General features: G+C 45.1%; 3 protein-coding genes across 13 annotated transcripts; all 3 read left to right on the top strand.

Moving 5' to 3' along the window:
* The first annotated feature begins 9,209 nt into the window (after window positions 1-9,209).
* Window positions 9,210-19,363, top strand: PVALB (parvalbumin). Of its 2 annotated transcripts, XM_030478549.1 has the most exons (5): window positions 9,210-9,464; window positions 9,771-9,838; window positions 11,813-11,945; window positions 12,365-12,474; window positions 17,821-19,363. In XM_030478549.1, exons 2-5 carry the CDS (start codon window positions 9,778-9,780, stop codon window positions 17,847-17,849), a joined length of 333 nt encoding a protein of 110 aa, XP_030334409.1. In that variant the 5' UTR covers window positions 9,210-9,464; window positions 9,771-9,777; the 3' UTR covers window positions 17,850-19,363. The 2 variants fall into 2 exon arrangements, with proteins under 2 accessions (XP_030334409.1, XP_030334410.1); XM_030478550.1 differs by lacking the exon at window positions 9,210-9,464 and having other exon boundaries at window positions 9,629-9,838.
* A 9,427-nt stretch (window positions 19,364-28,790) lies between these two features.
* Window positions 28,791-50,319, top strand: IFT27 (intraflagellar transport 27). Of its 9 annotated transcripts, XM_030478544.1 has the most exons (10): window positions 28,819-28,931; window positions 32,248-32,327; window positions 33,397-33,456; window positions 34,133-34,192; window positions 35,165-35,282; window positions 35,566-35,675; window positions 35,881-36,100; window positions 36,304-36,509; window positions 36,616-36,816; window positions 42,233-42,457. In XM_030478544.1, exons 1-7 carry the CDS (start codon window positions 28,898-28,900, stop codon window positions 35,977-35,979), a joined length of 561 nt encoding a protein of 186 aa, XP_030334404.1. In that variant the 5' UTR covers window positions 28,819-28,897; the 3' UTR covers window positions 35,980-36,100; window positions 36,304-36,509; window positions 36,616-36,816; window positions 42,233-42,457. The 9 variants fall into 9 exon arrangements, with proteins under 9 accessions (XP_030334400.1, XP_030334401.1, XP_030334399.1 ...); XM_030478540.1 differs by lacking the exon at window positions 42,233-42,457 and adding exons at window positions 45,186-48,305; window positions 49,410-50,319 and having other exon boundaries at window positions 28,791-28,931; window positions 35,881-36,816; XM_030478541.1 differs by having other exon boundaries at window positions 28,791-28,931; window positions 35,881-36,509.
* Window positions 50,320-52,654: 2,335 nt separating this feature from the next.
* On the top strand, window positions 52,655-106,655 carry CACNG2 (calcium voltage-gated channel auxiliary subunit gamma 2). 2 transcript variants are annotated; one of them, XM_030478537.1, is made up of 5 exons: window positions 52,961-53,597; window positions 54,142-54,287; window positions 99,512-99,595; window positions 102,888-103,028; window positions 103,504-106,655. In XM_030478537.1, the coding sequence occupies exons 2-5, from the start codon at window positions 54,146-54,148 to the stop codon at window positions 104,037-104,039; spliced, it is 903 nt and encodes a 300-aa protein (XP_030334397.1). In that variant the 5' UTR covers window positions 52,961-53,597; window positions 54,142-54,145; the 3' UTR covers window positions 104,040-106,655. The 2 variants fall into 2 exon arrangements, with proteins under 2 accessions (XP_030334396.1, XP_030334397.1); XM_030478536.1 differs by having other exon boundaries at window positions 52,655-54,287.
* Window positions 106,656-113,647: the final 6,992 nt, after the last annotated feature.

Genomic DNA, 113,647 nt, shown 5'->3' with positions numbered 1-113,647 from the left:
CCAATCAGCATATCACTTGTATCTTGCGAGTCTCTGCTTCATCCATTAGCAAGATATTAATGAACAATTTACTGAAATATCTCATTCTATTTCAAGACAGCAGCATCTGTGTCTCGCTGAGCTAAAAACTCAAAGGGCCTGGGAGCTACTACCTTCTGCAAATAACTGTCAGGATATGATAGCATGAACTAAAAGTGCTGTTGCATATCATTCAGGTCTGTACCACAAGCTACATTGATACTGCAGTTCTAGATTACAACCACTTCTAAATTACATTTCTTTTACCTACACAGGGCATATTCATGAAGTTTTGAAAGGAGGAGTGCAAAAAGGCCCTGCAATAAGGCAATAACATGATTTATGTATGAGATCGTCACTGTGAACTTTTTTAGGAAGGAGAAATTCAGATGTACAGAATATAAAAAAAGTAATATAAATTTCTATAAATTGGTTTAGTCTAATAAAACTATTTTTTTTTAATAATGTTTTAGATCATAGGAATAAAGTTTTTCACATTGCCTAGGAAAAGAAAACCCCATACATAACATTATGAACAAGGCGATAAGAAAATTATCAGAAGGAATATTTAAAAGGGATTGTAAGATGAAGTTGTGGTACACTGGTAATGGCAAGAAAAATACATTTCTATTAGGAATATACCAGTGAGTCTTTCTTTCATAAAATTCTTTCCAGAAGATACAGGATAAGCATGTTACAAAAGATAAACTCAAAATTTCAATTTGACATTTACCTGAGGGAATCCCAGATGCAGCAGAAGTGAATGCTGCTGGACAAGTTAACACTTTAACATCTGTCCATTCTCTTAAGCAGTTTAGCACAGGTAGCAAGAGTAGAAATTTCCTTCCTGCAGTCCTCCCTTTACGCAACCTAAAGAGATAAAGAAGCAAAAGTAGAGGGGAAAATTCAGTGTTTGGGTCTGATTTGGGCTGTGAATTACATAGAGATATTCTTTTAGTGTCAGTAAGTTTGTTTTGTGCTTATCTGTTTATTAAAAACTGGTGTTGTTCAACTCATTTATTTCATCAGTGTAACTGAAGTAGTGCTACAGAGTAATGACTTCTATTTACTGATATTCTCCTTGCCTGGATTCAAATCATGACCTAAACCTGAGAAAATATCTCATTTACTAATTGTGTAAATGGAAGAATTGTTTTCTAATGAAATATTGACAATACATAAACAGCTGACACAACCTACTCCTTTTCTGCTGCTAGTTACAGACTTTCTTAGCCAGCAATTTCCACTTGGGAGGCTGGCAGGAAAAGCCCCATCTTGCCATTTGAGCATCACTGCTATGAAATTCTTCCCACTCTCTGTTTACCTAGAAAGATATGACTCCTTTACAAACCTCTGACTTTTAAAGCCATCTCACTGTACACGAACAGCTCTGAAATGAATTATAACAGCATAAGGAAAAAACAGACAGATTAATTAAAGAATAACTATCAGAATTTCATTTACCACAGGATTCCAACTGCTAAAACCGAGCCAGATTTCCCTGAAATCTGTTTACCCTGATCTAAATGCTTTGACTGCTCTTCTACTAGCAGCCTAGTATAAAAGGGAATAAGTAATGAAGCCATGTCTCTGCTGTGCTAGATTTTTCTGGAATATAACCCCTGTGGTAATAATTACATGGGCTTATCCCACACATCCCAGTGTGAACAACAGCAGAGTGACAATTATGACAAATGTCTGATACCAACAAGTGTCTGCTGTAAAGAAAACCAACTGTTTCTATCATCTTAATCTTGGGGTCAGGGCTTCCCACTGGGACTAACAGCTTTTTTTCCTGCTGTAAGTATCCATTTGAGAGTTGCTAGGAGGTGTTATGATACACAGACCTACTCTTTCAGCACTAGGTGTTTTTTTTCTCGTTTGGTAATCTGAGCCTAATTCTCACCAGGGGTTTACACAGGAACACCTAGTGCTGTTTTTCATTTGTATTATCTTCTTTGGGTGATGCTGTTCAAGACATTTAACTTTCTTTTCCACACCATTTGCAATACAAGCTGCAAAGTCCCCAAAGCCCACTGGTAGCGTGGACTATTAGTGACATACTTCTAGCCTCTGGGGTATCTCTTTTAGCCATTTGCTATTTCCAGCTTTTGAGCCAAGCATCAGAGGAGTCATATGTAAAAATGAAACCACTAAGCTTTGACCCTACGAATACAGACTTCTGTCACACAAACCAAATAGTCTATTGCATGGGCTATGAAGAAGTAATGGAACCTAAAAGGCCTGAATCAGTCTGATATACTCCATCTGGCAGAAGGAAATGATAATTAGTACATACAAAACAACAGACATTTTCAGTCACATAGTAGAGGGTACAATATATACATATACCTGAACAAATATGCTCATACGCAGCTTAAAGAGGGCATATATGAACTCAAGAGCAGCATATAAGCAAAGAGTCACAGTAAACATGGACTAGTTTATATTAGCAAAAGAGAATATGTTTTTCCAATGGGTACTGTGAGTCATTCTTCAAACTGACCTATTTTTCACATACAGTCTGTCCACCTGATCCTTCTACTTTTCACATGTGTGTGGTATTATAAACTACACTGAGGAAAATAAGCTAAAAACCACTATACCAGATCAAAATAAGTTTTCTTCTGGATACCTCTAACCTAGTATCCTGTCCCCAACAGTGGACATAGTCAAAAGCCTTTGGAGGAATGTAAGCACAAGGCAATCACATTAAGACACGTTCCCCTAATCCTATCCCAAACACCAACCATTTTAGCTCAGGAGCTTCACAAGCTGGGTATCACCTGCATGAGTTTGGTAACCTTCAGTGGATCAATCTTCCATGAATTTGCCCATTCTCCTCTCCAACACATAAAAGCTCTAAACATCACAACATCCTTGGCAGGCTAAATTTAATAGGTGCCGCATTCCTTACTAAGTAAATGTGTCATTTGGAAAAGCTACAAGTTGTACTCACCAACATTAAAAGTTTAGTGGTACTTTTGCCAGGAGAGGTTTGTCCTGAAATTCTGGACAACTTCTAATGTGGGTATCGACATTTCATCTTCCTAACAATTCCCAATTGTGTTATATTAATCAGAATCCTGAATCACAGTATTGTATGGTTTATGGTTATACTGAGCACCTATGGAATCTCATTTCAGCTAAGAAGGATAGCAATATGGTATTTCTTCCTTTCTTTAGAAGTAAGATGAAAGAGGACAATATACTAGGACCCTGTGAGAAGCAGCAAGGTTGATAGCAGGAGCAGGAGGAAGAAACATACTTTCATGTCATAACTTACAAAGAAAATACTGCCATTGTAGGGATTCCTATCCTGCCTTTAAACATAGGTGAGACCTGCACTGATTTTTGCCTTAGAGGAAAATGAAGGAGTTCCTATATAATGAGTGTTGGTTATAAAATGCTTCAAAATGTTTTTAACCAAAATATGCTGCAGAAATACAATTTTTTTTTTTTTCCCTAAAGATTTTGTCACATGAATTCTTCCCAAATCTGAATGCAATGTATATGGGTACTAGATTCTATATATGCCTTGGACTGCAGCAAATTCAACCTGATTTATTATTCTTGTCTTATATCACAGGTTGGAGACTGTAACAGGTCCTGTAGAATTCTCTGCAGGCTCAGACAGTAAAGTAACTGCATATTATGCTGGGCACCTCAATACCAAGAAGATGCCAACAAAAATGGAGAAATGCAAAAAACAAGCAAGAAAAAAATTACTGCAGGTCTAGAGAAGCCAATTCGTGAGAAAAGATGTAAAATAAATAATTCTGTATAGCTTGGCTAACCCAAGGACCAAAGGATATTATAACTGTAAAATCAAATGAAAGGCCGAAGCCCCAAAAAGGCAATGAAAAAGAAGGCCGATCCAGAAACTTGTAGGAGATATTGATGAGATAAAAATACAGAAGAGAAATTTTAACTGGCAACCAGGAAACTTTTCTTACCAATGAAACTTCTAAATTTTAGATCTTAAAATCTAAATAAAGGATGTCATATGGCTTCTTTCATAAATAAGTAAGAAAAGAATTGCAGGGTGAGTGAAAGATGGCTGACTCCTATCCCTGAAGACTGAAGTTGCTTGTCACAACACATGTACTAGGCATGGGAGACAGCAGCAGGACAAGCTTCCTTTTTAAAGTGCTGTGCTAGCACTATGATGATAACATCAAAAATTTCTGGTGCATTGGTTGATATGGAGCTGGAGCATCTCATTATTCAGATTACAGTTATTTATGTGTGGTGGGAAAAAGAAAAAAGAAATTATAGTGGATAAGTATCCCAATTAACATTGCAGTGTATATGTATCCTAAAGGGGAAGACCAGTCCTAATCTTTTCCTGAATTATCCTGATTGAGCTGATAGCACATAACCACATGACTGAAACTGATGAGTGCAGTAACACAAACTTCCTCCCTAAATTACATCATTTCACATAGGTGAACTCTCAGTGATCCTATTGTCTCAACACTCCATGTCTTTCACTGTCAGGCAGATTTGGATAAAGAACTGAGAAGTGTCAGATTTGATTGTTATTCTTCTTACCACCAAAAAGAAAAAAAAAAATCACAAACAAGACCCCTTTTAATTAATTAAATACTTGACATGTAACAAAGACCTCGCTATATGCTCAATGAGGTAATAAATCTGCTTCTCTCTGTAAATAAGCATTAGTAGGAACTAGCTAAAAGGATAAGAAAGGATTTCCACTAATCAGGATTGCTTTCACATGGCTGAATTACACAGAGGAATCACAATGACTAGCCCAACACTTGCTCTTCTTTCACCAGTGGATAAATTCACTCATTCCAATGGAGCAGACAGAAATGGAAGTCACATTCCAGTAGCCAAAAACACAGTCCTACAGCCTTTAACCTCTCTCAGCTGCAAAAAGAAGGTAAAAGAGAAAAGTTGTTCTGCCAGCTACCAAATGGAAATAGAGCATCCAGTTAACAACCACAAGATAATGGTATCTCTAAACCAGAACCTAATCTTGGTACTACATCAGAGGTACATACTGTGTGAAAGGTTAACACAAACCCCACATCACTGAATTTAGCAAACAGTGTACTGCAAATCATACTGTTCCAAAGGCAACACACCAGTTGGTTGAAACATTTGGACCCACAAGAGTCAGCTGTCTCACATGGAAATTAAATACAAAGTCTCACCTGGTCTGAGCTAGCACACAGACACAGTGTGTGTGAGAAATAAAGGAAGCTACCTGAAAAGTGATATTACTTCCCCTACTACTGTAGCACACTGAAAATTCAAAAACCACTACAGGAAGCATAATAAAAATAAATAAGAGAGAGAATGCTAAACTGATTGAATTAACCTTTGTCATGTTTGATGCGATAAAGCTTCCTCTTTAGAAATTATCTAAAGCTGCTGGAGAACTTCCAATTTATCATAGAACTCAGCTTCAAAATGATACTGGCAGTAGAGAAATATTTTAAAATATTCTTATCCCATACACACTGCAATTATCTTTCATCCCCTTTAGGATCGATTAATCAAGATAGAAAAATCAAATGTCACTTTTGCAGCACCTGCCTTTCCCGAAAGATAGTTTCAGTTGTATCACAATAGCCTTGGTTGCTTTCTAACCTTAAAACTGTTCAGTTTGAGTCCTGAAACAGAAAATACTTTTTTACTCACAAATATACTCCAGATAAATGTGATTCATAGTCCTTTATAAAATGTTTCCCCTTGCCAGAAAAAAAAAACCAAAACGCATAAAGTAACAGGGAAAGTGTCCCCAGATGGACTACAGAATAACAAATAGGCCTCAATAGCATTTTTATTGTTGTTATTATTGCTTGGCAGAGTGAAAATAGAGGTGTGTTCAAAGGTGTCTTTCCCTGGAATAAGCAACCCAGCATAAAGAGAATTTATATGCTGAAAAGGTTACAGTCAATGTATTACAACTGTATATATAGTATCTCTTCATTTACAATGCTCTGCCTTTCCTAAGAAAGCTCAGGTTGTAAATTTTTTAGACTTCTACAGCACCTTGCCCAATGGGGCCTAGAATGGAGATTTTGGATGCCCCTTTAAGGATGAGCAACCAGAATTACACAACTGGGTTGGGACAGACACATTTTCCCTGGGCAACCTGTGCCAGTTCCTCACCACTCTCACAGGGAAGAATTTTTTCCTAATATCTAATCTAAATCTACCTTCTTTCAGTTTAGGGAGACTTGTCTTCCTGTTCCCCTCCTTCTAAGCAGGGTCCCATCTCTCAAACTGAGCATCCCAATTATGATCTCCCCGATACCACTTTTATCTGATGGAAGATGGAGCACCTATTTGCCTCCCATTAGCTCGTCCATACCACCTGCCTCTCCTCCTGACAATAAGGTTTTGAATGGAGCACCAGTTTGCCGAGGTGATGGGTTTTCACAGCCAGAGGAAGGTGAGCGCCAAGGATTATTAATAGTGTTCCTCGATCAGTTAAGGAAAGATAAATGTCACACTGGCAATCAAAATCCCTGAATATCTGATATCAGTGAGGAGTGGGTATCACCTGCCAAAAATAGAAAGAGGGAGAGAGATTATATAAGAGGGGTTCCTACTCCGAGTTCCATCTCTTTTTGACCACCTCCCTATCTAACACCCTTTCCAAGAGTGCTTAGGAGAGACTCAAGAAGTAAGTACCAAGAAAATGTTCCAACTTCCACAGCACAGGTGGCTTCATCTGCTCCTGGCAGGAACCGAGGACCGTCTCCCGAAGGAAAGCAGACAAGGATACCTCCCTCCATGTCCCTATCCTCCTTCCCACAAACAAAAGCCCGGAGACAAAGAGGTGAAAGTCTCCCAAACATAGAGGAATGGCTTCCCGCAGAGAAGACTCCAAACGAGAAGAAAGGGCCATTAAGAGGAGGAAATAGCGAACACGTGGAGGGAGGCTGAGGAGAAAAGGAGGGGAGGAAGTGAGAAAATGGAAATAACAAAAGAGGGGAGGGGAGAAGGTGAACGTGAGCGAGGACTCGGGGAACAGAATTTACTGAAGTGCTCAGTCGTGAACCAAAGGCAAAAATCCCTCCTAAACATGTCGCAGAAAGGGCATCTCTGTTTATGCACAGACAACGGGATGAAGTTTCCTTCTCTGGTGCGGTCACTAGGGATATAAATGTGCCACCCTTTTGTAAAGGACCCCCAGCTTTCTGCTTCAGCTTTTGGCGTGGAGGCTTCTTGCTGCTCATGAAATTCTCCTTGAATTGCTTGCTTGTGGCAAGGACGGGTTGGTGTCTACTTAAAGTACTTGATCGTTTACTTAGTAAGAATATAATCGTTCTGGCGCTAGTGGAAGGGGGAGCTGATCTATACAAAAGCTTCTGTGCAGACAATTTGGATTTTGCAAGTAGTTCGGCCAGGAAAATTGGCAAAATCTCAGAAAGAAAGAAAAACGTGTAATTCATCTCGCAGGGATGATAAGAAAAGGGTGAAGGGCCGGGTATGAGACTGCCAGTTCGTGAAACGCGTTTTATATTAGAATAACAGTTTTGAGTAAAGCTTGGTGGGTAAAAGCTTCTAAAAGTTTGCTAGCTGTCCTTAAAACGGATGTACTGCTGAGGTTAGAGACGGGCCTCAGCCACTCCTCCGAGTTAGAGGCTTCGTAACCGGAGCGGGGCCGGCACCGGGATGCGGCTCACCGGCGGAGGGGTGGGGAAAGGCGGAAGGGTTCCCCTTTGTGGCTCCGTGGCTCCAGGAGCGAGGATAGCTCAGCAACGGGTTTGGGAAAGGCTCGTCAGAACGAAAAGAAGCTGCGGGGAGTGAGGCCCAGCTCTGCGGCAGGCTGCACCGGTGTGGACTCGGCAAGTCGGGCGGCGGTGTCCTAACAGGCCGAAGGAGGAATCCCTCCTCTCCCTCCCTCCAGCTAAGGAAAAGTAAAGGGATAAAGGGACGCCAATTGCATAAGATCAGACACATCGATTTATCTTGTAAATAGCTGTGTATTGATGGGCCTACATTTAACCTAAGCGTAAAACAGACTAACGATTGGGTTTTAACCTGTGCTACACGAGGGTTTTTCAACTCCCTCCTCCGAGTCGAACTCCGTTGAAGCAAGAGATCAGAGTAACCTGGGTACCGCCTTCACTGCACCTCCCACCTCCAGGACACCGGGGGGAGCACGGAGCCCTGCTGCCTGTGCCCAGCCAGCATCCTGCTGTGTGTCCCCGCTGCGGTGGTCAGCATCCCAGCCACAGCTCCCCTTCCCCGCAGAGCAGGGAAAAAGGTGTTTTCAACCCAGGGAGAGGGACTCGGCTCTCCCATCCGTCTCCTTATTTGTCCTTGGAGAAAGCTAAACCTCTCTTGTATCTCGGGAAATACATAGAAACGGGGGGGAGTTCCATCTAGAGAAAAAAGACGGTCCCTCCCACAGCGAAGAGTCGCTGCTTAAAAAAGAAAATGAAGGAAAAAACCAGGGGACCCCAATGTCACCTCCTCCTCCGTCCTTCTGCGCTTAGTGGCGTGCTAATGACTCACCCGTTATAGCTGAACTTGGGCCGCGGAGGGAAGGATGGGGGCTCGCGCTTCTGGAATGACTGACAGAGCGACCCCAGTGTCGCAGCCGCCGCCTCCCTTCCAAGGCCGCTCCCCGGCGGCCCCGCTCTGGGCCGGGGTGCAGCAGCCCCCGGGGGATCGGGCTGTGCCCGCCGGTCCCAGCGCGGGGGGATTACTTCCCCCCCATACCCCGTCTTTCCTGAAGCGGAGATACCAACACTCCCGCGGAGATCTGCCCTGCTCCAGGACCCCAACCTTGGCTATCTCAGCCTAATGGCTCCTGCCCAAACTCTTGAGGATAAGTTGGACTACTGGCCATATTTCTTGTGAAAAATGGGCACAGTTGCTTGGAGAGAAAACAACCCTAGAAAACACATTACAATCCCGAAATCTTCCTCGACGATGTCGGGAAGAGCCCAGTCCCGCCTAAGGAGCCCACTGCTGCTCGGGAGCTCCCCACCAGTGCGTTTGTCACCTCGCGTCTCGTTCCACCGTATCCCATTGCTGAGGCTTCTGCAGCATATTGTGCATTACAAACAGGATCTGTAGGATTCGTAGGGATGTGATAATTAATTCAGCGAGGATGATGCTTAATATGGACTGGCCCAAAAGAAACGAGGTCTAACAGGAACGTGTGTGTGAAGGGGAGGGGGAAGGCAGGAGGGGGAGATGTTTAAAGTGTTTGAACGGTAAGGCGAATGTTCAAAAGCTACGTTACATTTGCTTCCCGACCTCAAGAGCAGCTTGAAGCTTGGCAGATGCTGCAGTTCCTTGCTCATCACCGACTATAACCGGGAAAGCTCGCCCTGCCTTACTAAAGAAAAAGGCTCTGCTCTGCACCAGCACTCTTCCACCGCACCCGAGGACTTGACCTTGGCACAACTCTTTCTCCAGTCGCTATCACGACAGACTCTGGCGCTGCTCTAGTAAGGCTTAGGCTCCAACCTCGCAGGGAGCGACACCCCCTACCCTCCTCCGGTCCCCGCACAGGCGCCCATCCCCGTGCCCTCTCTTGAGCCGAACCCCCGCGTCCGCGGACGACGTGGGGCTCTGCGAATGGGAGAGCGGCAGCCCACGTTTGGGCGCTCAGCCACGCAGGGGTACGGAGCTGGCGCGGGTCCAGCCCTTCCCGGTGTGCCATCCCCGCGCGGCACTGCAGCTTGGTCATATGAGCAGAAATGATGAGAAAAGCACTTTTTAATCTTTTCGCACTTGCCTCCCTGTTCAAACAGTTGCAGGATGGCTATGACTGACGTGCTCAACGCTGAGGATATCAAGAAGGCTGTGGGAGCCTTTTCAGGTGAGTACCCCTTTTTCTTTCATTTTTCTTGTTTCCTCTTTTCTCCTCTTTCCTCCCTTCAGCTTCGGATAGCAGTGCATTTATTTAAGCTCGGGGAATACTAGAGGATATTGCTAAATAAAATACCAATCGAGGATGGTTTTCAGAAGTGCAGTGAAAGCCTGTCAGGCTTATCAAGTCCAGGGCTGCATCCTCAGCAAAGTTGCCCTGCACGTTACAGAGGTGAAATACCTATTTCAAAGGAAGGTGAGCAGCAACTGCGGACAGGCTCCCACCGAGGGGATACTTTGAAAAGAAAAAAACCCTCGGCGAACCAGGCTGGATTATATCCTGTTGTGGGATAGGGAAGTCAGCCATGGATGCAAGCAGCTTCCCACTCATCCCTGAAATTCAGTTTCAGGTATCACAGAACTGCTGCTTCTTATTCCAAGGAGCCAAGAACGCGCTCTTTTCTTACGTCCCATGTGGGATCCCTGGGTGGGCTTTGCTTTTGGGGATGGAGCAGAAGGCAACCGTAGAGCACTCACTGCTCGATTGCAGAAGCTTTCTGCAGGACGAATGGCTGCAGCGGTCGGTACTTCCCTCTCAGACTCCTCCGGGTTCCGATATTCCTTACACCTCTAATTCAGCCCTGAGCCGACAGCAACCCCTCAGAGATTCAGCAGTCAAGGTTGCTCTCAAAGCAATGCCAGAAATCGTGCTCCGGGATGCACGTTCTCTCTCCCTTTCCCTCCAAACTACCTGGCCGACCGCAGCACCGGGAGAGCCACCTCCCTCCGCCCTGCCCTGTGCAGTGACCTTCCCGGGCGGACGGAGGCGCAAACCCTGCCAAGCCTGGCTGAGCTCGGCAGCCCGGGAGCCGAAGGGACCGACAAATCGCTTTGCTCCACCCGGCAGCTGGTTTTCTCATTAGCTCCCATTGTTCTAGGGCCAGCTCCAAGTCCCGGAGCAGATGCAGTTAGCAGCAACTGATGACAGGTCTCAGTCAAGCAGATCCCGAGGGACTGAGCCTACTTCATTTTACGTAAGAGGAAAAGCTGCGGGCGGAATAAGGATGCAGGGGGAAGAAGGAGGAAAAAAACCCCAAACAACCCTCCACAGCACGTTTTAGAGATCACTGTATTAGGTTTCTAATCCACACCTTCCCAATCCCCAGCACAGTCGTTAGGATACCCGGGTGGGACAAAAGCGGGTGCGGTTAAAGGAAGGGAGAGGTGGAGCAGGTAAACTCGTTTATCTCGGCTCCGATTTCAAGGGGTCTGTTTGTTTGTTTTGATTCTTTTTTTTTCTCTTCCTCCCCGGAGATCGTTTCTGACACGGTCTCGCAGGCAGGATAGCGCACAGCACTCCCTTGCAATGCCTGAGCTTACAAACCACCATTGCACACACCTTTAGCGGTCGAAATGCAACACTGATTTCTGATAAGTCTTCGGGAAAAACGAAACAGCACTGAAATAGCCATGTGCTCTGAAACACTTCTCGTCAATGCTTTATGGTTGAGCAAGAGCGGGTTTTTTTTTTTTTTTTTCCAAGGGTGGAAACGTCAAAAAGTGTCAGCCATCTAATAGCCAGAGTCCGCCCTCAGATGACTCTTTTCGCATAAAACTTCGCAAAAAAAAAAAAGGGGGGGGGGGGGGGTTAAGGCACTGAAATGAGACCAAGCAGGTAGACTTCAGCTCCCAACTCTACCACAGACTTCCTGTGTGACCTTGGGCAAAGTCTCCATCCCTCTGTAGCTCAGGTCTTCATCTGCAAAGAGGAGACACTGTCCCTCTCCCCGTCTGTTTATTACAATTACAGTCTGTGAAGCATGGAGAATTGATTACAGGGTGTACATGGAGCTCCTACACAGCCGGGCTCCACTGTGCCTCCCAGGATAGGACACACAGCAGCGTGGAAGGAAACCATAGGTACGTACTGGTGTATGTCTCAATGGTTTTTCTAAGCAGCCCTCTGGCTTTTCATCTCCTATAGCTGCAGAATCGTTTAACTACAAGAAGTTCTTCGAGATGGTAGGATTGAAAAAGAAGAGCCCAGAAGATGTGAAGAAGGTTTTCCATATTCTTGATAAAGATCGAAGTGGCTTCATTGAAGAGGACGAATTAAAGTAAGTCAAGATACGTCCTTTCTCAAATAGCCTCACCTTAAGAGTCTAATTTCCTGGGGGTTTTTTTTTGGGTTTTTTTTTTTTTGTTTGTTTTTCAAGACTCTAGATAATAGCATACAGTTCAATCTTCTGACTGGTATTTGTGTGCAATAATCAGTTGTTTGCTGACTATATGGTCTAAAGTGTGTTGGAGATAGATAGCTAGTTGTAACTTTTATGAATGATCAATACCTTACTGATAGTTCTTCAGTCAAATGCAGTTTCAGAGCAAAGCGCTTCTCCTGAATGTTAGAGAAGGTCAACACTGGATTCCAACTCACATGTGAAACCAGTGGTACAAATAAATATGAAATAAAACTGTTCTGGGGGAAAAAAAAAGCCAAACCACAAATTTTCTTTTTTCCATGCCCCCTCTTTAGGTTTGTACTGAAGGGCTTTACCCCAGAGGGAAGAGACCTATCAGACAAAGAAACGAAGGCTCTTCTGGCTGCTGGAGATAAGGACGGTGACGGTAAAATTGGCGCTGATGGTATGTGATTAGAGGAGTAAACTTTGACAGTAACAATGCAATATTTCTCTTACATACAAGAGCTGAGGAAATCTGGGAATCACTGGGGGCTGTGACCTTCTGAAGGGCACAAATTGGATTTAATGAAATACCAAGTCCTGCTACATTTGCCATTCTTTGCTTTAGGGAAAACAGGAGCTGAGTTCTGACACTAGAGGGGGCAACAGTTCATAGAAACTGAGATATAGTTAAGGCGCACCAGAGCACCGGGCTACGGACTGATCCAACTACAGAGAGTTTAATTTTTCTGTAGATTTCAAGTGGAGTGAGGATCAGGACACTGAGTGTTCAAAGACCCAGGCTCGACTATAAAACTTAGAAAGAAAAAGAGCTGAGTACCAGCATTTCTGCTTGATAATTAGTAAATAGGAAAGTAATGCACAACTTCACAAAGCAATGCTTTTAAAATTCAAAGTGCAGTCAGTCTGCTACGGAATTTCCATCCAGCTTTTGCTAGTGTTTAGGTGGGTCTTCACAGCTAAGAAAGCTTGTCACTCCGTTTTACTAAATATGAGAAGTATAAGAAAAAAAATAACTTTTCCTTTTATAGCATTGCTTAAAAATCAGTTTTCTATTCCCCCTTGGGATGAATCAAATTAGCCCACATACAAAATTTCTCCTTTTTTCTCTTTCTGTATCCCTGAGACACACTGGAAGAGACATGAAGAGATGAGTTTCTGAATTAAATCTTTCCTCATTGCAAGGACATAGTAGCAGAAGTCTGTGGCCAGGGTACTAAATCACCTAGACAGCAGGCAGTTGCTAAGTTTTCACAATATTGATAAGCCACATACTAGGTTGAAATCTAAAAAACATCTAAAACACTCCTATCTCTCTCTGTTACCCAGTCTCTGAGATTTGTAAAAAAATGTTGTCTCCAAAAAGAGAAGCAATTAAAAAAGGAATAAAAAGCAAAACATGATTAATTAACATAGTCTCCTTATTCAGAAGCTGAAAAAATGACACACAAAATCAGCCACTGACATATTAGTCATACATATCTGCCTGTTTGTAGCACCCTGCCATACCAGTGACTATGGCCCTTTTTCTAGACAAAAGCCTCTTTAATTTCTCAGATCATGATTATATTATGGTTGCAGAGGAGCAATTGTGAAGCATCTAGGTGAAGTTCCTGCTAAACTTCAGCAGCACTGCTGAACTCAATGAGTGTGTCACCATTTGAAATTTCATATGCTTTAATTATATGGGTCCTCCTCATTCCCATTAAAATTAGTGGCAGTGGTACTAAAATCAGTGGGCAAGATTTTCAGAAGAAAACTTGGCTTAGGTAAGTAAGCTCAGAGCTGATCCACCAACCTCACATCACGTACATTTTCAGTTATTCCCGGAAGGCTGCAAAACAAAAGCAGTATTGATTGGAATACAAGAACTATATTGCAGAATGATTTTGGCTTATACAAGAGAATACAGCATTAACTTTTTTATTTAAGATTGACCATAACTTTTTAAAGTTGAAGCAATGCCTGAAAGCCAGTACGTTGTAATAAAGCAATATGAAATACCTCTTCTCTTTATCTCTTTCTTCTGCAAGTTTTACCCTTCCGTAACTTTGAACTGGAATTACTTTGAATTTATAATCGATAATGAGAAGAGAATGAAAGGCTTCTTTAATTTGCTTCTTCTGTCCTGGTACATAGCCCTACTGTACAACATTACTGGTTTCTTCTCCATTTCTTAAATTTGACTCCAACAGCAAATTGTGACACTGGAAAGGCTTGAAATACATGCAAAATTCACAGCTAGGACTGTGACCAAAGGATGAGGATGACACATTTTCCAGCTTTTCCTTTGGTTTGGAAATCCAGTTCCAGATTGTAACTGCCTATGTAAATAAAACGTAAAGTCACAAATGTACGTCACATATTCAGTATTGCAATGCTGTATTTCTGTTGCAAACCATTTGTTTACCTGTAACTGAATTGTCAGGCATCACTTTACCCCTTGTTTCAAACATCTGCTTAATACATAACTAAATTATTACAAACATGCAGCCTTTCACATGGGTTAACGTTAATTCACTAGATGGCCCTTGAACACCCATATGGAGTATCCCTCAGGAGCCCATAGCAGTTGTAAGACCTGATCTTCCTGGATTTTTAACACCCTAGAGCCATCTTTCTCAGAATTTCCTTCACCAATGTTAATCCCACCCTAATCAGCCTTCTTCCAGTTAGGGTTACATGTTACAAATTGTCTCTCAGGTCTCCTGCTTTAAACCTTTTATCCTTCCTGCAAGACCGTTCAGCTCAGAAATAGTTTCTCTGGGTTACCTCCTGTCCAGTCAAGATTTGTAATTTGTGGCTGATCTGCCAGTTTCAAACAGTTGAAAACTTGCAGCCTGTTCATGCAAGACATGATCATCTTCTGTCTAATGTTAAGCCCCCTCCATCTTTCACTGATGTGAAGAGATGATGAATGTGAAAAAAAACCATGCAGGCCAAGGCCAAGTTACCTAAGAAAATTACAAACATTAGCTTCCAGATTGGTTTGGGAAGTGATGCTGAAGCAGTGTTCTCAGCTTCAGGAAAATATTTGTAACAAAGAAGAGAAAATGATCACACTGGGTTTTTTAATCTATTTTGTGTGCTAGCACTGGACATGCACATCATGCCTTTCTTTTTCTTGATACTAATAGACTTGAGAAAGTACATAAAGAAATTTCAAAGTTCATGCACTGTAGACAGAACAAATCCAAATTTTTATCCTAGTAAATCAAAATATTTTCCTTCATACAGCTCAACTTCTGCAAGTATTTCAAAATATTTCAATTATTTTCTTTAAACATTATAAAAATGAGACATCAAGCATTCAGAATTACAGCTGGTAAGTCATGACCTTACACAGGTAAAAGTCATAACAAAGAAGAAAAAGCTTTTGAAAGCCCTTTTGTTATCCCTCTTTGTGCTTTTCTATCTTCTAAAATAAATTAGTGTAAGTCATCACTTATGAAGTTTGCTAAACAGATTTGCTATTGTACAGATAATGTAAAAAACATAATCTGATGAAAGAAATCATTAGCCTACAACATGTACTCTGTAATTATAGCTGTCATTTCAGTAAAATACTACAGGGTATGCATCAGGCTGGTATATGCTACTGAATTATATTGAACACAGCAAAAGAATCCTCTCATTTTATGTCAGAGCTTTGACACAAACAGCTAGTAAATTATTTTACATGACAAAATAGTCTAAATACTTGCAATTTAAAACTATTAATTGTGCAAAGAAAGATAGAACTTAGTTTTGTTTGGAAGGAGAATTACAACTGGAAAGGAGGATGCAGTCAATCACAAGGATTGTTAGAGGCAGTAAACATTTACAAGAACAACCAATAGGCAGGGGCTAACATACAGTGCCTTATCTCAGAATATGTATTTTCCATATATGAGTACACTTTGTAACAATGCCTCTACAAGCCATCTGTGGTTGGGCTAACCTTCATATGAAAACCAATAGTGAATTAGTTTACAAGATTATTCAACTGGAACATCTTTGAAGTATTTCAAGTATATTGAAAACCCTGGGAAAACTATAAAGCAGTTATTCATGAAGGAGTATTTTATGTTTTGCTGGCTATCAGAAAGTACCCATGAAATATATTGCCATTAAGTGACAATATCACTATCATAATGTATTACAGAAAATATTTGGCTGCAAGTTTGAATAAACTTTTCCAAATATATTCCATAGATGCAAATTATTATAAAAAGGATTTAACTCAGCTGTAGCAAGTATGATAGCTTGTTCTAATAGAATATGTGTAGTTAGTTTTCCCTTTTGGAAAGGCTTCATCCATTGCAGTTCATGTTTCTCTCTGCAGGATTTATTCACACAGTGATTTAATAATCACAGCCTGTTTCCTTTTCTGCCCAGAACAGTCTGGGTTTCTATCACAAGCACTTTATGTTATCTCTTAAATTCAGTTTGCAACATTTTCGATCTCTGTACCCACCATGTACAGGATTTAGACACGTTTTGTGTTAAGTAATCTGTATCACTAATCCTAACTTGGATTTACATCTTTCATAATGATGGATAAATTTGGATTTAATTTAAACCCACTGACATTTTTATGTCTTACTCTGGTTTGTCAGCATTTGGCAACATGTTTTTTGGACACATCATCATCAAAAGTGCTATCAGTTTGCACACACCGGTCAGTGAAGATCTCACTTGTTTAGAATTTAGTATTTTTCAACTGAACATTAGAATGTTCTTCAAAATGCCTGGTTTTCATTTTCTATCTTTTTTAGTTGCAAGACATTACTCTTCATTGTGTCAAACTTCAATAATCTTCTTTTGAGCCTTTACAGATGACTGCCTCCCCTATCTGTCATGTTCCTCTCAACTGATTATGTTAAACTCATAAACCACTCTCTCCGTATACCCTCTAATCCCTTTATCATCTTTGTTGCCCTTCTTGGGATTCCCTCCAGTCTGTCATTTTTAAAGCTCTGAGGCACAGAAAACTGTGCAAGGTATTCTCATGTGTAACTGTTCCAAGGTTAGATGGAGTTAGGAATTATAACCTCCTTGAGTAACGCAGTATTCAGAGTGCAGTATGCCAGGCAGCTATTCACCAGGATACAAACGTGCCTTTTCGATGCTTTATCACTCTGATGAAAAGCATTATACATACACCAAAGCATAAAATAACCTCAAACTGCAGATAGATATATTTATGTAAATATTATTGATGTAACACTAATAAAAGCCACAGAGTAAAATCCTGGCCCTCTGAGATCACAAGAATTTTTCTCATTATCACCAGTGGGGTCGAGATTGCTACATGGATTGGTGTAAGCCTTTTGTGTTTGTAATCTGTCATTTCCAGCCAATCTGCCGGTACAAAATTGAGTTTAAATGTAATATATTTATAATATAAGGACACAAATACTCTGAAAGACTCATTAATGAGTCTCTTTGCCAAACACTGATATAAAGGAAATTTATCTCACTGTGAAATTAAATTTCTAGCTCTTGCCTTCATCCCATTGAGATTTACAAAGGAATAACAGGGAACTAATCAAGTTCATCAGATGATAGCAGTGGACAGTCTTGACAGTCTGGCATGTATAGCATTTGTCTCTTACCCTCAAAAAGTCCTTTCATTTCACTGTAAGATTTCCCAAGTCATATTTTCCCTTTAACTAACCAGGATTTCTTTGTTCTTCTGTTATTGTGATGTTTCTGCTACACCACTGACTCTGTAATCATTGTAATATGCTTCCTCCTTTACATTTTCTTTTTTTAATTTTTTTTTTTTAATGTTTCCCTTCTCCAGAATTTGCAACTATGGTGGCTGAATCATAAAGGCTTTGACCAATGCAAACCCTTCACCCATTCTTCACTGCCCAATTCCAACCACCTCCTGCTGGCTGCTTTGGCTCCTGTTCTATTTATTTATGTTATTTTATACTCCAGCTCCGTTCTCTGCAATCCTGCAACTCTGTAATTGTGCTGAAAGACACTGTTAAAATAATAAAGGTCACATCAATCTGGGCTTTATTCTCTCTCACTATAACTTGTTTCTTATTTCATGTAGGCTTGGCACACGCTGAGAGAAAATTTTACTGCTTTTTGCTGACAACTCTGCAGCTTTATCCCTTGCTAGGGTAAAGTAGGAAGGACTGAAAAACAATTTTTGGGATAAAACATGCATATAATGAGTCATTCAGTCCAAATTCTGAACTGTGGCAAAACTGACTGCATTATTTTTAAGCCATCCCTGCTAAATGGATGCATACTCATAGCCTGGAAAATCTCTAGTGATGGAAAATCTCTAGTGATGGCAATTACCCAACTTCATTTGGCAGTTTGTTCTTTTGACTTAATCAGTGTTATAGCTAAAAAGTATGTCCTAATATTTAACCTACATCTCCTCTGCTGCATTTTGGTGACCAGTAAATTGATCCTTGTCTGTATAATTTGTTAAATTTGCCTGGTGCAGGGGGATTTTTGGATAAAAGATTTGACAGGAATATCAGTTGGTGCCAATCATGCATGGGGATAACTTTGTAAACTATTAAAAAGCGGTCACTTCTGAAACACAGGATATGCTTACTATCAATGTTACACAATTATTTAGGACAGGAAGAACAGAATACTCAAAAGAACAACAGTATGACTATCAGGAAGTGGGACACCAAGATTCAGGTATGATACTGCTGTTGACACTCCCGCTGTTAAAATAGTATATAAAAATCAAAAAACATTTCTTCCAGAACTTTACCAGAGAAATGAATACATTTTTATTTGAGTTACATACAGAAAATTGAGACTCAAGCTAAGGAAATGACTAGCCAACAGTAAGCCTATGATGGAGCCAAGAGCAAGATACTTGTATCCCAAATCCTGTTTAGTAACTTTGGCACCAAGCTCATGTTTTTTATCTTTCTTTCTTTTTTTAACATCTTCCCCACATCTTCACAGAACATTGATTACTACTGCAAGAAAAAGGAAGGGTATTTGCCATTTCTGGATTCCAAACTATTCCCTGCAGCAATAATACCTTATTCCATTCAGATTTATTATCACTAATTTAGCATTTAAAAGAAAAATAAAAAAATAAGGCTGAAACCCTGTCACCATCACATTGTACAGAATACTATTCTCTGCCACAGCGACTACCCAACACTACTTGGGAAGCCAATAAACACTCCCTAAAGCTGATCTAGATTTTCACTCTGTAGTAACTTACAAGGAAGACTTTTTTGGCTAAAGCTGCTGTGCTTTCAAAAGAAATCCTTTGGTTTTGCACAATGTATATACGGATCTGAAGAATGTATTGATTTCTAAGTATTCTAAATAAAGCAAATGAAAACGGACTGCAATGAAGCGATTTCTTTTTTTTTTTTTTTTTTTTCTCTCAGCAGCTGCTGACCTCACGTGGCAATAAAGCGTAATTACAAGAGTAGACAGGGCTACAGAAAAAACATTAGGAACCCACCTACTGACATATCACGAATCATAGAATCATAGAATAGTTTGGGTTGGAAAGGACCTTAAGATCATCTAGTTCCAACTCCCCTGTCATGGGCAGGGACACCTCCCACTAGATCAGCGATGGAGCATTTACCACTTCTATGGGCAGCCTGTTCCAGTGCCTCACCACCCTCACAGTAAAGAATTTCTTCCTTAGGTCTAACCTGAACTTCCTCTGTTTAAGTTTGAACCCATCACCCCTTGTTCTATCACTACAGTCCCTGATGAAGAGTCCCTCCCCAGCATCCTTGTAGGCCCCCTTCAGATACTGGAAGGCTGCTCTGAGGTCTCCACGCATCTTGTCTTCTCCAGGCTGAACAGCCCCAACTTTCTCAGCCTGTCTTCATATGGGAAGTGCTCCAGCCCATGGAATCGACCTAAAAAACACTATATAAAGAAAGGCCTTTATAGTCTCTTTCTAGGCTTTGAATCTGCAAGGATTTATACTTTAATTCTTCACTAGGTAGAATGAAAGCTGAAATTTTATAACTTTAACAAAAAAAACCCAAACAAACCAACCCCACTGCCAATAATGAGTCTAAGAAATTTTTATAGTACATTAGATGAAATCAATACGTTACAGTAACATTAATGGGGATACTTTACTGGCATAAAATTCCAAAGACTCCAACAATTCCCATTATCAGTCTTCCTTCACGTTATTCCCTCAGTCATTCCTGAACAAGCAACACTGAGTGCCTAATTTGGCCTGAAATTTTTCAGCTCTATAGATAGACAAGATGAAAAGAAATAACCTTTAATTTCAAACTGAAAAAGTTACAATGGGTAGAAAGACCTTCAAAATACCATTGTTACTTTTTCTGGTAACAGTACCTGATATTCTAAAGCATTTGGTCACTTTATTCAAATATGCAACCAGTATACATTTTAATTTTCTCATGCATAAGCGAGGGTGCAAAAAGCTTCTTCAAGAAACATTAACTTTAAATTTCTTAACTGGCATCTTTCTTACATCTTCTTTTTTTTCCTGAACAGTGAGTGTTCCATATTTTTTTCCCTTGTTATAATAGAAGTTAAGAAAAAAACCCAACTCCAGCCATCATATTGATGACAAAATTTTAAACAATCGGTACACATCCTTTCTTTAGATTCATTGACAATGGTTTGTAACAAGACAGAACTAGATGATTTAAGATACGTGAATTATGTTTACTCATACGAAAAAAGACACTACTTGTTCACATTGGTATTACATATTGCTAGGAAAGAAACACAGCTTGCTCTTAGCTACAACTCAAAAGGAAGAAGAGCCAAATCCTCATGTCACAGGCAAACCATCATTTCCTGACAAATGACATTAGCATTTGAAAAAAGGGTTTGTACCAACAGACCATCACCAACTCTTAAAATTTCTCCAATCACCATTTACTCTCACCAAACAACCAAAATAATTGTAATTGTTTATGCTTTAAGGGTCCTGCCAAGCTTTTAATGGAGTTTCATGGATCAGCAGTTTTCCACATGTCTTATTTTGGGAATCAATGGACTGGAGGCCGTAACACCTGTTCACTTTGCAGAAGCTGAGCTACGATTTATATTTACAGTCTACCCACTGGCCCTGAGCTTAGTACTGCCCAATGTTCTATGATTGCTCCCAATTTTGTTCACTTTGTCAAAGCAAAGCTTGCTTGTTTACTTCTTTTGCCTTTTTTGATTTTGCATCTTTGGGCGGGGGGGAAGTAAAGACACTTCTCCCTCATTTCTAAATACTTCTGAAGACTGGAAATGCAGTTCATGTGCTCCTTTCCAACAATGCACACATAGTTTATCATCAAAGCCTCTGTGCTTTGATATCTAAATATTAACAATAGTCTGTCCAAAACAGAGTTAATATTGTTCTGGAATTAAAAACTGCAGCATCGCACAATATTTGCAACAAGTTCTGCCTCACCAAAATAACATCCAAGCTTATGAATTTATACAAGGTTCACTGAAGACACAAATTTGCCCAGAAAATTTTTGTTAATGAGCATAAAGCACAAAAGAACTTAATTTGACTCTATAATCCCAGATTGACATTTAAAGTGGTCAATTTCTCTTTCATTTGCCATTCTTTTATTTATAAATGAATGGCAAATGAAAGAGAAATTTATATCATTCATATAAATGAATTTGCAAATGAAAGAGAAATTTATTTATATAGAAATTTATACGGCATGTGTTAACACACCAAAATTCAGCTGTGGTTAAAGCATACGCTGGTATTCTTGTTCTAACACCACCCAGGAGGCATGGGCAACCCAGGTACCAGAGCATAGGCTTTAGGAAATGCCAGTGATTAAAATACTTCCCTCAGGTCCTGGACTCTCTCCTTGCTAACATGTGCTTGAACTTGAGCTGCTGCACCTCCATTCTGAGACAGTATTTTAGCAGATTCTCTTTTCTAGGGAGACACACCTTTTACAAATCCCAACACTCTCTACAGCTCCAACATTTAAAACAACCTTTCTCCTAAGCATGAGACAGTGAAGCCAAATGTGTCTAAAGGGGGTTAGCTGTGTGCATGAAAGATCAATTGTGAAAACTTTCCCAGACTATAGGATCTCCTAATGTGGGAGAATTCACAAAGAGGAAGTGCATTTCTGGTCAGTGCTCTTCTGGTCAAAGAAGTAACAAAGTTTAATAAAGATTGATACACTTTTAAAGACAGAAGTTAATATAAACACAAATACTAGAGTCCCTTCTGGAGAGGGACTCTTCATCAAGGACTGTAGCAATAGGACAAGGGGTGATGGGTTTAAACTTAAACAGGGGAAGTTCAGGTTAAATATGAAGAAGAAGTTGTTTACTGTGAGGGTGCTGAGGCACTGGAACAGGCTGCTGAAGGAAGTGGTAAATGCTCCATCCCTGGCAGTGTTCAAGGCCAGGTTGGACAGAGCTTGGGTGACATGGTCTAGTGTGAAGTGTCCCTGCCCACGGCAGGCGGTTGGAACTAGATGATCTTTAAGGTCCTTTCCAACCCAAACCATTCTATGATTCTACAATTCTATGATTCTCTAGCTACCAGAAAAAACAGAAGGGACAGCAAGAGCTACAACAATAAATGGATTAGAAGATCCAGATAAAAATACTAGAAGGCAGTTACTAAGCCCATGAAACACGCATACAGAAATGATGTTTTCTTTATAAACTCATTTGGCCTTCCACCTAGGAAAATCCCAATGCAAGGATCTTGTCACGTGTCTGAATCAGAATGTCCAGCTCTTATTGCAACAACAGTTTTTAATTCTAGGAGATGCTCATCTAAGCAAGTAATGGTTTATGTACAAAAATACAGACAGTTTCCCTGGTGTTACAGTGGCACCACACTGGCATTACAAATGGGCGCTTGGGCCTTCAAGTGGTAAGAACACGGTAACTCTCTATTAATTCCAACTTTGCCCCTAGAGCTTCTTGACAGGTCATTAAGAGGCACAGGACCAGAGGACAAATGCTTAACCATTGATTACTGGAGGGAATGTCCACAGGTTGCTGAAAATCCAAATGCTTCAGAGACATTTTCAGGTTTTGGAAATGTTGCCTGGAAGGATTTTTGAAATTCTATCATTTTAATAATAAAAAAAACTCTACTTGCTTTATTTTCAGAATGCAGTGCAGTTTAAAAAATATGTCATTAAAAAGATATGAAAATATATAGGTAATAGCAAATTATCAAGCACTTATTACTGCTTTAATATAAAGAGGCATAAGAATTACATGGCTCTGCTAATTTTATGCTTCCTTCTGCAGATGAATAAAGATTTTCTGTCTTAAAACATTTGCATTTTCTTCCCCCCCCCCCCAGTAATTTTCACTTTTGCTGGATGCAGCACAATTGCATCGACTCTTTCAGCTGCAATGGGTTGTTGAAATTGAGCTATTGCCCAGCACCTGCTCTTAGTCAGACAGCTGAAATCAGAGGTTAGGGGAAAAAATAAAGATTTTATGTCATTGTAATGCAAGTCTCCTTTTAGCTTTGCTGCAGTCAGTGTTCAATTACATTCTGTAACAATCTCCATTACCAGAGCCAGTGTTTTTCTGTTCCCCTCTGCATGTATTAACTTTCTTGTTCACACGTGATAGCCTTCTCAGCAAAGCAAAGGAGCCTTAAGAGGCATTTGCCCATAGATTTAATGAGCCTACATCTTTTTTGGCCTGTTGAGGATCCTACTGTTCAAAAGTATCTTCATTTTGAATGTTCTTAAGGAAGATAACTGATATGATAGAAATTAAATTATTTCTCACTGAAAGCCTGACAGGTCAAAATTAACCTGAAATTTCATCTAGTCTCTTGAATACAAAACACAGAACACGTAACAGTGAAAGGCTCCACCTAATTTTTTTTTCCTGGCTGCACCTTTCTTGTTCATAATTTTTTTAAATTCACTGTGTAGCCCAGATGACTATTAATTATATTATAAATCATTATAATAAATTGACTTTGAAGAGAAAGGACATGGATAAGGTAAAAAGTTTGTGCCTAAAAATTAACCTATTACAAAAGTGGAGATGATAGAAAACAGAGTGTTGTAAACTCTTGAAAAATTAATTAGGAGTCAAATATTTCTCTTCTCCTGCCTCCATTAAACCTCCAGGTCCTGGAGTCACATGGCTGACTCTCAGTTTTCAGCAAGGGGAAAAAAAATTCTAGCTATCATTCCTGCAGATAAAAACCTTGAACATTCAATCCCAAAAAGCATAAACAGAATATAAACCAAAACACAACCTTTTATTTTGTTAATAAATCTCATCACTTGGATGTAGTCTGTCTTCTAGTTTTTAACATAAGATATAGCATTAGTGTAAACCTAGCAGCTGCTTTCTCAGCAGACAGCAGCTAGAGATCCAAAAAAAGATTCCCAGCTGCTATCATAGCCATCATCACCACATAATGACTGGCATGCTGGAATTATGGGTAGCTCATTTAAAGATGTCATGTATTCATATATTCTGTATTTGACAGATTAACCCCTTCCCCGTGATGCAGAAGCATACTTAACGCTCACTTACCAGCATCCAATCACCCTATGCACGACTGTGCAAAAGAGCATGACAATGATTGCTCCAGTAATAGCTGAGAAAGGTTCAGGCCACACACAAGGCCACAGCAAGTCCTCAGTCTGTCACAGATACTCCCCCACAGAGAGATCTATTCAACAGTAAGACCTGCTGTACGGAGTTCCAGATCCCTGACCAACTGCCCACATCTAATGCTTTAGCATATATTGCTAAAAACTAAATAAATTTTTAGGTTTTGTCCACAGAGCTTTTCCTTGTGCAAGAACAAAGATTCAAGCTGGAATTTTCCCAGACATATGCAGAATAATTATTCCCCCAAAATTCTCCTTATCTTTACCCTTGTGGATTTGAATGTATCCTTGAGAAATCCATCCCTCATTCCATATTCATCAGAAGAGAGGACATAACAGTTACAATTAGCATACTCAAACCAAGTTTACAGCCTTGTAGAGGTACCTACCCAACATCTAATGATTTACCACTTTTCACTGATGTCACAACCACCATTAATTTCTAGCTTCCACTTTCCCGACATAGTAGATCAGAAACAAATGACAGATATGCCAGATCAGTCAGAAGCGCTGTTGTTGTAACTGCCAACAAATCCTTTGGCTGATTCAACCATTCCATAATCATCTTACATTTCAGTGCACCGAGTCTCAGCCAAAAAGCCTTCCTATCTGTGTCTCAGTCCCTACCACAAAAGAGCAAAATCTCAAGACCTGGAACTATGATGCTGTTATCAATAGTGACATAGAAAGCATCCAAATTCATACTTCTGTGCTAATAGCCCCACTCTGAAGAGAAACAAAAGGCAATTTAGGGGGTGGCAAATGAAGTAGCACTCAAAATAGATGAAGCTTCTATTTATTCTAATGCGTGGGGAAAGTGTAAAGAATGGAAAGCTACAATAAAATTTACACATCCGTTCTTGCAGTTTTCAAAGCTCTTCAGACATATCGGTAAACACTCAGTCAATTCCGTAAGATCTATAAAGGTTTTAAAAGCTGCATGAACTCTGAATATTTATCCATTTGCAAGATATTTCTGGTGCTGCTTTGTTCCTCAGTTTCCTTTTAGTAATGTAAGATTTAAAAAAAGAGCTGATGAAACACTTCGTATTTAAGAGGTTAAAAGAGACTTTTCTTACTCCAAGGAAGACTACATTACTTCCTCAGTACCTTTTATTAGGTAGCACATTCAGCTTACAGGTTGTAATGTGCTCAACTCTGAATGTATCCAGAATGTTTGCATCTATATATATCTATAGCTATAAAACCAAGTCCTGGAAATATTAATTAATTCTGCCTCACAAAAATCACTTTTTAACAGGTATGTGTTGTGAAGGAGGTGCAAGCTATACTTCAAAGACTGACCTTGGTTTAATCCTCATTGTAACGCCTTACTTTGCTTCCAAAATTCCTTCCCATCCTCCTGGAGCTGTAGTTCCACCCTTGCTGCCTTCTGTAGCCCGATGAAATGCAAGCTGCATATAGACACGTGCAGTTTATCTGCTGTTTTGTGACCATTGCCTACAGGAATGTGACTTCAAATTTCAGGGTCTTGTGGCTGTCAGGGCAACTCACCCTGCTCACATCAGAGAAGGGGTGCTTCCCACTCAAAGGAATCTTGCTTTATTTGAGGAAGAAATGCAACGTGTGAATAAAAAAAGAGTGCTCTATTTCTCCTTAGCTGGTAAATACAGGATTTAACCTAACAAACACTTCTCTAGGGTAAGGACATCATCCTCTGTTGTTTTTTTGGTTTGGGTTTTTTTTTTTTTTAAATCCACAAGGTTCCTCTTCCCCTTTCTTTCTCACGTATTCAAGATGAAAGAAGCTTCAGTGAACACAGCTACCACTATTCCAATTCATTCAGCAGCAACCCCTGTGGACTGCTAACAGCAGACTGCAATTCTGCTTGGATTACAAGGCGTAGATAAGAAATTTCATCCTTAATGTATCACTGTCAATGCCGGTAAGGGAACAACTTTTACCTGTAAGAAGTCAGGCACAGGAAAGATTGAGATTGAAGGGGGTAAAAAGAGTGTGGGGCAAAAGGATAGCAGAGAGAGGGGCAGCTCATTAAGAGCTCTATGTGCAAGTGCATGCGGAGGTAAGTGGGAAATGAGGGAATGGGACTAAGGACCAAGGTGCTAATAGGAAAGTAGCAACAGAAAGGAGATTGCCAGATTCCAAGCAGAATTTTTCAATAGCAATGAAGATCTCACCTCCAACATAATCTATGCCTTCTATTACACTGATCCCAGTGTAAAATGGTAGAGATGTTTGCGACCTCAGTAAATGCTGATGGATACTACTACATTACAGCCACAATCAATAAATCTCAAGTACATAATAATGGAGCCTCAAAGCCTTCGCATACAGACCTGTCAGTAAACTGGGACAATATTACAAATAGACAACAAAGGATAATGCAAAGATTGCAAAAATGGAACAACACAGAGACAGGTGAATTTCTCAGAGGATGGAGTGGAAGGCAGAAAAGATGAGAAAGGCTGTAAGCTATTTAGACATAAGTGATGGAGAACATCAATAATCACACACCTGGTTTATGTGATGGAGGATTCAGGAATGGAAAGAGAAAATGGTGAAAACAATAATAAGACCTTGGATTGATTTTTCTTTTCTTTTTTACAGGAACCCCTAGTAGCGACTCCATCACTACACTTCTCTACAGTCATCATCCGCAATTAAAGTCTCTGCCCAGTCAGGCTAGACAAGACCCTTTAATATTTTAATCACAGAAACAATGTTTCTATGTGCATATAAAAGACTCCTTTGATTTTGCTAAAGGTACTTATTATTTTTATGTTATTTGCATGCCTGGCTAGATGTCTGGCAGATATGGCACATACTCATAAACATGTACAATGGGTCATTCATGCTAGAAAAGACAAAAAAAGCTGCCTTCTAAGCAGGCACTACGTTGAGGTTAAAATAAAACTTGGAAAAAAATGTTTTCAACCAGCTCTACTCTTGGAATGTCCAACATTATAACCCAAATACAGATGTGTGATTGATTATTCTCTTCTTCCCAAGCTTACTGCTTTTCATAGTGAGCAGATTCCTTGCTCCACAGTAAACAACCTGAAGCATACCAAAGCATACCCTGAAAAGTACTGTTTGTTATTAATGATATGCTTTCTAACAGCGCTAGACCTTTCAAAGAGATGGGAAAGAGTTGGGGAAATCAGGAAGCTGCACAATCAGCTTCTTCAGCTCAATCCCAAACCCATTAAGTTCCATTTGGGCTGCTTAAGGAAGACAGGAGATCAGTTTAAAGATTAAGAATAGGGGATAAAAATAGTTTAAGAGTAGTCACAGGAGATCTTCGTACAAATTTTAAGGAGAAAAATAATTGAAGGAACCAACCTAGTGCAGCATGAGACTACAAAGATAACAAAGAGGAAAAAAAGGGTCAAAATTCTGAGATACTAAGAAGAAAACAACGAAGAAATTGGTTGCTTAGAAAATAACTCTCTCCGGGAAAACAACAGTAACGTAGTCAGAAGCAAGAAGTATGAACTGGAGGAAAGTGTAACAGGTCCAATGTTGACCCAGGCTGAGAAGAAAAGTTGCTCAGTTTCCGCACAGGACACACACAGCCTTCACGAACTGGCTACTTTCAACATGCTGACCCAACTGAAACGGGGAAATTCAGATTTGCGGCGGGCTTATAAACAGCCACAGGACACAACACGACGGATGTAATGATGATAATAACAAGCTCCCGCTCCGTAGGGAGCTGGGGGAAGATGATCGCTCGATGGCGCGCATGCGCAGAACGGCGCTCAGCCGGGCGGGTGAGGGGGTTTCTGCACGGGGGGTGACATTCCGTGTGCTCATCGGCAGGAAGCGGAGGCTTCTCCCCCTCGCTCTCGCTTGCCTTTTCCCTCCTTGGTGCTCTTTGCCCGTAACTTTAGTATTTCCTGCCCTGTCCCCAGTGGGTTAATTTCGGCTCCGTGCTACGCTCCCCTGTGTTCTGCCCAATAACAAACCGCCTCCTGACAACGTACTTAGTTGCTGGGCAGAAACTACTCCCTCGTCCCCGTAACTCCACGGCGTTACCCCGCCCTAGCTACTAGAAGGGGCGGGGAGGGCGGGTTTGAATGACAGGACGTTTGGTGGGCGGGACAAGACAAGAAAACCAATAGCAGCTCTGGACAGCCTTGATGAGCAGGGCTCACAGCCAACCGAGCTGCGCAGGCGGTCACCTCCTAGAGGAGGTGGGGCGCTCGGTTGCTAGGGCCGCGCTGTTGCTAGGGAGGCAGAACGCGGTGGCGGCCGCCGTCGTCCTCCCGGCCCGTCCGCCGCTGCCTTCCTCGCATCGGGGCCATGGTGAAGCTCGCTGCCAAATGCATCCTGGCAGGTGAGTCCGGCCCGCCCTGCCCCATCCGCCCCGCTGGCTGTAGGAGCCTAGAACGGGCTCTGTGGGGTGGGGCGAGGCCAGCAGCCGGGCGGCGCTGGAACGTCCGGGCCCCCTCGGGGTGCTGGCGGGCTGCGGTCCGGAGGAGGCCCGGCTCGTCTCAGCCCTTTGTCGAGGGGTCGCCCCGGCGGAGGAGAGGTGGGGAAGGAGGCGACAGGAGAGGCGGGGACCTCAGCTCCCGCGGGAACGGTGGAAATCGTGTTTATTGTTACCTACCGCGTGTTGTCTCGCTCTTATGGCATATGGAGAATCAAGAGGTGTGCCCAGGGAGGGTGTGAAGCGTAGTCGGACCAGCTGAAATGCATGGACAGGATCTGAAAAAAATAAAAAAAAAAGGAAAGAAAGAAATAAAGAAAGAAAAAAGACAAGGAAAAAAAAAAAGAAAAGAAAAAGAGTATTTTTATAGTGTGGACAGGTGGGCTGAGGATGAGGGGAGTGTGAAGGCAGCAGGTAGGCAGCTGAGTTCTGCCTAGCGCAAAGGAGGCTCCCCTTGTGCTGGAGGGAAATTCATATTGGCAATAGGGATGGTTCTGAGAGCGAGGTGAAAATGTAGAGCCTTACCAAAGAGTAGAAGGATGAAGCATGTGTACTTCAGAAAGACGTCTCTTCTCCCTATGCAAACTGGAGGTTAACCTGAAACAAAGTGAGGTGAAGACACTGGACTATATAGTCAGGATGGATTATGGAGATGCTGAAAGTAAGTACAGCTAACTCTTAACACTGCAGAAAGCAAGCTTGTCCTTCCCTCCCTGCCCCCACATTGAAGCACTGTGCAGCCTCAGCCAGAAGCACAAATCCATAAAACTTTTGTGTGCAGACAATTCCCAGGTTTAACTCTGCTCCAAACCTGTTTTCTTTCATCTTTTTAATTTTTTTTTAAGCCTCAGAAGCAGCTAACAATCAACATGCACAAAGCCAGGTGTGATCTTTGGCAAATGCAAAAGAATTAATCAAGAATTAATCTCCCTTGCACCTCTTTTGACAGCTGCTGTGGACAGCATGACCATCTTGCCTGTCTTCTAGATTTGAAACTTACACATCACTTCCAGTCTGAAAGTTCCCAGGTCCCAATACATAGGCTTTGCTTAAGTCTTTCAGGTTTTGTTGTTTAGTGTTACCAAAGGCCCATTTCACAACCATTTTAAATTCACACAGGTTTTCTTTGGATGACCCAGTTATGTGCTTTAATCCTCACTGGGTCTGAAGCTGCCTTCTCAATTCTGTTCACAACACAAATGACAGAAAGGTCCTGTCCCATATTTGTTCTCTTAAGTGCTACAATAATATCCATGTATTATGAAAAATACATATTATTATAAATAATGAATAAATGAGGCAAAATAACTTAGTGAAAGAAACGTAAGAGATAAGTAACCACAACAACCTAAAGAGAGCAAGAAAATGCAATTACATAGGTAGGAACGAAAACATCAGAAACTGAACAGGGAACTCTTGTATACCTATGGAAATGGTTATGAAGAATAGAGTGGCTCATAGTACTGGGATCTGCACCAAGGTCAAAAAGAACAATAGGGGGAAAGGGCTTTTATTAACAAGAGACTATTAACTTGACAACAGAAAGCAATTCCTGTGTTATCTCAAGGGTAATTTACAGACACACAGTAAAAGATACTGTTGTTTGAGCTTGCTATGGAGACACTATGAAAAGGTTTTCATTGCAGAAAGACAGTTGGCAATAGCAGGCATTTTAGAGACACATTACAGGTTCTGGCAGAATAAGAGAAATATGGATGGAATAAGTATTGTGGGATGCAGTACTGGCAAATGAGACCAAACTAAATGAAAAGGGAAAGGAAACTTATTTTTTGAAAGTGTAGTGATGTAATGGGCTAAGAGGGTGGAAAAGAATAAGAAGAGAGAAAGGACAACTGTGGGTGTCAAACTGAAGAAAGGCACCACATTAGTTGAGAATTTGCACTGGATGATGCTGCCGCAGTTTGAAGCAGTGTGTGCTTCTCTATCTCATTTTACAAAGACAGATCTAATTGTCTATTGAAAGACAGAATAGCTTCCACTCAGAACAGAGTGTTGTCTTCAGCACAAGCTTGAGCTGATCAGGGAACAAACAAGCTGACTTACCAGATTTTCCTGTCTAAATATTATGAGCCCAACTCAGCCTTAAAGTAAGCAAGCATGCTAAAAATGTTTAAACAAGAACTACATTTGGTTAATGCATTTAAAAAGCTGTAATAAGGTCAAAATATACCCCTTTCTGGATTTATTTATTAACAACATAATGTAAAAGACTGGTATTCCAGGCTTGGCTGTCATGAGCATTCCTTTAAGGGTAAAGCTAGAACCACTGAGGTATTTAATTCGTGTTTTCTGTCCTTTGAACTATATCCAGGCTAGTGAGATAGTATGTGAAGAGAGGAAAGCCCTTTGGGAACATTAATGTAAGTCTTTGTTTTGCAAGGACTGTGATATTTTTCATGGAGTGACATGGGCATAGGTGAATCCTCCAGTTCTCTGCTATTGCTTTGGATCTTATGCAGCAGGCCAAAGCAGGCACCTGCCAAGTTTGCCTGAAGTGTTGTGCAAGCCATACCAGAAAGCCTTGCTCTAGAAGAGCAAACTAAAGCTCCTTGGTTTTCCTTCCATACAGGAATGAATCAGCAGGCTCTTTCTCTCCAGCCAAGTGACATTTGCTTCTGTTAAGCTCAGGATGCAACTAATGAGCCACCAGCAGCATTGAGTCAGCAAGAGTTGCTCTCTTAGCAGGGTCAGCAAGAAGAGTTCATTGAGGAATGTTACCAGTTTAAGCAGCTTTGTAGTATATAAATGACCTGTCTCTTTGCTAAACTCAGTATATAACAAAGATCTGAACCTGGGGAAATGGGTAATCTAAGGAGAGGAAATAGCCTCCTATGCAGCCCAGTCCGCTTATCAGATTGTGTTTTTCTTTATGTGATAATATCTCTGGGAATTTTTCTTAGGTAAAGACTATAGGGTAGACATGAATTTTAGAACAAACAACAGTTTCACCCTGGACTGGGAGGCCTTTACTGTCATTCATAGAGCAGAAATTTGATGTCAGCACCAGTATACATAGTGGCAATATTAATTTCCTCACATGGGTATTAACTTTTAGGCTGTTCTATGCTTCTTGTGACAGTTGTCTTGCCTGTATTTAGAGTTAGAGCATCCAAACTCCTGTGGCATATGGTAGTAACAGAACTGAGGGAAAATCAGATTCTCCAAGACAAAACACAAATCTTTTATGATTTTGGGTTTGCAGGAGATCCAGCTGTGGGAAAGAGTGCTTTAGCCCAGATGTTCCGCACTGATGGGGCTCATTTTCAGAAGAACTACACATTGGTAAGCATACAACAGGCTCAAACGTTTTTCCAAGTTGCATAAGAAAACTAATAAGGTCTAGAACAAAAGAAATAATATGATTTTAAGTCGAGGCATTCAAGGTGGGTTCTTACAGGATCTCCTTTCTCTTACCCCTTAGATTGTGAAGAGAAACCATTTAATATTCTGTCTTTACATTATGTGGGTGCTGCTTTTGAAACTTAATACAGAGTAATTTGGTTAATTTTGTAATTTTCCCGCTGAACCAATGTTTTCACAAGCTTTTGTGGTGTTAGAGAGCTTCCCCCTTTAGGGAGTGCTCTATGAAAAAGCATTGCTGAAGGAGAGAGCTTTTAATTCCAACTATTAAATGTGCATGTGGACAGTGCGCTTATCACTATGCAAACACGAAGATGTGCTGCATAGCCCCAAGATAATTATAATCTACAGAAACTGTTCCCAGATGAAGAGGATACAGTTTGCAGTCTTTCAGTGTGCGAATCAATGGTGATGACTAATCAGAAGCAGGATAAAAATAAAAGTAAATATAAGTAAAGTAAAAAAAGGAAAATATGAGTGTGGAGGAAAAAAAATCCCCACACTAAAAGATGTTTATTCATTGAAATAAAGATGGAAACCAGAATTTAAGGATAGAAATAGAACAAACAAACAAGCTACAAAGCAAAATGAGATAAAAGGTGGAAGAGGCACAAATAACCTCAGTCCCATATGTTAGCTGATCACATGGTTGGTGCAAAACGTTCTAAGTTGTTCTTTAGAGCAGCAATACGATAGTGAATGTTGCCCTGCAGATTTCAGCTAATACTTTTGGCTGTATATAAGCAAATCCCTGGATGTTGATGGTTCTCTGTCTTTTTTCCCCCATCTGAGCAAATCTACGTGGCTTTGACATGTAGGTAGGAGTGTGTTACCAGAGCTGTGAGGAGTATTGCTGAGTTCCCAGCAGTCTATGTTTGATGGGATTGTAATGATTCACGAGAATTGCCTCAATCCAATGCATAGTTGGTATGCAGTTGGACAGGCTTTTAAAAACTCTTCTGATCCTTGTTTTCCTGATTCTTTTTGACAGACAACGGGCATAGAACTGTTGGTGAAGGCTGTATCAATTCCAGAGACAAGTGATAGCGTGGTGAGTTTTTATGTGACATAAATTGGGTCAGAAAGAGACATCCAGAGCTCAAACCTCACTTCAGTCTCATTCTGATGGGAGATTGCTCTGCATGTTCATAAGGCCATTATTTTGCATTAAGGAAATGAGGCTGATCATGTACAATTGCTGATACTCCAGGTTTAGTTTAATCTTAAAAATGTGAGTTTTACATATTTGTATCCAACATGACAATTGAAACCAAAGCTGTTGGCATCTTTGTTAGGATTCTGTTCTGTCCTTTAGGACACTAAGGTTTAGTTCATGTTTCTTAGAACTACAGAAGGTCTAACTTAATTGTTATTTTTCCTTAATGCCCTATATTTCCACTAGTGGAATGTGAACTACATGTATAATTCTGTATAAATAGTGCAGGTTACTGTCCCACTCCACATGCTCTGTTTCCAGTAGGGATGGAAACCAGACTTGGGGCTTGGAGGAAACCCTTTTATTGGCTATACATAAAAAATAACCATTTCTTTTCTCACACTATCTGAACTGGAGTGTTCTCAGTGCAGGGAACTTGTCCCTTAGGGACATGACACTGCTGTACTGAACAAAATGCAGGAGTTAGTTACAAGTTCTGGTATTTACTTTCAAAACTCTTCCCTACACTGCATTTTCCTGGCAAGAGCCTTCTTTCTGCTTCCGTTTTCAGGAATTTTTCATTTTTGACTCTGCAGGAAAAGATCTATTTTCTGAAGTGCTGGAGAAACTGGTAAGTCTTATGTAACAGTCCTCTTCTTCCAAAGAAGCACTTTTGCTTTGAAGATCTGAACTTCCCAGTCTGGCAGATGTAGCAAACTTTGTCTTCAGTGTAAATGGGAGCAATTACCTCAGTTGCCAATGCATCCTGTTCTTCCTCTCTAAAACTTGTAAAAGTACTAGAATACTTTCCAGAGGAAGGAAAGCAGAAAGTCATTCACTTTTCTTAAATAAATAAATAAATAAAGGGATGTTTAACTGAGACTCTGTGTCCTGTTGGTTGAAGTTATTTGTATTTCTTACAAAAACATCTATTTTGCTGCTACTCCGACAGTGGGGTTTTTTTTTAGTGTTACAGAGGCGTGTTTGATCCAACAGGACTTACTCTTGTCCTTGAGCATAATATTGCCCTTGTTTCTTTCCTTCATGCATTTGTGTCCTTACCTGTACAGCTCTCCACTGTGTTACCTCATTTTGAGGGGTAGAATTAATTAACTGATGCAAGGTTTCATAAGATGGCTAAGTCGACCAAATGAGAAAACTAAGAATGTTCATTGCTGTACAAGAGGCAATCCCACTTTTGCCCTTGTACTAGGTCTGGTTTGCAAGAGACCCCTCTAGAAGCTGGCTCAGCTTCTCAAACTGGAAGAAAACCTTTCTACTTTTTTTTCTCTAGGATTAATTTTGCGCTTATTCAGCATGCAGAATCAGCTTCCCCAGGGATCAGATGAGTGCCAGAGCTGATACAAGTAAAGGAGCAGGACCGTGCAGACAGGAATGGGGAAGAGAGCAAGGCCACCTCTCCCAGTGCCAGCTATCCATTTAGTCAGCTCCACTGAAATGTGAAACCTCAGCCAGGGCATAGGATTTCTGTATGTTAGGCTTTTTATTTTTGACTTAGCATCTGTGTTTGTCGTGTTTATGGACTGGCTGTTGACCACATCAGTTTCAGTAGAGCTGACAATGTTCCTTTCTTGCTGTGCAGTGGGAGCAACCCAACGTCCTGTGCCTTGTGTATGATATCACTAATGAGCAATCTTTCAACAACTGTGCCAAGTGGCTGGAGAAGCTGAGGGCTCAAGCAGCTGGAATGCACATCCCAGGTGAGAAAGGGTGTGGTGATTCTTGTTACCTGCTCTCCTCTTCTGTGACAGCAGTTTTCCCCCTTGAGATGTGGGGCATGTCTTTCTCCAACTCATTTGCTTTTATCAAAAAGCAGATAAGGTAGTCATATGTTTCCTTTGTGGAACTTTTTCTAGGTAGTTTTAGACTGTTCTCTGTGCCTCCAACTTTTTCAGCTACTTCTACAAATGTTCCAGCAGTTATTGCTAGCAAGTCAGCATTTCTGGGTGGTGGTTTTTCCTTTGTGTTGTTTTTTTTCTGTAGGTGTTTTAGTGGGGAATAAAACAGACCTAGTTGGTCGTCGAGTTGTGGAGCAGAAACAAGCACAGGAGTGGGCTGAGAAACATGGCCTGAAATACTGTGAGATGTCAGTGGTGAGTATCTGCTCCTTTCACCATCTGTGGAACTGGGTCTTTGTAAAGTTATCTTCTCTCTCAGGTAAAAAAAGATAATTGGGGTCTCCCTTCCACTTGTTTGTCATCTAACTCACCCTCAATTTTAATGTCTTCTGTGCAGCAGAGCAGAAACAGTCAAATGCTTATTCCATCTGTGATTCACAGTTTTCTTATTTCTTTACAGAAGGAGCTGAAAAATTTTGAGACCCCTTTCCACATTCTGGCAAAGTCATTTCACCAACTGTACAAAGAGAAAGTGGAAACTTTTCACTCACTAGCTTGAGGGCCATGACTGGCATGACTTATTTATCCTCTCAGCTTCTTCTAGTGCCCAGAATCCTGCAGGATGGAATACAGAGCGAAGAAAAGAGATGAGCTATTTGCTTCTTCATGGTCATCTTCTGGTAATTCAAAATAAACTAGGAATAAGCAAGGGGAAAGACACTCTTCTGGAGTTGCTACCTCAGCATTCCTTTCATGTCCTCTAACTTGGTTCTGTGCTCACTGAAAGTCTGCTAGGTTGGAGGAGGCGGGGAGTAAAAGGGGAGGGCAGAATGGAAATTACCAGCTCTTTGCTTTGATACTGTCATGTCTCTTCTCTGAACAGACTTCCTGCTGCTACAAGCGAGGATTTAGAGGTTTAGAGAAGGAGAGAGGAAGCTGACAGGATGTTTTTCATCTTAAGCAACCCAACATATGTTGCAGGGCAGGACTGATTTAGCCCTGATGCTTGAAAAGCATTTTCAGTAGGAAGCCTATGCTCTAAAATCAACACATGGAGATTGAGATGTGTGGGAACTGAGCTGGATTTAGGTGTGTTTCTAGGAGTGCCCAGCGTTTGAGACCTGTTTTAACAGCGTTACCCTTATCAGTTGTAGGACTGATATGCTGATGACTAATATGTGCTTGTGACTTCTAGAATCTGGTTCTTTTCTTCAACGTGGCTCACTTTCAGTGCCTGGTAGAAACTGTCTTGCATCTGTACCGCTGTCACTTGGTAACGCAGTGCCCTCTGCTGGTCCCAGGTCACAAGATTTCTCAAGAAGCTACCTCTCTTGAGGCGAGCAGGACTTCCTGCAGGCATATCCAAATTGGCTGATCGGCAAAACGGGGTCAAATAGTAAGAATCTCTTTTATTCTAAATACGAGTACAAAATTTGAAACAAATTCTCTTTTCTTCTTCATGTGTTTTTCATCTTACGTGGTTTTGTGTCATTTTTCTTTTTGTCAGCTGAACTCAGCAATACCATGCTCTTACTAGGTTCAGACTAAAATGAGTCCTCTTTGTTTTTAAGCTTTCCATGCTTGTCCTTGACTTTAGGATTAAAGACCACGATTTTGAATTTGCTTGTGGAAACACGACTAAGGAAATCAAAAGCAGCCTGGCTGAGTTACTCTGACTCAGCCGCGTCTGGCTAGAAGTTTTTTATCAGGAAGGGTAAAAGCCTAGAGAGAACTGCTCTTTTGTGGGGAGTACTGATGTTGCATGTGTAAGAGTCTATTTGCTAATGCAGTATGTGAAAGCATCCGTGGTCAGGTGCTGCCTTGTAACAGCCTAACACTGAGAAGTTCAAAATTGTAACTTTCTTTTCCCCCAGATTATGTTAGCCTCCCTTGGACATGGGAGGCTGAATTTTGTAGGCATAAGCACTACAGTGATTTTTCAGGCAGGCTTTTCAGGAATCTGTGTTTCAAGACTTTTATACATGCATTTTATAACCATTTTTATGCCCAGTGCTAGGAAAAGTACATTGGATTGAACGTAAGAAATATGACTGCAGATGTTGTAGCAGAGTTTATGAAGCACTTAGAGAATCTGAAGAAGCAGCTGGGCTCATTTCACTGGCAACGATGTGTTGATGCTGGGAATTAGCTAGGGAGCATGAATACCAACTAAAGAGGTTAAGTAGGAGCTCAGCCTACAAGAAAAGAAAATGTGCAAGTTCTTTTGCTAGCAGCCACCTCAAAAAATGACAGAACCAGGTGGGAAAGCTCTTGCTTCCTCTAAAAAAGGAAGGACTCCTCCATGGGCTTAGGGTAACTAGAAGATTCACTCTTTTTTGAGTTGTATTAGCATTGCTGGCATTTGTGTCTTACATGAGTCGCGTCTTGTTAACCCTGGGAGGTGTCTGTTGATTTCCATGGGCTGAGTAGAGTCTTGTCTGCAGGTGCTAGTTAAGCAGACTGTTAAGAATGTTAAGACTATTAGGAATGAAAGTTATTTTGGATGCGGTGCTGATCTAGTTAAAGAACTAAAGAAGGTTTGATTTGATTTGGTAGCTCATTTCCCCTGGTTCTATTGATGATGTGATTACAACACAAGACAGATACTTTTTCATATTGAAAATAGCATGCCAGGTGTGTATGCCAGCTGTGACGTGGTATATAGAGGGAGGGAATGAACGCCTTGGGAATGGGTGATAAAATGAATCCTATGCAGTCTTTAACCAGGGAGTTCAATCTCTCTGCACCAGAAGGACCTCCCATAACTTCAAATAAACAGCCTAAATGCACCAGTAAGATGAAGATTGGTGAATGCTGTTTTATTAAATGAATGCAAAAGCTGGAGGATCTCATTAAGGGAATGCTTGCAGTGGTGATTTGTGATTTATAGGGGAGCTGCTTTTGAGAGGTTAGTGAAGAAAAATGCATCCCATGCAGGGAAAGATGTATTGCCTGAGAGAGGAAACGTATGATCTAATTAGCTAGCAGTAGGGATTCACCCACTGCCCCTTTCTCTCTTCTCACAGGCCATGACTAGAATTAGAAAAGAGGCTGTGTCTAATGCATGTTTCCCAACTTGCTTTTTACAGGACTATTTCGAACACTAAATTAATGTCCTTCAAAATGGTATGTTTGACAATAACCATCTCAGTCCTTCCAAATGCATTTTAAAAGCATAATATATTGTCCTTCCTGGCTAATGTAGTATAGAACACCAGCATGATGCAGGTGACGCTTGTTGCTATTTTCCTAGCTTATGCGTGACCTTGTAGATACTAGTAGTGAGGAGTGGGTAGAGGGCAGGGGAGCCAGATATGGGAATGCTGTGGAAAAGAGTTTTGTGTCTGAAGGAGTTTAGGGTAGCGACTAGGTGAGCAGGATGAGTTAAGAGACTGAAGCCATTATTAAGCTTCTCTTACTATGTTCGGTAACTCTTGTGGTCACATCTGTAGAGTGAGAATTCATGTTTGCTGCTTATAGCCTTAGCATCTCTGAATTGCAGACACTGGGGAGAACAGTGGGATGAAGGCAGAAAGCCTGTCTGCTGACCAGGAAGCTTCTTGTTGTGTTACAGCTCCCCTACTTTGTCCAGCTGTGCAGTGCTGCAGGTGCTCAGCATGGGTGTTACAACTACGAAGAGACCCAGCTCAACCAGAACTGAAATTTCAAAAGAAGTGAGAGGAAACAAACAGGCCTTTAATTGTTTTTAAGAGATATATTGTTCATCCTGTTCCTGCTTGCTTGTTTGATTAGACAAAAACATTCTTTTTGCCTGGGAGTCCCTACCTCTTACCTTTCCTTTGGTCCTTGTGGTTTTGCTGCACAGAATCCCTGTTATGCTTGTGCCCTGCTTTACTTAGCTTGATACATCACCAGCTGATTTATTTTATCCTTCTAATTTCTGCATTATCTATTCCTAAGGCTGCAAGACATTTCTTCTTAGAGAGATTAATAGATGAAAGAAAACAGAAGTGGAATTTTTGGTCAAATTGTCTTGGAAGAAAGAACTTTAAGAAGCTGACTTGCTGAAATTTCACTGGAAATTTGTCTGTGTAAAGTTGTCATGTTAAAGATGCTTTAATGGTTTTGTTTTGTCTTGCCAGACATATTCTGCTGTGGAGTGAAATGCAGGATATAAAATACCAGAAAGATTAGGTTTTATTGTGGGAGTTAATAGGAATTTCAAAGCTGATCATACTGTGATAAGATCTGTTCAGTCTTAACAATAGAGTGGTCACTGCTGTTCATAATAAAGCATTAAATATACTGAAATGGGGCTGTCAGAACAGTTTCTTCTATAGAGACTTAAAACTTAAGAAAGGCCATCTTTCAGAAAACTGATCTGATAAATGACACCATTTGGACCAGGGTTATTTCTGATATAACTCCAGTGACTTAAAGGGCTGGATTTAGTCTTTTATGCCAATTGCCTCCCCTGGGTAAGCTTCATTTCTTTACCCACTATACATCTTGGACCGATCTGACCTGATAGCAAAAGACACATGATGTTGTTGAAAATGAAATACTGCCTTGGGGCAGAAGGATAAACTATGTGGCCTCCTGAGGTCCTCCCAGCAATACTTTCTATAATTCTATTAGATTAAGTGGGGAAAGAAGTAGCGTGGAAAGCACAAAACAGGCTAAGTCATAAACTAGCAATTAAACTGGGAGCTGGGCTGGGCTAGGGCAGAACACGTACGATCTATCCCAATTAAGGGCTGTATCTCAAGAGAAACGAGGAGCCTGACACAGGTGCTGACAGCAGGGAAAACGCTGCATTTCTGTTCTGGAGGCAGCAACTGCTTTCTACTGGTGCTTACACAGATCCACGGGAGTCCGTACCCTCCTCAAGGCTCTGCTCTGCTTTCAATAAAGACTGTATCTGTGATGTTCAGGTGGCAACTCTTTGCAGTTGTTGTCTTGTCTGCCTGTATGAGGCCAGCAGAGTATGTCCTAGCAGCAGGAAGACATTCCTATTCTTGACACCTGCGTGATGGGACCCCTCTCTCCCCATGCATTCATTCTCAGTCCTTTTTGTATCTCATATCCACTTCTTGATGGAGAATATCCACCTCTGCTTGTTCTTAGCAAGTAATTTTTCTGTCTTGCGCCTGGTACTCCAGGGAAGCTGGGGCTAAGGGACTTCTAGGACCTTCTGGAGCAGAGGTGGAGTCTGAGAGGGAGCTTTTCAAGGGCTGTGTTGGCCCCCACAACATCTCTCAGCCTAAGGGCACATCATCTCTCTGCTGCTCTCATCCTATTTCCTCCTCCTGCTGTCATCTTGCCTAGAGAACAATGTCTTCTGTGCCAGTTGCCCTTGGCTCTGCTGACCCGGAACAACAATGCTTGGGGGAGGAAGAAAGAAGATTGCTGCTCAATCTCAACTCTTTTCAGGGCTCTTTAGCTATTGTGACTCCCCATCAAAGTCACCGGAGAGATGAGGATGTTGCTCAGCCTAGAGTGTAATTTTCTGGCAGAAGACCCCCAGCTGAGTTCTGGCAGCCTGATCTTGGCTCTTCAGAGCTTGCTGCAGTGTAACTTTCACAGACACTGCCTGTTCTTGTTTTGACTTGGAGTTTTGGTGTTGGTTTGTTTTTGTTTGTTTGTTTTACTCCTCAGCGGTCTTTCTCTCATTTCTCTGTCACAGCTTCACATATTTCCTCCCCTAGAGCTGTTTGTCAAGAGAAGCCTGGAATCACTCTCTTTCCCGGTCTCTGAGATCAAATCCAAATCTGGCAATGTCGAAAAGGGAAATGTGACAGACCCTACATGTCAAGCTGGGGTCAGGGATGGGGTCACTTTGATGAGTTTCCCTCCAGCCAGTTCTGCATCAATTGGAGAAATGTGGAGCCTGTAATCTTTCTACACAAGTACTGGAAAAATATGCAATATGAGGGCTTCAAGTTAGGGACAGTGAGCAGAACAGTACAAAGGCAAAAATTATCAGCTTCCGTGTTCCAAACAGGGGAAAAGCAGGAGCAGTAGGGGAATAGGAATATGTAGGAAAGAGTGGGGTCTGTATCCCTTCATGAAGAGCCCAAAGGATTTGCTGAGGCAGAGTTGGGGGTGGGAACACCTAAGGCTTTTCCCAGCTTGTAGAATGATGTATGGAAATAAAGTGGGAGGAAAAGTAATTTTTGCATGAGCCATTGAGGGGAAATGAGGATACAGGGTAGAGCTGGATGACGCTGCAGGTGGGAGGGCAGGTAAGAATTAATAACTGAACAGAGATTTTCAGGGCAAAGACCTTGGGGCCAAGGCCAGTTTTTGGAGAATTCAGAGCCACAATGAGTAAGGTCAATGGTAGCCATCAGTTTAGGTTCAAGATGTAGGGCCTGCATTAGAGCAAGGCAGGATGAGTTAGAGGTTGCATGACACTGGGGTTCGATAGGGCAATAGCAAGAATCTGGAATGGTAAGCCTAGGAGTACTATGGTAGATAAGAACAGCAAGCTGTGGTACTGTGAGGAGCAGTGGCTGGAGGAACCTTAAAAAGTAGAGAGGGTAGGCTAAGGACACTATCAGACTGTCGGAGTGGAAGAGTGTGAAGAGGTGTTGGAAATCCAGATTGAGTACAGTTCTTCAGAGGGGATTTCTGAGTGAAGGGAAATAGACACCTACAGTTGTTACCCACACATCTTTGTAGCATTTAAAACACAAATTAGTTCCAGCACTAGCTCAATTTTCTTTTGCCAGAAAGTGGGGTGATCTATTCTTGTTTAAACCTTTCTTTTTGGAGGGGAGAGGGAATGACATAAACTTATGCCTAATTGTGCTGCAGCACCCTGAATACATTATGTTCTTCCATTCAAGCAACAGAAAGAGAACCTGCTCCTCACCCAAGCAAGCAGAAGTGCCCGCTACAACTTCAGCATCGACATCTTACAATGAAAACTTCACTCAGTTCATACAGCAGAAGACCTCCCCAGAATATCAGTACTTAACCTCAAGCAACAGAAAAATACAATGTTGTATGAGATCAGTGTAAAGCAGATAGAAATCACTCTGTTCATGAATAAAATTACCTACGATAAAAAATGCCTTCTGCTCTGCATGACAGGAATCTCTTTTCTGTGTTGGTTTCCTTTCTCTGCTTTTGCTAATTTATTTTGGTTCCTGTGAAGCATCACTCTCAGTCTGAGCTGTGCATGGCCACTGTGTGCTATTTCTAGGACTTTTGTTTTTGTGATGTTTGGTGGCTTCAGTCTGGGGGCTGTGAAACTGGAAGTTTTGACATTCAGGTTGCAGCTGAAGCATCAGACACAAAATCAGCTTGTAAGGACAGCAGAACAGAGTATCTAGGAAAGATGTCTTGCAGGGTTAAGATAATGCTTTTCAGTGCTGTTGTCAGCAGAGAGAGATCAGGCTGCAGTGAATGAACGTGAAAATGTTAGCTGGGGAAGGAATGCTGGCGGGTTTGGAAACAGGTAGCAAGGTTGGGTAACAACAATGTGGGTTTCTTGTAACTGAGGTAAATGCAGAGGAAAGGATTCGTCTGCATTGTCCATGCCTCTTGCTTTTTTCCTCCTGACTGTCTCTGCATATGAGGGTCTTGGAACTATACATCCTCACGACTCTCCTACACCTCCCATGTGAACAGCCCTCCCCATTACCATAATACTCTTTAGATCCCCTCCCCTCCATGTACTTTTCTTTCTGAGGTTATAAGCTGCTGTGAGAAAAAAACTCCACTGGTCTTTCTATCCACTACCACCCTCTCCTACCCCTTTCCTCTCCATCTGGTGCTAGGTTAGAGCTTGTGCCTTGTTCAGTTGGCACAAAACCGGACTGGTATAGGAGCGAGAGAGCTGTGCCCATGTTGGATGTGTGTCTCTGTATGGGTGAGGGGCATCTGAGGCAAGCACCCTTTCCTCCTTTTATCAGACCATGCTCATTTATTATACCATCTGTTTTCCCAGTGCTGGAGATGATGCTGGGGATATGTGACTTGGGGCACTCAGGCAGAAACTGGCCTGCACAAGGCCGGCCATGTGTTTGCCTCCTAGCAATGCAGCGGTCAGCAGCAAATTCTTTGCTGCCGCCTCCTCTCAGTATGGGAGAGAGCAAGTGTGGGCCTGGGTGTGTAGGAGACACAAAGAGATGAAATGTGCAAAAGGAGGGGAAGAACGGGAGAGGGACTGGGGCACACGTGTGTCAGCTGGAGAGAAATGTGGGAAGGAGGGACAGACAGACAGATGGGCAGTGGGGGAGAAGGAAAGAGGAATGGGTTGTAGAGAGGGAAGGGTAGAAGACCTGAGGGGAATGGACACAGAGAAATGGACTGGTTGGAGGACAGCAAGAGAAAGGCTGTGAAGGAAAGAAAGACAGGCAGATTTGGCAGGTGTATGGTGTGGAGGTAGATGGATTGTCTGTGGGAAAGATGTGTATCAGCTAGATACTACAGTAATAGGTAAGTGGACAACTACAGAGATGGAGAAAAACAGTGTGTGTATGTGTGTGTATTGGGAGGCGTTTATATAGGCCTGTGTAAGGGAGAGCTGAATGATTGGCAGTAAGGAAGAAGAGCCACAAGGAAAGAGGAGAGAGATAAAGCAGAGGAACAAAAGAGCAAGGGTAGAGATAACTGTGGGGAAAAGAGAGACATGGGAAGGCAAGGCAGCCCTTGTAGTGCAAACAAGAACTGGGATCTGGCGGGGGGGGCGGAAGGGGATTCATATGGGAAGAAGGGAGACTAACAGCACTCCTGTGTTTGTGGCTGAGGTTTTCTTACTGAGACCTGAAAGAGGATGCAGGGCAGAGATCAGAGCACAATTCCTCAGTACTGAACAGAAGCATTCTTATGTATGCAGGGCTCACTTCCAGCGCACAGAGAGACCCAGTGGACTCAGGAGTGTAAATGCCACTGTGCTAGTGCAGACAGTTTCCTGCCTGCTGAACCGCAGTGTGTCCCTGAGCATCTGCAACCTGTGGACTGCCTCTTTCCAGTTTACCTGCTTGACTGCTAGGAGCTGTTTAAGATGACAGCTCAGGCATTTATGTATCCTTTTCTTACCCCTCCTCTTGCCCTTTTCCTCACAGTGTACTCACAATGGAAAAGGAGACGTGGAAAAGCAGTGCTCGGCTTCACAGGCACCTTCTTAATTCTGCCACCCCATGTCATAGACACCACCTTGCTTTGCTGCCTGTCTTGACCTCCCCCCTTCCCTTTGACCATTTCTTTTCTCTTCTGTTCTTTCCTCTCCCTTTTTTCATTTCCTCCTTTCTCTCTTCCTTCAACTTTCTGTTGTTTTAAATTGTTACTCTTCCCCGTAACTCCATCCCCCTTTCTCTGTTGTGTTCTAGACTCCTAGTTTACATGCTCTCCTTGTTGTTGCAGCTTATTCCCTCCGGTTGCCCTGTTTCTTTTCTTCTGCTCCTTTTTATCTCTCCCCAGTTCCTCAGACTCCTTCTGTCTGTGCCTGTCTGCCTGCTTTCCTTCACTCACTGTCTGTCTCTCTAGAATTGGGTTGTGAATTCTGTTGGCATCAGAGCGGGACAAACTGTAAAACCGAGGTTCCTGGAGGGCCAGGTTGTGATCATTTTATTTTTACAATGTCCTTGGATGTGTAAAGGTGTTTGTTTGAGGGGGAGGAGCAGTGCATGTGCTCCATGTGGGAGAGCAGAGTGCAGGCCAGAACGAATGAAGCTTATAACTGATATAGGTCAGTCGCAGAGAAGAATCCCAGTGGTCTGTGAAAAAGCGCTTTGTCTCTTCAGACTGGCTACTGGGAAGGTGGCAACTGAGGCACCTTTTTTTATCCAACAGACACAGGAAACCTGGAGAAGTGTCCTGTCAAAAAATGCAGTAGTGGTGAGCATGGAAGGAGGACCAGCTCTGCATAGGGGTCTGCTCATCTCCCAGCCACCCCCTTAACCCAGGTAATAACCAGCCTGAGATTCCCTTCTGCTGTTCTGAGCTGTCTTCTCTCATTCATGTTCCTATGTCCTTGTTACACAGGGGGGAGCTAGGCTGCTTCCCCCTCTGTAACAAGGACACAGGGAGCTCCCTGTGCCCCCTGCCAGATTTGTTCATGGTGTCAAAGCAGACAACAACAGAGAAAAGCAATTAGAGAAGCCCAAAAGAGAACCATACCCCCACATCCCTGGAGGATGGGCTGGAGTGTTTGGCCATCCTCTGCTGGGGTTGGTGCTGCCAAGGAGACCTACCCAGCCAGCAGTGAGGGATCACCAAGGCCCTGAGCTTGAGCTGGTGGAGCTGCATGAGCCAAGTGCACTGCTGGGAATTGCTTTGCTCTGCAGTAGACTCCTCACTTCCCATATTGATTCACCACCGTGTGAGTAAACTCTGCTTTCAGAACATTCCCAGCAATTTTCATAAATGCTCAGTAGCTGCAGTGAATGAATGAATGAATGAAAGTGGAAAATCCTGATGAGCATTTGTCCTTGGGATTTTTGATTTCATTTCTGCTAAGAATTTTGTTGTTATATGAGGTCAAAGTTAATCTGCTAAGATGACATTCAGACAACAAAGCAGACGTCCAGATTTTCAGAGGTATTTGGAGCCTCTACATCTCTGCAAAATCAATGTGAGATGCTGACTGCTCAGCACAACTGAAATTCAGGATGGTTCTTCGATGTCTAAACATGGGTTAGAGCCCTAAGTGTGAGTATGTGTTTTGCTTTCTTTTTTAAAATAGACCTCTATTCCCAAGACAGAGAATATCACCTCTCTACAATTTTTATCCATGATACACTCTTCCATGCATCACCAGAATGCTCCAGTCTGGCATTTGACTGGCTTAATCTCATGTGTTTAACCTACTTCCTCTATAGGATCATTGGGGATCCTAAACCATTACAATGGCAATGTAAAACCAAATCCTAGGAGTTCACATAATAGCCCTGTGGACACAATACACCAGCTGGCTTTCTCTGAAACAGTGTCTAAAGTATATGTACCTCGCATGGGATGTCTCCCTGACTATGTGGGACTACAGAAAGAAACCCTTCTCTCACTGAAATCAATAGGCTGTTACTGACATCAGAGAGAGCTGGTGATTTTGACTTTTCTAAGATTGCCCACTCACTGAACTCCTGAATAGGTGTTGGGATACATGCTTCTCTTGATTTGTCCCTCTGAATAGCCAGAGTGACTAAATGACCTATCCCACAGACTAACCATTTTTCTTGTTTTTCTTAGGATGTTCCTTCAAGAGTCTTTTTTAACCCTGATTTATTACTGAGCATCAGACAAATTAAAAGTTCACTATTCCTCCACTGATATCCTAAACTATTTGACAGTGAAGAGCAAGGGATGTCTTAAAGAAGAAAAAAGTGTGTATAGCTGGCTTGTAGAAGGGTTACCTGCATCAGTAGCACTGGACCTAGGAGAGCAAATCTGCCCCAGACAGGAAGCCCCAATGATACCTCTGTGGCTCTGAGGACCAGGTGGCAAAAATTCATGTTTGGGCTGGATTGTCACTTTAAATGATGGTACTGAACAGATGAGGCTGCACAGGGTCCTCCTATCTGTCCCCATCTGTGCCCTTTACACTAGAAGAAAGGCTGATATCATGGAATATCGGTCAGTGTTGACACGAACCATCCTCACTGTAAGCCTCACCTTTCCCTCAGCATTTATCATTGTGATGATGCTTCCAGGAAGATTCTGAAAATCTTCAGTTCAGAAGAAAAAACCCCAAGACCTTTCTCTTTATCGCCTTATTCTTTGCAATTCTCTGATTGCTGCTATCTTCACACGAAACAGGCTTTCTGCTTCTTTAAGAACCAAACCACAGCTAATGCACATTTCCTCACAGGGGCTTCATGAACCTGTTTGTCAAGGAATTATGAGATTTTTCTCTTGTGGATTCTGAAGTTGACCAAGAGAAACCATGAGAGGCAGATCAGCAGTGACAGTCTATTGTAGTTACAGTCAGTGGATGGATGGGCAAAAGCTTTATTGGGAATAAGACAGTTATTTGTGTCCGTATTTCATGCACAATGGGCAGTGAGAGCCATTGCTTCTCTAATCCAAGGGTCTGGAGACCCTTTCCCTGTGCCGTGACCTTAGAGCAGATTCTGATTACAAAACATGTGCCATACCTTTTTCACTAACTTTTTGTTTTCTGGAGTATGCATCTACGTGGATGTCAGTGGGAACTATCTGTGCCTGGTTTTGGATATGAATGGGGAGAAAACAGAGGATTTCCATGAAGGATCTGGGGATACAGCAAAGGAGAAGGGATACCTGTATGAGTGTGAATAAGTTGGTCTCAGATTAGATTTCTATGGTGTGTTTATGGTATGTATGGTGTATGTATGTATTTTCTGTGGTTTATGCAAGGGTAAGGGTGTGTAGAGGCATGTATTTATTTATATACAAGATGGTCCAGCATGAAGGTAGCCTGGGACTGTAGATAGAGTGTAGAAAAATGTGTGTTCTGGAGTGGAAAAGTATGAGGGACAGATCTGAGGGAGGGGGATGGTGCCTTTAGTTTAACACAGTTATGCAAATACATGGCGATAGACATGCTGGTGGGAGGGGGAATGTTCGCACAACTTATTTTCTCTCCTAGTCTTATTCAGGAAGTTTGTAGGTATGTGTATGCATATATCCTCACTGAGGATACTTTACCAAATACTGGAATTCCAGCTAGAGTGACTTGTTAGCAGCCTGCCCTCTGTTAGAGCTAATGGGTTGCAGGCATTGATTTTTATTTTTTTCCCTATTGATTAGGAGGCTGCTGTACACACAAACCTCAGCACAACATGGAAAGAGAAAGGGAGGCAAAACAGTTCACATCCTAGCAACTCATCATGGTGGAAAATTCATCCTGGGAACCCCAGTTTTCTCCCACTGTCTCCTTCAAATAAAGAAGGAAGCCTTTCCCTTTTGAAGAAATCAACCTACAAGGCTCATGAGGTGACACTTTGTTTTTATTCCAACCATCTTTGAGTAGCAAGCATTTCAAAGGTTACCATTCAGTGGAAGAAAAGGGAGTCTTGCTTGAAGAGCATGGGCGTTCTAGCTTCAAGACTCAATCTGGAACAGATTTCGTGGTTCTCCATGGGTACCCAACTAATTTGTAACAGCACCCAGATTCCACTAAAATCAGTGCAAATACTTTCATTGTGGTGGGCTTTGTGACTATATTCTGAACTTTTCAGTGCTTCAGTGCCTCTGTAAACTAATGCACTTTGTAAAGTGTTATGAGGCTAAATGAGTTGTTTGCACAACATTTAGCTTGGAAGAGGATATAGGTCAGAAGCTGAGGGAGTTACGTATTGCAGCTTTATAACCTCTTACTTGTCCCTGCCAGAATTCCAGTCCTGTCTAAAAGGGAATTTTTAGGCACTCTCAGGGCAGCACCAGCACCACTTTTGCGTGGAAACCTACTAATTTTAATTATTAGACCTCTGTGCTCTGTGTCTTTCTGCTTTCTTCCTTTCCAGTCACAGTGTTACACTAGAGATGACTCTTCTGTAGTATTTGAATATTTGATGTTTGAACTGTCTTTTACGTTGATCCTCAAGTTATACGAACTTGAAGAAAAGAGGACCACTGAGGCTTTTTCCATCTGTATTTATCTCCCTATTTCTATCTCATTTAAATCTCTGTTATCGCAACCTGCAATACTCTGGCAAAAACCCCACAAATCTTCTTTCCTTGGTTTACTAGTTTGTTAAATTGGCCTAAGAAAACCACCAGCATGAAGATATGATGTGAATAATGTTTCTTAAGTGCTTTGGGACCCTCAGCTTTGGATGCCAGTGATGACTGCTCTGATCATCCCCTCTGCTTGTCTAACCATACAGACTTTTTTCAACTTTCTGTTTTAATTCTCTTTCTGCATCAGATCTCACTTCTATCTTCTCTGCCCCATTGGCTTCCAGTTCTATAATCATCACCCTAACCCCAATTTAGTTTTCCTAACATCTCCTCTGCTGGTGCTTCTGTCTATTAACACCTTTGCTCTGCCTGCAAATACAGCTGCATCAACCCCATCTCTTTTACATCTCATTACAGGAGCTCCTTCTGAGTTGGCCTCCCCAGGATGAAGATTCCTAGATACTACTTTCTATACACTATCACTGTCTGATTTTCTCTTATGTGCCAAAAAGCTCCACTGCAGCACTCAACCCACAAACACTCTAGTCAGCTCCATTACCATCCCATGGAGTTGCTTCCGACTTTGTGCCCTTCATTTCCCTTCCTGCAACTTTCCTGTGCCCCTATTTTTCCTACAGCACTGCCCCTTCTCTCCACAAATAGCAGCACTCTTGGTTTGCCATTGGAAGCAGACTTCCTGTGGCTCCCTGTCTCATCAGCTTCTCATTTCAAGTAATTTAAAATGTAATTTAAAATCTCTCTATTTCCTCCAGACTATTAATTTCTCCCTCCTTACTCTTCTGTAGATGTCATTCTGTGTTGCGCTATTCAGTAAGACTGTTGTTGTAAAAACCTGCCACAGTGTTTCTATTCTGTATTCTTGTTTTGGATTATAATTTTTAATGATTCTTTGTAGGAAAGATGAAATCTCAGCACAGCATCTAGCCACAGCACAAGCAGTCACACAGGACATTCTGGCATTTGCATTGCCTTTGTTCCATTCTTCTCCTGTGGCATTTAGAACTGTAGAGGGAATGTTGTGAGTGGCCTAAGAGTATATAAGTAGGGTAGCAGGAAGAGAATTATTTCTGGAAATTGGGAAGCGTGAGGCAGGAAGCCGTGTTCAGTTCTGATACTGGGATGTGCCAAGCCCTCATAGCTCTCACTTGTCTCAGCCAGAGATTAAAGAACTCACCACCCTGCAAACCTGGCCTTCTTACACTGGCAATTTCTTTTGGAGGAAAAAGTGCCCCTCTACTGTTGTCACTTGAAACCAAACTTGTCAAAGCTGTAGAAATATGTAATAAAGGCAACAATTCTGAATTGTTTTGAGGGTCTCTGTTTTGGTCCAGCTGCTGCATCATCCTTGACATCTGCCTGGATTCTTTAAATGTAAAGATCTGTAATCCTGACATTTCAGCAATGTTTTTCTAGTTACGGGTGAAATCTGTAAATTCTCACAGCGTTGGGGTCCCCTGCAAGCCCAAATCCACAACCCCTGCAGTGACTCCTTGCTCTCCCTACTAGTTCCAGTAGACTCAGAAACCAACAGAAGCAAACTCCTCAGCCCAGGGACAATCTCTGTCTGGGCAGCCCCACATACCCTGACCCAAAGCAGCACTACCATTGTAACAGTGAAATAAACCTAAAACCACACAGGGGAGCCCAAAGTGAAAACACAAAGCATCACCCCTTGTCTCCCTCTCCTCCATGAATGACTCTGGTGTTGAAGGATGGGATCCTGGAAGCTTTCAGAAAGCCTAAGCTCTCTTTGCTTCCACTCACTCCAGCCAGGCTGCTTGTGCAGCATTACTATAAGAGCCGTGCTACACATTTTTGAGAGTACAGAGCAACTGAAGAGCCCTCCTTCCTCAGAGATATGAGCTCCACAGATTGCTGCCTGATGGATTTGAGTGCTGGAATAGCGAGCTGAAGTTTTTCCCTCTTCAGAGTCTCCAGACTCCTGGCCCAGCTTTTCTGCCTTTGAAGAATGAGAAGACTTGAATACTGGGTCAAGTTGAAGGGGAATGACCACCAATACAAAAAGAAAATGGCTTAGAGTCCCAAGAATTATTTATTCCTCCCTTATGCCTTCCCTCTTCCAGGCCCCTTCCCCTTCCTTTTTTCAGTGGAAATGTCTCAGAAGGTGAGGAGAGGTCCTTGGGAGATCTCTAGCTTCCCCAGCTAAGAGCCTCACAGCGCCTCCTCCTCAACACAGGCCATCCTTGTAAAGCCATAATCTCCCATCATCACAGGGATGTTCTCTACATCTCTCTGCCTCTCAAATTCCTTTGAACCAAGGACAACGATTTGGAGCCTATCCACGGCTACCATACTCCACACTCTTGCAGCAGGCTGAGTCCTAAAAATGCACTGGGGCCACCTTCTCCTTGTCCATCCTCAGCTGTTTGGCCACTCCACAAGTGCAGAAGGAGGACTCCAGCTCCTGTGGCAGAAGGCAAAACCAGGATTCCCCCAGGTGAGGCTGGGGATTCAGTGGTCTCAACCTGCGCTGTCTCCTATCACCTCTTTCTTCATCCCTTCTCCTGTCCCCCCAGGGCCCTTCCTGCCTGTTGTTGGTGATCTGTGTATGGCTGATGCCAGACACCATGAGTGCTTGCTGCTAAACACTTCCAACTTGGTCTCAGCTGCAGAGGCCCTCCAACTGGGGGAGATGATCAATGATCTGCAGCACAGCCAATGCCCCTCCACTGCTGGCTATAGAGCCCTTCATGTCCAGCAGTCCTGGGGCAGATTGTCCCAAAAAGGCAGCCCCAGTCCGCACCCAGAGAGAGAGAAGGGAAGAGAGGTAGATGGAGTTATGCAATTGCAACGTGGCTGAAGCCCTCCAAGTGGTTCAACTTCCCAGCACCCGCTTCGCTCAGCCCCGCTCCCTGCACAGAACGGCAGTGAACCTACAGCAGCTCATCTGGCCCCCTTTTCACTGAACAATGAATCCGATCAGACAGAAACAAAATCGGCAGCATCAAGAATTAGATGATTCCTTTTCTTTATGGTTGTTGCATTAATGAGCAGCTACATGTATAGAACCAGGAGGTGACTAATGTAATTAACCTGGTGTAATGATACTGCTGAGGAAGAGAGAGAGGATTATGACATACTTAGATGTCAGTACTGCACAATTTTGTATATGTTCCCGGTACTCTCGGGTTGTGTCTGACACAGGAAACTTCACCACTGATAGATTTCAGCCTGCATCCATTCAGCTCATGCATCTTTCTATGTAAAATGAGGATGTGAAACGGGGATTACTTCCCGGGGGTTGAAGGGGAGGGAGGTATTCCGTTTTGGTGGTTCCTTTCCTCAACAGAATAATAGTAATAATAAAAAATTTGCCCTTTCTGGTGAAGAATCTTCCCAAAATGTCTGCTTCTTGGAGCAGGGGTTGGGATTTCACAGAAAGCTGTAAAGACAAAGTCAGAACGCGGGGATTCACACAACACTGGTCAGGGGGAGACAGAGGGATGGAAAACACCAAAACACAGGCAACTTGCAGCAAACCCATGAAGAGTGAAGAGCAAGCATTTAAAAACACACGACAGCAGCAATAATAGCAGCAATAACCGCTTATTTTTTCAAATTACCCTTCCACGTAACATTTTACCCGTCTCTTGGGGAGAGAAACGGCTGCCTGAAGTTTTGCGCGGGGCTGGCCGCGGTGTGCGGCTTGCAGCTCTGGGCACGTACGGGAGAGAGGCTGAGCCGAGTGGGGCAGAAAACCGAGAAAGAGGGGGAGCCCCAGCTACGCCTGGGCCACCAACCCTTCCCGGGGCTGGCAGCGGCGGGTTGGGAGCCGGGAGCGGGGGGGGACTGCCCCCTTCGCCCCTCCCTGCCTGCTCCCTGCCTGCTGCCCTCGCAGAGCGGAGCGCAGCGCAGCGCAGCGCAGCGGAGGAGGGCGGCTGCCGCCCGCGGATGCTGGGGCGCGGGCGGCGCGGGCAGGGCGGGCGGCGCGGGCAGGGGAGCTGTCCTTCAGCACCGAGGGCCGCCGAGCGCGCCTCCCGCACCGCCGCCGCCCGGGGAGCCGTCCTGCAGCACCGGGGCCCGGCAGCGCTCCTCCCGCACCGCCGCCGCCCGGGGAGCCGTCCTGCAGCACCGCCGCACGCCGCCGCCGAGCCGTCCAGCGCCGCGCCGCCGCCGCCGCCTCCTTGATGCAGTAGCGGGGCCCGGGAGTCGCCGGGGGCCGCCGCGGGGCAGGGGGTGCCGCAGCCGCGCTCCGCGCCTGTATCCCCCGACCCCCCCACTCCTCCTCTGTGTCCCCGTCTTTCCATCACCACCCGGAGCCCCCCTCTGTCCTCGCCCACCTCCGCCGGGAGCGAGCGCCGCGGCTGTGCGGAAAAGCCATGGGAGGCAAGACCTCGGCACCTGTTCAGCTGAAATCAAGGGCTTACAGTATACTGGGCAGCCTGGCTTGGTGGTAGGAGCGAGCGAAAGGAAAGGAGAAGCAAGCAAGCAAAAGTGAGAGAGGATTGGAGCGACTGCCGCTGCCGGGAAAAAAAAAATAATAAATAAAACCCCAAGGAAGATAACTGGGAAGGAAAAGGATTTTCATGGCGCAGGCTGCAGAGCTAAGCAAGAAGACTGAAGGTTGCATCTCTGCTCTTACAGTCTCTAACTGTCTAGGTCCAGATAATGAGAGATTGTGTTGAGGATGCTGCTGCTGCTCCCCTGTTCACTGTGGAAGCCATCTCCAAATTAGCCATTACATATGGAAACTGGAGACCAGAATTTTAGAAAAAGGGATTAAGGCGTCTCATTTTGGGGGGGGTTCTCTCTTTATTTGTTTGGTTTTTCTTGGTTCTTTTATCTCTTTTTTTTTTTCTTTTTTCCTTTTTCCTTTTTTTATATTTCAACCAGAACGTTTCCGATTTAAAAGGCAAGCCTCTTCCCGTGTGGTCTTTCTAATTTACACTCTTTTCCGTGGGCTTTCTTACCTCTCTTTTTTGATATCTATCTCTCTATATATACCCATTATATTATTAGTCGGAATTATTATTCATTTATTTTATTAAACACACACACCCCAAGAATCAGAAGGCGGTTGGGTATTTGTATAATGAAGAATTATGGGGCTCTTTGACAGAGGTGTTCAGATGCTTTTAACCACCGTTGGTGCTTTCGCTGCCTTCAGCCTGATGACCATAGCTGTGGGGACCGACTACTGGCTTTACTCCAGAGGGGTTTGCAAGACTAAAACTGTCAGTGAGAACGAAACCAGCAAAAAGAACGAGGAAGTCATGACCCATTCTGGATTATGGAGAACCTGCTGCCTGGAAGGTATTTGATTCTGGATCTCCACCACCCCCTCCTTCCTCTCCCACCACCCCATGTTTCTTCCCCCTCCAAATAAATCCCTCCACATTCCTCCATTTTCTCACTTCATTCCTTTCACCATGGATTGAGAGCAGTGGGCTCAGTTACTCAGGGCACAGAGGCAAGAAGACAGGCAAAACATTCTCTGTTCCGTTCCCTTCTCCCTTCCTCTTCCCCACATTCCCCCCCTTCCCAAAAATTCACTTCCCCCCTCAAACTGGAATAACGTGCGTGTTACAAAAACACCAAGGGACCCAACTGTGTGGTCTGCCTCTCTTCAGCTTGTTTGTACTGCCTGGGAAAGCAATGCCAAAATGCTGTATTATTGCTGTGCTCCGGCTGTAACCACAGAGTGAAGTAATTGCTCTCTTTGCAAAAGGCTTATTTGCAAAGACAAGACTGGGAGAGAGGGGCGATGTGGGGAGTGGGTGACTGCAAAGCACTTTGGATGCAATTATCAGTTCACTTTAGAAGGGGGGAAGAGAGAAAGGGAAGCAACCCTGTTAGGTCCAAAATGCCTCATACAGTGAATCTAATGATTCCAGTCATCTTGAGCAGAGTTCAGAGCATTTCGTAATGCCTGTGAGCAACCACATCTCACTGGGCTGGGTGAAGAGGGGTCTAGTTGGTGGCTGATTGGTTTGGGACTGGGATTTTTCCCTGGTTTGTTTGTTGTTGTGGGAGTGGGTTTTTGTTTGGGGCTTTTTCTTTCGGTTGGTTGGGGTTTTTTTAAGGTTTATGGTAAAGGCTAAAAATAAACAAGTCTCTGAATGGAAAAAATCCAGCCTAAGTCTGGTGTGGTGAAACTGAACAGCAACTCAGTGACATGTCTGATGGCAGAAGAGACACCGCCGCAGCCAACTTCTGGAATCAGACGTTCCTAAGGGAGAGGGAAAGAAAAGAGGGGACAGTGATTCGCTTTTAAATATGTGTTGCTCAGTACTGCTATTGGTGTACATGTGGGCTGCGGAGGTGGTCTTCACCCTGTGCTGGAGGGAGAGGGGCAGCCGATGTAAATGCGTGGCTTATGTTACACACGTAGCGAGGAGAACAGAAGCAAAAGCACAGAAGCGCACATTACAGCCCATTGTAAAAGCCCTGTTTATGAATTAGCTCCCAGCCGAAGGGTGGGCTCCCAGGGCTTTGTGGACATCCAGGGATAACGCCTGGCTCTGGCAGTGTCCACCGGAGCTGGGTGTGCCTGGAGCTCCCCGGCGGGAAACAACAGGGAGCGGGTACCGCAGGACTGATTCTCTCAGACCGGCGCTGGGAGATGGAAGGCAGTGTGGGGGGGGGAATAAACTATGTATGTCCTGATATCTCTCACCAAAGTGAGCTAAAGCTGCTATTTGGAAATGGTTGTGTCCGGGAAGAAGCGCGAATTTCCCCCCCATTCTTGGTGCAAATGGTTGAGTGATGGCTGGACATGTTTTGAATAGCTAAGTGACTTCATTGAGCGATGGTCTATTTGACGCATACTGCATTTAGTGCCCTTTGTCAACCCAAACTGCTGCCTTTTAACATATCCTGCAGAGGAGCTCTATGCTGAATACTATATGCTGTCTCCACGCCAAAAAATCAATAGCAGTAAATTAATGGGGGATGTTTTAAACACACGCGCTCACACACACGCACACATTTCCTCCAAATAGATAGGGGTATATAGCAATAAAAAATGAAAAGCTTTTCAAACAGCTATTCATTACAACCAGGGAAGGAGACGTCTCCTTAATTAAAAATTAATGAGAGAGGGAAGGAAAAATAAATAAATAAAGGAAGCCGAAATGAAAAGCCATGCGGGGAAGGGAGGCTGCGGGGAAGAACTCCCTTCCCGAGCCATGTCCCCAGGCTGGAGGGCAGAGGGAGGCTTGGGGTGGAGAGAGGAGGTATGAGGACCCCAGCCGGGAGAGGACATGAATTCGGATCATGTCTATCTGCCCACAGAGCCATACCCAGAGGGACGAGGTCCAAGGGGGAGGAGGAAGGGGCGGGTGAGGTTTGTCAGATTGGAGGAGTTCAGGGCTCCTGCTCCCTTACATCTGACAGGACCCCACAGGCACTGTGGAGAAGTGGCTTGCACAGCAAAGGAATGCACCAGGATGCTTCCAATTAAAAGCTCCAAAGTGCCCCTAGCCCAGGCCCCCTGCCCTCCCTGTTGATGCTCTCCAGCTAGCCTCAAACTGCAGCCCTGTACAAGGGGGTGAAATGCAGCCTGAGCACAAGCTGCATGGCCCTGGCAGGGTATTCTCTCTTGCCCCAGCCATGTGAGGGTTGTGCTGGCCCTTTCCCCCAACCCCTGGGAGCTGGGCAGAAGCTGCAAGCGGTGTAGGAGGGTGCAATGCACCACACAGGAGCTGAGGCCAGCTCTGAGTCCCTAGCCCGAGGGCACAGGTTGCACCAAAACTTGGATAAAGGCTCAGTAGTAGGAGCATCTCAGTAGAAAGCAAAACCAGCCCTACAGCCACACGCTGAGAAGGGCCTGGGCATGGGTTTGCTTCTGAGGTGGCACAGCAGAGGTCTGGTGCCACTGCTGCTGGGATGCCTCTGCCTTGATTCCCACAGCCCCACAGCCTGCATGGGCTGCTGGCTGGCACTGTCTTGCTTACAGGACAGCACAGCACAGCCAGATATCCCCACCAGCACCTGAACGGCAGACCTCTTACTGTCACGTCTGATCACCTGAAAAGGGGTTATCGTCTTTCTCAGCAGGAGGAATCAGAAGGGTGTCCCTGGTTGACTCGCTCTCCCTGGTAAAAGCTGCTGGTTGGTGAGCATGGAGGAGAAGGGAGCAGCAAAGGATCCTTTCCCCCATGATACAGAGGGTGGGAAGATTTACGGAGGGAAGAGCTTGGTCCCAGCAGGCTGTAAAAAGGCAAAACCTTCGGACTGTGCTCACACCCTGCCCATGGTATGGCACAAAGGCTGTGGGACAGACACACTTCTGCTGCCTGGGATGGGTGTCAGGACAGCTCTATATGGTGAGGGGAGGTAGTAACAATGAGGGCAGGAGGCTTTGTAACAAGAAAATAGTCTAGGGAGCCCAAATTACCTCCTGCGACTGGTAGGAAGCCTCTGATGAGGTCATCTTAATTTCTGGGGATGTTGGGGAATGCTGGCATTAGTCAAGACTGTAGGCTGTCAGAGATGGTGGACTCCTTGTGTTCAAAATATTGTGCTAAATTTTCTTTTCTCTTCTTGGCCAAGATATCCAGTAGCAAAAATGGACATGGAGACTCAGTGTCAGGCTGTACACACACATATGCTACAGTCAGAATTGCAAGTTCCTCTTGGAGAATTTAGTCCCCCAGCGTTCAATTTCTGGGTCCCCCTCTCTTCAGTCATCTGTTCCCCAGAGTGGACTTTCAGTCAGCATTCACAGATCTTTGTATTGCTCCAAAGAAGAGTATCATTTTGGATGTTCCTCCCTGATTGGTATCTCTTTCCCCCCATTTCTTGTGTCCTACAGTGAGGCCCTGCTCCATGGTGGGGCTAAAGCGGAGTGGTGGTGTCAGCTCTCATTACTGCAGGTCACATTTCTTAATCTTCCTTTCTCAGATTTTGGAGTTGCCCAAATGTGTCCCAGGGCCATTAAAAAATCTCTGCCCTTGAAGAAAAATGGCCTTTCTCAGCCCTTTAAGTGTGTAGGCACAAAACACACACGTGCGCCAAGCAATTGAGATCTGCAAGCTCATGCCAGACATGGATACTGCACCTCTTACAACTTTGAAATGGCTGCAGATCTTCCAGCCTAAATCCTTCTTGGCACCAAGTGCTTTAAAACCACTTTTTATTACAAGTGATGCCTCGTCTAATTCTCTCATTAGCTCCTGTAGATCTCCTATAGGATCTCAAAAAAGTGAGCGACGATGCCTTATCAGGGTCTTACGAAGCAAGCAAATGAAATGTATTTTATATCTGTAGGTTATTGGTTTTGTCATGTTGTCATTATTACTAGGAAAGGGATAGGTCTGGGAGGCTTTTATACTGAGAAGGAGAGAGAGAAGAGTGCAGGGCAGGCAGGCATGAGTGATGTGCATGGGGTTAGACATCCCTGTAGATCTGACTGGTGTGAAGGCAAGTAATTGAATGGATGTTGGTGGAGAAAATAATTCCTGCCTAGAGACCCTTCCCAAGGAAAATTAATGAGCTGATCTGTTCCCTTTCCAGCTTGTTATATCTGAACAGCACATAAGAGTTAAGTGCAGTTTCGGTGTTTGCAAAAACGAAGAGCTGACAGCACAGTGAGGCAGAGCACAGACAGTGGACAAGCTTCCGCCAGACAATTCTGGTGTTGCATTGCTTCCTCATGCTGCCTTCTCTCACTGATGTTCACTCCTGGGTCACCTCTTTTCTTTCACACTCATTCTACAAGTGCTTTTTTCCTTACACTCTGTCTTACCTTTCCCTATTTCCTTTCTTTTACCCTTCTTTGCTGACAGCATCCCTAGTTTTGCTCTGCAGAATTCTCTGCCATCCTACTTCCAAGGATCCACAAATCGACCAGGGTCCTTTCCCCTGACTTTTGTTGTTATATTTCAGGGGCTTTTCTGAACACACAGTGAACAGAGCAGTAGATTATTAAGTCAGGGTCTCCATGTCTTCGTGGTTCAGGAGCAGGAGCAGCCTAGCACAGCCTTGAGATGCAGCAGGAGGCAATGGCCCGGCACAGAGCTGATTGCTGCTGGCATTGCATCTGCTAGGAAGGAGGAGGATGCGGAGCTGGACAGGCCTTGGAGGAAGAGGAAGACAAAGGATTTTAAAAAGTGGGGTGGCAGATGGTGAGGGAGAATTACTTAGGATCCCAGGCTCGGGTTGGGTTTGGTTGTCCTCTCAGCTTAAATTCACACCTGACTGTAAGCCACCAAGAAGGTAGGGATTCGAGGGGCTGAGACCTGAAAGCTCAATTCCTTTGTAAGGTTTTACAAGTAAATGCTGTTCCTCACCAGTGAGTCACTAGAACTGACTTTTAAATTGCTTTTAAATTCTGAATCTTCCTGCTGACAGAGAAAGAGGAATGGGTTAATATTGTCCTGAAATGCACCAGAAACTGCCTTGCTGAAGAGAGTGAGAGCAAAATGCAGTGGGAGGGACATGGAGATGCAGTGTGGCAGCAGTAATGTATGAAGAAATTACACAGAGATAGAACAAATGTCTCTTTGCCAGGGAGACTAGGAGCTATTCCTATCCAGTGTTTCCCTTTTAACCCATCCCTTTTCCTATGCAGCCTCCTGAGCCCCCATCTCACTTCGCTGTGGTTTGGTACAATCTAAGCGAAAGATTTGGGGGGAGGAGGACTGCTGAGGTTTGACAGCAGAATCTCCATATTTATTTCAGTTAAAAGCAGGAGTGAGGAGGTTGCCGGGGGGAGCAGGGAACATTTCAGGCTCTCAGATGGCTCTGCCCCCTGCCCCTGTTTGAAGAGCAGATTCCCAATCAAGCATACTCGGTTTATCCCAGGGGGGAGCCCTTGCTGCTCCATTCTGCGCTGCTTCTCCCTTCCATATTGCACTCGTTGTCAAGGGACGTGCTTCTGCCTTTCACGGGCACAAAACCTTCTCCCTTGCAGGGCACTCTCGGGGAGGGAAGGGGGCTTCTGCCAGGGGAATGGGTTAGCAGCAGGGCTCTTGTTCCGTCTCCTTCCTCTGCAGCCCCCATCCCAGGGCAACAGCTAGCCAGCATGGGAAACACAGGGCGCAGAACAGGTCAGGCATACATAGAATGTATCGTAAATACAACACACCTAAAAGTTCTTTTTCCCTTGCCTGTATGACCCCAGCTTTATTCTCACCCTCCATCTTTGACTCATTCTATCCATCTCCATTTTAATTTGCTCTCGTTTCCCTCTCCTGTTTTTCCTCTTTATTTTTCTCTTTCATCTTCAAGCCTCTTCTGTGCTTTCTCTCAAAAGCAGCTTCGCCTTCATTATTTCACCCTGTTTCTCTCCAAGTTCTCTGAGGCCCATCCCCCTTGCCTTTTCCTCTGTTATATTATCTTGTCCTTGCTTACTCTGTCCCCTTTGCTCCTGCCATCTCATCTCTCTCTGTACTCTTTCCTCTTTGCTGTCATTTCCCCCAGCTTTCCCCCATCTCACATACAATCATTGCCCCCAGCTGAAGGACCCCATTCTTTTGGAGGTGTGCTCTCTCTATGCTCCAAAGCAGCTCTTTTCTGACCCCTCTCTATCTCTCCCCCTCCTCCTTTCACTGACCAGTGTCCCTCTTCCTCAAAGCAGTGTATGACACCAGTTGCTGTTGCTGTCTTCTCTTCCCCCCAGGGGAACCCAGCTACCTATGAGGGGGGTGAGACCCAAGTCCCTCCTGCTGCTCCCCTCATTGCTCGTTGCCTGTGGTCAAGCCAACATCACTCCACTTTGCTGCCTCCAACCTCCCGTGGCCGGAGGGCCCACTGGCAGCTCAGCTGATGAGCTGGCTCATCTGCATGCAGTCAGCAACTGGGCTGGAAGGAGCTCACAGCAGTCCTAAATACCCTCCCTGGCAACCCTCAGCCATGGATCAGGCCAGGATCCAAATGGAAAATAAGGGTCTCTGTAGCCATAACCCTGGGGCAGTTGTTGTGCACTACAGCGAAGGATCTCCGGTTGTCAGGAAGAAGTGTCTCAGCAAGCAGTCCTTTTCAAGCTGCTTACAGGGGGATGATTTTCTCACGGATGCCCAAGGGTGAAGGGCTGGGGTCTCCAGGCTGAATGGATCTTGATCAGCTGAATGAACCACAGTGAGTCAGGTCAGGAGGTGCTGCTGGCCAGTGGAAAAAGGGCATTGTGTACCATGGAGGGCTCTACATGAACCATGGCAGCTCACTGAATGCCAGAAACAGGGATATTGCTGTCAGTGGCCCAGCGCAGCCCATGGCTGTAGACAGAAAACCAACCACCAGCAAGTCCCCAGGCATAAGGAGTAGAGCAGGATGGATAGCAGAGAGTGCAAGAGCAAGGGCCATCCAAGGGAGAGGGCTGCAAAGCCAGAAGAGGGTTCATAAACAGGGGACAGGGACAAGGAGAAGTAGGAAAGACCATGAGTATGAAGGCAGCCCTGCAAGACTAGGTGTGTTTGCCTGGAAAAGGAGGTGAATGAGAGGGGAAGCAATCGGATTGTATTGAATAATGAATGGGCTAGAGAAGATGGATCAGTAGCTCTTGATTTCCCCATTTTGTAACACACAGACAAGAGGACCTGACATGAGTCACCGGAGACCCAGTTAAAGTGTTCTCATTTGATGCGTATCAGGGCTGTGGAGCTCATTGCCACCGGAGCTCCCGTGGCCAAGATTTTAACAACATTTAGCAAGCAAGTGGGCATTTACAACCGAGTTCACGAAACTTAAGCGCCCTCCTAATGGATGTGAACAGCATTTTGGGTGTTTTGTAATTCAGCAATTAAGGCAGTTGCCATAAAAAAGAGGAAAACATTTCACAAGGGCAGCCTATCCCCTATCCGACTGCCATGTGGTTCTTGCCTCTTCCCTGAAACATTTGTCAGGGATTAAACGGAGCTCAGATTTACTTAGTCTGGCATTTCTTTTGTTTCTAGATGCTATGCTATGCAGTTGCAATATAAGATGCAAACTAGGCCTGCGTTTCTGCTGGTGTCAATGACTGCCCTAATTTGACAAATTAACAGTGAGTTTAGGTATTTCTATCATATTTTTCTGGGAAGGATCTGGGATAGAGAGCAATTAAGAGCATATGGAATTAAGTGGAGTCCTTTTTCTTCACACCCCAGGGTATAAAGCAAGTAGTTAGCAATGAAGGTGCTATATATGTGCAAAGAATTATTATTGTTGAAGTCCCTGCTTCCCAGAAAGCAACAGGCTTTGGGTCTCTTTGATGCTATCATGACTAAATTAGAAACGAGGTTGTCTCTTTTCTCTTGTATCTGTGGAAATGATTACTGAACTGGCATCTGATGACGTACAATACCGTAGTGTTTCTATGCACAAGAGATGAAGGCCCGATTCTCCCCTCTCTGCACTAATGCAACCTCACTGACTCGGATGGAGCCACACTACTTATGCTGTCTATGCAGGCAAAGGGAGAATGAGGCTAAGGAAGGGCTGTGCATGCTTTAAACAGCCATGTCCTCAAGGTCACTGCGTGTCCCTGCATTGCCAGTGCCATACCCAACAAACTAGGGGCTAAATTCACTTCCAGTGTGAATGGGTGCAACAGCCCCGAAGTTGATGAGATACTGCTCCTTTTTATGCCAGCCGCTCACCCAGTTCAGCAGTTCCTTTTTTAACTATTTCCATTGTCATCGTCTTTCACCCTCATTAGAAAAATTCAACCTGGCTGCCCTCCCTGTGGGGCACAAATCCTCTTAGGGACTCCTCACGTTGGATTTGTGAGCCTGTAACACAGCAGAGGTGACCATGAACCCCCTGGCACTCACCTTCCTCATTTTCATCTTTCTGCATTTCTATCTTTCATTGAATCTCTTTTATTTACTGACAGCTTTCTGTCTCCCAGCCCCATTTATCCTCTTTGTGTTACAGAAAAGCTCTCCCACAAAATTTCAAACTACACAGTCAGAGTTTTCATACCAAGCCCTGCAGGATAGCTGAAATCCACTGCTGTTCTATGGCACAGGCTGCTGAATTTTTATACTAGCTTCCTATCAAATCTATAACTCCCCAGAGAAGTATATGGACTTTATCCTGCGCTTCTTCTTCCCCCAGAGCATATAGTCCTACCTGCTAGCTGCAAAAACCAGAAAATGATGGTATACAAAAACCTGAGAATGCAATGCCATCCTATCCATGGGTAGGAATTTTTCTGATGTGTGTTTTTGCTAGAAGCAAACAACTATAAATTTCTGATTTAGCTTGTTGTATAAAGTATACATTCTGTCAAATAAAGAACAACACTATCCACCTCCGTCCCCTGGATTTTCTATCCCTTTCTGATTTTTCTCTTCCTATTTCTCAGTTTTCATTCTCCCCCTGAACATGATATTTTTTTTTTAGTGTCTGTTTTATTTTTCTCCACCCACTGCTTCGTAACTACATTTCATTCTTAAATTCGCTATCACTCAGGGAATTTCTCTGTTTCTTCAGGTCTTGTTTATACCAGCAGTGTAGCTGCAGTGCGATGGATCACATTTGAACACTGAATATTTCCCTGATACGGTCATGTTCATTCAGTTTCATAGACCAAGCACTGCCAATCAAACTACTTTTGATCCAGAACTATTTGTTGACTCCTGCAATCTTACTGTGACCTGCCCATTGTAACATTTCTGAGACCCTGTTCCTGGAGCTTTATTTCCTTCTGAAGATGTTGTCTAATACTTTTATTTCTTTCTTAGTTTCAATTTTTTTTTTCTTTCTTGGTTTCAGTTTTTCTTCATTGTCTCTACCATTCTGCTTCAGAATTCATTGTTTCTTCTTTTCTTCTCTTTTTCTCCATGTCATCTCTCATGTCTGCCATTTTCTTCCCCAGCTGTCACCTATGATGACATTTTTTCCCTTCCCTTTACATTTCTACACCATAATCCTTCTGGATAGGAACCATTCTCCTCGATCCCAGACCATCCAGCCTCTATGGAGAGGTGGTAGAAAAGGACTGACAACTAAGTGTGTTTTCATGTGCATATGTGCACGTATGCACATGTGCATCTCCTTTCAAATACGGTCAGTATGAAAGCTTAGTGGTTGAGTTGAAGTGTCCTGGCTCTGACTTTTGCCTTTCAGCGAGCCATGAGGAGTCATTTCAGAATGCAAATGCCCCCCAGAATTGCTTTCAGAGTACAGGGTCTCAAGGGATCAATCATCAAGAGTTTCTGTTGCTTCCTTTTAGATTCAAGCATTGCCCTTTTCCTTAGGCTGAGGGTCACAGGTTTTTGAAGGGCACTGGCAGAATCATGAAAGAAGACATTTTTCTCTTGCTCATTTTTGAGTGAGGGAGTGAATGAACTGTGATAAATATTTTTCTGTATATAGCTAGAGCCGTCTCAAAGAAGTGACAGAGGAAACAGATGGCAGAGGCCCTTTATAGGCAGCTGCTGTTGTCTCTTAAGGTGTCACCATCAGAAGAAAAGTGATTGTAATGGGGGAGCTTCAAGATCAGTAACGCCTGAAAGGACTAGAGTAGAAAAGAATGTCATCCTGCATGAAGGTTGGGGAAGGAGACAGAAATCAAATATTCAGAGACTAAGGAATGGTGCTCGAGAGGTGAAATAAAGTACAGGGAATAGGCTGAAGCAACTATGAAGTTTTACTGACTGACTACAATCACAGGATGGATGGTTTCCCTGTGTTTGGGAGTTCATACTTGCCCACAGACAGTGAGAACGTTGTAGGCAGGGTGAAGAGCTGATTTAGAGTATTTTGGGGACAGCAAAAGAGGATGGTGTCCAAAGGAAACAACTAAGAGACATAGATCCCCAATGTACTGTGGAAATGCAGCTGGGAGAGAGGAAAGGTGCGGGAATATCTATCTCCAGGCGTTTATCTTCTCCAACTTGCTTCCGAGCAGCACTGCAGTGTGTGCTTTTGGGATGGCAGAAGGGTGGGGTGCTACAGTTTGGTGTAGAAGCCTCTGTCCCAGATATTCCTCAGATAATTTGCCTGCCTGGAGCCCTACCATCTCAGTGTATGCAGTACGAAAAAGAAATTGTAAGTCGACCTGTAAAATAAAAGGAGACATGTAGCTGCTCCCTCAAGAAATAACCGGGCTAGGTTCCTTCATATCTTCCAGGCTGGGAGGGATTGTACAGTGGGTTAGACCCCTAAGTATGCCAGTCATGAAGTTGTTTAAATCTATCCTGCTCCATTTGTGTCTCCAAAAGTAGGAGCCATGTGTTCCTTTCAAGGAAGAGAACATTCATAGGAAACTTCAATAGGAGGTGTGGGAGGAAACCAGGAAGGATGACAGGGTCTACTGTGAAACGCAAAGGTTTGGGGTAACAGAGCAGCTGGGATCAGGCTTGGTGTTTAATTAATAGGAGTTGAACATTGCACTACGTTCTCTAGCTGAGACACCTCCTTTGCAACTGTGCTCAATAGTCTCAAAGGAAACAACAGTCAAGAGCAAAGCAGTGCAGTGCAGCTGTTTTGCTGCTGGTAAAGGGAGCAGCAGAGAAACTAATATGTCTACCCTGTCAAGCGAACTGCAATGCAAACAGCCACACAGCATGCAGGAAAAGCATGGACTGTCGATTTTCCTAAATTTCAGGTGGCCACCTAATTATTGCAGCACTTTTCCCCAATCATCACTTCACTCTTCCCCTCTTCAGTCATCGCTTTGTCCATGCGTTCACAGGAAAGCATAACTGAGAAAGGCCAAGAACGGCTTTCCAGGAATTAATTCCACGGGCTGTACAAGATCACAGGAGAAAGGTGATTTTCTGTGTGCTGCATCACTACAGCTTGGCCCACATTTACAGGAACAGCGAGGGGGAAAGCATTCAGAGCAAAGGAAGACTGTGAGAAAGAGCACTGTGGGGATGTACAGGCACCAGGACCAAGGAGAATTTATACTCTTCTGCAGAAATCAAAGGGATGGGTTATTTATGGGAGTAGACTGACTCAGCTGTGGAGGAAAGCATCTCTGCATGCTGGAAACAGAGGGATGGTTGGGGCTGGAAAGGTCTGTGGCAGCTGGGAAGCACAGCTGGCCAGAAGAAAACACTAGGCAAGAAAAGACCCAAATCAAAGGAAAACTGGGAAAATGAAGAATCAAGAGTTTGAGTATAAATTTTTTGCCCTAGCTTGGTGATGCCAAGAGATTTATCTATATAAGCAACTCAAGGCAGACATGGCTACTTCCTACACTGAGATTCTCTGCTGGTCTCACAGATTGTAAACACATGAATTAGTTCTTCTTCTGGAGGCCTGCAGTACAGTTTTCATAGTAAAGAACCCATGGTTTGGCCAGCTGTTCTTTGGTAAAACAGGGGAACCAAAACTTCATGCTCCTGTTTGGCTGTTGCTCTTTGGCAGAGGGTTTCTGAGTATTTCACCTTTTATTGCCATGGTACCATTACGGCTGCACCAAAATGCTTCACGTAGGATGGAAACACCTTTATGCTAGACATCATGCATATACAAAAGCTGTTGTCCCTACATCAAAGAAGTGACAATCTAAGATGACAAATGACATATGAAAGGCAGCAAAGCAGAAGACAGCAGATGTGTAGAACTTGTTTCTGCGTTGTTGCTTTTGACATCAGTAAGAGGGTATTACACCTAGAACTGACTTCATCTCCTTCTCCAGGCAGAGCAGAATGCAGAATGAACACGTCTGCCCAGCACCAGGCAGTGCCAGAAGGAGATACCCGAATAACTCTAAGCAAGCCAGCTTAAGTATTTCAAGCCCTAATGGCTACTCAAGCATGGTGCTCTGCACAGGCAAATTAGCAGTGTGTCTGGGAGCCGTCAGGATACTGCACTTAGTCAGGTGTGCTGCTTCCAAGACCCATGCAAGGTCACATTACATTGTGCCATGGAGCCTCTCTCAGCTCTCAATCCAAATCTAATTCCTGTATTCCCATATGAGCATGCCTATGTGGTTGGAGGGGTTCTTCTGCATGCTTGGTAACCACAGGTGGTCTCAAAGGAAAGAATGATCACACCTTGTTCTGTTCTTATGGGAGGGGGGTACTATATTATTTGGGGTTCTGAGAGGAAGCTTGGTTCCAAACATGTCTCCAAGCTTGAGAAATCTGGAGCCAGAAGATGCCATCACAGCTGGGCTTTTCTCATTTGCAGTTTTAGCAGGCAGGGCTGGAGGATACAGAAACAATTCTCCATGTGACCTGCAGATCCTGTCCTTTCACCTGAGGGCTGAAGCATGCTGAAGAGGCAATGCTGGAATGCTTTTGCCCATATAGTATCTGTCCTGAGCACACACGGCCACTTCCGTTTCTAGGGTTGTCACTTACCAGTGAAAATTCGTTGGATTCATGACAAAACTGCAGGATTTACCAGCAAAGAAATAGTTTGTTCTTAAAATAAATAAAATCTGATCTGGAGGTGGCAATTTACTCAGACACCCAAGAGATCACTTATTTTGAGTATCTTGTTTAATTCTCACTGAGACTGCTAGTTTTCCGTCATTCTTGATCTTAGTTTTCTCAGAAAAAAGTGTAATATCTTATATGGCTTCTTCTCGATAATAAAAACAAAGGAAAAGGACTCAAGGAGAGGAAGGCTCCATGGCCATCACTTCACTGAGTTACACCACAGCAGGGACAGAGGTTGAACCCCATCCAAAGAAGACCTATATGAAGCCTTGCTTTTCTTTGGGACCCAGTGAAGAATTGGATCTCTGCAACAGATACAGTCAGTAGCTTTTCCTAAATAATGAACTAATCAGAAATACTAAAAATAGGCTGCACTGGAACATCAGTTCAGCCATTTGGAATGTAGAGCAAATGGCACTGAATGTGTTTAATGAAGTGGAAGAGCTTTGTTTTTAATCACTGTGCTATTGATAAAATTCTTGATAGGTGATCAAATGTGGACTTTGTTTTCAAATGTTGTGACTTCATGAACCTGCCAAGACCCTCTTGAGCCACCTTTGCTCCTTTCACTGCTAATGCAGTTGGAATTCCTGCCCTTTTCAGGACCTAAAATAAGATTAATTGTAATGTCGTCTTTTTTTCCGGGATAACAAACATTTAGCCTCTGGGCCAGTGATCAATTTTCAAGAATAAATGTTCATAGTTGTACAAAATCAGACCCTGGGAACTGGGTCGGATATGTGAGAGAAGATGACAAGATGTGAGGCAGATCAGTTCACATCTGTGCATGATGTTATGAGAATAATACCAGGGCATTAGATTAGTAGGAGGGTGACAGCGAAAGAGGGAGAATCTGGTTTTTTTAATTGTACAGCAGCAAAATGAGTGGGGAATCAAGAGTAGAGCCTACAGCTAAGGGAAGGTTTAATCTTCATGCAGGGAAGGAAGTGAGCTGGAACCTCGTGGGTGTTAGAGCAAGGGACACGCAAAAGGAATAAGGGAAACTGAGGCACTAATAGGAAAAATAGGCCTATTATGAGGATTGAAACAATACTATTGAACCAGTTTAGTTCATGCAGATCCTATTGGCTGTCCTTCACATGTGGACTAGCTCTTCCAGCATGACTGGATTATACTCAGTCCAAAATGACAGAGGACAAAAGAGTCTTAAACTGCCATCATATTCACATCTCTGAACTTGTGTCATCCAGGATTTCCCCTACATACAGAATGTCTTCAGATGGAATTTAAGCAAATTTTTTTCAGTTTTGTGCTATTTAATGGGGTGAAAAAAACTAGAATGAATTTGAGGATTGAGCCCTACATCTATGCACTGGCTGACTTATGCTAATACATTAGTGATCTTAGTATGCAGTTTGCTGTGTACCTTGAAGCTATCTTTACTTTTCCTTCCAGTGGAGAAGAACCACAGTGTCTTCCTCATGGTCTTCAGGAAATCTTCAATCATATTTGAGATATAGTTTACACACTTTACAAAAATGTTTTAACACTTGTTTGCCTAGTACATACACAGTCCTTAACAGTTCTGTAGTAATGTTATTGGTGTGGGGGACAACACCTAACATGTGCTAAGCCAGTAGAGTAATTAATTAGCTGACTGAACATTTGCATTGTGCTTATAAATGCACAAATTATTCAATGCTATTCTATTAGGAACCAGGTTTTCCTTTTAACCTTAACTGCCCATCAATTACAATGTACTTATATCTTAAGGTGAGGAGAGCAGCAGAAAAGCCTAAATGGGTTGCTAGAAAGTGCTACAAATAAAATAGAGATGTAATTCATTAGCATTGGGATGATTGGCCACTCTTTAATTGGATGAATCACCCAATGGGTGTGTTCCCAAAGCCAATCAGTGACTGCCAGTTCAGTAGAGCCACAGTGAGCAACGCTGTGCTGCATCATTTGGCATTCTCCGGTGAGTGATTAAACCCAAGTCATTTGTAATAAATCAAATGCTATCACAGGGTCAATCTTGTGGGTCATCCTAGGTTATTGTGGTGGCTTTGCACTGGTGATATCAGGTATTGCTGTGTCATACAGGTTTTTGCTGGGTCATGGGGTTACGCCGGGTTCCTCAGATGCCATCTCTTGAACTCACCGTGAGACCTGCTGGAGTATGTCAGGGTAATGATGAGAAGGGTTTGCTGTGTAGCCTTCTAGTGCACCTGGTTGAGGCTTCTTCTCTTGACTGAAATATCTCGTCCCTGGAAAATGTTCATTTGCCAGGTTTATTAATTTAAACAGATACTATGACTTTAGTGATTTATCCCCTCCAAAATAACACCTGCCCATGGCCCAAAGCAGGCAAGATCCAGTCTTGAGCCAATGACTTCTTTTCAGAACAGAAAACATCATGCTATTTCAGTTAATTGTATTGGTGCCTGACTCCATAGAGTCCAAAAGAGATCCTGCCCTCTGCTAACGTTGTTGTACATTGCTGGTTTAACTTCCCTGTTATAGGGGAATAATAGCCAAGAAATGCATACACCTCCCCTCAATTACGGGATGTGGCCAAAGGACAAATAGTGCAAATAACAAGACGTGTTCCAGGAGATCCCTGCTTCCGTGGTACCTTGTTTTGAGTTATGATTTGGTCAGGTAGATGTTACAACAGCCCTGAGGTACTCCAACTTACATCAGAGACTAAGCCAATCTTTTCTGGTCTGATGGTCAGAAAAATTCAAACACAGCACAAAGCCACCTTTAACCCCCACACCATCCATCGTGTTTTAGATACCACTGAGAAAGCTGGAAATCCACATCTTCCCTACAGAACCTGCAGAAGTCACTTCAAATGGAAAAAGCTTAAAATGTTGACATTTTTATGCATAGAAAGACTATTCCAGGATTTTTTAAAAGACCATTATTGCCTCCTATGAGGTCTGTGAGGTTAGTTGAGTAGTAACTGATGCTTGCTTTCATAGAGAAGGAACATAAGAATAGTCTCAATAACATTTTTAAACCTCTCAAAATAAATTCATTTTCCATGACACAAATGGCACCTCCAGAACAGACAGTGGCAGATTGTGATATGAAATTTTACTGGTTCCAATCAGGATGACATTCCCAACCCACTAGTGCCATTGCTGATCAGGTAAACAAAGACTAACAGATGATTTACTGAAGGAAATGTCCCATTTTTCATCAGCAAAAACAATGCTGTTGGTGAGGTTTCAACTTGTGCTTTCTATGCATGCCATTGCTGTCCTCTGCTCACAGCCACAGAAGTAATTCTGCTAGCGCATAAGTTTTCAGTCCTTGATGCATTACACAACCAGAGTCCCTGGAGCACAAGAAAATGCTCCCATGCCCATTGTATAAGTGGAAAAATTCGGACACAGAAAGTTTAAGTGGTTAGCAAAGTATACATAAAAACTGCGGTAGAAGTGAACTTACTTTTCTCCATGTCTTAAGTCCATATCCAGATCACTCCACCATCTTTCCAGAACACTGCCTGGCTCCACTGCCTATCTTACATAGATGATCTCTAAAGCATCACAGAAATACCATGGATTGCAATCAGTAACGTATTAGAGCCAATTCAAGCTCTACAGTACTTCTTGCAAGCTCCCAGATTCTTTGAATATAGGAGGTCTCTGCAGGAGATCTTGCTGGTCTTCTATTGGAGTCGGTGAGTGAACCAGGAAAAAAGTTATTCCCACTGCAATTGAAATCAAACTCATATTTTCCTCAGCAGAGCTATTTTAAGTCATTCATTATTATCCTTTTTCTCTCCAAAGAAAAGCCTGTTTGATACTCAGAGGTTGTTAGAACCAAAGGGGAAAGAGAGAACACTGGGGTATTGTTCTTGCTGCAATTGCAGACTTACTTGGTACCTTAAAAAGATTTTATTAAAAAACAAACCTACTCTGGAATGCTTTGAGGGAGAAGAAGAAAACAGCAAAGGAAAAAAAGAAAAAAGAAAATCCATGCTGTTCTTGTGGAGTGTCAGGGAAGTAAGGCCTGAAGTTGCCATACTGGGTCCAGTCCATTGCTACTGTAAGTGAGCATAAACCACTGATTCTTATGTTCAGCCATGATGCATATGAGGCTATGACACAGGTTATATAATTTAACCTTTGTGACGTACAAAGGATCCAATACTGAGTTGCTGTGTACATATGCCACAGATGGTGTTTAATGGCAACGCCAGCCACTGTGGGTATGCCTTTCCACGTCGTGCTGGATTCCAGCTTTCTCCTCAGGCTTTCCATGTCAGTTGTAACTCACCTGGAGAAATAGTTGTGTTTTTCTACTGCAAAAGCATGAGATGGAAATGCACCCACATTAACTTGCCACCCCAATGCTGCCTCATGGGTGTTACGTGATGCAGGCAAAGACACAGTTTGGCACTTTACATTGCTTGCTTTCTTCCACACACCAGCACAAGGAATCATCTCACCATCACCCATTCATTTCTTTCTCCACCTGTTTGTCTGTGGGGTTTTTTTCTTTCTCATTCATGTTCACCAGGTGCCTTCAATTCCCAGACATGTTCCCAGATCTTTTCCAGTGTCAGCTGTTGAGCTAAAAAGGGATTTTCTGAATTTGATTGATCAGGTTGTCACAAACCTGGCTAGGAGCCATTTCTTGGACACTAATCAGATTGCTGCTGCACGATCCAGCTGCTGAGTTTCCAATGTGCTTTTAGTTTCTGGAGCGTAAAGAGAGACAAAAGCACTACACCTGACTGAGCATCTGCAGGGATGCTTGAGGGGCACAGAGACTCTATCGACCACCCCTTCCTGAGCGCTTGATCTCCTCCTGCAGTTGCCTGTCCCTGCAGGTTTACACAACTTCCCCAGGTAGCTTAAGTGCAGCCTTTCACAAAATCCTCTCATGAGGCATGAGCCTTCTGGCTTACACTTTAATTCACCAGGCACTGCTAGGTGTAACACGTGTGTGGTAGAGATGAACTTTGCACTTAATGCCTGAACCCAGCATCTCTCAGAAAATACAGATCATGAGAAAACAACAAATACTATGTCCCCACCCACTGCTCCTCTCTCTTTGGCTCAGTGGGGGACCTCCTGCCTTCAGATTGCCAGTTCATAATTTGTCTTTTCTGAGTGTGGTTATTCCCTCCACTAAATTAGCCTTTTTTCTTTCAAAAAACATTCACTCCCCTCTCTGCATCCGTTCTCTCCTGCCTCTTGATGAAGCTTCCTGTTTTGTTCCTTCCCAAGTCTTTCTTTGACCCTTTCTGTCCTTATCTGGCCTTGTTCAGCTTTTTGTGTTGTGCATAGGGCTCAGTAATCCCATTACTCCTGAATTCTGTCTCAGTCATCACCCACCAGAGTTCAAGAACCAAATACTGTCAATGATGCATGAAGGACACTTCTTGCATCTTGTGAGTAGACACCCACACTGAAGCTACTTTATTAGTTACAGCAATGTAAGAACACCATGACATCAAGAAAAGCACACAACTCATTAAAAGGTCCCACATCAACATGAGGCTCAGGACCAGCTGTTCAACAGCAGGCACCCAGGGAAGAGGCGTTTGAACTTAGTGCTATTCTAGTAGCATTGTAGGCTTAGTAAGTACAATGACTTTGAAAGAGGTAGAGGTATTTACCTCGACAAGCAACTGGGGCCTTCAGCTGCTCATGTGGCAAGTGTTCAGAGCTGCTGGGTCTGGAGGACACCTGCCCACCTGGATCTCCTCCACCCATTCAAGTTCCCTGCACAAAAGCTTGGAGCAAAAAGATAAGCTCAGGACACAGGTTATCTTCTAGCTGTTATACAGAATAATAGAAGCATAGAATCATTTAGTTTGGAAAAGACCTTTAAGATCATCAAGTCCAACCAATAATGAGTCAGGGTCCCAGAATATAGCATAACCTGCATGTTTTTATAAAGGGAAATAGGTGGAAGCATCATGCTATCTGTGGCTGCAGCTCAGCAGATGATCTGTTTGCAACCTACAATTTATGAGCCATGCTGTGGTATGATTTAGAGGGTAGAGGAGAGAGTGCTTCTGTTTCATCAGGGACATGAAGGTAAGGGAAGGCTTCTCATGGATGGCCTGTGAATATAGCTTAGGGTATGAGACAGTCTTCCTGCACTGACATGCCCACACACAGACCAATGCACAGATCACCCTTGGAATAAGGATGACTCGATTGGCTCTTATTACAAATGATCCTTGGCTAACAACATAGGTAAAGTAATTTATGGCTCTTCTTGCATTTCTGAATAATCTTTAGTAGGTTGAATTGTCCATAAATCTATTGCTGTTCTTTGGGTACAGGTGTGAATCCAAGGACTCTCTGACTCTTAAAATGATGAAGTTTGGCAAGCAGAAATCACTTTTAAAATCAAGGATTCACTCTTCTCTCATTTAGAGACTGCAGGAAGTGGTGACACACTTACAGGAAGCAAGGTCTGATTCTGGTAAACTGAGATGAAATAACTTGCAATTTTCAGAAGGGGATGAAACACATGGCAATTATAACGCAAGAAGCTTTATGAGGATGTAAGTGTTTAAAAGCTGATTATGAAAAAGAGGGACTTGGCATCCAATCTGGAAGGGTAGCAGAGGGAGGGATGGCTGCATGGCAGGACTCCTGTTGGTGTATGAATGTCTGCGCCATGGTGGCATTGTTATCCCCTTTTTGTCCTGACAATATACAGTCAATGGCACTTCAGGAGGTGGGTGGGGGACATCTGGTTAATGAGGAACAGATGGACATCATCAGACGTGCGCTCTACCTGCTCTTTCCTTTGCTGCTCCCTCCCTCCCTCTCTGACTTCTCTAGTCTCTCCTGCAGCTGAGCTCTTCCTTCTCCTGCCTTTTAAATGGGAGGGAATGTTTGTGTGCTCCTGAGAAAGAGCAACGAATGGCTCTGGTCAGAGGCAAGTGCAATACCAGCAAATGCAGCTAGGAAAAGTCTCATCTCTTGCATGTGCCTTTATCTGGCATCCCTAAATGCTATGCTGGTCCCCACTTCCTGCATCCCCTTCCCACTCCACTTCCTGGACCCACTGTGACAGTGGGCAACAGAGGCCACTTTCTCATGTGCCATTTCTTTGATAGCACCTGTTTAATGATTTGAGAAGGACTTTCTTGAAGCCCATTCTTTGGAACTTGCCAGTTTACCCCACTGTGAAAAGGTATTTTTCTATCCATCCTGGGTCTTGTCTCCTTAGCTCATGGGTGTGATTTTTAGAAGAGGTGATTAGAGATGGCAACCTGAATTTCTGTTCCATCCTTCTGTTTCCTTCTCAGCACATAGGTAGGATTTGTGTCTGAGTTTGTGTATTCTCAGCCAGTTCATAGGTGCCAGTAAAGTGAGTTTGTTGGTCTCCCATAAAAATCTGAAAAGCTGAATACAAACCAGATCCTGAGAGTAATACAAATTCCCAAAGGCTTGTGCATCTCACAGCTCAGAGGAGACAGCACAGTGTTCCTATATGTGCTTCTACAAAGGAAATCTTCCTAAATCCCTATGTTCCAACCAACGCTGACAAAATAGCAAACTAATTCCTATCCAGTTTCAATTGGCTTTCATTAATACTAGTGGCTTTCATTGAGATTTTCTCCCTGAGTGATATGACAGAAAAGGCAGTCCCTAAACCCCTTTTCACTCCTTCCTAGAACAATTTTACTTCACTAGAGTTATGTTTGCTCATAGTTACAGAAATAAACTGATCCTTCAGTTTAAGTTACATGATGTCCTTATGTAACATCGGGACAAGGTTTTACACCTTCCACCTTCCTCTAACTCACCAAGCATTTTAGTGTGGGCGAGCAAAGTGCCCTGAATCAGTCTTTCAAGGGCAGCAAGCAGAGGTATAGTCAGCAGTCCGGCTGTGCCACCTTCTTCTGTCTCTCTAATCTGAAAGCTGTTACAGTGTCCAAAAATGGGGTTAATTTTCTGTGTTGGATAAAAGGCCTCTGTCCCTTCCATGGTTTCTACTACAGCTGCCATTGAGACACAATGGATTTTATATATATGGCACAAACATAGCATGAACGAGGAAGAACTTCAAAGGAGGATGATTTAGGTTGGGTGAGGTAGAAACCAAGTTAATTCACTTGAGTTGATCATTTCAATGAGGAAAATGGACTGAGTTCCCATAGTATTCTCACCATAGCACACAAATGCTGAGTTAGCATCATCAAGATCCATCCTCTGCCAGGATCTTGACTTTATGGGCAGTTCGGAAATGTTATTCAATATATATCCCAGCCAAAGCATCATGACTATATCTGATTGTCCTTGGCTTTCCTTCCAAGATCTTTTCCATACTTCCTTCCTTTCTGCCTTTTCCCAAATGAGCCCTCACTCCTCTCTTACATCCACTGGGACTTAACACGCAGATTCTAACACAGTGAGATAGCAATACCTCAGCAGCCTTACAGAGTCCAATAGCTACTTGCAAGACCAGGCAACAGAAGGAAAAGCCTGTTTACCCCTCTCCTTTTGCCATTCATCAGAAGCTGAAGCAAACACATCTTAGCTTTATTTTGTATGACCCCTGTTGGGACTCTATTCCTGCCTGGAACTTTTCCTTCATAACAGCAGAGGAATGAAGATCCTGGCTCCCACCAGAGTAACCTCTGAAGTCCAGAGTGGCAAGACTATCTTTACTGTACTCCTCTCCCACAAGCTATTAAGCATGGCAACACAGTCTGGAACTGGTGTATGCTTCACTGAGTTCACAGGGAGATCCCAGTCTAAGGATTCCATCCAGAAGTCCTCAGGGAGAGAATGCACTCGGCCATCCCTGGTAGCTCATCTCCAGGCTTCACCGTGCACATACGAACATGTCTGTCAGGTCAGTCAGTGCTACCACTTTCCATCTGCTTGGATGGCTGTGCACTTCTTGTTTCATCTTAGATCCTTTCCTCAGACACATCTCATATCTCATATTCCACAGGAACAACAGTTCTTTATGAAGTCCCCTACCCATAAAAGAAATATCTGCTCAAATGTCATTGGTCATTCAATCCTCCTGCTGCAATGGAATTAGGGTGGTCTGGCTGTTTCTCACCAGCATAACCTCTCTATTTGACAGCTTCCTTCCCTTCAACCCCACGGTGCACGTCTTGGCAATAACTCCATCTTCAGTGTTCCACCTCTAAATAGACTTCCGTCTGCTAAAGAGTGAAAATCGGTGTCGGTGCACCTGAACCTGTTCCCTTGCAGGGAGATTTTCTATGCACTGCCCTAGATTTGTCAAGTCCATTATGAAGAGCCCTGTTGTGCCGAACTTCATTTCAAGACACACTGCTTTGTAAGATAAATGCAGGTTGAAAGCGTGCAGCTGCATTCCTAGAGAAAAGGGCTGCAATTCCCCAGAGACCCTCGAAGGTCCAAGGTAACTGCAGTCATGACCTCATTGCCTGCACCAGTCTTATCAGTGTAGTAATGGAATGAACTTGTACAAGCCCCACTGGAGAAGGGACAGAACAAATAATCCAGATCCTCTGCTCTACAGCAAGTGAGTGCCCAGAAATGACCTGGTGTGCCTCTGGGGAAACCTTATGTCCAGGGCTGGGGAGGGAAGGAACTGCGGTTTACCGGTGGTTTTAAGAGTCAGTGGTATTTGGATTCTTGCTGCAATTTCCTGTGAACTACAAGCTGATTTTTTACTTTGCTCCAGAATGCAGCATCACTGGGAGAAGCGCATTGCTTTTTGGCTGTTGAGATTGCTTCACTGGGATTTCAGAATTCCAATTTTCCTGAACTGCACACAGAACTTCTCAAATGTGATGAGACCCATGGCCACCCCAAGCCAAATAAAACATCCCTGGCCTGAGTCAGAGTTCAGTTTCAACCTTTTTACTCTGATTCAGTTTCACTGGTAAGTTGGAAATAATAATGCATCATAAACCTTAGGTGAAGCCTGGGCTTCCATCCCAAAATTTTCTCAGAGGCTTACCAGTTATGAAGAACATTGTGACCAGCCAATGGGTGGATCCACTGTAACGCTCATCCTTTTCCTACATTTAAACTGACATGGACCTTTTTTTTTACTTTAATATGTGGTGCACTGACATAAGTCTACCAGTATGTTGCCAGGCTGGATAAGTCTGGTTTTCCCTGTACATGTGTTTCAATCTGATTCCTTTTCACCTTTTAAGTTGTAGTTGTAACACAATTTTTGGCAGTTGGATCCTGTGGTAGGATGAAATTTTACAGTTGCTCTGTAGGAATTTGTAGTCTGGCCATTATCACACTGTGTACGTATTTTAGCACTGGCTTGCCAGGCTTTGCAACGACATCGCACTGACTTTCACCCCCCCAGCTGTGGTTGTTCATATACACCCTCCTATCACTAGGCAGGGGGTGTTGGTTAAGAAAAGGTTGGTGAGACAGTTGTGTCTGTTAGTTAAGTTTGCATCATAGGGTAACTGAAGCATTCAGGTGAGAAGGGACCTCACAAAGTCTCTAGTCCAAGCTATTGCTCAAAACAGGGTCGGCAGAGAGGCCAGGTTTGCTCAGGGTTTTATCCATCTGGGGCCAGGTTTGATATCATGTTCCAGCAGAACTTCAAATGAATGTGGTATATCACTGAAGAACAGCCATCCCTAAACTTTCAGAGGCATATGGCTTTTTAAAAATTAATACTTAGGTCTTAGTGGTTTGTGCATCGCACCTTTGTAACTTTTCACAGCACCTCACTCTACCAGTCCTCCACAGGTGCTGATCAAGAGCTGAAAATAGTCATCTGAGATCTCAAATCAATATAAGCTGTAAGCCCTGCTTGGGCCATATACTTGTAAGAAGGCCAAAGAAAGAATCTTGTATGACTTTTTCTAGGTGGTGCACACAAGTAGAGAGAAAGCAGTGCTTCGTCTACTTTATCACAATAACTAGAGAGTAGCCAGAGAGTAGGAGATGTAGGAAAGTGTGATCTGAAGTCTCAAGCTCCTTGGGAGCTCAGCATGTGCACTCTGGAGGCTGTGAACCTATGGGAACATCTCTGATGTCTCTCTGCACTCTATTTCTAGACCCTGCAGTCAGATGCACATGGGGTTCCCCTCTGTCCTGGGGGTGAGAGGACTCCTCTTTGTGATCCACGGCTGATCATGTGCATGTAACAGGAACTTATTCCTTTCTGTTGGCAAAGGGTTAGTCTGGAGGAATCATTGTATCATAACCCACCTGGGCCATCCTCAGGGTCCTGGGACCAGGGCTGGGTGTATGAAACCAATGAAGTTTTCTCTGGTCAGAATGGATATTACTGGATTCAGATTCCTGCACTAAGGTGGGAGGGACAAGAAGAAAAATATCCCTCTGAAATCCCATTTATTTGGTTCCTTATTCAGGAAATTGTACAACAGCTGGGGGGCTATACTACCCTCATCATGGAGTGTGAAGTGGATGGAAAGTTTTAACAGTGACACCAAGCAATTTAGCTGTTTCAGATAAAAACTACTTTTTTTTCCCCCCTAAGTGTGACGAGGCATCATAGTCCCCGTATGCTGAGGATCTACTGCTGTAGGTCGCAGAGCTGCAAAACTCTGTCAGCCAGGGCTGCTCGATAGTTCAATGGTCTATTGGACAAATGAGAGCATGAGAAGCACAGTAAAAGGCAATTTGAGACCACGTGAATGTCTGTCAGCCAATGCCACAGTTCTGGAAAACCCAGGGTTGTAATTAGAAACAGTAAGTATTTCATAAAGCAGTATCTCCTACTGTGATACATGTTAGATAAACACACAATAAAGGCTTTAGGCTGGCCCACTGGATCTAATTCAGTCAGGGCAGTAAAACCTGCAGCCAGAGGAGCCTTCCCAAACTCTGGGCTCCCAGGAGAGGCTGCACCTCTGCGTGATACCACACACTGATGCTTCAGAGACACTGGCCACAGGGTTGCATACAGCTTTGTGTGGACCTTTGGTGACAGCTTGTGTCTCTTGTATGATCAGAAGCTTCCCCTTTTCCCATAGCAGTAGCTGCCTTGGTTGCAGGCAACTCCTCTTTACTGTCACCTCCAGTAATTCCTTGCATGCACATGCATTGGTTACTATCAATCCCTCTTTTCTGGAGCTGTCTGCCCAGGCCGACTAGGAAATGACATGCTGTACTCCAAACCTAATGCAGTGCAGCCAGAGGAACCCAGTCAAATGACTTTGCAAGCAGCCCCAAATTTGCTTGCTTGTATCCACTAGTACACCCCACAGCACAGCGTGTCACTGCACCACATATGGTAGATGAGCACTTAGTATTTTGTTGGTTTTGAGATCTGTGTGATTCCGAGGACTGCTTATCTGGTTTATAGCTGGTTTATAATCTATGTATTGGGCTTGTAATGGTGTACAGTAGCATGATTGATCCAAAGCTAGATGAGGTGACACTGTCATCTCTGTTCCTCTCTTTTAAACAGTTCATCAGATATTTGCAATCTAAGTTTCCAATACCAACTTTATTTACCCTTAGTCATCACTTTGCACTGCAACCATTTCACTGTACACAACACCTGGGATCTAATTTCAGGACTTCTCCACTCAGAAGCAAAGACCTTTCATCCAGTGAGCTACAAGAGTGGTTTCACTGGCTTGGATGGAGAGGATGGACGTTTATAACTAATAAAAATGCCAGCAAATCGTATACATTTGGCTGCATTCACAGCTTGAACTGAGTGAATTGAAGGCAGTGTGAGCTGCTGTAATGTGTCATTTTCTCTATCCTGCAGCACATAACTCACACAAGTTAAACTATCTCGACTATCACCAGACTCTCCTGCACTTGTGCCTTGCTTCCCAATAAACAGGATAGCAATGTGGTGTTCCTAATAGCACCTCTAAGACTACCCTGTACTACAGCTGTAGTGTTCCTGGAGCAGCCAAGAAAAGAAACATAGCTGGACAGACCAGTAATTGAGAAAGCTGATATATTTTCACCAGGAAAAGATAGCAATTCATATCCTCTACCTATCATTATCCTTAAGTATTGATTCTCCAGTCACATTTTCTTTGTTAAATGGCTTATTTCATCAAGAAGGGATTCTGCAGTTGCAGTGAAACCTTGGCTGAGCATATATGTGCATTTGGTGTGAAAAGCACATGTGACCTGAATTTTAAATTAACTTCTAAGACTACCCTTTTAATGAAAACTCAGCATGCTACATCTTCTACTGTTGGTTAACACCTACCATTTGAAGGGACAGGTTATATTCTCACGGGCCTGTTGTCAGGATGTTGTATCTTACTTACGTATTGGTTATCAGATGAGTGAGAAGATAGGTTTTAGTAAATAACACATAAAATATTTGTGTGTCATCATTCAGTTTACTTTAAACAAATTTGCTTCAATTGTGTTCCTACTCCATTTGTCTGCCTTCTGTGACTGTTCCAGCAACATATTTACTGGCATGGATTTTCACTCAAACAGCAACATTTAAGTGAACATGTTCATAAAAAGCAAGTGTTGAATCTATAATCAGAAAGTATTCACTGTGATGAGACACTACTATTAATGAATTAAAGACACTACCATGTTGTTACTGGAAATTTTTGTCTGAGGGGAACTTAGAATTTACAGAATGACAAGAGCTGCAAAAGAATCTGGTTTTCTGGGCATATTTTTGACGTATTCTTTCTTTTGGTGAGGCAGTGGAAACTAAAACATTTTCCATTTCCAGTTGACGGCATAGGATAACAGCAATTTCGTATACACATCCAGTCAGAAAAGAACTGAATTTTACATCTCATATACTTCAAGCAATGCTAGCAGAAATGGATTAGTAAACAAATCAGAGGTTGAATTGCCCTAGTGTTGTCAAAAAATATCAATCAACAAACAAATTAAGAGAAATTATTGTTTTCCTCCAAGAATTATTTGAAAACAGATGGGAGTGAGGGTTAATAGTTTTGAGGGAGTGGATATGTCCCAGACTCTTCAAAAGAGAGAAGGGCTTTCTGTTGCTCATGCATGGAATTGTACTTTTACACTGCTTTGCAATCCCATTTTTTGTAACATTTATACTGTGTGTTAGAAGACTGTGGGCTAGCCTGGGTTCACAGTGGAAACATACAAGATTAAAGTTGAAAAAATTGGAAACAAATACTACATCAATTGAAATCGAGATGGGGGGAAAGAGAGTGAGAATCCCAAAATCAGAGAGATGGAAATGTCAGTCCAGGTCAAGGAAGCAGTATTGGAAAAAAACACGTGTCAACAGCTGGAGCTGTGGGACACTGAGGAAGCCGGTGCTAGCAGAGAAATGTAAGTAAAGGCACAGACTGGAGCAAATCAGCTTGGAAAATAAAGGAGAGGAATTTGAAAATTTGCCTCAAAACAAATGGGAAACCATGAGTTTGAGATGAAAAGGCAAAGATGTAATATCAGTTGTGTTTAGTTGTATACACAAATTTGGAAAAGTCCTGAGTAAGAACATTTCAAAGGTCAGACAATGCTGTAGACATTATGGCTGGTAGATTTGCTTTTGTGACATATCTACGTAGCGAAGGCAGGTTTGATATTCACAGAAATGCCCAGGTTATGCCTAGCATTTGCAGAATGGGTTTCACAGAGGGTCAGGAAAGAAATATGGATTATTTGAAACATTTTAGATTAAGAGAAACTGTTCTACCTATGAAGGAGTTAACTGAGAAAAGCTGATACAAATCGGGAAGCTTTCTTAGGCAAGAGAGGCTGCAGGTAAGCAGGGAAGAGCCAGTGCAGTTATAAAATGTATGTGTGCATTCGAGTACTATTGATATTATAGTGGCTGCTAGAATTTTTTACCAAAACACCTTATTTGTTTGTGAATGTCAGTTTGTTGAAGCTGACACTCTGCAGGAACATACTTTCTAGTCTCAGTGGAAAAGGTCGCTTAGATCTGAGATGAGATTACCAGGCAGAAGGAAAGAAAGAGAAGAGTCAATCAGAAGAGCCAAAATATTAACTCATCCAGAATACAAGAAACCCAGGGTGAAGTCTATGCTGGGTGAGAAGAGGAATTTTGGACCAGTTTCCACCATTTCAATACTAAGCCTGGCTGCTAGACAGCTAGTTCACCTAAGGCAGGGTTGCTTTCCCCCTTCCTCAAAGAAAAAAAACAACTGAGGAGGTATGGATATGCCGCAGTACGAACCGAAGATTTATTCTGAAACTTCTAAAATACCCTGATGCTTTGCACCATCACATCTCTCCACCACTTCAGGCAGAAAGAAGACCCTGAAGCAGCAGTATCCTCATAAATGGAGGTCTCTGGCTCTGATGCCAGAAGTAACTGAACTCTGTGTGGTCTTGATCAGATGGTATACAACTACATTTTCATAGGTACTTCTTTACAAGTGCCTCATCTGAGATATTTTGCACCTACTGTTCTATTCTGTATTGTTCAAAGGTGCTGAAGACCTACTGCTCCCTTTCAAGTCCTACGGCAAAGCAATTAGGTTAAGTTATTTCAGACTGCGTTCCCAGAAATGAAGATGCATAAAATGAATGAACACATGAAAATATTGGCCCTAATATCTCTGTGACTCAGCTTTTCTATCTCCACAATGGAGAAAACGATGCTTACTGATTTCACAAAATGCTTTGAGCTCTACAGATGAAAAGCAGTATGAATGTTAAGTGTGATTATAATTTTTATTAGAAAAAGATTTAAAGGATCATCTTTCCCTGGAGAAGGGATCCCAGCACAGAAAGAGACATCCCTGTCCGAAGAACTGCTTGAAAGCTGAGCAGTTTCTAAGGAACCAGATTATCTTCTTCCCAATGAACACCCTGAGACGGATGGAGTGGACAACCATTTCACAAGGCCACCACGAGGTAAAAAAAGAAATGGGACCAGGCATCATTAGCAGAAAGGAGATCATTAGATTTCTGCACTATGGTCTGCCTGAACCTACAGCAAAACCAGACAAGGACAGTCATGTAGGAGAGATAGGAGAGTGTGACTCTCTTAAGTGGTCTATGAAGAATAAGGAGGCTCTGGGTGCTTGTTAAATGGAACAGTGGTGTCGATGGAGGAGCCTGAGGACACAGTAGATAATGGCTTATTTTCAAAGAGCTGAGCAGAGTACCAGAAGCTAAGGAATTACTGGAAACAGGAGTAAAGTAAAAAGCCAGAGTAAGGAGATAGGCCTAAATGATGAGAGGTACCAGGGTCAAGAGAAGTAGTTGTTTTTTTGAGTGACTGAACTATGTCAGATGTTTCCAGGGCTGCAAAAAGAGTAGGAGGAGAGACATGAGAAAGGCTCAGGAAAGGGGGGTGTTATGTCTAAGTGAAATAAATCAGGGCAATCTGTGATTGAAAGATGAAAAAAGTATATTGTACGTGTCTGGAAAAGGGCTAGGAGGTGGGAACAAAATGGGTGTGCTGGCAAGAACACCAGTGTCAGAGAAACAGGGAGGAAGGGCTAATAACAGCTTGAGAAACAAAGAAGAAAAAGGATCAAGACTATCCATAATAAACTGCTCCAAGTCTCCTGCTGGATATGGAGGAGGAAGTCATACTGTTGTTTCTGAAAGTATAACCCAAATGATGGAAAACTAGAGGCTGGACAAAGTATCCTGAAGAAGATCTTGAGCTGATGGATTTTGTTTGGTTTTGGTTTTTAATGCAGATGGTGCTGGACAGAAATGGAGATTAACACAGCACTGCAGGTATTGCCATAATGACCTGATAGAGGAAAGGAGGGAGCCAGTCAAACTGCAGATGAGCACTAAAAAGCATGTGGGGAGAATGATTGAAGGGAATCAAAGGTTTAGTTTAATCCTGAGATGAAGAGACATCAGGGATTGGTGCAAATTAAGCAAGACAGCACTGGGTAGGCAGGGAAAAGTTGGGCTCATTAGGACAGATTCCCAGAGATCAGGAAGCTGAAGCTGAGAAACTGCATGCCAATAGTTGGGAAAGAAGGAGAAGAAAAAGAAAGGGGCAGCATGAAGAAAGTCACCACAGCTGCAGTAGTAAATCAAAGAAGTCTGAAAGATCACGTAAAGTAAGAAAATAGAAGAAATTCACATGCAGAAAATTGCTTCAGGAGTGAGAGCTGTTTAAAAGTAAAAACATACATAGGATCTACATATAGTTTCAGAGACGGGAGATGGGGCTTCTCCTGGGAGGAACAGAAATGTTTCTTGTTTGTGCTGGCAGTTCTGTCCTGCAGGAACTGCTGTTGGTAGGACATGATCCAGGGAAGCTGCAATAAGCAACAAAGAAAGCTGTATTAAGCTCCTTGGGAACCTGCAGAGCGTGGGAAATGCTCTACTCTTGGGATTATTCCCTTGGTCACCTTTTGGGGAGGTCCTAAGGCTGGAGGTGATCCCACTGCTTTCCTCTCTGTAGAAATGCTCTGCACCCTCCAACCTGTGGGATGCAATGAGAGATCCTCAGTCCCTCTGTGTCGTGTTGTTCTGCTGCTGTGATGGCACCCATCCCACTGCCCATAGACAGCTCTTTCCTGGCGACTGCCTCCCCTTACAAATTAACACTCCTGACATGCAGCTGATTGATTAGGCAAGAGCAATGTAGAGACAATGCTTTACCAAGCTATTTAGACCAGACCATGAAAGCACAAACCCATTCAATTCTCAGAGCCGAACAAGCCCAGCAGGACTATAGGGGAGGCTTAATACTCACACTAAAACACCCAGCATGCAGCAGCTACATTATCTTTTCCTTACCTGCTGTTCCACTTGTGCCACTCTCTCTCCTCGAATTCCCGTGCTGACTTCCAGTCTCCTTCTGCATCAAAGTTCAGTTCCTCATTTCATCTTCAAGGCCTCACGTGGCTCTTACGGAGCTTGCTCCCTCCTTCCTCTCTAACCCTACTCACCCAGAACAACTCCCCCTGCCCGGCCCCCCTCCATCTCCCTGAAGCAATGACTCTGCTCCTTCTCTCCTGCTGCCCCCTCCCCTCCACCACACAACCTTATTCACCTCCCTCGTGCCTGCCCTCAGGACTCATTTACTGCAGCTAGTCTTCGTGCGTTAATGACTTCCACTTCTCCTACGCCGTTGGCAAGCTTTGCCCCTTCTGTCTATTAACTTTACTATATTTCATCTGTAGAATGAGGAATGATTCAGATATACCTGGCCAAGGCCAGGAGCCAACAAGACATGAACACGCCATAGCTCAGCTTGTGACCTTTCTCAGGCACTTTCCTCATTCCAGCCTGCACATCTCAGACCTAATCTTGTCCCTGCTGTTTTCCTGCTGACCTCACCAGAAGCAGGATCCAGGCCTCACAGTTGCTGCCTAGTGGCTGCTGAGAGCCTCTTCTGAAAGAGCTGAGCATCCTCACTTTGTTAGTGCCCCACAGGCTGGGGTCTTTGTAGTGTAAAACCCTGGGGGCAAGATTCTGCTTTTTTAGCTGTCAGTAAAACTCCAGGTACACATGGTGGCATGTGGAAATACATAATAATGCTTAACGCTATGAGCAGACAGCATTAGCAGGGGAAGACTTCCCCCTCCCACTCACCCTTTGTCTATCTGTTTCTTTCCCGTTGTCAAAATTTAGCATCCTCCACTGAGAGACTCAGTTTTGCTCTGATGCTTGGAAGGCATCCAGTCCCAGCTCACTCGCTTTCCCTGCCAGTCTCCACAGGTTTTCTGTACACAGGGCTTCCAGCTAGTTGAGAAATGCTCTCTCTTCTCCACCCCCCACAGGGGAATCTCTGAGTTCCAGGCTTGTTACAGGATCCCGGTGGCTAGGCAAAGTCATTCATTCTTGTTCTGATGTATTAATCACCTCTGCGCACCATGAAGTGCACTACTGGAAAAGAGCAGCCCTTCAGTAGGAGCAGAGGGCATCCCTGAAGAAGCGTTTACACGATGTGTTTGTTAGGTCAGGTCACAGAGGAAGCAAGAGGAAAAGCCACTCAGTTTTGGTTCTAGCTTGGCCCAAACTCATTTTGGTGTTCACTAAAAGTGGCTCCAGGAGAAACAGTTTGGACTAGAAACCAGTGCATAGACTGAATTCCATGTTTGAGGTTGACATGAATCTAACATAGGCTTGGCAAAACCAAGGCCACAGCCTTCCAAGTTTGTGCTGATCATGAGGGCCAAGAGAACAAGGTCTTGGTGCACAACATACCTCAGAGGTCAGTTTTGAAGACAAATCCCCTTAACTGTCCCCAGGGAACAGCTGGGCAGCTATACTTTCAGCAGCCACATCTGTCCCAGCAGGACCCAAAGAGAAGTTGCAAACATCTGCTAAGCATGGTAGCTGAGATGGATGCAGAAACCAGGCTGGAAAAACATGAGAACTGTCTTCCTGTCCCACAAAACTCTGAAATTATAAAGCTTCCTGTTCTACGCTGGCATAGGACAAAGGTGGTTTTAAAAGGCTTTTTTTAGACCAAAACCATGAATTGAACGTACTGAAACTGTCAGTAAGCCAATAGCTCGAATATACACCTTATTCACCTGCAATTCAGGTGGTTTTGTCAAAGTCTCTGTATCCCCCTGAGAAATTTTCATTGAAAAACTCTGAATAACTTCAAGAGAGAAAGACTTTCAGCAGTGGCTGTAGCATGGGGAAAATGAAAAGGTATTTACTCATGGAGAGACATACACACAGTGAGAGAGAAATGCTGTCGTTCTTTCATCTTGGCACATTTCCTGACTGGCAACTCCAGTTCGAAGGTACGATAATGAGGTTAACATCTAAGGTGCTGCGCAACATTTGTTGTTGCTTCACAGACTGCTGTAGCTATAGAAACTATCAGAAACTGAGGAAGGGGCTGGAATTTCGGACCAGTAATTCCAGTGCAGAACTGGTAATTTTTTTCCAAAGGAAAGTGGGCAAATCTGGAGGAGCTTGGGTTTTGACAGTCCTTAGGAGACAAGTACTTAATTTACTGGCTTTAAAGCAGGGAAGTTTTGGTTCTGAGACCTATGTTACCTCACATGTGGGGCAGGTGGAGAGGTATGGTTTGGTGTAAGAAGCTTTGATGGGCATGTCTCCAGGTAATACAATCCTGGTCACAGAAGGTGACTTGGTACCTGGCTTGGACATGATTCAAAGCCCTGAAACGGCCTTTCAAGTTTCTAACTGAGTGTAACTGGACCAGATCACATTAGAAATAATATTCCCTAGTCTACTATTGTGAGTAAATTTTATCCCATTATGAATAGCCTCCTCCCCAGGACGCAAGAGTAATGTTATGTGTAGTGTAGCTGAAAACGCTTCAGAGATTAGCCCTAGCACATAGCTCACACCTACAGACTCTTCTGTAATAAAGTAGCGTACTCAATGGATGAAAAAATATTGGTGCGGCAGCACGGCTTGCAGTCAAGCTTCAAAGAGGTTATTATGACTGAGCAGCAGTACCTGCTCCCCCGTATGCCTTCTCTGGCTGTGCCACAGGTAGTTTCACATTCCTTCACAGACTCCCCTTCAAACTCCCCTCTCCAAATCACCCCTCCCTCACTGACCTCCACTCACCCTTATTGCAGGCATCATCCCTAAATCTAGCACACTTTCCCCCTCCACTGTTTTCTTTTCAAAGCCCAGCATAAACTGACAGGATACTCACACGCGTACAACTGTAAATGTCTCATGATTCTCTGCTGCTATAAACCTCCTCCTTCCAAACACCCTGCTGGCACTGTTTGCTTGTTAAATAAGCCCAGTGCTGTGCTTAAATCTAACTTTTGTTGTAAGCATTTCACAAGAGGGCCAAGTCACTTTGTTTCCTTGTAAATCACTGGGGTACCCGCAACCCAGAGGAAATAACAATAATAAAATTATTAACGTTCTAATAGCAGCCTCTAAAAGCTAACACCACTCGCAAGGCTTGGCATTTGTTTTTTGCCCAGCTGCATAAAAAGGGGCCTAAAATCAAATCTGTGCAATATCTACTGTAACACCCAATGTTTGATGTGGATTATGAGTAAAGCAGCAAGCTGGAACAGCAGCAGCTTGTCTGGAGATATTGAGAGCCACAGCATAGCTGTGCTAACGCAATTTAATCAGACTCACAGGGGCCAGCTACCCTATTCGGCCCTGTGGGATATAGACTGTGTTTACCTACACTTTCTGATCTCCAGCGACCCAAGTAGAAAATAAGCATGATGTTTGTTTCATGTGTAACAAAGCAAACTCTATGTCCTGGCTTTTTTAGCACAGAGGGCACAGCTTTCCGACAGCTTTCACAGACCAGTCCGGTTGTTACTCCAAATATTTGCCCTGACAGCAATTGCACCAAAATAATCTCAGAGAAGTATGAGCCTAAAATTGTTTGGAACCCATACACATAACCCACACAACTCTACTAATCCTGAATCCCAGCATAGCTGGGAAATTCAAGAAACAGTATTAAGCCAACGTTTGGATTCAGTGTTCAGGCTGGTTGGGAAGAGGCTGCAATGGAGGCTGTCCCCACCCTAGGGACATTACCAAGGCAGCGAGCTCCCATTTCTGAGATAGCTAGGGATACCAATGGCTTCCTCCCCAGCTATCTGTAAGAAGGGGCTTGCTGTACATCAAGTCATCCCTCTACTCTTCTTGCCCTGTCTTCCCTCCAGCTTCTTATTGCTTTAGGAGCATTTGGGAGGCTTTGGATCATTTTAGTGAGTGAGGTCAAGGTCAGGAGTGGATTGACCAGGGGTGAGCATCCTAAAGAGGTTCAGCACTCTCACATGCCCCTCATTCTAGGGTGCTCCCCAGAGCACAGTGTTGGCTAGCCCTGGTCTGGGTGGGGATCTACTCTGGGTTTGGCTTCTCCCAAAACACCAGTGCTGCAGGGCGAGACACAGCAACTGCTACAGGAAATTGCAGAATTAGAAAGTCCTGACCTCCTCCTTGGTGGTTTCATTTTCAGATCATAGGTGGTGTATTTCAGGGCAATAAAGGACACATGGCAGAAAAGCTCCATGAGTGCGTGGCACTGCACGTCGCAGCTCAGCCCGAAGCGCTGCAGTCAGCAGGGCTTTCTGCCAAGGAAATCCTACGCCGAGTTCCCTCCTGGCCATCTCTGGTGGGCTGCCTGAAGGGACAGCAAAAATCCCAGCGAGCTCTCTGAGCGGAGTAAGGGATAATCAATATTCCTTGCCTGGGTACAGCCACTTCTGCTCTCCGAGGGCAAGCGTGTGTGAGCTCAGTGAGCGCGTAATGGCTGCCATGCTTGTCTGCAGAGCCACCGCGCTGGGGGATCTTTCTCACTGTTGCATGAAGGGCTTTGGGATTCCTGGGGTATAAAAAGTGCTAGAGAAAATCCAGTCCTTCCCTTGTTCTATCTCCTTGCCTAAAATAAACTTCACACTCATCCGCTGGGCTGGAATAGCCAAAGGAGATTGTGCATCCCCAGTGGAGCGGCTCACCCCAACTCAGGTGATGGCAGCCAGACCCCCAGTTCTCACCCAGAGATCATTAAAGAAAGCAAGTGGTGCCTACCTGTCCAGTTCTTTTCCCATGGGCAGGGAGGGTGATGAGATGAAAGGCCCTGAGTACCACTGGGGCAGGGTTGCAGTTTTCCCGTGGGAAGCAAGCTGAGGAATTCCCACGCCCTGCTATTCCCCAACATTTCTACTGCTGGCTGTCAATTGTGTTCCAGATTTGACAATTCCTACTGCAGGCTGACGACGATGTGTGGGAGAACACAGGAGACTTGCTGAGACTGCCAAATTGCTAAACACGTGTGACGGGGGGCTCTCCCTTCCTCCATGTGTCTGAGCCTTGGAGGGGAAGGGGGAGGAAAGCTGGAGTGGCACAGAAGAGGGAGGATGGATTGAAAGCTGCCTCTGTCATTGACTTGCTCCATTCTTTGGATTATTTCCCTGGAGTTCCCAGATATTTTTATTATTAATAACTAATAATAATTTTCATATAGCGCTTTGCGTCCTGAAGGACCCTAAAGCACACCACATACTTCATAAGCTAATTACCAGCTGCAAGCCTAATTCTTCTCTTGGTTGTGACCATATCTGCTGAAGGAACAGCTCAGAGTCACACTAGATTTACACCAGTGTAACTGAGGACAGCGTCTCCCTATAGATCCAGCTGGATATGTCAGAGACAAATGCAGTGTGGAGTTGGAGATGAAAGATTTGAATTGCCTTTTCTCCTCCTTCATAATTTAAAAATGACTAAGGAAATTGCATTCAAAAAGCCTTGTGAATGCAGCATTACGACTGCAAGATCCAAGATTTGGAGTTTGGGAATAGCCAAGCCCAAGTTCCTACTGGGGTAGGAGCTCAGCCCGTATTGAACCAAGGCACTGTACAGCTTGTGACTGTGTCCTGGGCTGCACAGGTCACTTTTCACAGTGTAAGGAGGGCTGTTCTCCACTCTTTTCTTGCCTGGTAAAGCCATGCCTGTGTACAGTAACTGCTAATCACCCCTAGAGTTACAGTCTCACCACTGACCCAACATGACCTACTCTACAAGCCAGGTGAGCCTGGCTCTGTCCTCTGACGCATGCTCGCAAATCAGCAATACAGTTGTATTTGAGGATGAAAATGCAACCCAATAGGGTGAGATGAATTATGAATTTTTCAGTCCATGGATTTCTTCTGTGTACTTCTGGGGAGAGGCTAATCCACCCAAGCTCTGGGTCTTTGAGTTCAAGCTTGAGATGGTTCGGTCCTTATGTCCTCATCCAGCTAGGATGTTGTTTACATGCTCTGATTTCTGAGAGTTTGATGTTGTAACCCTATATGCAAAACCTGTCCTAGTTACAATATTGTTGCCATGATAGGCAAAAAAAGGAAGAAAAAGAGAAGCAACAGCGCTTAAATACTCCCTTCATCCCATCCACCTATTTCCCTCTAGGCTTACATTAGTGTCTCTCTCCCTCTGACATCTGGATACACAGCCACGGATTGGGATTGCCTGTGGTAGCTATGGAGCATCTCCTCTCCTCCCACACCTTATGCACATCATTTCTCTCTCACTGCAGATAATTGCATCACCCTTCCTGTTACTCGGCTCACAGTTGTAGTGTCACATTTTGACTTGTTACACACACACACAAATGTTCTTGCTATAAATTGCCAGATCTATTTTTTTTTTCTTTTTAATCCTCTGTAATATCTTGATTTCTTTCACTTGCCTTTTCTGTTTTGTTTGGACTTCTCTCCATGTCCTGATCAACTTCTGCCTTCACTTTTCTGCCCTCCACCCCAGCATCTCCAGCACTTCAGCTGTGCTCTTGGAGTTTAAAAGCTGACATCATGCCACAGCACCTGAGCAGGACTATTTACAAACCCTTTTCTCAGTTATTTTTCTGGTTCCTAGCTCATCCAAAGACCGGTTTCACCTCTTCTTGCAAGGCAAAGGCAACAGCTTTTACCAACTCAGCTGATATACCTTGAAAATTCTGCAACAGGGCTTGTATGCCGGGAAGTTCATATGCTTTTCCTACCTAGAGTGACACCAGCCACTGTAACAACTGTAGAAATAGTTTCTGACTTCTCTGCTGAGGAATCAGAGATATTGTCAGTGTTCTGCACATTCACTGAACCACACAGGAAAGCATCAGCTATAAATACCAAATTATTTCGTTGACATATATATGAAATCATAACACGCATTTGTTATATATGTATACATAAAACTATTTTCAATTCCGGAATGCCAGCAGCACAGCAGGGAAATGCAAGAAATACAACATTAAAAGGAGCAAAGTTATTCACAGCTTTAGATGATTTAGATGAGCCTAATACACTTTTGCATTTAGTACTATTTTCAGAAGAAATTCAGCTCAGGTTTGATTCTGGCAAAGCCTAGAAATAGAGCAAATTATTTACAAGGGGAGATGGTTGTGCTAGATGTATACAAAAAGGATTTTTTGGAATGATTTTTATTACTGCTGTGTTGAGGTTTTTCATTTGCAACTTGCACAGATGTCTCGCAGTCCCTGAAAACCAGCCACCCAAAATGTTTCAGCTTATAAAGCTCAAACGTGCTGGATTTGTGTTTGCACCAAATAGCTTTCAAGAGGCTTCGCCCAGTTTTCCTGGCCAATCTCCCTGTAACAAAGCACAGGAAATTTCAAGGCACAGCGAGGCTATTTTTGAAAGTTACGACCCTGTAAAAAGAGGGTGTTTATAAATGGAAATCTTCATATAATCTTAATAATAGCTTTTGCTACCTCTGCATCTCCACCCCCGTCCACGGGAATAGCTACAGCCAGCTCTGAGGCAGTCTATCGGCTACTTAGCACGCAGCAGCGTTCCGGAGGGGGGTGGGAAGGCAGGAGGCTGCCTCCTCCGAGGGAAAGAGCAAAGCGACTGAAGGCTGAGAGCAGGCGCAGGGTCCGGTCGTGATGCAGCGCGCTCCCCGCTCCCCGCCGCAGCTGCAGCACCAGGACCAAGCAGGCGGAGCGCTGCAGTGGACCGTGCGGGGAACTCCGGGACGTGCGTGGTGGGGCTCTTCTGCGCTTCCGCACCGCTTGGGGGACCCAGGCCACCTCCAGCAGCACATGTGGTGTCTTCTTCTGTCATTAGCCCCCCCTCCTTCTCCAGATGACTTTCGGTGAGGCGGCAGAGAGCAAAAGAGGAGCTGAAAAAGGCAGAACAGGAGCCTGGTACTGGCTTGGATGGGACTTCTCTGCCCCGTGCTCAGTGGCCACTCTCCTTCCATCTTGTCATCTCCTCCTCAGTGCTACCCCACACCCGTTTCCCCTGCTTTTTCATCCCCTGCCCATCTACGTCTGCATTTCTTTTTCTATTTATTAACCATCTCCTGACTAAACTCGTCTCCCCAGGATTGGTATTATCAGGCCATTTTACTGCTATAGCTTTGCTCATGGCTAATATGTGGTGATATATCCCTTCCTTCATGCTTATCAAGATCTTTAAGGCAGTGTTTGTACCATTTTTACTGCAGTAAACTCCCTTTATCATCTGATCCTTGGCAAGAGCTGTAATAAACATGGTTGTTAATAATAAGGTGAGGAGAGCTGGTATAATGGTTCTGCCTTATAGGCAGGGGGGATATTCTATCATAACTATACGATCAATTTCTATTTTGCATCAGTTCTTTTACAGGCTTCTTCACCACAATATCTGAATGATTTCCAGTGGCACATTAAGTGATGGGGCTTGATATCAGTCACATGTGGTTTGTTCTTTTATCCTCTCCCCAGGGAGAGAATTCTGTATGCAACATACTGCTTATTTTGCTAGGGTTTTGTTTGGGTTTTTTAACATATGCACTGCTGCATGTTTATGTTGGAAAAGACCACGTCAAAGCAGGAGCATTGCATTTGGACAGGAAGGTGGCAAGATTTCTGATGGTCCTTTGTTCCCATGGGATATGTGTGATTGTCCCAGGCACTCCTCCACAGACCCCATTTGCTGAGCCACTGAGCTTCACCTTGCAGCGGAAAGTTCCTCTTTCCCTAAGGACAGAGCTGCGGACCTGTGAACTCTTTGGTCTTCATGTTACCTGCCTGAGTCAAAAGGTATTGCCACTATTACAGCATTAGGGTCAGAGCTGCTAGAGCAACACCTTCCCAAGGCCCCAAATGACCATCCCTTGTGGCACAGAGGCTGCGTTCGCTGGTGTAGCCCCACACCCTGTAACCGACGCCTTTAAACGCATACTGAGGCACGTGAAAAGATGGCCTAATTTTTGTAAGGTGCTATCTACGGAGAGGTTCCCCCAGAGGGCTAATGAGCGCTTTTGAAAAGCCAGCCTTTCTTTCGGGCATGTCAGCACAGGTGGGTAAAAGCAGATGCCCACGAGCACTCTCTGTGCTCTCTGCCACTGTGCTCTTCAATCCCCCAAAACTGTGAGTGCTCCTGAGTGCTTCATTCTTGGAAGGGTAGAGAGCAATCAAAATGCCTTCAGAGGGCTTTTTCTGTGCTTCCCTTGGCGCTTCATGAAACCTCACTCCTTTCTCTTCAAGTCATGTCAGATTGGGCATTAACAACTCAGCGTCACTAGTGTCATTTTTTGACAGGGACAGCAGACCTCCTCTCCTGGTTTGGAGGCCCTTTGCCAATACATGTAAGAAAGACACGCCAACAGTTTGCCACATAGCTGTGGAATTTGTCTTCCCAGCCCAGAGTCTGGCTCTGAGCCCCACTTCACCACCTGGTACAAATGGACTCAGCTCAGAAACAGGGTCCTGGAGCAGACAGAAATATTAGTGTTTGAGTCTGACTACCTGCCCTTCCTGTGCCACTTCTCACATGTATTTCATGGGTAAATAGTGAATATTAGTTTAATCTGCAACAAAGATCACATCTAAGTAGGAATCACGAGTGTGAATTTGGGAGAGCATTCATATGTGCGCAGCCTTTGCGTTTATCCAGGAGAAGGTCACGCCAAAGATGAGCACATTACATTTGAACTGGAAGGTGGGGAGAATCATCTGGCCCAAATGATTCAGTGTCTGATTGCTTTCATATTCTTATTATAAATATCCTCAGGCTATTTCCCTGAGGCAGGGAAATGCCGTTATTCCCATTTTGAGTGAACGAAAAGGGGGTGAAGTGACTTGCCTAGAATGATACAGGGAGTGTGGCAGAAAGAGGTACTGAATCCTTGGCCAACACCAAGCCATCTTTCTGAGCTTTTAGCGACAACGGCTATATCCAGCCCCCTTTATTTATTTCTCTAGAAGCCATCATGCCAAAACCCCTTCTAAATTGGAGAGTGAGACTGAAGGAAAGCTTTCAGTGGATTGCTTTTTTCCATAAATGGAAATATCACAAATCATTCTGGGAAAACAGGTCTTTCTGTTCTCATCCCTCTTTGTCTGCTTCTCTCCTTTTGGACGTCTTTTGCTCTGCCTCTGGCTCCCAGTTTTCAGATGTACAGTCCTGACCATTTTAAAGTGTTCCTACCCTGCAGGAAAGGAGTAGCTTTTCATTCTTTGGAACTTACTATTTTGTGATGGATTGCACTCTGCAGGCAAGCGCGACTTCTGAAAGAGGCAGGGCTGCACAAAGCAGCACAAAAATAAACCCCATCACCAACAATACTGAGCCAGGTTCTCATCGGGGGTAACTTGGTCTGACTCTTGCTGCAGCAGACCTGACTGCTGCCAGCTGCCCTGGATAGACAGCATGTACCTAAACGATGACCCGGCTGCATTGGAGGAGGTCTCTCTGAAGGCTGAATGTGCAGTTAACGTTGATTTTCATGGACCTTAGGCATTCAGTCCCTCTTGGCAGTATGGCAGGTTGTCTCTGCTCTGTCAAACTGCCCTGGATGGGCAACTTCTGTCCCAGTCCAGGCACTGGAAGGGGGTGCCTGTTGCACCAGTCCTAGCTCCTCCAGAAGGCATTTTCTAAAGCTTGGGCAGGCCGCAAGCAAATGGTGAGGATCTTGTCTAAGGACTCACAATAATACCCAGGGAACTTGGGGGCTGCTCTGTGATTTTCTATGGGCCTGGGCATCCCCAGCTTTTCTGTCCTGAGAAAATGCAGAGCTCCTCCCCATCTCCTTCGCAGCCTGCACATCCCAAAGCCGGCTGCTCAAAGGATGCCCACACCAATATGCCAGGGAGAGGGAGGTGGCTATGATGAATGAGAGAGGCTGAAGAGCTGGTGGGTGAGCACAAGAAAGAGGATGAGGGGAGAGCCTGGACTGCGCTGGGAGAGCTGCAGGGAGGAGGTGGAAGCACGTGGCTGAAGTTTCTCAGAGAGGTGTGCAGGAGAAGCCAGAGAGCTCAACACCTGCCTGTTTCTGGGTTCACAGCATGAAATGGCTCAAGTCAGGAGGAATGGGAAGGGCAAAGGGACACAAGTGCAAGGAGGATGTTCTTACTCCCTTGAGGAGCTCCTGCACACCGTCCCAAATAGTGATTTGCTCCTGCTGAAGCATTCAGGAATATTACCTATAGGGCGGCACATGGCTCTTCCCTCCCTGGCTCTGTAAACCGCACGTGCAGCACAGGAGAAGGATGTTGTGTCAGACCTCAGCAGTGCTGCTGAGCGGCTCCATCCCTCCTCCCCACCAGCGCAGGTGCCAGGGATGCTGCTGCACCATCTCAGCAGGCCACAGATGTCCATCAGAGAGCTGCCGAGTGACCTTGGCGCAAGGAGTGACACCGAGGCCTTCCCCGCACTGAGCTGAACTGCTGCCATCCGTCACTCACTGACCCAAACTGGTGCACCCGCACCATGCCCTCTTTAACATGTCCCCGCACGGCACGATGCAGAGGAGTGCTGTCATCCCCGTTTTACAGGGTGGGACTCCAAGGCGGAGAGAAGAAGTCGTCCTAACAGCAAGCCTGTGGCAGGGCAAGAACTGAATCTTCTTCTCTTACATCCCCAGTTAGTGCGTTAATGACCTAAATTCTGCATCCTTTCCCCATCCATTGCCCAGAGGAGCTAGGAGGCATTGGAGGAGAGGGTGTGGTAGCACAGGCAAACAGTCAGCATCCAGAGCCACTGCACTCTGCGCTGAGCACAGACAAAGCAGGGGCTAAAGTGGGACCAGTGCTGCCCATCCTGCCTGCATGAACCCTGGCAGGGTTGAGCCAAGGGGATCAGCATGGCGCAGTGTACCAGCCTGCAGCGAAGGGCAGCTCCTCAATGCCACCGCATTTTAAGCAAGCTAAGGCTGTACACCCCAATGGCCAAGCACCCTGATGAGCCAGGTCAGCAAGGACTTTTGGATTCAGCACCAGGAGCAAAGAGCCTGCATGTCCCCTTACCCTACCTAAGCAGCTGAACCTCTAACTAGCTATCCCACACAAGTCCATATAAAAGACATCCGGCACAAGACGCAGTGTCTTTCCCAAGCAGCTTGATTCTTCTCATAGGAATTAATCAGGCTCAAATAAAGCAAGAAATAGAGCGGGGGAGAGGGAGAAGAGAAGAAGCAAAGAAAGGATGGCATAGTGAGATGGGGTTTCCAGATGCAGTGCTTTTTCCCTCCCTGGCTGATTCCAGCTGGGGTTCTCTAGCTGTGTGCTAGGAGCCTCGCCTGGGAGGTGCTCCCCCAGAATGTACAGGCAGAAGGGGAACTCAGCGTTCAAGATGTGCTGGGCGAGGACCTAAAATGTGAGACTTGGAGGCTCGTCCAGTGCCTTGGAGAGCAGTGGTGGTCACGTGCACTGTACAGCAGTGACTGCAGCCAAAGGACCAGGGTGATGAGTTGCTTGTCTGTCACAGGCAGATGGCCCCACGCAGTAAGGGCAAGCGGGCGACAGGACCCCCTTGATGCTGTATCTGCCTTCCTCACAGGTTTTTAAGTGGGCAAGAAGCAGGGTGGGAGTGTGGCAAAGGAATTTGGCTATGCAGCTTTCCTTCCAGAAGAGCCATGGCTAAGAAGTCGACACTTCTTGAATGAAGTAACTGGATTGAGAATGGATGATTAATAACCTCCTTTCATAACCCACAGTTTCAGTGTGGGAATAACACTTCAGAGCTACACGGAGAGGCTTTGTTCCTACTTTCTTCTCCTATTACTTACCTCTCACATGCACACACACTCCTCTGTACTGTCTCTAGCCTCTCCATGGAAGCTCTTTGAAATAGTAGTTAAAGGCGGTAGGTATCTCAGAAGCATTAGACACAAGATGACTGGATGCAGAAGGAGCTAAGCTTGGGGGCTGACCTAGAGGAACCTCTCTACCTGCCTTGTACAGCTATTTGCTCAGCACTGCCTCCCAAAGCACTCCAAACCTTGCTCCAGCAAGGCTCAGCCTCAAGAAGATACTCAGAGGGAATCCTCTGAGCTTGATCCTTCTTCCAGCTACTCCCAAATATCTGAAAGGTCATCGGAATTCATCTGGAATAAACCTTCCAAGACATTACTTTGGGACCTGACATGGTGCCTGCAGGTCTTAGCCTGGGTAGGGTTGTCCTAGAAGACCTCTGCATTCATCACAGTCAACCCTTCCCAAAGACAACAACCACAAATGTGGAGGCTTCACTGTCCCCTCCCCACGCACACCCAGCTGGGCTCAGGGACAGGGTAGCAGGCAGCTTTCCCACATTGCCACAGCATTGTCGCTGTGCAGACTCAGCCTCCAAACCCTTCTGCTAAGGGATCAGTCAGCCTGAGCAACTTTGGTGGCTGACCTCTAGTGAGGGTGCCCATGGGAACACCATGCTTATCCATGTACCTCACGCAGACGCTGCATTTGTCCTTTCTGAACAGATTATGTCCATCAGTTCCATGTTAATGGCCAGCCAGTGCAAGAGTCCAGAGGCAAATGTAAGGGAAGGCAGGAGCAGAAGTTTGGGGGAACCCCAGAGGTATAATGAAATTGCCTTCCATGTGGTCACCCCCGTACAAACATGAACAACCTGATCCTTTGGGATACTAATCCACCAGTGGTCATGATGATTGCATGGCTTGAGGATTACCTCTCTGGAGTGGTATTCCTGATTTCAAGAGGAGAGATATATGAATGACGAAAGTAAGAATCTGCTAGACATCCCAGATGACGAAAGACTGGGAAGATATTGCTTGCCTCCTGCTGGGATGGCTTTGCTTGTCATGGAGTGTGTGAAAAAGGATGACCCATGACTAAAGCTAGCAGAAGGCCCTGTACATATGCCAACCTGATAAAACTGAGGGTGACCAGCCCAGCTACCCTCAATTATAGTAGAAAATTTTGCTCCCCCAGTGCAAAGGGTGTTTTGCTGCTGAACTACATACACACACATGCACCGAGACTCTTGTAGCCTTAGTCTGTGAGAGGACACAAGAGGAGACCTGACAAAGGTATACAAAACCAAACAGTCCCACAGAGAAAGTAGATTAAGAGCTTTTGTTCTTCTCATACTGCACCAGAACAAAGGAATGTATCCTGCACATGAATAGGCAGCAAATTCACAGCTGAGAGAAACACTTTTCCACCCAAACCTGATCCCCACTGCTGGGATCCACCAAAGGCACATCAGGTGAAGCACAAACACCCACAGTTAGGCTGGTCAATGCTGACGGAAAGGACTTTGGTCCTCGCGCTTCACAGGGTGACCCAGCCTCTGGCTCCTCTTCCATCCCACCACCTTCCTCAGAGGTGGGCAGTGCTCTCCTGTCTGTCTGCGGCAGGAGTCATGCCTGCTGGCCAAAGCTTCTGCTGCTCTCCACCACTGTGTGAGGGGTGCTGTGTTAGATGGGCATCAGGCTGGATCCAGACAGCAAATCCAATGTTCCTGTGCAAATAAGAGGGAGATACATGTGTGAGCATGCGAGGAGAGTTCCTAGGTATTTAACGGGCATCCATACATGAGCAGGCGTGCTGCCTGGAGGGAAGGCAGGGAGGGCATAAAGGGCGATGCAGAGGGCAGTTGTTCCTGTGAGGCAGGTTTTGGTGTTCTCATTTGTTCTCTTTTTTTTTTCTCTTGTTCCCTAGGGAATTTTAAAGGTCTGTGTAAGCAAATCGATCACTTCCCTGAGGATGCAGATTATGAAGCCGATACAGCAGAATATTTCCTCCGTAAGTCTGCAGGCTCTTCTCCTTGCAATGGCTCGTAGGTGCTAGCGTCGGGTGCCTTTTATTCTCTGAAGGTAGGGTGGTGGAGATGCTGGGACCCATGAGGCTCAGCAGGCCAGAGGAGGTGACCCCAGAGCCTCGCTGTCCCCCAAAACCAGCTCCAGTCTCACCTCCCTGGGGCCCTTCCCATGAGACAGTGCAAGTTTCAAACTCACAGTAACAACCAGTGGCATTTTTTTATTAATGGAAATTAATTTTTATGTAAATCCAGAGTCTTAATTCAAATCCATCAGAGAGCTGCTGAGCGGGCATAACGTCAGGACTGGGCTAGCTGGGGTAGTGTGAGTGTATGTGAAAGTGTGAGTGTATGTGAAAGTGTGTGTGTCCTGCTAAAGCAGAGGAAGTTAATATTTCTTTACCTGATACTCCAGTTGCATCAGATTTAAGAAATTAGCTGCACTGTGTCCAAGGAGTGCCTATTTCTGTCTTCACCTTTCCCCAAACACTACTTGCCTATAGAGGCTGCAGATCTGATCGGTGCTGGTTTTAGTGGTGGGAATGGGAAGCAGGAAAAAAGACAGTCAGAGCCCTTTGAAGAAAAGACCTGGTGCTCACCCAGAGCCCCCAGGAGCAGTGCTGTACGCCAGGCACACGGCATCTCCACAAGGAAACCTAACCTGAGCTCCGAGCCCAGCCTGGGACATGTGGGTGAAGCAGGGCAGATCCACACCAAGTGTTGCCCTCCCTGATCACACGTCAGCATTTCCACCTGCCCTGGAGGCAGGAGCTTGCTCTTCCTTTAGCACAGCTGAACAGGGATCATTCCTCTTCTTAGATCCCCACCTTGCTATCCTGCCTTCCCTCCACAAGCCCAATGCTTTTTGACATCACAAGAAGAGATCTTCTCCATTCAGAAATCTGAGATGAGAGCTTTTGACCTCCCAAGGTTAAGCATCAGAGGACTCCAAAAGGCTGGGAGTCTTTCAGAATAGCTCCTTGTCAGCCAGGCATTCTCCAAACCGGATGTGGAGACCCAGCCCTGCGGCAGGGATGAGAGAGATAATTTAGGCCTTGTGAGGCTCATTTGTATGTGAAAAGAGGCGGACCTTATGCTGCTTCCTCTTGGTTTCTCAAACAGTTCTTCATCCACTGTAAATTGTAAATAACCCAGGGAGATTGCTTCCTTGAGATGCCTCTCTGCAGCATCAGCCTCTTAATCGCCGCGTGGCCCCTGAACGGCAGAGCTGAATACGGGGGTTTGATCCAGTTTGGCACAGCGGCTGTGCAGGCTGCCTCGGAGGCCAAACCTGCTCTTGCAGAGCTGTTTGGGAGCTAGGAAGCTGCTTGCAGCATCAGCTGCACTTCAGAAAGAAGAGTTGGGGGAAGGGGACTAGCAGCTCAAAAAGGATGGGTCTGTTCCCTCAGAGGGAACAAGATCTGAATACAAAACCTGATCTGTCGTCAGGACCTGATGGTGTCCCCAGGGTAGAGCCCTTTTAAGAAAGAACCAGGTTCAAAGAGGAATTTGGTGAGTTAATAAAGGAACACTTGGGACATTCCTGAGAGAAGTGGGATTTCTGCTGGCTTAGACTCAACTGGAGAGGGACCCCACTGAACAGCTTCTTCCCAGGACTCCCACCAAACTGGAGTCCCTGGGTGCTCTGCATGGGTGATGCCTGGTGGTACTGGCAAGAACAGCTAGGAAGTTGTTTATTTTCATCAGACTAGTGATTCCCTCATTTAGGGGACCAGGACAATTGTGGGGCAGTGTCCATGGCCTTGCTAGAAGGGCTTAGACTTTATTTCTGCCAGCCATCCACTTAAGGTGTCTTAGGCTCTTTGAAATCAAATGCCTCTTGTCAGGAAGCTGTTTGCTTCCTGCCATTTAAGCTTCACATTGTCAAATCCCACCTTGCTTTCCAGAAGCTATTAAGATGGTTATTATCACTATCCTGCTCCCTGAAACACAGCCAGGCAGAACTGGAAAACAAGCAAGAGAGGCTTCTCCCTGCCGTTTGCATTCCCCATGCATAGGCAGTAGGCTAGGGCCCCCCCTCAAAGAGCTGACTGCTTGTGCCTGGTAGGATCCTGATGCCAACAGGGTCTTTGAAGCACAATCTCTGCCAACTTAGGTGTAAATCCTGTGCTTGCTTCAGTAGGGTTCATTCTTGCAGGCAAGGAGGAATTGGCTTTCATCCCCCCTGCCAGATCTTCACTCCACATGCAGGATTGCACCAGTCAGTCTGATACCCTTTCTTTACCAAGCAAGGCTTCATTTCACACTTTAACAGCTTACTTTCTCTTGGGAAAGGAGGAGGGAAGGCCTTCCTAGTTAAAACATATGAATATTGGCCACATGAACTCAGGCAGACGGTTGGTACCCACTGAGTGGCCCACAATCAGCATGTGCGTGCTTGCATGTGTGTGCACACGTATACACAGACCTGACCTTTCACTGCACGAATACAAGACAGTCTCCCCAGAAGCTTTGGGGTACGTTTTGCAAGTGTGTATGAGCATATACGTGCATCTATGCCGTTCCCCTCTGCTGGCTGAGCCATTCCCGTATCGACCGATGGAGAGTGCGTGTGTGGGAGCTAGCACATCCGAACCCATCACTGCCCTCTGGAAGGAGCCCAGTCATTTAATCACTAGGGTAAGCCCCACATTTCAGCGCACAGGGCTGGGACTTCAGCTTCTCAGTCCTCACTGCAGCCACAGAGCATCAGGAGCTCCTTCCCAACCCTAAAAAGAAATAAAAATAAATAAATCTCTCCTTGAGATGCTCGTGCCCTTTCGGGAGGATTCGAGATTGAGCAGCTCCGCGGGAAGCATTTGCGTGGCTGCTCTTTGAAGAGTGGGCTGGAGCAGCAATGCCCCACAGGAAGAGAAGCTGGATGGTGCCGGGGCTCCCCCTCCAGTCCATCGTCCCCCGAAAGTGGAGGATAAGGCAGTGTGAGGGGGGACAGGCAGCATGGCAGGGTCTCAGCTCAGCCACCAGCCCCACAGACCCCTACACCTCACTACACCAGGCCACCAGCTTCACGGCGGCAGCAGCAGCAGCTAGGGAGCAAGAGAGATGCTTCAGGCAGCTCTCTTTTTCTGACACACTTTGTTTCTGTCTCCCTCCCTGATGCCTTTTATCCCTCCTTGAATTTCTTCCCCCCACCTGCACATTGTCCTCTGTGTCTCCCCTTTACTTGTGTACCCCCACGTAATTCCATATCCTCACCCCTTTTTCCTCTCTCTCACACCTCTGCTGTTCTTTCTGCCCCGCTCCCTCTCTCCTCTGCAGGGGCTGTTAGAGCCTCTAGTATTTTCCCGATCCTGAGTGTGATTCTGCTTTTCATGGGTGGACTCTGCATTGCAGCCAGCGAGTTCTACAAAACCCGACACAACATCATCCTTAGTGCCGGCATCTTCTTCGTGTCTGCAGGTAAAGGGATGCACAGGGCCTGATGCCCCGGAAATGGGGTCTGGGAGATGTGGGCGCTGCTCAGCTGGGGCATCCTGCAGGGGCACAGTTGCCCAGGCAGGAGTGCCTGTGGTTCCTAGACCTGATGAACCTTATTTGGGATGAAAGCAGCCTGCCAGGGATGCCTTTTCACCCTGCCTGCTCACACGGGAGAGGCAGGCAGTAGCACCCTGCAGTCAGGGGCTTTCTTGCGGGTTGGGAGCTGCTGGAGGGAGAGGGTTTCTTTCCTTGCATACGGCATCTCTCAGGAGCCAGCTGGGAGTGCAGTCCAGGGATGCAGCAGGCATGCAAGGAGAGTCTTGCCCGGGTTTCCCAAGGGAAGTGGCTCACTGGGAGGGAATGGGAGGCTGGGAGCCCTTCTGTCCATGGCCCCCACCACCACCATGTATGACTCTCCTGACGTCTCCTTTTCTCTTCCCCGCCGGCCGGCTGGCAGGTCTGAGTAATATAATTGGCATCATCGTATACATATCAGCCAACGCTGGAGACCCCTCCAAGAGTGACTCCAAGAAGAACAGCTACTCCTACGGCTGGTCCTTCTACTTCGGGGCCCTGTCCTTCATTATAGCCGAGATGGTGGGAGTGCTGGCTGTCCACATGTTCATAGACCGGCACAAACAGCTGCGCGCCAATGCTCGCGCCACGGACTACCTCCAGTCCTCCGCCATCACCCGCATCCCCAGCTACCGGTACCGCTATCAGAGACGCAGCCGCTCCAGCTCCCGCTCCACCGAGCCTTCACACTCCAGGGATGCCTCTCCTGTCGGGATCAAAGGGTTTAACACCCTCCCATCAACAGAGATCTCGATGTACACCCTGACCAGGGACCCACTGAAGGCAACCACTACCCCTACCGCCACCTACAACTCCGACAGGGATAACAGTTTCCTCCAGGTTCACAACTGTATCCAGAAAGAGAACAAGGACTCTATCCACACCAACACAGCCAACCGTCGGACCACCCCGGTATGAAGCCGTCGCCAGGAGCTGAAAATGGGGCAGGAACGGGCAGGAGACGGGGTGGGATACGGGGTGGGAAGGGTGGAAGCAGGGCAGAGGTAGCAGGGGGGTGGGAAGGAGGAGGAGGAGGAAGCACCCCTTGGGGGCTGGGGACCTTCCCAATGCAAAAAAAAAAAAAAAAGAAAAAAAAAAGAAAAAAAAAAGAAAAATCCACAAAAAAACAAACAAAACAAACAAACAAAAAAAGGACAAAAAATAACCAACCAATGAACAAGCAGATAAACAAACAAGCAAGTGAACAAAAAAACCAAACGAATGAAAAGGAAATGAGAGGAAAGAGACAACAGTGAGAAAAAAAAATTCTTAAAAAAAAAAAAAAGAAAAAAGAAAAAAAGAAAAACTTTAAAACTGAGAGAGATTTAAAAAATAGAAATAAATTTAAAAGAAAATGCATGATTTCCCATGTACCATTATTTTAACATTTAATAAAAACAGACTTAAAAAAAATATAAAAGGGAACCAAGAAATAACAAAAGACAATAAATCAAGCGGGATGAGGAGGAGGAGGAGGCAGCTCTTTGGATTTTGGGGGGGTTTATTCTTTAATTTTGCAGTTTCCCACTTACCTTTAATGCAGCACAGGCTCCTTGGGGGACAGGGAATGGGGGTTCCAACGGCAGCAACTTTGGTGTCCTTGGGCCGGTTACAGAGGATCCCAAGGTGCCAAGGGGTCAGCCATGACCCACTCTGTTTCCCCAGGATCCATCGGAATCTGCTCCATTCCCCCGGGATCCGTGGGGATCCGCTTATGCCCTACAGGTCCATAGGGGCTAAGAGCGACCCCTGTCCCTAGGGAATGCAGGAGCTGATGCTGAGTCACCCCCTCCACAGTGTCCCCAGGGGGGGTCCCTGATTCCCCAGCCCTGGGGACCCTGGGGTTAATGGTGACAGTGCAAAAAGCAAACAGACACAGTAAATGAAGACACAGACATACACACAGACAAAAAACAAAAAAGGACAAAAAAAAGAGGTTTCTTAAAAAAAAAAAAAGTGGCAATTTTTTTAATAAAACAACAGCTATAAATAAATGTAAATATAATAAGTGGATTTACTTGCAAGAAAAACAGATAGTATTATTTTTTTCTTTACATTTTGTTTTCTCCAGCTTTAAACTGTGAACAAAAAAAGACAAAGAGAAAAGGCAGTGGGGAGCGGGGTGGGAGGCGCGGGTAGAGGGTGGAGGGCTGGTGGAGGGGAACCGTGGCTCCCATCCCTTCAGGATGCTGCTTCTGTGGTCGTGGGGGGGACATGGGAGGCCAAAGCCGAGGGCAGCGTGCCAACGGGGGGGACAGCACTTGTGCACACACGTACCTGTGTGCTCACACACGCGTGCCCAGGCGTGTGCACACTCTCCTGTGAATGCTCCAGAGGCTCCCCAGGCACCCCCCAAATCTGCACTTAGGTCCTGCCAGTGGGGCTGCAGCCATGTGGGGGCATGGCGAGGTCTAACCAGCCCCTGAAATCACTCCCGTACCCCCCGCCCTGACCCAAAGCTGGCCACTGGCTCCTAGCCTTGACACATGTACCCCTTGGTCTGCATCCCAGGGAGTCCCCCGCTCCGGGCCTGAGCCCCCTGGTTCCTGGTGGCCATGCCAGGGAGAGGTGAGAAGCCATTGGGCATCTCCATACCCACTGGGTTTTGTCCTTGTCCCCTCCTCAGGGGCATCCTGTCCCAATGTGTCCTCACCTGCAATGGCCAGGTGAGCTGGGCCCCCACCCCAGGACCCCTGCACTGGTGGCAGCCCCCTCCCAGGGGTGCCAGGGTCAGCTTTTAATCCAGTTCCCCTATGGAGGCAGAGGTAGGGGAGCACATGGGGCTACTGTGGCACCCTGCAAGCCGCTGGCCAGCCCAGGGCAAGGACAGGGCTCCTTCTGTGGAGGTTTGCAGGATGGGGCCACCAAGCCCTTCGGCAGCTCAGACCCACTTTTCGACTTCTTTTCCGTCCTCGTTCCTGCTGCTCCAGTTTTTCGGAGCTGCGCAGTCCCCCACTTTGGGTCCCAGCGGGGCTTCTGCTTAAAAGAAACCTCCACCTCCCTGCAGCTTTAACCCCCCTTCCTTGCTCCGGAGCAAGGCAGTGGGCAACAACTGGGAGAGGGTCACCCCTAGAAACAGCATCACTGGGCAAGAGGAGGATGCGAGCAGCTTGGCTGGGTGTCCAGACGCCCCCTACCACTGAAATCCTCTCCTGTGACACCACAGCCCTTTAAAAGAGATTCACAGCAACCCCCCTATTCCAGTGCCTCTCAAGGAATAAGTTAAAGCTGGTTTCCCAGACCCCGACATTGGGGTTTCCATCCCCAGCTGCCCCCCTCGCCCGCCCAATGTCGCATGGAGCTGGGGAGCATTCACAGGGCCAAGCGTGCCCCCTGGGGACAGGCGGGAAGGGAAGAGTGCCGGGATAGCACGGATGGGAGAAGAGGGCTGGCAGGGAAGCTTTCTTCCGAGGGTGTTGCTCATGTCCAGCTCAAACCAGTACAAGAAACCAACTTCCATTTTCTTTATTTCATGGTTTTTTTCAGACTGTTAAAAAGAAAAAAAATTTTAAAAAGAGAAAATGACAAAAAAAAAAAAAATCCTGGTACATGAAATAAAGATTTTTTTTTATATAAGTTGGTCCTTGTTTATGCGGATTTATTGGGGGAGAGGGGAATTTATTGTGCCGCTGTGCCAGAGGAGTACCTCAAAACCCAGCAAGAAACTAACTACTGGACAGTTTTGTCCTCTTTGGCGATCAAGTGCATGGTCTTGCTTCAATGGCTCTTCTCAAGCTGGTCTTCAAGATACAAGGCAAGAGGAGAGGGCTTTGCTACAACTTTTTCCAAAGTAAGTGTAGGTAAACTCAAGTCACACACACGGGCTTTTCCTGCTGACCTGCAAAATATCTGCTCCAGCCCCCGTTTAGCCCCCAGCACCGCTAATCCTGTCCCATTCCTCCCAGGGTGGTGTTACCACAAAGGATGATGCCCCAGCTCCTACCTGAAGAGAGCGGCTTTCATGTACCAAGCGAGGAAGCACCAGTCAGCTCAGAATTCACACAGGCTGGGAGGGTCAAAAAGGAAAGAGAAAAGAAAGTGGGACTAATGTTGTTTTGGGGTTTTGTTCAGCCACTCATGGGATTTGGGCAATCTCAGTAGCTGGGTTGGCAGTGGCTGCCTGGTGGAAATATTCAGCATCAGAGCCCAGAAACAGGTGAGGTATGTCCCCTCACCTCCCACCCCACCAGTGGCAGCAGGGGTGCCACCAACATGCTGAGATCCCCTCACCTTCTGCTGGGCTCCTGCTTACTGTGGGACCCTCCATGGCTTTCTGGAGTGGACCAGGATCCCCATCACCACCATCTTGGAGGGGTGATGGGGACGGGAAGCCACACGAGGGAAAAAGCCCCTCCAAAGTGCTGCCAGGGTCTGACCCATGATGGGCTGGATGAGCAGGTAGGACCAGGGGTTGAATTCAGAGGTGGCAGGGGTCAGCAGCATGAAGGCACACTTGGCTCCAAGTGTCCCCGCAGACACTGATGGGGTCACAGTGCTATCACAGCACCACAGTCCACCCCACCACACAATGCACCTCACACAGGTTGATACCAATGCTCAGCATCCAGATCCTCTGACCAGCATCACTGGGTACCCCCAGCCCAACAACCTCCAGTTCACCCTTCTCCTTCAGGCCCCCAGTAGCACCCCACAGACACCCCATGCCCCCCAGTGTGCCCATCAGCACACACATTTCATGGACCAGCCAGCAAGACGCTTCACCACTAAGGAAATTGGGGGCACCCGCCGCCCCATTTCTGCTCCTCCTCCAGGGACCCTTCCCAGGAGCAGCCTCTCCAAGAAAGAGGGCATGAGGAGGGGAGAGGCAGCAAAGCAGGCCAGGCGCCGGCTCCGGGGGACGCCAGGGAGCTCCTGGCCCTGCCATACACACACCTAGGATGCAGCTGCCTCCCTGCCCCGTCTACCTCACAGACCCCAAAACCTTCTCAACCCCTCCTCATCCCCTTGCCTGGGTCTGAAGCTGCCACCAGTGCTGGGTGCTCCCACCCAGGCACAGAGCTGGAGAAACCCCCACAAATCATCCATCCATCCTCCCTGGGGCACTGGGGAGATGCAGCTCCACTTCCCACGTGATGGAGCACAGAGAGTGCACAGCTCAGTCCCCGACATGACTCCAGGAGATGCTTCTTTCACACAGGGTGCAGATGGTCTTACTTTTTCCTCTCTGCTTCTTCCCTTCTGGGTTTTATAGCATAGGGCAATGACAGGGGAACAGCACCAGCCTGAAATTAGTCATGGGGAATGCATGGGGAACACTGCTCAAATGGGGCAGCCTCCATTCCATAAAAATTAATACTCAGCACTTCTACAGCACTTTTCATGTTCAAAGCACTTTACAAACATTAACTAATTAATCTGACATATTAAGCAATGTCTTAAAGGGATGACATTGAAAGCAAAGGGCTTGTGCTTGGGCAGGAGCTCTCATTCCCCCTCTCTCCTGGGGGACATTAATGCTTGGATAGGTGCGAGACCCTAGAATGCCACCCTGTGCCCCTCCTGGGTCTCAGTGCTCCCCAGGACACTTGGTTGACTCTTCCAGTCCTGGCTGTGTGCTGCAGCAAGCCCTGGGGAGCACACGGATCAGCATCTTCTCCACAGCACTGAGACACTGAGGTCCTGGGGATGCCGGAGACTTGTGACTGAGAGGTCAGTTAAGATATCTGGGTTGGAAAAGTCCCCCTTCATGGGGCTGGTTTCTCAAATCTGAGGACATGCCCTCAAATGCTGGCCAGGGATGGGTGGAGGGCAGACAGGCAGGCAGGCATCTACCAGGGAGGATGCTGCCCCACTCAGAGCCATCCTTTAGGATGCCTCTGGCAAAGGATCTGAGCTTGAGAAGGCATGGTGCTGCCGAAGGAACACCAGCCGGCACTGGCAATGGTGCCAGGTCTTTCCTCACCATGGAGGCAGCATGGCTGACCCTTTGGGGGACAGTACAGGATGAGGGAGCATTTTCTGCTGAGTAATACCCAGATCCTGGCACTCATGGGTTTGTTGTTAGTGTGTGCTTACTGCTCCTCTGCTGCCTTCCTCATACGGACCATGGCCAGGGCTGGCTGGGTTTTGCTTCCGTGGGAGACGCTCTGAGAGCTCCTAATGTGGGGAAGCCCAGATACATGGCCATCAAATTAACACCAGGCATTTAATAGCATCATTGCAATGGTTTAAACACCTAGCAGTAGTAATTAGTGATAATGGTTTGGTGAGGGAGGAAATGAAGAACCAGGTACGGAGCCCAGTACTTTTCTCTGCAGGTAATTTTTAGTGCCAAATAACTATAGAGAGAGGCCAAGCACCAGACACACAAGCCTACTGTCTTGTTTGCATATGAGGACTGACACGGGAGGAAGGCAGCCATATATCTCACCTTTTCAAAGCCAAGCACTGAGGCCAAGGGTGCAGAGAGCGCCAAGAGAGCCCGAGTTTTGCCTCCAAGAGCGGAGAACAAGTCATCCTTCCTGCTAAGCTGAGGCATGGAGCTGGACCCCATGGCGGCTGCAGTCCAGTATGCTGCTCCTCCCCAGGCAGGGCATTTACAAGAAGTTGTAACCACACCGAGCACATCCGCACCACATTTTGGTGACTCCACACAGCCCCAGAGCAGCTGTGCAGCCAAAACGCACCATGGAGAGGAGAAAAAACCCTCCAGGACATGGGACAGGTCCTAAAAAAGACCTTTTCCTGGGGATCTATGCCCACAAGGGTAGGGCGGACATCTGTGATGTCCCAGTGTTCATGGTGGATACTCCATCCTAAGGCCATCAATCACCGGCTGGTAGCAGGGTGCTGAGGGCCTACCGGGCATGGAGCTGCAGTGAAGACCGCACCAGAGAAGACAGGACCACGATGGGGGTCCTGCTTCCCACAGGCGCAGCAGCAGAGGCTCACCCAGCCCTTGTCTTCCCAGGCTGCAAATCCCAGCTCTGACCTGGCTGCAGCAGAGCCAATGCAGACGTGAACCATTCTGGCAGAGCGTTGTCATTTGTGCCAGTTTTACACTGTGGAGAGGAGTGTGAATGACGCCAAACCCTGCTGGCCTCATTTCACTTGCCCTTTATTGAAACCTCCAGGCCTTGCACCCTGGGCACACATCAACAGGGATGCAATGGCTCATGTGTGCAGCAAGGGCTTGGACAAGGTGGCCTTGACTGCCTCTATAGCGGTCAGCTCTTGACATTGTGGGAAGTCACAATGTGAAGGAGATGGCTGGCCCAGCACCGGCAGCTTCAGCAAAGGGGTCAAGATATATAGGTATGGGCTGAGTTCCAGAAACAGATCTGCAAGGACAAAGCACTGGGCTTGAGAAAGGGTTTTCTCTGCTGCTGCTCCTCCTGCTGCTTCTGATCCCCTCAGGGATGAAGAAAACAGGGGACTTTGCTCTCTAGGGACCTGTCAATCAAAATTTGCCACCACCGTTTAATTTGCTGAATTTATGCCTGCCAGGAGCACCGGCCTGCCTGCCCATTCCTGAGCAGGCAGTGCCATCCCGTGGGATGAGCTCAGCACAGCAGCCGCATCTCAAAGCCTCACTATTCAGGAACTGGAGCAGCCACACAGCTCCCATGGGACACATCGCTTGGCCGGTGTACCACTGGTGCAGAGGAGTGGCTGGGACCATTTCCAGTCTGCCAGGGCTCCTCACCTCTTGCTTCCCCTTATTCCCCCTCTCCTTCCAGCAGCAAAGCTCCAAGAGGTCCTAACAACATAACTGCACATGAGGGTTCAGCTCACTCCCACCCAGGACAGGCTCCAGCAGGTCCCAGGTATATACATATCAGGGGCAGGTATAATTTTAGGAGATGAGGGCAGACAACAAAGCTTTCAACCCTGAGCTTGGCATGGTCATGAGGTTGGAGGCAGCATGTCCCAGCAAGGCACCTGCCATCAGCAAACCTCCCCACCTCTCCTCTAAATCTGGTCTCCTGCTGGTGCCAGGCCAGGCATCATCCAGCAGTGTTTAGTGGGGACATGCTTCATGCATGCAGAGAAAAGAGCAATCCCACAGAGCAGTTCCCAGTCAGAGAGCCCCACGGCTGCCCCACATCTCCTCCTGCCCCTGCTGCTCTCACCCAAGGGCTTGGCGCTGCTTCTGGACCCTTCTGGGGAGTGAGTGGTGCAGCGAAGGAGAGAAGCCTTCCCAGTGCCAGACCCTTCCCATCCCCTCCTGCAGAGGCCACAACAAAGCCTGGACCCAACCTTGGGAATCAGCTGTGACCTTGGGAAGTGCCTTATCCAGAAGGACAAGCTCTGGAGCGGGAAAAGGAGTGAAAGAAAGACCTTGGGCTGCTGCAGTGGGAGCTTTCTGGAGCGAGGCTGAGAGTGCGCATCCCTTCCACTGCCTCGAGGTGCCTGATGCCCGATGGGGGACATACGCAGCACGGCTTTGCCAGAAGGGACAAAAGCACCCGGCTGACTCCTCCAAAGACAGAAGAGAGCAGATGGCGCTGAAATCTGCTCAAGAGGAGAGGAAGGAATAGCCCCGAGGCTCCACAGTCCCTGTACCCCAAGAGGCACATTTGTTCCCGGCCAAGCGTGTCGGCCAGCCCTGTCTCTGACTTACCGAGGAGCAGGGAAAGGAATGGCAAACATGGACTGGCTGGGCTGCTGTGTCCTTTACTGCTGTTCTCTTTTGTCAGGGACTTTCAGGAGAGACCCTGGGAGAGGAACAGCATGTTATACATAGGTAGCATCTGCATTTGACTCCTTACTGCCTTGAGAACTGTGTCTTGGGCAAATGGGGTTCAACTCTGCTCAGTAAGCAGAAATCAGTTGGGGTTGTTCAGCCTGGAGAAGAGAAGGCTCTGGAGAGAACTTATAGCAGCCTTCCAGTACCTAAAGGGGCCAACAAGAAATCTGGAGAGAAACCTTTTACAAGGGCATGTAGTGATAGGGCAAGGGGGAATGGCTTTAAACTGAAAGAGAGGAGATTTAGATTAGACATGCAGAAAAAAATGCTTCACTATGAGACATTGGTGGTGAGACACTGGAACGGGTTGCTCAGTTGTGGCTGCCCCATCCCTGGCAGTGTTCAAGGCCAGGTGGAATGGGGCTTTTAGCAACCTGGTCCAGTGGAAGGTGTCCCTGCCCATGGCAGGGGGGTTGGAACTGGATGATCTTTATGGTCCTTTCCAACCCAAACCACTCTATGATTCTATGATCCTATGATCATATGATTCTATGGTAAGACTTTCTTTCTGCCTCCCAGTGTCATGCTCAGGCCTCTTTACCTGGCTGATATAAACAGCAAGCTTTCCAGAGAAGGGACCAGCCAGGCAGGAGCATGAGGAGAGCATTATTAGCCCCAGAAGATTCTGATTTTTCATAGAGGTTACCATAACACTGACGATGTTGAAGGAAATGACTGTGGACCTTCCTGTGCAGGACAGGGGCCGTTGTAAAGAAAGCCCATGTTGCCTGTGGTTCTGTTCACACACACCAGGATCCTTTTCAGTTCAGTGCTGAATATAACTCAGAGACTGACGAACTGCAGGGCATAGAGCAGGGCTCCCGCAGCTGAAAAGCAAACCACTAACTCAGTACTGAGAAGTCTGTCATCCTCCATCACCCTGGACCCCATCTTCTTCCCCGCTGTTGGTCCAGCTGGATCTACGCAGCATTTCCCCAATGCAGCAGCTGTGACCTGCTTCTTCCTCTGTTGACACAGTTCCCCATCACCATAACAGCTTAAATCTCTAATGTGTATCTCCTCTGGTGAGGCAGCGAAATGTTGTCCCTCCCTGCACAGCACAGAGATGCCAAGCTCCCACTGGGGAGGTTTACTGGGGTGGCCTGGAAGACAGCACACAGAGCAGGGATTGCAGCTCAGCCTGTGCACTCCCAAGCTCATACCCCAGCCACTGCACCAGCCTTCTTCTCCTTCTGCAGGCTCGGAGCCAGTAGGGACACTGCCGGCACCAGCTGCTCTAATTGAGCTTTGTAGAAGAAACGTGTGGAATTAGCCTGTTGGCTGCTGGGATGAAATCCAGCGCTGAGTGCAGATCAAAGGAGGCAATCTTGCTGACAGTTTGCGGGGAGACAGCTGGACCCAGGCTCCTTCTACAGCTCTGGAAAGAGCAGCTGAGGATGAGAACGGAGCATAATACATGCTGCCTCTTCGATGATACACGTGGTCCAGGCCCTGACGGTCAAAGCTACAGAAGACTTGGGAGAGATCTGACACTGGTGATAAAAACAATCAAAGCCAAGCAAGAGACAGCACTAATTCAGAGAAAGACAGGGTTCCCAAAAATCCAGTCAAGCATTTCTCAAAAAAAGCTGCCACACAAGGAGGGCAGGTTTATAGTCCAGCCTCCAGGAGAGGGATGAAGGCACTGGAAAGGAGGCCACACATCACAGCGAAGCACATGGCCTGAGAGAACAGCAGACTGAAAAGGCAAATAAAAGCATGACAGGAAAGATGGGATGAGAAGAAGAAAGCCAGGGAAGGACGGAGGGCTTCCCAGTGTGCGAGCACTGCTCTGTGGCAGAAGCCAGTTCATATA

The sequence above is a fragment of the Strigops habroptila genome, chromosome 3 (genome assembly GCF_004027225.2).
Source record: "Strigops habroptila isolate Jane chromosome 3, bStrHab1.2.pri, whole genome shotgun sequence".
Lineage (NCBI taxonomy): Eukaryota > Metazoa > Chordata > Aves > Psittaciformes > Psittacidae > Strigops > Strigops habroptila.
Note: the sequence above shows the minus strand (reverse complement) of the source record. Positions and strands in the feature narration are given on the sequence as shown.

Coding starts and splice junctions, on each gene's coding strand:
- PVALB (XM_030478549.1), top strand. CDS start 9,778: ATGGCTATGACTGACGTGCTCAACGCTGAGGATATCAAGAAGGCTGTG. Junction 9,839..11,812: donor GGCTGTGGGAGCCTTTTCAG/GTGAGTACCCCT, acceptor CATCTCCTATAG/CTGCAGAATCGTTTAACTAC. Junction 12,475..17,820: donor CGGTAAAATTGGCGCTGATG/GTATGTGATTAG, acceptor TCCCTTCTCCAG/AATTTGCAACTATGGTGGCT.
- IFT27 (XM_030478540.1), top strand. CDS start 28,898: ATGGTGAAGCTCGCTGCCAAATGCATCCTGGCAG. Junction 34,193..35,164: donor CTGAAGTGCTGGAGAAACTG/GTAAGTCTTATG, acceptor CTTGCTGTGCAG/TGGGAGCAACCCAACGTCCT. Junction 35,283..35,565: donor AGCTGGAATGCACATCCCAG/GTGAGAAAGGGT, acceptor TTTTTTCTGTAG/GTGTTTTAGTGGGGAATAAA.
- CACNG2 (XM_030478536.1), top strand. CDS start 54,077: ATGGGGCTCTTTGACAGAGGTGTTCAGATGCTTTTAACCACCGTTGGT. Junction 54,288..99,511: donor GAGAACCTGCTGCCTGGAAG/GTATTTGATTCT, acceptor CTTGTTCCCTAG/GGAATTTTAAAGGTCTGTGT. Junction 103,029..103,503: donor CATCTTCTTCGTGTCTGCAG/GTAAAGGGATGC, acceptor GCCGGCTGGCAG/GTCTGAGTAATATAATTGGC.